The sequence below is a fragment of the Ceratotherium simum genome, chromosome 15 (assembly GCF_057802395.1).
Source record: "Ceratotherium simum simum isolate JZ-2026a chromosome 15, ASM5780239v1, whole genome shotgun sequence".
In the NCBI taxonomy this organism is placed as follows: Eukaryota; Metazoa; Chordata; class Mammalia; order Perissodactyla; family Rhinocerotidae; genus Ceratotherium; species Ceratotherium simum.
In genome coordinates this window covers 50,943,712-51,087,890 of record NC_141914.1, presented here as the reverse complement: position 1 = coordinate 51,087,890, position 144,179 = coordinate 50,943,712, and the positions used below count along the sequence as shown (strand labels likewise).

Below are 144,179 nucleotides of genomic sequence, written 5' to 3'. Positions count from 1 at the left end.
TGATGCATTTTACATACATTTTTTCAAATGACAAACCATCATTGCAATTCTTGAATAACCATATATATATAGTTATATATATATATATGTACACATACACACAAAGAAGATGAGTTATTCTAGAAGTGCAACAGTGATTTTTCATTTGAAAATAAATCAATATAATTCACTATAACAGGAAAAAAAGGAGAAAATCATATCAACACTTCTACATGTTCAGAAAAAGCATTTGATAAAACTCAACTCTATTCATAATTTTTAAAAATACTCTTAGCAAACTACAAATAGAAGAAAATTTTCTAAACCTGATAAAGAGTACCTACAAAATCTATAACAAACATCACACTTAAAGATGAATTATTGAAAACTTATTCCACTAAGACTGGTAATGAAACAAGAGTGTCTGCGATTCGATATCATACTGGAGGTCCTAGCTGATGCAATAAGGAAAGAAAAAGGAATAAAGGGCATAAGGATTGGAAAGAAAGAAATTGTATGACATGATTATAGACAGAGAAAACACAAAAGAATTTACAGACAAACCATTGGAACTGGGAACACAAACCATATATTAAACCAGATAAAGTTTAATACATAATAGATTAAAGTCCAATGGAATTTCTATATACAAACAACAAACAAGTAGAAACTGAAATTTAAATAGTTCCATTTACAATAGCATCAAAAAATGTCAAATACCTGGGATTAAATTTAACAAAATGTGCAAGAAATGTTATCGCGCTGAATTAATGCTTCTTTACACTGAAAACTTAAAAATATTTTTCAGATGAACTAAAGAAGTTATAAATAAATTGATTACTATACCATTTTCATGAATGATAAGACTCAATATCATAAAGATTTTAGTTCTCCTCAAATTGATTTATATATTCAATTAAATTCTAATCAATATCGCAATAGGGATTTTTTAAAATGGGAATTGATAAACTGATTCTAAAAGGCATATGGAAATAGAAGGGCCAAAAAAGCCAAGACATCCTTGAAAAAGATTAATACTCACACATTTATATTCACTTGATTTATGATAAAGATGATACTGCAGTCCAGTGGGGAGAGAATGCAAGTCAATTGGCTATCCATATGGAAAAAAATTAATCTTGATGCCTACTTCATATCATACTCAAAAATAAATTCCAGGTGATTATAGATCTAAATATGAAAAGAAAATAATAAATCTTTATGAAGAAAAGAGGAGTATATCTTTACGACCTTGGGGTATGTAAAGACTTCTTAAACAGGACACCAAGAGCATGTAGACCATAAAGGGAAAAAAATGGTAAATTTAACTACATTAAAAGTAAGAACTTCTGTTTATCAAAAGACACTATTAAGAAGGTGAAAAATAAGTCACAAAGTAAGCAAAGATATATATAACACTTATATCTGACTTGTATCCAGAATATATAAGGAACCCTTACAAATCAGTAAGAAAAAGGCAGATAACCCAAACAAGAAAGTAAGCAAAAAACTTGAACAAGCATTTCCCAAGTAAGCATCTGAAATTGTTCGCAAATAAACATGTGCAAAGGTGTTCAATATCAGTAGTCGTCAAATTAAAACCATAATATGACACCACTACAGACCCACTAGAATGGCTAAAATAAAAGACAGAAAACTGAAGTATTGGTGATGATGTGAAGCAAATGCAACTTTTATGCCTTGCCAGCAGGAGGATAAATTGATATAATAATTTTGGAAAACTGTTTGGCAGTATCTACTCAAGATAAACATATGCCAACTCTATGACCCAGCTATTCCACTCTTAGGAATATACCAAACAGAAATGCCTCAAAAGGTATGTACAAAAAATTCTTCTTTAAGATGTATCCAAGCAACATTATTTGTGATAGCTAAAAACTGGAAACAACACAAATGCCCATCAACAGAGGATTGGATAAACACATTGTGAAATAGTCATACAATGGAACACTGTACAGCAGTGAGAATGAATGAACTACAACTACATGCAACAATATGGATGAATCTCATACACATAATGGTTGAGCAAAACAAACAAAAACAGACACAAAAGAGGACATACTGTACGATTCTATTCATTATAAGGTTCTGAAACAGGCAACACTAATCTATGCTGTTAGAAGTTGGAACAGTGGTACCCTTGGTGAGGGGCAGTTACTGAAAGGGGGAGCTCAAGGAGGGCTTCTTTGGTGCTGGTGATATTTTCTTTCTTGATCCATGTGCTAGTTACACTAGTGTATTCAGTTCTTGAAACTTCATTGAGCTGTACATTTATGATATGTGTGCTTCTCTATGTGTAGATTATACTACAATGAAAACTTTAAAGCAAAAACAAAAGTTGTGGAGTGTTAGAGAATAAGAGAAAAGAAGTCTTCATGCAAAGTTGCTGTGGGCTATTTACTTTGATATCCTTTATGTACTTTGAGATAATTGAATAAAGACTAGACTGCTCCTTCCTGGAAGGTTCTAGGCTCTAGATCATGCATCAGGTACTGATAGAAAAGGACATGTGTCCTTATCTTTAAAGATATTCTTGCCTGTGGCATAGACCAGCTACTCAAATGTGGTCAGAGGATCAGTGCTGGTCTGTAACTGTTTTATTACTAGACCACAACAACATAGAGATCTTGTGCAAAAATGTAATCAACATACTGCTTACTTCATCATGAAAGTCTTGATCTGAAAAAAATCAGGAAGTAAACAATGTGCTTAGTGAAATAGTTGATTGACATTCTTGCGCAAACCTCATCTAACTGCAGACTAAGAACAACAACAAAAAATGCCATAATATTATTTGAAAGTGCACTGTGTTAAGTTAAAGATATATATTATAAACTTTAGTGCAACCACCAAAAAAATTTTTAAGATGTATAATTAATAAGTCAATAGTGAAGATTAAATAAAAACATAATAAATACTTAATTGATCAAATTAAAATGCAGGGAAAGAAGGTAAAATGAATTAAGCACAGAAAAGACAAACAGAAAGCAACTAGAAAGATGGTAGATTTAAGGCTGCCACTAAGTGTAAATGGTCTAAATACCCCCAAGTAAAAGGCAGAAGTCGTCAGGTTGGGTAAAAATAAATGCATAGATAGACTAAAAGGAAAAGGATGGAAAAAGATGTACCATGCAAATGCAAATCAAAATAAAGCTGCAGAGCCTCTATTAATATCAGACAAAGCAGACAGCAATGAAGAGGGACATTATATGATAATAAAGCATTAATTCATCAAGAAAATATAACAATCCTGAATATGCATGCACATGAACACAGCTTCAAAATACATGAAGCAAAAACTGTTAGAACTGATGGGAGAAATACACTGTTCTACAAATATAGTTAGAGACTTCAACACTCCTGTCTCAGGACAAGTAGGCAGAAAAATCAGAGAGGATATAGAAGTGAATCACACTATCAACCTACTTGACCTAACTTCCATTTATTGAACACTCTACCCAATGACAGCAGAATACGTATTCTTTTCAAGTGCATATGGAACATTCACCAAGACAGACCATATTCTAGACCACAAAAATTTTTTAGAGAATTGAAATCATATAAAATTTTCTGACCATAACAGAATTAAAATTGAAATCTAAAATGGAAGTATCTGATAAATCCCCAAATGTTTGGAAATTAAACAACATGCTTCTAAATAACTCATGGGTCTAAGAGGATGTCAAACGGACAATTAGAAAATATTTTGAACCAAATGGAAATAAAGACAAAAACATATCAGAATTTGGGGCATATAGCAAAGCAGTGCTTACAGAGAAATTTATATCACTAAATGTTTACATTAGAAAAAGAGAAAGATTTCAAAGCAAAAATCTAAGCTTCTACTTTAAGAAACTAGAAAAAAGAACAAATTAAGCCCAAAGCAAGCATAAGGAAACCATAGAGAGAAAAAGAGGTCTCAAAGAAAACAGTAGAGTAAAATCAATGAAACCAAAGCTAGTTCTCTGAAAATATTTAAAATAGGTACACCTCTAGCCAAACTCATCAAGAAAAAAAGAGAGAAGAGACAAATTAGAAATATCAGAGGGCCAGCTCCGTGGCTTAGCGGTTAAGTGCGCACGCTCCGCTGCTGGCGGCCCGAGGTTCGGATCCCTGGCACGCACCGACGCACCGCTTCTCCGGCCATGCTGAGGCCGCATCCCACATACAGCAACTAGAAGGATGTGCAGCTATGACATACAACTATCTACTGGGGCTTTGAGGGGGAAAAAAATAAAATTAAATTAAAAAAAAAAAGATTATAAAGGTTGGAATGTTTGAGCTAATTTAAAAAAAAAAAAAAAAGGGCCAGCCCCATGGCTTAGCGGTTTTAAGTGTGTGCGCTCTGCTACTGGTGGCCCGGGTTCCACATACAGCAACTAGAAGGATGTGCAACTATGACATACAACTATCTGCTGGGGCTTTGGGGAAAAAAAGGAGGAGGACTGGCAATAAATGTTAGCTCAGAGCCAGTCTTCCTCAGCAAAAAGAGGAGGATTAGCATGGATGTTAGCTCAGGGCTGATCTTCCTCACAAAAAAAAAAAAAAGAAGAAATATCAGACCCTACGGACATTAAGAGATAGTAAGAGTATATTGTGAACAATTTTATGACAATAAATTTCATAAATTAGGTGAAATGGACAGATTCCTTGAAAGATACAAATGATCTCAAAGCCTACTCAAAAAGAAATAGATAACCTGAATACTCTTATATCTATCTTTAAAAACTAAATTTGTATTTTAAAACCCTCCCACAAAGAAAATTTCAGGTTCAGATGGTTTCACTGGTAAATTTGAAGGTGTTACGTACTCTATGATTCCATTTATGTAATATTCTCAAAATGCAAAACAATAGAAATGGAGAATGGATTAATGGTTACCAGGAGACAGAGATGGAGGTTGAATATAAAAAGGTAGCACAAGGGAGTTCTTGTGTGTTGCTAAAACAGTTTTACATCTTGATAGCAGTGGTGGTTACATGACTCTATGTATAAGATAAAATTGCATAGAACTATACACACAAACACAAATAAATGTATGTTAAAAATAGTAAAAACTAAATAAGGTCTATAGCCTAGTTAACAGAATTGTACCAATGTTATTTTCCTGGATTTGATACTGCACTAGTTACACCATTGGGAGAAACTGGGAGAAGAGAATAAGAGACTCTATGTATATTTTTGTAACTTCCTGTGAGACTATAATTATTTAAAAATAAGAAGTTTTAGGGGCCGGCCCAGTGGCCGTAGTGGTTAAGTTCGCGTGCTCTGCTTCAGCGGCCCAGGGTTCACGGTTTCGGATCCCAGATCTACATGCTACTCATTAGGCCATGCTGTGGTGGTATCCCACATGCAAAATAGAAGAAGACTGGCACAGATGTTAGCTCAGCGACAATCTTTCTCAAGCAAAAAGAGAAAGACTGGCAATAGATGTTAGCTCAGGGCCAATCTTCCTCACAAAAAGAAAAAGAAGAAGATTTAAAAAATGAACTGAGCATTAATGAGCTGTAAACAACTTCAAGTAGCCTAATATATGTGTAATTGGAATCCCTGAAAGGTAAGGGGGGTATCTGAAACAACATTGGAAGAATTAATGGCCAAATTTGACAGAAACTTTAAACCTAGACATACAAAAATCCCAACAAATCCCAAGCACAGGAAACATGAAAAAACAAAAAAGCTATGCTAAGATATATCATAATCAATTGCTCAAAAGCAGAGATAAAGAGAAAATCTTAAATACAGAAAGAGAAAAAGACAGATTATATACAGAGAAACAAAGATAAAGGTGACAGCAGATTTCTCATCAGAAACAATGCAAGTGAAGGCAACAAAAGCAAAACTAAACAAGGGGGATTACATCAGACTGAAAAGCTTCTGAGCAGTAAAAGAAACCATCAACAAAATGAAAAGGCAACCTACCGAATGGGAGAAAATATTTGCAAATCATATATCTGATAAGGGGTTAATATATAAAATATATAAAGAACTCAAATAACTCAATAGCAAAAAAGCACACAATTCAATTAAAAAATGGGCAGAGGATCTGAATAGACATTTTTCCAAAAAAGACATACAGATGGCCAACAGGTACAGGAAAAGGTGCTCATACCACTAATTATCAGGAAATGCAAATCAAAACTACAATAAGACATCACCTCACACCTGTTAGCATGGCTATTAGCAAAAAGACAAGAAATAACAAGTGTTGGCGAGGGTGTGCACTGTTGGTGGGAATGTGAATTGGTGCAGCCATTATGGAAAACAGTATGGAGATTCCTCAAAAAAATTAAAAATACAACCACCATGTGACCCAGCAATTCCACTTCTGGGTATTTATCCAAAGGAAACAAAAATACTAACTTGAAAAGATATATGCACCCCCGTGTTCATTACAGCATTGTTTACAATAACCAATACATGGCAGCAGCCTAAGTATCCGTCAATGGATGATTGGATAAAGAAGATGTGGTATAGGGCCGGCCCCATGGCTTAGCGGTTAAGTGCGCGTGCTCCACTGCTGGTGGCCTGAGTTCGGATCCTGGGCGCGCACTGACGCACCGCTTCTCCGGCCATGCTGAGGCCGTGTCCCACATACAGCAACTAGAAGGATGTGCAGCTGTGACGTACAACAATCTACTGGGGCTTTGGGGGGAAAAAAATAAATAAATAAAATCTTTAAAAAGAAGATATGGTATATATATGTATATATACAATGGAATATTATTCAGCCACAAAAAAGAAGGAAATCATGCCATTTGCAATAACATGCATGGATCTTGAGGGCATTACGCTAAGTGAAATAAGTCACACAGAGAAAAACAAGTACCGTATGATCTCAATTATGTGTGGAATCTAAAAAAATTAAAAATCAAACTCATAGACACAGAGAACAGTTTGGTGGTTGCCAGAGGCAGGGGGTGGGGGGTGGGGGAAATGAGTGAAGGTGATCAAAAGGTGCAAACTTCCAGTTATAAAATAAATCAGTCCTGGGGTGTAATGTACAGCCTGATGACTACAGTTTTGTTTTTTTTTTTAAAGAGGTTTTTTTTTTTTTTTTTTTGGTGAGGAAGATCAGCCCTGAGCTAACATCCATGCTAATCCTCCTCTTTTTGCTGAGGAAGACCGGTTCTGAACTAACATCGATTGCCAATCCTCCTCCTTTTTTTTTCCCCCCAAAGCCCCAGTAGATAGTTGTATGTCATAGCTGCACATCCTTTTAGTTGCTGTATGTGGGACGCGCCTCAGCATGGCAGGAGAAGCAGTGCAGTGCGTCGGTGCGCACCGGGGATCCGAACCTGGGCCGCCAGTATCGGAGCACGCGCACTTAACCGCTAAGCCACGGGGCCAGCCCCTGATGACTGGAGTTAATAATACTGTGTTGTATAGTTGAAAGTTGCTAAGCTATTAGAGCTTAAAAGTTCTCATCATAAGAAAAAAATGTAACAAAAAAGTAACAAAAAATTTTTTGTTACTATGCGTGATGATGGATGTTAACCAGACTTATTGTGGTGATAATTTCACAATATATACAAATATCAAGCCATTATGTTGTACACCCAAAAACTAATATAATGTTATACGTCAATTATATCTCAACAACAAGAAGAAACAATGCAAGTGAAAAGACAGGGGAGCAACTCCTTTAAAATACTGAAAGAAAATACTGTCAACCTAGAATTCTCCTACCCCAGTGAAAATATCTTTCAAAAATCAAGACAAAATGAAGATTTTTTCAAACATACAAGAACTGAAAGAATTCATTACCAACAGACCCACATTGCAAGAAATGTAAAAGGAAGTTATTCACACAGGAAGAAAATGGTGCCAGACGGAAGTACGGACCTACACGAAGGAGTGAAGAGCACCAAAAATGGCAGCAGTTCTCAACATAGGGTCTGCGAAGTCCTAGTCGCCCTCTTCCAGGAGCTCTGCAAGGTCAGATTATTTTCGTTATAATGCTGAGATGTTGTTGCCTTTCCCTGCTCATTTTCTCACAACGTATAGTGGAGTTTTCCAGTGTGATATGGCAACAGAATGAATGTAGAGGCAGATCAGAGAATCTAGCTTTCTTCTAAGCCAGACGTTCCAAAGATTTGTTAAAAGTGTAAAATAGTGCCACTCTTCTCGCAAGCTTGTTTTGAAAAATATATTTTTCATAAAAACATGTTATTTATGTCAACCTGTAATCTCTTTCATTGTTATTTTAAAATTAATTAATAAATATTTTTAAAATTTTTGTTTTTTAAATTTCAAATGCAGTAAATATTGATAGAAATAATCCACAGACACAGAAGCTTTTCAGCATCCTCAATAATTTTTAAGCGTATTTAAGGAGTCCTGACACCAAAAAGTATGAGAGCTGCTCTTCTAGAGCAGCTTAGCATTTAAAGGCCTTTCACAAAAATGACTGAAAATAAGGAGGGTTTGGTGACACATAGAGCCACGTGGTGGGAAAAAAAAAAAAGGATGAATTGAAGGAAGAGCTTTAGAAACGGAGGCAGACGGAATAGGACCAGAAAACTCAAGCTGGAGGTTTAGACAAAATGGAGGAGGGGCACAAGCTTTGAGGAGATTGTCTCCGGGGTGTAAATTATTTACCTGCTCACCGTGGACCAGTTGTTCCTGGCAAATATAATTGCCTGGCAACTTCAGCAATTAGTTGTTGGAGACACAGATATGATTGCAGATTATGGCTGCCTTTAATAATAATACCATTTACGTTGCAACTGGCACGTGGGGACACTGTCCAAGTCCCTATTGGCATCCTCACTCACAGTTACCTTTCTGCCATCATGTATCCATTTTCCTTATAAAGAAATTGCAAATGTGTAGAAGAAAGAGTGTGGGACTGTGGATTCAGGTCGTCCTGGACTCAAAATTCTGGCTCATCCTACCCTCATCTAGAAATTGCTGTGTGAGATCTCAGCCATTTCAAGCTTACCCTGCTGAAGGATCTTACCTTGGAAACAAAAGTGCCGTGACTTCGGCTTCGTGCCTTCTCTCGCTACAGCCCACTGTTTGATCCTGATTCTCCAGCTTTTCCAATAAGACTCAGAGCCACTCAGACTTGAACAATAAATTCACTTTCTTCTTATAGCAATAAATGAGGGTTCCAGTTCGTCATATCCTCCCTAACACTCGTTACTGTCCTTCTTTTTCATTATAGCCATCCTAGCCGGGGTTGATTTCCATTGTTCGCAGCTAAAATGACTGTGGATCAGCTCAAAATGAATTGTCATAAACACTTCTTGGAAAGCCCCCACTATATAATGCTCCATCTTCCAAGTGGGGGGACTACTTTTGATTTGTGTGAGGACAGAGCAGTAAGAAGTCAATATTGTACAACCCAAGAAGGCAAGTAGCATTTGCCCATGAGCCCACAGGGAACTTTCCACACTTTTGGAATGGATAGTTCCTGAAAATATCGGGGCCCAACCTCCAACATTTGTAAAGGCTCTCTCTCTCCAGCTCCTGAGTCCACGTACAAATCAGGCCACAAGTTCCAGGGAATTAATACATCCCAGGAGCAACCCTCAAACAATGACTGTTGGGAGCTGGTGGGTAAATATTCCAGCTCCCTCCTCCCTCAGGTGGGATAGGTTTTTTAAAGATCTTATCTCTCATTTTTTTATTGAGATATAATTTACATGCCATAAAGCTCATGCTTTTAAACTGTAAAATTTAGTAGTTTTTAGTATATTCATATAGTTGTGCAACCATCACTCCTATCTAATTCCAGAACATTTTCATCACTCCAAAAGGAAACCCTGTACCCATTAGCAGTTGCTCCCCATTCCACGCTCCCTCCAACCCCTAGCAACCACTAATCTACTTTCTGTCTCTATGTCTTTCTGAGAATTTCATATAAATGGAATCATACAATATGTGGCCTTTTGTGACTGGCTTCTTTCACTTAACATGTTTTCAAGATTCATTCACATTGTAGCATAGATCAGGTACATCATTCTTTTTTATTGCTGGATATTATTATTTATTGTCTATAGATATACCACATTTTGTTTATCCATTCATCAATTGATGGACATTTGGGTTGTTTCCGCTTTGGGCTATTATGAATAATGTTGCTATAAGCATTCATGTACAAGTTTTTGCGTGGACATATGTTTTCAGTTCTCCTGCGTATATACCTAGGAGTGGAATTGCTGGGTCATATGATAATTCTATGTTTTACGTTTTTTGTTTTTTGTTTTTGTTTTGAGGAAAATTGGCCCTGAGCTAACATCTGTTGCCAATATTCCTCTTTTTCTTTTTTCCTCCCCAAAGCCCAGTACATAGTTGTATATCCTAGTTGTAGGTCCTTCTAGTTCTTCTGTATGGAACACCACCTCAGCACGGCTTGATGAGAAGTGAGTAGGTCTGCACCCAGGATCTGAACTGGTGAACCCCGGGCCACCAAAGCGGAACGCATGAACTTAAACTGCTACGCCACCAGGCCAGCCCATATGTTTTACTCTCTGAGGAACTGGAAAACTGTTTTCCAAAGCAGCTGCACCAAAATTGCCACTAGCAATGAAGGAGGGTCCTAATTCCTCTATATCCTCACCGACACTTGTTATTGTCCATCTTTTTTATTATTAGCCATCCTAATGGGTGTGAGGTGGTATCTCATTGTGGTTTTGTTTTTGTTTTTTGTTTTTTTTTTTTGTGAGGGAGATCAGCCCTGAGCTAACATCCTGCTAATCCTCCTCTTTTTGCTGAGGAAGACCGGCTCTGAGCTAACATCTATTGCCAATCCTCCTCCTCCTCTTTTTCTTCCCCAAAGCCCCAGTAGATAGTTATATGTCATAGTTGCACATCCTTCTAGTTGCTGCATGTGGGACGCTCCTCAGCATGGCCGGAGAAGCGGTGCATCAGTGCACGCCCGGGACCTGAACCTGGGCCGCCAGCAGCAGAGCGTGCGCACTTAACCGCTAAGCCACCGGGCCAGCCCCTCATTGTGGTTTTGATTTGCATTTCCCTAATGACTAAAGGTGTTGCTATGAACCGAATGTTTGTGTTCCCCAGAATTCATATGTTGAAGCCCTAATATGATAGTATTTGGAGGTGGGGACTTTGGGAGGTAATTAGGTCATGAGGGTGGAACCCCATGATGGGAGTAATGTCCTTAATAGAAGAGGAAGAGAGCTAGCCTTCTCTCTCTCTCTTCCCTATGAGGATACAATGAGAAGACGGCCATCGGTAAACCAGGAAGAGGGTCTTCTCCAAGAACCTGACCATGCTGGCATCCTGATCTTGGACTTCTAGCCTCTAGAACTTCTAGCCTCTAGAACTGTGGTATTCTGTTACAGCAGCTCAGACAGACTTAGACAGGTGTTAAACATCTTTCTTGTACTTACTGACCATTCATATATATTTTGGGGGGAAATATCTATCCTTGCCATTTTTAAATTGGGTTGTCTTTTTATTGTTGAGTTGTATCTGGCAGGATAATTTTGAGGTGCACATTCTACACTGTCTGCAGAGTTCTCCATTTGGGATTAAGATCCATTTGGTCACACTGATAACTTGCTTGATAACACATCCTTCATTGGCACCTTCCCTTCTGAATTAGTTTGCTAGGGCTGCCATAACAAAGTCCCACAGACTGGGTGGCTTAAACAACAGAAATTTATTGTCTCACAGTTCTGGAGGCTAGAAGTCCAAGATCAAGGTGTTGGCAGTGTTGGCTCCTTCTGAAGGCCGTGAGAGAAAATCTGTTCCACTTCTTTAACCTAGCTTCTGATGGTGTGCTTGCAATCTTTGGTGCTCCTTGGCTTGTAGAAGCATTACTCTGATCTCTGCCTTCATGTTCACACGGTGTTCTACCTGTGTGCCTGCCTGTGTCCAAACTTCCCCTTTTGATAAATACATCAGTCATATTGGATTAGGGCCCACTCTGCTCCATATGACCTCATCCTAACTTAACTAATTACATGTGCAATATCCTATTCCCAAGTAAGGTCATATTTTGTGGTACTGGGCATTAGGACTTCAACATATGAATTTTGAGGGGACACAATTCAACCCATAACACCTTCCTTGTCTCACATTCAATTGATGTTTCCTGAGATCACTGCCCAATAAACTACATGCACTCAAATCCTTATCTCAGCACCTGCTTCCAGGGGAGCCAAAGGCAAGACAGACAGACAATCAGGGCCTTGCTACCGTTGACGTAAAACAAATAAATGGCCAGTTATTTTACCAGCAGAATGGGTTTATTCTGAAACGACAAAGAATTGCAATTCATGACATGTGGTCTATAGTGAACCACCACAAGTCCAGAGAAACAAAGGAGAGAAATGTTCTTTTATGAAGCTGAGAGGGGCTGTTGTAAAGGAAGAGTCCATTGGAGGAGGCTGGGAGCTCAAAGTGTAGTGGCTGAGATATGGCAGTTTTCATTGGCTGAGTTATGGCAGCCTCTCATTGGCTGAGCTGTTGCTGGGCAAGGAGGAATTTCTTCCTTCCTTCTGCCAGGGTAGTAAGTAGTATCACTTCCTGTCAGAGATGCCAGGTACCTCTTTTCCTATTGGGGGTCTGTAGTGTGTGTTGAGTGGTATGTGGGTGAGAGTTCTCTCTTCTGGCCTCCCAACTCTATTGTTAATGAGGTTTCTGTTTATTAATTTTCACACTAGGTTTAAAGACAGACATCACTCCCAGGTCTTCCATCATCCCCTTCCAACAGGGTGGAAACTTCCAGTGACACTCATCTTTTCTAAAAGGACCAAGCGTTTGACCTGGAAATATGAACTCATTGGCTACTTTTCCTAAGAACTTAATATAACTTGGTAACTCTGGGGGTGGGAGCCTATGTCAATCAAGCTTTTGCAGTTTATTTGGTGACATTTTCAACTCAAAAAAGAATTCAAATGAAGTAGGTAGATAAGAAGGAAAGGTTTTTGCCAAAACTATGGAGATTGGGTATGGATGCTGTCTAAAATTCTGCATAAAAATTGGAAATGTCACTATTCACTTCCTGTGATGCCCACCACACAGGCCTCTGACAAACTGGAGTTTGGATTTCCCTGAACACCAAGCTCTCATATATCCTTCTGCCTTTGCCCAGGCTATTTCCTCTATCCCACCAACAATTCACAAGTTCTCACACTTCCTTTAAGTTCAAGCTCTAATGTCACTTCTTATTTTAAGTTATTCCCAACTTAGTCTAACCAGGGTAAATTCCAGGACCTGTGAGGCAGCTATCAGTCCAGAGAGGCTGGAGCTCCTGGTAGCCATCTTGCCACCATATGGAGCCTGAGAATGAAGCCAACACACAGACGAGCAGACAAGAGAGATGGAGAGAAGCCAATTCCTGGGGACATCATTGAATTCCTGGATCAGCCTATGCCAAACCTTGCCAATCCCTTGACATTTCAGCGTGACGTGCCAAAGTATTTCATCTTTTTGCTTAACTCAATTTCAGTTGGTTATTGCTTTTTTAAAATGAATCCAGAGATCTAAGACCAAATCATCCATGAGATACGACTTCCAAGACATGGGCAGGACAGCTGTGGGGACTCTCAGCCCTCCACTTCACCATAGCAAGGGTCCTAGAATGACGGGTCCAGTCACACAAAGATCCTGGGAAATGGCTCCAGGCAGGGGACCGGCAGTGCCAAGGCCACAGGCAAGAAGGAACCTTGCCTGTTCAGAATGAGGCCTCCTGAGTGAGGAGAAGTGTGGGGTGGGGGAGGTAGGAGATGCCGACAGGGCAGAGCACGAGGAACCTTATATGCCAGGTGCAGAGGGGAGGTTTGAAGCTCTGACGGGAAGGCCCCTCTGGCTGCTGTGTGGAGAGTGGACTGCAGTCAGGAGGCTGTGGCAGAAGAGAGGAGCGTGGCATGCATTAGGTGACAGTGTGGAGAGGGGAAAGGGGGGAGATTCAGAATGTATTGTTAATGTAGACACAACAGGATTGCCTTAGGAACAGATTCTAAACACTTTCCACGTGCCTTGATTTGTAATGGCTTCATCACTTACCTTGCAAAGAGCCTAAGGCTGAGACTGTCCAAACTTAGTTTCCTAGGGCTGCTGTAACAAATCACCACCAGTTTAGTGGCTTAAAACAACACAAATGTATCATCTTATGGTTCTGAAGTTTAGAAGTCTGAAATGGGTCTCAGGGGCTAAAATCAAAAGTGTCTGCAGGGCTGTTTTCTGTCTCCTTGCCTTTTCCAGCTTCTAGGGGATGCCTATATCCCTTCATCTCCAAAGCCAGCACTTGTCACTCCACCTTCTGCTTCTGTCTTCACATCTCCTTCTCTGACTCTCCTGCCTCCCTCTCTATGCATAAGGACCCTGGTGATGACATCGGGCCCACTCAGATAATCCACGATAATCTCCTCACCTCGAGATCCTTAACTTTCTCACACCTGCACAGTCCCTTATGCCACATAAGGCAACATAGTCACAGGTTCCGGGGATTAGAACGTGGACATCCTGGGGGGGCCCTTAGTCTGCCGCCCACACTCTCCATAGATCTTTTCTTCCTTGCTGCTTTGTTTATTGTCACATTTAACCATTTCTAAAGCTCTGGCATTCTGTCAGTTAGTCTTTCTTTCCTTCCTTCCTTTCTTTCTTTCTTCCTTCCTTTATTCAACAACCATTTTCTATGTACCTACTATGTGCTAAGCACTCTGCCAGGTATCGTGGGGAGACAAGTATGTATGCAGACTGTACCCTCGAGGAATTTACAGTCAGCATTCCTGAATAGCCTTGTTACTGGTCCAGGTAAGGTGAGCTGGCCGTCGTGAAAGGACGCTGCAAACCAGGCAGGTGCTTCAAAAGGCAGTTACCACGTTGCCACCTCTGCTGAGTTTCTACGCTGGGGTCATTAAAATGCCATCTAAGACTCAGGAAGAAACATCAATAGATTCACCAAAAATGGAGAGAGCTAACAAGGAAGAGTGCGGACCAAGATTTGAAGTCCTGGTTTTCACGAAGTATGAAACTGACTGTCCCTGGTGGGCCCTGGTCCCAAAGTGGCTGCTCACACACTTGCCCGAAAGGCTCGCCGCCTACTAGCGCCATCATCTCTGACCTCTCTCCCCACCTCTCTGAGTGCAGCGTTCTGGAAAACAGCTGAGCCATTTCTTGGCAAATATTCCCACAAACTAGTCTCAGGAAATGCTTGACAAAACACTCGGCCCCCAAGGAGTCCTTATCTCTTAGAGATACACACTAAAATATTTATGGATGAAATGATCCATGTGGGATTTGCTTCTGAACAAAACATGTGGGAGGAAGTGGGTGAGTATAGATGAAACAAGCCTTGTCATGAGTTAACAACTGTTGAGGCTGGGTAGTAGGAACACGAGGGTTCATTATACTATTTTTTTAAATATTTAAAATTTTCCATAATAAAAACAGTTAAGGGGAAAAAAGACCCCACATTTCACCTTATGTCACTGAAACAAACTAACATTGGGATATATTTTATTATCTAAATAATTGCCTAGATTTAAAAAATAAATAAATGTAGGCATACAAATATTTAATAAAACAGTCATTTTCTACAGTCACTGGAGTCACAGCAGAGAAGAGAAAGTGCTAAATGTCCTGCCTGCTGCTCTTCGTGAAACAATAATGGTCGTGTCCTCCAGGGAAGAAACACATAAAACTCTGGAACATTATTCCAGTAATTAGATCCAAAGGGCTAAAAATATCATCAGGGAAAAGATAGTTTAACTTGATTAAGAGATAATTGTGGTTCTTTATGATGGAGCTGATGAACTGGCTTGACCTGTCTCAGAATTTTCATATATTAATTTCTAGGCAGTATATTAACATTAGAATCCCTTTGGATCTGGAAACTATGGTTTTCAGCCTCAGTACAAATCTGAGAAAAACTGTGAAATTGATAGAATTTTCTTTGGAACATCTTCATCTGCCTTCTCAGCACTCCTGTGAGGCAGTATCATGTAGTGGAAAGACCACAGGCTTTGGAGCCAAAAAAGCTGGCTTGACTTCCATCTCAGACACCTGCTGTGTGACTTTGGGCTTTGTGACTCTCTGAACCTCAGTTTCCTCATCTATAAAATGGGCCTGATGATATCTACTTTGCAGGGATGCTGTGAAGACTATGAGTAATGAGTATGTAAAATGCCTCTCCCATCACAGACACTTAATTAATGGTAGCTTATTGTATTTATAATCGCATGTTCTTCTTTACCCCACTCCATATATCCCAATATAGTGCCTAGCACTTAGTAAGAATGCAGCAAATGTATGTTGAATTACATTAAACCTTGAGATGGTAGACAGTGTTAGTGGGAGGAAGTATTAAGTCTATACCAGAATCCTCCCTTTGCGGGTCACTCATCCTCATGAGAGCCTCTCGACCTAATTGCTGCAGCCAGAAAACAAGGACCCATTCGTGATATCTCCCTCTTCTTCTTCTTCACATCTAATCAATCACCAAATTCTATCTATTCAAGTTCTTAATTGTCACTAGAATCTATCCACTTCCCTCAAATCCTACTCCCGCCACCTTAGTTCAAGACTATCTTCTCTTTCACCTGGTCTGTAGTAAAGTCAAATATCCTCACATCTGTTCTTACTCCTCTATAATTCTTTCTGTTCATTGTTGCTGGAGGGATTTCTTTTTCTTTTCTCACTATGGAAAAATTTAAATATTCACAAAAACAGAGAGTATACTAAACTTCCACGTACCCATCACACAGCTTCAACAATGATCAGTGAACGGTCAATTTTATTTCACGTATACCCCCACCTACTTTCTCCAATGTTCTCAGAATATTTGAATCAAATTCCAGAAGACATGGCTTTTTGAGGGGATCTTTCCATGCATTCAGAATAAAATTCTAAATCCCTCACATGGCTTGCCATGATCTGATCCCTGTTGACTTCTCCAACTACAGACCACAATTTGCTATTTCCTCTCCCACTCCCCAGTCAAACCAGCCTTCTCTCAGTGCCTTCAGCATTTTATGTTGTCTGCTCATGGTCCTGAGGCCTTCATGCTGGGCTGTTTTCAGTGCCCGAAAGCCCGTTCTTTATCCTCTTTCATCCTCTTTGCTCAGCTTCAGCTACTCCTGCTCCTGCTGTCACCCTGCACGTCACTTCTCAAAAGCACCCTGTCTGCTTTCTCAATACCCTGTGCTTCTCCTCCAATTACACATCATAATTTTGTAAGTAGCCATGCAAAGTTGTCTCCCCTGTATTTAAAAAATGAACTCTGTGGGCATAAGAACTGTGTGTCTTATTCCCTGCTGAGGCACCCAGCCCACAGTTCAATGCTTTCCTTATAGGAGGCACTTAATACATATTTGTTGAATGAGGTCCCCAAGAAAGGCAAACACAAAAGCCACATCCATTTCATGTTATAAATTGCTCATATACCAGTGTCCTAAACCTTTTATAACCACAAGAACAACGCTCAGACCTTTAATTTTAAGTGTATTTTGTTATATTCAACATGAGGTTTTAAAAAGATTATGAACTACATTATGCTACACACTGCATTTGAGGATTCAAAGACGGACAATACACAGATCCAACCCTCAAAGAGCTGAGTCTAGTGGAAAAGACAGTAATTTATTATTTGAAAATTGGTAATTTCTCATGTTTTATATTTAGGAACCAGAATATTTAATTAGCCAGAGAATCTGTAAAGTGTCAAACAACTAAGAACAAACAGGAATTTGCTGTAAAAACAACAGCTAACATTTACTGGGTCCTTCCTTTGGGCCAGGTATGGTACAAAGCATATTGCAGACATGATTTCATTTAATCCTGACAACACCCTTTGAGATATGCCTTATTATTTTTATTTTGCAGATTAAAAAAAAGGAAAAAAACTACCAAGGCATTAAAAACTTAGGTAACTCTAAGTCACCCAGGATTTGAAACTGCAGAGTCCCCTCTGGAGTCCCCTACATGCTATGCTGGGGCTGACAAGTATTCTTTGAGAACTGCAAGAAAGAACAAAGTAAAGCACACCTTCCAGTTCATCAGTGCTTTCCACTTGGTGTCCTGGTTTCAGAGCTGCCTGTGCACATTTTCATAGGAAAACAGCAGCTGTTGAAAAACCTTTTACTGATAAGGCCAGGTTCCTGTGGACCCAAGGCACTAACTGTTGGATTGGACTTTGTACCAAATCTTTCCTATGGAGAAACATAAACTAGAAACTCTCAAGTTGTGAAGCTACTGCCTGCCATGGACATAGTCTGTCTTCTCAGCCAAACTGAAAGCTCTGCATTGTCCCCTTCATTGAACAGTGTATCTTGTCTGCTTACCTCCTACAGATGGGTTCTGACCAAAAGGAAATTTATTATACTTTAAAAGGGAGATGGGCCGCCCCGTGGCTTAGCGGTTAAGTGCGTGCGCTCCGCTGCTGGCAGCCCGGGTTCGGATTCCGGGCGCGCACCGATGCACCGCTTCTCCGGCCATGCTGAGGCCGCGTCCCACACACAGCAACTAGAAGGATGTGCAACTATGACGTACAACTATCTACTGGGGCTTTGGGGAGAAAAAAAAAAAAAAGGAGGAGGACTGGCAATAGATGTTAGCTCAGAGCCAGTCTTCCTCAGCAAAAAGAGGAGGATTAGCACGGATGTTAGCTCAGGGCTGATCTTCCTCACAAAAAAAAAAGGGGGGGGGGAGAAAGTGTTAGGGTAAATTACAGATGTGGACCCTGAACCATGAAAAGAGATTTTGTGTTAATTATGCATATTTTGGAATTTTTTTCAGTTTTTATTAAGGGAAACTTCAGTCATATACAAAAGTAGACCAAATAGTACAATGAACCCCCATATACCCATCATCTTGCTTCAACGATGGTCAACTCATAGCCAATCTGTTCCATTTATATTGTCATCGACTTCTACCCCTCTTGTTTTATTTTGAAGCAACATGTTTGGGAATATTTTGAAAGTTATGTTCTGTTGGTAAAATGTAGAATGTATGGAATCAATATAATAAATAAACATGACTTGGTCAGCAAGACACTTGGGACAACAGGAACAAGAAAGAGGTATAGGTTGTGTGGTTTTGACCACAGAAAAGACAGGCGGAGCAGCATGGATTATTGGTGGTGCTTGCACAGGCAGACAATCATGCACCATGTGGGGAAAGTTTTGATTGTGGACAAGGGAATGTGGTGGGTCTACCTGTCAAGTGTCTTGAGTGTACCACCTCTGCCTCTTGTTCCTCCTCGACCCCGGCATGTTCACCACCAATGTAATTAAGTCACTTGTTTGTGAATCCACATTGCCTCCCTGTCTTGCCTAAGCCGTTGCTGCATGAAAAGAAACCCTAGAGCAGCACTGTCCAGTCAAAATATATGAGCCACATGTGTAATTTTACATTTTCTAGTAGCCACGTTGTAAAAAGTAAGAAGAAACAAGTGAAATGAATTTTAATATTATATTTCGTTTAACCTCATATATACAAAATATTATCATTCCAATATGGTATCAATATAAAAAAGTATTATTGAGATATTTTAAATTCTTTCTTTTGTATGAAGTCCCTGAAATGCAGTGTGTATTTTATAGTGACAGCATATCTCAATTTGGACTACCAATATGTTAAGGGCTCAATAGCCATATGTGAACAGTGACCACTGTATTGGACGGAGCAGCCCCAGGGAGCCCAGGGTAAAGGAGTCAACAGCTACTTTGCAATTTACTTGAAAATGATGCTACTAAAGATTTCTGGTAAAAGTTGAAGTACAGCATGTATATGCTGAGCTTCTCCAGGAAATCTATTGACATGAAGAAGGGAAAATAAGGAGGCTAAAAAGCTTAGACAAGTCCATCTACAAACAGGGAAATAACTACAACCTCCAAAACCCAGGTCATGAAGAAATGTGACTCTTCAGATCTTGAGCAAGGTTATAGCGTGCAGAAAAAGTGTGTTAGCAGTCCCCGAGAGGGTCTTCACTACAACAAGTATGGTAAAGTGCAGGGGCTCTGGGCACCAATCCTGGTTCTGTTCTTTACAAGCTGTGTGGCTTGGGCAAGTTATTTCATCTCTCTGTGCCTTGGGTTCCTCATCTATAAAATGGGGATCATAAAATCTAGGTTGGTTGTAAGGATTAAATGAGGTAACACATGTAAAACACTTAGAATCATGCCTGGCCCATGTTAACCTCTCCATAAATGTTAACCATTAAAAACAAAACCAAAGGGCCAGCCCAGTGGCACAGTGGTTAAATTCACACGCTCCCCTTCGGCAGCCCGGGGTTCACAGGTTCAGATCCCGAGCGTGGACCCACACACTGCTTATGAAGCCATGCTGTGGTGGCATCCCACATATAAAGTAGAGGAAGATGGGCACAGATGTTAGCCCACGGCCAATCTTCCTCAGCAAAAAAAGAGGAGGATTGGCAACAGATGTTAGCTCAGGGCTAATCTTCCTCACCAAAAACAAAAACAAACTCAAGAGCAATGGCAGTGTGGGCAGACCAAGAGAGAAGTGGGAACTGAGGACAGTGGGGCTGATGATAAAACTGAACGCATGTCATTTTTATTTTCTCTGGGATCCAGGTTCTAACTTAATGAAGTCACTTGGAGGTGGGAGGGAGAACGGAGAGGAGACCAACATTGGCTTTGCAGGCACCAACCAGAGCCCATTAAACGTAGCTAAACAGAAACACACCAGACAAAACACCTATTATATAGGAATCACTGTGGTTGCCCATAGCAACCTCCTATTTGGGCAACCTGCTCACCTGGAGGGAAATTGCCCCACTGAGAAAAAGGACAACACAGATGACATGGAAAGAGCGTTCTGAGGCAGCTTTTTCATTTTGAAGTTGCCAACTACACCAGCTGACTCCACTGACCCTCTCCAAATTGTTTTTGAACAAAAGGCAGACTCAGATATAACTGTTCACATATAGAGATGAATCAAATACAGAAAGAATGCAACTTAAGTGAGATGCATAGCACAAGTAAAAAAGCAGAGACGAGTATTAAAGAATATTTAAGAAAATACTTCACTTCCAAAGAATTTAAAAAGAAACCACGATTCATGGCAAAAGAGCTTCAGGAGGAGATATGAGAGATCAGAGAGGAAGATGAAGCAAAATGGCATCAATCAGGAAAGAAATGAAATGTAACACTGAAACCACTTTGGAATGAAGACCGCAATAGAAGCAGTAAGAAGTATAGACATGTCTGAAAAAAGAATCAATGACTTGGAAGATCGGCTTGAGAAAATATAGAAGGCAGAGGTAAAGACAGGACAAGACAAAGATTAGAGATGAAATATATGAGGAGAGATGACTCAAAACACGGCACCCATCAACTCTTCTTGGAAAAGTTACTTGCAACGTCTAGACAATCAAAAGACAGTTCAAGATCAAGAATTCAAGAATGGGAAAGACATTGCCTTAATGGATTGTTGGTGAGCAATGAATCCACTTAAATATCAAACTGAGGTAAACAATAGCAAGAATTATCATTACAGAGCAGAATGAATTGCAGAGCTGACACTGTCAGTGGAAACAACCAAGTGGTCTAGGAGGGCAGGCTGGGCGTGTGGGCCCAGAGGCACCAGCAGCGAGCATTTGTTGGAGCAGCCACCGAGTTATGGTGTGGCATCATTCCTGCCTGCAGAAGCGCGTCTGGCTCCCTGGTCTGCCCAGAGATTCTGTGAGCTTCTCTTCAAAAAATCCTTTTTCTGCTTCAGTTAGCTAGAGTGGATTCTGTTGTTTGTCATTAAGACTCTGACTGATAAACTGTTCAAATAAAATTTAAGAAAGACAATGTATGTGGTCAAAGTGGTGAGTGTGAGGGAAACCAGGCTCATACACAGTTGGTAGGAATGTTGTTCCAACTTTTTAGAAGGGCAGTTTGGCAGTGTTGACTAAAATTTTAAACATAAATCCCTGTGACCCAGAAGTTGTACGTCTAGGAACTTATCTTAAGGACTTATCCTCTAGGAGTTCACATTCTGGGGTGGAAGGGTGGAGGGAAAACAGACAGTAAAGAAGGTAAACACTTAAAAGATGCGGTATGTTAGAAGGTGAAAAGTGCTAAGGGGAAAGGAGAAAGCAAGGAAGGGGACCAGGAGGTATCAGGCACTTTGTAATTTGAGATCAGTGGTCAGGGAAGACTCTCATCTGAGTAAAGACCTGAAGGAGGTGAAGGATTAGGTCATGCCGTATTTGGAAGAAGAAAGTTCCAAAAAGAGGAGACAGCAAGTACAAAGGGCGTGAGGCAGAGGCCTACTGGCACACTGAAAAAAAACAGCAAGGCGGCTAGTGTGGCTGGAGCGGAGAATGGAGCGTGGAAGGAGATGGTTCAGAGAGGTGATGGCAATGAGGGCAGATAGTATAGCTTTATAGGCCATTGTAAGGTTTGGTTTTTACTCTGAATGAGAGAGAAGCCACTGGAAAGTTTTGAGCAGAGAGGGATAATATCTGACCTACATTTTAGCATGACTATTTGAGCTGCTGCATTGCAGATGGGTTGAAGTAAGGCAAAGGCAAGTACAGGGAGCCATTCAGGAGGCTATTCCAATAATCCAGTTAAGAGGCGGACGGTGGCTTAAGAAGAGGGGGAAGCAGTGGGGTGGGGAGAAGTGGACAGATTACACAAATGGGCAAAAGCGTCGGGACAAAGACTTTCAAGGCAATGTTGTTTGTAATTGAGAGAAACTGGAAATAACCTAAACGTCCATTAATAGAAGATAGGTTAAATAAATTATGATACAGCTTTTTTTTTACTTAAAACTTCTGTAGTGATTGAAAGCATGTATTTTTTAAATTAAAAAGCCAAGTGAATAATACTAATTTTTAACGCTATTCTATTTTGGCTTACAGGGACATGTTTTAGTTGTAACAAAAGCATGTTTTCGGCCCATTAAAATATCTTGTTTGGTAATTAAAAATACAAACCTAGAAGCATTGAAATTAAAGTTTCTTATTTAGAAGAGAGTTATGAGTCAAACAGAAATATGTGCCTGTACCTGTTAAACCAGTATACCAGTAATTCATGACTGCTCACTACAAAGCATGTGCTTCTATTCTTTCCTTTTTAACCTGTTTAGTAGAGCAGATATAGTCTAGGAAATAAGGAAACGACGCTAGGCGAGTGGGGGTTTTTACTGAAACTTTAAGATTGACTTTGCTGTTTCAAAGCATCTAAGATCTGAATAGGCAGAGAGATTCATCTCAGCGGTGAAACCGGGAAGTAGATACGTGATTCTGAATCTCCATATTGGCCACGTATCCATTGGGTGGAGGCTAAAAGCTGTTAGATAAGAATGATCTCAATGATCATTTATTCACCATTCACCATATGCCAGGCACTGTGTCTTGTGTTTTTATGACAACTTCTAATTTTACAACACGTAATCTAATTTCACAATTTGTCCAAGGTCATTAGCTAAATAAACGGAGGAGCTGAAACTCATACTCGGATTGTCTCGTGCCCAAACCCACCCTCTTTCTGCTATAACACTCTGTATTAGACAGGGTTGGCTAGACTGATTTTTGAGGCTTTTCTTTGGAAATAATCGTGTATCCATCAGGATTGCATTCAATTGCTTGTAACAAACCCTGACCAAGAGCACTTTAAAGCAAGGGGATGATTTTTCTCATGTAATAAGAAGTCTGGAGCTAGGCAGTTCGCAGTGGGTGCTGCTCCCTCTTTTCTCTTGTGTGTGGCCCCGTGGTCATAAAACGGCTGCTCCTCCTCCACCCTCACAGCAGCCTCAGAGCCGAGAGACCAGGAGAAGGAGAAAAGCAGCGATGCCCGCGTCAGGAGAGGAAAACCCTCAGGACTCTCCAGGCAACTGCTTCCTACATCTCATTGGCCAGAATCGAGTCATGTGACTGCCCCGCAAGGCCCTCTGGGAAGGTGAGCATTTTGGCGCAGCACGTTGCCTGCCGGAACAAGATCTGTGTTCTCTTAGAAAGGAAGAAGGGGGAATGGCTGTTGAGGAGGCAGTAAGCAGTGTGTGACCCATGAAGACTATCTGACAGATGGAGGATGTTGGCGGAGGAACAGCGGCCTCAGAAGTGCTACTGGATCAAGTGGATTCTAGGGGCTCTGGGCCCCGCTGTGGAATTTTGCTGCAAGAGAGGCAGGGGATGAAGTCTTTGTTCTGAGCAGCCCCGGGCTCAGCTTCAATTGCGTTATTATGGAAGGAGGAGAGAATGGATGTTGAGGAACAACCAGGGGCTCTGCCGCAGCCCCTCCACCGGCCCCTGAGACAGCGTTCCCCTTGGGAAGGAGTCTGGGGGGCACAGCCCTATGCCCCGGAGTCTTTTCTAGACGGGAGGGGTCTGAGGGCAGTTGTTGACACAGGCTTTGGGAGTGGGGGGAGAGCAGTGGGCACTTGGGGATGCTGGGAGCATTTGAGGACAAATTCAGCCTCCTGGATCGGCCTGGAAAGAGGCATTAAGGGTGCAGGCTGGCTCCTCAGAGTCATCTCCTCCCAGCGCTGTCACCAGCAAGGCACCTCCCCTTGTGCTCGTTTCCTCTTCTGTAAAGGGGAGTAATAACCTTCGATAACAAGAAAGAGTTGGTGTGAGCCTGGTTTGAAGCGACACATGTCCAGCTTCTGTTTTATACTATACACTCCATAGATGGTGGCTCTAATTTTGATAGGAGCATGATCTGGACCCCACCCCCCTACTCGAACTCTGCTCACATCGTCTCCTCCTCAGCTGTCCTGACTCACTGGCCATTCCTCTATCAGAACACGCACTCTGCCCAGCTGTCTGCTTCTGGCTTTGCCCGCTGTGGAATCTTGGCTGCAACACCTCACATCCTGGTGAATCCTGCAGTCCTTCCTGACTCGGCTCACATCTCCCCTTCTCCAGGAATTCCCCTCTGACCTCCCCAGGTTGGGTGAAGCCGCTCCTCAGTTACTTCTATCACCCTTCAGTTCTTTTTTACACCCTCGGCGGACGTTTACTAAGTTCCTTGCAAGGCCAGGCCAGGCTTTCTGGGAGGTTAAGAAAGGCCCAAGCCACCTTCCTTGCTCAAGGCTCTGCAGGAAAAGGAAGAAGAGGAAATTGTGCCATATTTTAAATGTTTAAATGACTCGCAAATCGTAGGCGCTCAAATATTCGTTGAATAAATATAACACATTAGCACTGTTGACGGAAAAAAGACAATGCAATATAAGTGTGCTATTTGCAAATGTGCTATTTGCAGATTTTTATTTAAAAATCTGAATTCATAGTGCACTACAGGCGGTTGCTTAGTAGCATGCACGTTTCAAGTTCTGTCACCCTGTATATATCTTCCTCTGGAAACAACCGCCAATGGCGCCCTGCCCACCCTGCTGGGGAGATGGGAGCTCCTTGGGCTGGGGCCTCAAGGCCTGGCCCGCGGAAGTGGGTCTCACTAAGCGCCAGGCGGCTCCCGCTCCCCGCCCCCTCCACCCCGCACCCCCGGGGCATCCCCTCTGCCAGCCTCAACCCCAGCCCCTCTCCCGCGGGTCGCGGGTGGCGGCCTCCGTGACCTCTCGCCGCCCCGCCAGCAGGCGGCGCCCTCCGACCTGTCTCCCGCCAGGGTCGCGGCAGGGCGTGCGCGCTCAAAAGCTGCCCGGCGCGGACGCCCACACTTCCTGGTCCGGGCGGGGGCTCGGGGGCCGTGCTCGCCGCCCGCACCCCTCCTCCCGGGAGCGTTGGCCCTCCGCCCCTCCCTCGGCGGTCACCTGGCCGGGCGGCAGGTGCCCGGGCGGTGACCTCCCCGCGAGTCTGCTGGGGCGCCCGGCGCCGGGGCCGCGGAGCGCGAGCCGGGAGCCGCCGCGCCTCGGGTGAGTGCGGGGTCGACCCCGGGCGGCTCGCCGCTGCTTCCTGCCCGGGGTCCGGGGGGTCAGCGGCACCTGCGCCGCTCCCGCTCCCCCGGTGGGCGCTCTGCGCGTCGGGGCGGAGGGCTGTTCCCCTTCGGGGATCCAGAGGCGGGGGTTTCTCTCCTGGGGCTGGAGAGAGCGTGGAGCGGGCCGGGGCTCTTGGCTGAAAGCCACAGACGCCCCAGCCTGGCCGCTTCGGCTGGGGGCTATCGCGTACCCTTCGCGCCTGGGATCTGTCGTGGGTTTGGGGACCGAGGGGGCCGGGATGGAACCTGATGGCCGGAGTTGGGAGAATACTCGCACCCAGACCCTCGTACCCCATTTCCAGGGGAGGTAGCTTTTAAACATTATAAAACAGGTGATGTATAGAAATGGGTGTATGTAATTTTCACTCTCCTCCCTGGCACACACAGGTGGGTGTATACAGGCACGGACACACACGCACGTGTAGTTGGGGCGGACTTTGCGTCCTCTCTCCTGGCCCTCTGGCGTTGGGGACGGTGCCCGGGCGCGCGCCGGGCACTGGGATTAAGCCCCAGGGCTTTGCAGGGCTGTTTGTTCTCGGAGACCGTGGTGTTCCGGTCGGTTCCTCCGTGACCAGCCTGGCTGGCTCAGAATTCTCTCTGGATAACCTGGGACCGCCCTCCGGAACTCGTTGGCTGGAGCTCTTTTTCTCACCTGGGCAGGTGGCCTGGGGAGGTGGCGGCTGGCCCGCCCCCCGCATTCCGAGCGCGAGGACTCGGCCGGCGGAGGAAGGTCCAGCTGCGAGGAAGCGCGCTCGCTTCGCCCCCACCTTGCGCAAGCCGCTTGGGTAAGCCGGGTGTTGCTCAAACCGCTGAGATAAAGCCACACGGATCAGAGTTGCCAAGGACACGTGAATCAGTGTGTGGCTCTCCGAACTGCTAATTGCTTCGGGTCAAATCGTTTAGCTTGTGCTTTGCAGATTATTTTTTTAACTTTTTTAATTATAAAAACGGCTAATTAATATATGTATATATTATTTTTTCGACAGTGTCTAAGACCGGAGTTTCTTTGTGGTATCCCCGGGATAGAATTATTGGGAATTGCCAATGGGGATTAGCCTGGCTGCCCTGAGAATCACGGGGAGAGGGAACCCGTGGTTTTTGAAGAGACCTTAACGCGGCGATGCAGTGTGTGATCCTTCATTGGAACCCGATTTGATGAAAAACGTTTTTAAAAAATGGAGCCGAGAGAGGAAATTTGTACTGGTTATTTCAGAGTATTAAGGATATTAGTTTTGTTTAGTTACTTTTGGTAATGGTATCATGATTATAGTTTTTTAAAAAACTCTTGTCTTTTAGAAATACATTCTGAAGTTGAAATATAGGTTGCAGATTTGCTTCAAAATAATCTAGTTTTGGGGAGTGCTGCTAGTGGATAAGTGAGGGGGGAACAGATGAGAGGCGATTGGCCCTGAGTTGTTAATCGTTGAAGCTGAATGAAGGATGTGCGGGAATGGAAGTCCTTACACGATTGTCTCTACTTTTGTGTGTTTGGCATTTTCCTTTAAAAGTAACACCACCACCACCTGTGGAGCTCTTTTTGCAGAAGGTAGGTTTGGAAGGCACCGCTAGTGATTCTGAATCCAAGGCCTTGCACAGACCCTCACTATTTGTAAATTGGGTGTAAAGGCTGCCTCTCCAGACTCTCTAAAACGTCTTCTTTTTCTCACTGCTGGGGATGTGGCTTTATTTTGCTCAGAAGGCAGAGGGTGTTTGCTGAATGTGACAAAGCTGAGCGGATCAAGTTGATGCAGGTGCATGCTGGGTCAGCTTTTTTTGTACAAAGGATATTAGCAAGCCTGGAGGTTGAATTGTCTCCAAACAGACAGGTTGTGTAAAATGTGTTAGCCATTTTTCTGAGCTGCCCCAATCCTTTCCAAGTTATGCTCATCAAAAACAGAGCTCAGAGTAGTGAACACATCCATATGCACTTAGGATATGTGTACACTTCCGGAAGCATTGTATACATCAATAAAAAGTGCATTATGAAAACAAATCACACAATGAGTGGAGATCTACTTGCTATGTGAAAGAGATCTGATCTGTGTGTTGCCCATTTCACACCCTTACCTTGTTTGCCTCAGGCATCATGACCTGTAAATATTTAGCAAGGAACTGACTCCTAAGAAAATTCTGCTCTGTTCTTTTTCTTTCCAAGAACCTGCTTTGAAGAGGAGGGACTCGGGGAGTAATATCTATGTATTCACCCAACTTGCTCATTTTTTCCCTCTCTGGATTTATTATATAATTCCTACTCATTCTGTCATGCTTGACTAGTATTTTGGAAAAGTGATGATTATTCGAGGGGCTGTTAGAGTTCCATAGAGGGAGGAAGGGGAGGCAAACTCCTGAAAGATAAACTCACATTGCTGGTAGCTTCAGTGGAACTGACTTTAATGCCTCTTTGCTTTTAAGAGAAAACAAGCCAAATAAATGATATCTGTGGTAGTTGCAAGTCAAAGTGTTAGGTGAATCCCCTCAGTCTAGACCTTGCCCGTGTCGATCCGCTAGTGTGGAAGTTGTGAAGATGCTTTAAGTCAGATTGGGTTGAGAAAATGCGAAAGCCTGTCCCAGTTTCATCGCGGTGTAACGGAAGATGAGAGAACCAACAAAAATCCCCTTACAGTTGGAAAATATCATGGTGAATTCAGGATGGTACTTACATGAAATCATTTTGCTTGTGACTCAGTTTTCCTGGTGTGAATAAAAGAAATATGCAACTGTTAAGTGACTTTATTTTCTACCTCTGTTCTCTAAAACAAGAGCGTGGAGAGAGAAAACTTGGTGGGGCCTTCAGTGACCAGGCAGTGACCTCACGTTGACTCTCCTCTGTGTGAGGCTGGTGGAACAGGACTCTGGAGAGTTGATTGCTGAGAGTCACTTTAAGGAGTTACCACAAATGGGACGCCAGCTTCTCCCCACATCGCGTTATTGAAGGATGTAAACACATTAGAAAAGCAAATGGCTGCTTTGTTGGCCTAGAAAGGAGAGGTAAGCGTGTTGGCAGTCTAGTCAATACTACTCTTCTAGTTTGTAAAAGTGCTGTAAAAAGCACTTTGCTTTTATCTCCATCACTTCATCCCATCCCGTGAGGTGGAGCAGTGGTGCTGGAAGATTATTTTAATTTTTAACAGGTGAGAAGGTTGCAATCTAAAGAAGCTAAGACTTGCCAAGTTGCTGCTTTAGAGATATGGGGGAAGGAAATTTAACATTTATTAAGAGTTCCTTGTAGTCTTCACACACACACACGTTTTTAATTCTCACAAATCTCTCTAAGTTGGGTATTATCAGCCCATTTTGCAGATGGATTGGTAGCTAAGAGAGGTCAATAGTTCACTCGAGGTCTTGCAGTCAGTAAAAGGAGAGCCGGGGTTCAAATTCAAATCTGTTGGATCTTAGAATTTACTTTATTTCTAGCCTCTGTGCGGTTCCACACTACCTTTAGCAGACACACTAAAGAGTTGGCACACTAAAGCTACACATCTAAGAGTTGGTTAGTTGGTCTAGGCAAGCTATCTTTTTACCACACTCAACTGCCCTGCTTACAAACTGGGGGCACAGGCCACATCCAACCAACAGAGATGTTTTTTCAGGCCAGCATAGAGTTAAAAAGAAAACTGAACCAACATTAAAAATTGGGAGACTTCAAATATTCTGACCCCAAGACTTCCTGAAGGTGGTACTGGAGCAGCCGTCTCACTAGAGAAGGGTAGTGTACTCTAGTTCTCCCTGGTCTCCACCGCTCCCTAAAGTGTCCCCACCCCTCAGGTGGGGGACTATTGCACTTGCTCTGTTGTTTCTCTTGCAGCAAGAGGTCTTTCCACGTGTCTGTCTCTCCAAAATGGGATAACAAAAGGTAGGTTGGGAAGCTCTTGTCCCAAAAAGAATGGGAAAGAGTGTATTCTTTTGAGGGAATGAAGAGTCTTGTGTTTACTCTGTAGGGCTTCTATGTCAGAAAAATACAAGGTATGCCATCATTCTTCTCACACCCTGCCTCATTTACTCATTCACATAGAACTTGAGAGTTTGCTACCCTGCGATACAGCCAAACTGGAGTACGTGTGTGGGCAGGCTGAGCAGAGAAAAGGAGCACCTGGAAAATCCCAAACCACTGACTCTTTGTGAGTGGGAAAATGGGTCCTGTGGGAGTGGGGCGCCATGGAGCCCTCCCTCTTTAAGCAGCCTGACGTTGGGATCTGAGTGGATCCCGAGCTTGTGCGTTGGCTCTCTGTAGCTGCTCTGAGGGCTCTCAAGTCTTGCAGAGGTGCTCCCCCCTCCCTTCCCTTCCCACCCCTCCCTAGCTGTGACAAGACTGCCCTGCGCACTGCTTAGGCACGGCCCCGTCTGGAAGCTCTGAGGGATGAGGAACTGAGGCGCCCAGAGTCCAGCCTTTGAGAGATTTCTGTGTTGCGAGTCCAAGGGTGGCCTCATTTCCTCGTCTTGAAACTTTTGATTAAGGGTCATGAGACAGACATTCTCGCCTCTGACTGTAGCTGGAGTTGCATTACAGCTGAAGCTTCTGTTTAGATCTTTTGTTTCCTTCCCCTGAATTCTGAGTGTTCGCAGCTGTGGGTGTGGTGTGGGTGAGGCCCAGAAAGGGAAGAGGAAATAGCCCAAATGCAACCTTGTGGAGTGATTTTGAGGAAATGTCCGGTGCTATTTTGAGGCCTGTCACTAGAACGGACAGTCTAGGCGTGTGCGTACCTCAGTGCGAAGGGAGAAGCAGCAAAGGAGGGCTGCACGTGGAAGGCCTCGTTTGGTTGGAGGAAGTTTAGAGGCTGAGGTGATTTGTAACTGCCAGGCCAGCGGTTGATTGGATCCTTTCGGAGAACTCTGGGATTCAAGTCTGTGGGTGTGGGTTCCCTCAGGTGGGTGATTCCTGACTCCCTGATTCAATAGGCAGATGGCCAGGAAAAGGGGGCTGATTGTCGGCCAGAGCAAGCATGAGTGAGGCAGAGTGATCCTGAGTGTGGACTCTAGCCAGATGGCTGGATTTATTTCTGGTTCTCCACCACCTACTGTGTGACCTTGCCCTGTTTTTTTTTAACCACTGTGTGCCTCAGTCTTCTCCTGTGTAAAATGGAAGTCATAATAATACCTCCCTTGCCAGGCTGTGAGGATTGAATGGCACGTTGAGTGCCTGGCATGGAATAAGGGTTCACTGTGGGTTAGCTATTACTGTTGTTCTTAGAGCCCTGCCTCCTTGGCTTTGGCCTTTATTTGGGCGATTGTTCCTCCATAATTTTATTTTATTTATTAATTTTATTATTTTTTTGGTGAGGAAGATTGGCCCTGAGCTAACATCTGTTGCCAATCTTCCTCCATTTTGTACGTGGGACACCACCGCAGCATGGCTTGATAAGCAGTGTGTAGGTCCACGCCTGGGATCCGAACCCGTGAACCACGTGAACTTAAACACTACCCACCAGGCTGGCCCCTCCCCCATAATTTTCCAAGAAAGGCTACAGGGTAGAAACGCTCTCCAGCTCTGACCTCCCTGTTTTCACAGTGAACTGTGGCTGCCTGTCTGGGCTGCCTCGTGGCCTTCGGGAAACATCCTCCATCACGAGTCTTAACAGGGTGTTTGGTGCAGCAGCAGCTTTGCCACTGATGAAGAGAACCGGGTCAGACCTGCGGCTTTGAACCCAGGGCTTTGGCTCTGTTGTTTGGGGATTAAAATGCGCACTGACTGGAGAGGAGATGGAGTCCCCTGGCGTTGCATGCGGGTGCAGACTCCACCTTACTGAGGAAGAGCAGGCTGGTGTCAGCGTGGAGCATGGGCAGACTCGGGGGTCCCTGCCACCTCTGGGTGGGCGCTCGTGGCCGACTGAGCCCCCTGTGCATCCAAGGATAGGCGTACCTCACAGGAATGTTGTGAGGGGCTGACGAAAATTTAGGAAATTCTGACACAGGCAGTGAAGTGCTGTGGCCGACTTGCCCTGTAGTGGAGAAATCACAGAATAGGTACACTGGCAGGTTTACCTTTTAACTTGGAGAAATAATAAAGATACTGTTAACTAATATTTACATAGCATTTTATAATTTTTAAAAGGGCTATCTAATTTGATCTTTAACCACTGGTGGTGCAGGTTTATTTGTTTTTGTTTTTATTGCCTTTCTGCCTGTCAGGAGAGGTAGAAAAGTGAACTGAGGTTCAGGCTAGAAGTGAGCCCAGAAGTGGGAACATAGGAATGGGCCGTTCATTTTACTTTATCGGAGAGGGTCACATGAGTTCATATTCCTTATGCCCTTAAGGCATCATGGAGACTGGTGACATCCTGGGGAGGGAAAGGGAGAGATTGATAGCTGAGGCGTTCCCAGGAAGTGGAAAGCACCCATTGTGGCCAGGGAAGCTGGATGGAGGGGCAGCTTGTCCCCTCCTAGTCCCCCAAAGCAGCCAAGGCAGAGGTCACCCCTCTTGACAGCTGCTGCCCAGACTCATTCATGGGAGAAATGGATGTTCAGCGGGGGTTCAGGGAGGAGGAGAGGCAGTGGCTGTTGGACTCCTTCCTCCTCGTGCCCCAGGTCCAGACCTTCACTAAACCAGTTGCCTTTCTCCTCCTCCACTCCCAGCCAGGTGTTCCAGTGAGATATGGAACAGCCCCCACACCCCGACCCCATCCCCCAGCTAATAGGCCCCCAAGCCTGCTCCCTTCTAACCAGCCCTTGAATGAGTTTGTCTCCGCTGCCTCTGCCATTTTCCATGGGTGTCCTTGCCTCCTAATCCTGCACAGGCTCCTTCCCTCCTCTCAACTTTATTTTGTTCTGGAAAGTTGAAGGGGAAAAAAGTCATCTGAGACTCCAGTATCCAAGGACCCAAAGACATTAACATTTCGGCATATTTCCTTCCCATCTTGTTTTGTTTTGATTTGCTTTTGTTTTTTATAAAGTTAATAAATTTTTACATTTTTATAAACATTTAATTCATTTTTATGTTAGCATTTTAACAAAGTTGTCATACTGTGATTAAAATTTATCACTGCATTTTCCATGTCTTTACAAATATCGTTTATAATAGTTACATGCTATTTCAGCCTTTTTTAGTGATTCTCTTAATATTAGAGACCTAGGTGGTTGCTCATTTTCTGATATTGTAAATCATTCTAAGTTGAATGTACATAAACCTTTGCTTCTGTGGTATAATAAGAAAGAAATGTATTTGTTCTTCATCGCTGGTTCCTGGTACAGAGCTCCTGGTGAGAGGAGCATCTTTTGTTATTCATAATAAGCCCTTTTCAACCATACCTGAATTTATGCTAATGAGGTGATTCTTGGAGGATGGGGGTTGATTGCCAGAGGAACCAACCACAGGATTAGAGGGGTGAAACTTTCAGCCCCCCCACCTCCAGTGGGTGGAGAGGGGCTGGAGATTGAGCTAATCAATCATGCCTATGTAATGGAACCTCCATAAAAACCCTAAACAACGGAGTTTGTAGAGCTTCCGAGTTGGTAAACGCATCAGGGTGCTGGGAGGGTGGTGTGCCCAGAGAGGGCATGGAAGCTCTGCACCCCTTCCCCATACCCTGCCCTATGCATCTCTTCCATTTGGCTCTTCCTGAGTTGTATGCTTTATAATAAATCGGTTATAGTAAGCAAAGTGTTTCCCTAAGTTCTGTAAACAGTTAAAGCAAATTATTGAACCTGAGGAGGGAGTTGTGGGAACCCCTGATTTATAGCCCATTGGTGGAAGTATAGGTGACTACCTGGCACTTGTGACTGGCATCTGAAGTGGGAAGAAGTCTTGTGGGACTGAGCCCTTAGCCTATGGAGTCTTCACTAACTCTGGGTAGTTAGTGTCAGAATTGCTTGCTGTGGAAAAACCCACACATTTGGTGTCAGAAGTGTTGTGAGTAGAGACAGTGTTTTTACTTTTCTGTTCCATTTCACATGATTTGGGATGGATTTTCCTATAAGAATTACTACTATAATTACTGACTCAAAGGTTTTGAATAGTGAAAAGTTTTCTTTCTGATTACAAAAGCAATAAATTCTCGTTGTGGAAAATCTGGTAAATGAAGAGATTCAGAACAGGCCTCCCCAGGATGTGCCACTTTGGCATGTGGAGTATTTTGAGCTGAAGGCAATCGAGACTCTGCGGGCTCAAGAGAAACTTTTAACTGTCTCTTAAAGAATTTAAATTGGGAGACTTGCCCGTAAAAAGAGTTATTACCAGAAATAAATTTTTATGAAGTGTCTGTGTGGCAGGGCAAACCTCTAATTACTGAACATCTGCTCTTCTTATCGTCCTGTGAGTTGCCCTCCTCCTCTCCTCTCCCATTCCCTAGCTCAAGATGGCATCTATACCTCATTTTGTACCCTTTTGTCTCAGAACTTCTCATGTATATGGGGTTCCCACATGTATGCAGTTAAATTTGATTTTCTCTTATTAATCTGTCTCATGTCCATTTAACTCTTAGACCAGCCAGAAGAATCTGGAAGGGTAGAGGAAAATTTCTTCCTCCCCTACATAATAAAAAGAGTGTAAAAAGTAAGTGCGCATCCATACTCTCACCAACCAGAGATTGTCACTGTGGGTGCAGGTGGGCTCTCCCTCCAGGGTCTGGGCTATTTACAGCCTTGCTTTTCCATGTGTGGCCTGTGGACCAGCAGCACGGGCATCAGCTGGGAGCTTGTTAGAAATGCAGACTCACGGGCCGGCCCCGTGGCTTAGCGGTTAAGTGTGCGCGCTCCGCTGCTGGCGGCCCGGGTTCGGATCCCGGGCGCGCACCAACGCACCGCTTCTCTGGCCATGCTGAGGCCGCGTCCCACATACAGCAACTAGAAGGATGTGCAACTATGACATACAACTCTCTACTGGGGCTTTGGGGGAAAAAATAAATAAATAAAATTAAAAAAAAAAAAAAAAAGAAATGCAGACTCTCATGTCCACCCCAGACATATTGAATCAGAATCCATCTTTTAACAAGATCCACATTCAAGTTTGAGAAGTATTGGTCTACAAGGCCATGACCTTACCAATCACACATGGCCTGTCATTAATTACCTCTGGTCTATGTGTATATACATACATTTTTCCTATTTACCCAGTATTGGGATAATACTCTATATATCACTGGTTTTCAACCTCCCATCCCCCATACCATTAGACTATCTAAGGACAAGGGCACGCTACCCTCAGTAACACTGATTCAGGGATCAGCAGAATCTCTGGGAGGCAGGGGGAATTCCAGTATATCCCCCTGTGAGAAGCCCTGATCTATACAGCTTTTATCTTGTTTCTGTCATTTATTGTATTGTCAGCATTTTCCAGTTCTTTAATTTTTCTGAAAAGCTTGTCTTTTATGACTGCAGATAGTAGTCTATCTTATGACTATCATAACTCATTTCACTGCTTCCCTACTGTCAGGCATTTCAGTTTTGATTCTTTTGGGGTAGGAGAGTGTTCTGTGGGCTATTATAAGTATGCTGAAGTGAGCTGCTCAGGCAGTAGTTACTTCCTTCAACTCTGATTATTTCCTTAGGATAAATTCCTGGAGTGGAGATACTGGGACAACAGGTATGAACATTTAAACACTCTTTAAAACGCACCAGGCGTCTAGGAAGTGCCCTGACATCGGCCCTCCCAGGCGCCGGGCAGTGTGGTCTGTAGAGGTCTCTGGGGAGCATGGGTCATGCCTCATTCATCATCACACCAGCAGGTATGGCTTAGAGCAGACTCTAAGGTTTGACTCTAAGGGGCCTGGGGAGTGGAGGGGAAGTTACCGGAAGGGTGGATGGCTGCATGTTGTGGTGGCATTCTCTTCCTCCTGGCCTGAGTCCTGAGTTGTAATAGATGCCACTGACCAGGCAGCAGCTTCCTTCGGGGTGTATCTGCACAATTAGCCTCACCTTCCAGTGGCTGGAGGGGGCGGGAGGTGGAGCACGTGGACCTGCAGTTAGTGGAGGCCTAAAATGACAACCTCGCTTACTAGTCCTGAATCTGCTGCACCTGATTAGCACTGAACTTATTTTTGCTTCCTAAGTCTGGGACTGTTAGGTTATCTAACACTTTTTCCTCCCAAGAGCAGACCAGGAAACTCATGTTAAGTAAACTGTATTCTGAAAGGTACACTCAGCTTTTGACATAAAGAAAAAGTGAAATATCAGCATTGTATTTGTGATTGAGTCACACTTTGAACTTGGATGCCTGGAATATATTTTTATTTTTGGCCCTCCATAAATATTTTTCGAGTAAAGAGTGAGTGAACATACAAAGGATAAATGAGTTTGATTATGTTTCATAACATAGATATGTTAAATATATATGTGTGTATGACACGACATAATTAAAACATTTAAAAATGAGTATTAAATCATTAGCCACTCATTTATATTAACTGTTTGACATGTTATGATTTCCAAATAGCACACACCCCCCATACCTTGTAGAAGGAAGTGTGATTGATTGATTCAGAGTTTGTCTAATAGTAAGTCTTTTTTTTTTTTTGGCATTTTTAATGAAAATGTATTGAGGTACAGAAAAACGCACAGATCTTAAGTGTTGCATTTTGATAAATTTATGCACCCATGTAAACAACATTCTTGTCAAGATACAGAACGAACGTTTTCATGCTCCGGAAAGTTCTCTCGTGCCCCTTTGCAGGCAGTCTCCCTACCCCAGAGGCAATTGCTATTCTGATTTCTAGCACCATAAGTGAGCTTTGCCTGTTCTTAAACTTCATGTAAATAGAATACAATACAGACTAGACTCTTTTATAAATGGAATATAGTATGCAATAGGAGGACAGAAGTGGCTTCTTTTGTCAACATAATGTTTTTGAGATTCATGCATGTTATGTGTTTCAGTAGGTTGTTGTTCTTTATTGATAACTAATATTCCATTCTTTAAATATACCACAATTTATTTATCCATTCTCCTTGGAAGACCATTCAGTTCATTTCTAGTTTTTGGCTATTATGAATAAAGCTATTATGAACATTCTTGTACAAGTCCTTTTTTAAAAAAATAGTTTTATTGAGGTGTAATTTACATGCCATAAAATCCATCCATTGTAGGTGTACAGTTCTATGATTTTTATAGACTTGTACAACCATCACCACAATCTAATTTTAGAACATTTCTGGTCACCCCTGAAGTTTCTGCTTGCCAGTTTACTGTCAGTCCCCACCCCTAAGCCCAGGAAGCCATTGATCTACTTCCTGTCTATTGCCTTTTCTAGATATTTCCTAGAATGTGTGGGTTTTTTCTGTCTGGCTTCTTTCACTTAAGCATAACATTTTTGAGGTTCATCCATGCTGCAGCAACATGTTCCTTTGTATTGTTGAGTGATACTCAATTTTACAGGTGTCCCACATTTTATTTATCCATTCACCAGTTGATGGACATTTGAATTGTTTCTAGGTTTGGCTATTATAAGTAATGTTTCTGTGAACGTTCATTACAGGTGTTTATGTGGATCTGTATTTTTCTTTCTTTTGGGTAGATTCTTAGGAGTATAATTACTGGATCATATGGTAAGTTTATGTTTAACTTTTGAAGAAACTGCTAAACTGTTTTCCAAAAGTGGCTGTACAATGTTAGAGTCCCACCGACGGTATATGAGAGTGTTGATTTCTCCACATTCTCGCCAACACTCAATATTGTTAATTGTTTTGATTATAACTGTTCTGATGCATGTGTGATGGTATCTCATTGCAGTTTTAATTTATATTTCCCTAATGACCAATGATGTTGAGCACCTTTCCATGTGCTTATTATTCATTCATATATCTTCTTTGGAGAAGTGTCTAGTTAAATCTTTTGCCCATTTTTTAATTGGTCACCATCGTCTTAATGAGTTTCAAAATTTTCTGAATATTCTTTAAAATATTAAAATAAAAATATTTTTAAAATTCTACAGGCAAGTCCGATATATGATTTGCAAATATTTTCTCCAAATCTGTGACTCATCTTTTTCTTTTCTTTTTTTTTTAATGAAGATCAGCCCTGAGCTAACATCCATGCCAATCCACCTCTTTTTGCTGACATCTATTGCCAGTCTAACCTAAGCTAACATCTGTTGCCAGTCCTCCTCTTTTTTTTCCCTTTTTCTCCCCAAAGCCCCAGTAGATAATTGTATGTCATAGTTGCACTTCCTTCTAGTTGCTGTGTGTGGGACGCGGCCTCAGCATGGCTGGACAAGCGGTGCGTCGGTGCACGCCCGGGATCCGAACCTGGGCCGCCAGTAGCGGAGCATACGCACTTAACCGCTAAGCCTCTTTTTATTTTCTTAATGGTGCCTTTTAAAGAAAAAAGTTTTAAATGAAGTCTGAGTTATGGATTTCTTTTCTTTTATGGTTTGTATTTTTAATTACATATCTAAGAAATAATTGTCTAGCCTCATAACAAGCTTGTTTTAAATAAACTTTATCTTGAGAGCAATTTTAGATTCACAGCAAAATTCAGCATAAGGTACAATTTCCCAAAGAGATTTCCCGTATACCCCTAGCTCCATACCCGCAAAGCCTCCCCTATTATCAACATCCCCCATCAGAGTGGTACATTTGTTAACGATTTTTGAACCTACATTGGCACATCATTATCACATAAAGTCTATAGTTTACATTGCAGTTCACTCTTGGTGTTGTATATTCTATGGGTTTGAACAAATGTGTTATGACATGTATTCACCACTATCGTATCATACAGAGTGATACTAAAAATCCTCTGTGCTCCCTCCCCTCTACCCCTGGCGACCACTGATCTTTTAACTGTCTCCATAGTTTTTGCCTTCTCCAGAATGTCATATTTTTGGAATCATATAGTATTAAGCTTTTTCAGATTGGCTTCTTTCACCTAGTAACATGCATTTAAGGATTTAAGTTTCCTCCATGTCTTGTCATGGCTTGGTTGCTCTTTTTTTTTTAAGTGCTGAATAATGACAGTTTATCCAGTCACTTCCTGAAGGACATTTTGGTTGCTTCCAACTTTTGGCTCTTATGAATAAAGCTCCTATAAACATCCATGTGTAGGTTTTTGTGTGGACATAAGTTTTCAACTCCTGTGGGTAAATACCAAGGAGCGCGATTGCTGGATTGTATGATAAGAGTATGTTTCGTTTGGTAAGAAACTGCCAAACTGTCTTCCAAAGTGGCTGTACCATTTTGCATTCCCACCAGCAGTGGAGTTCCCGTTGCTCCACATTGTCTCCAGCATTTGCTGTTGTCATACAAGTCCTTTTGTGGACATATATTTTCATTTCTCCTGGGCAAATACCTAGGATTGAAAGTATTGGATCGTAGAATAGGTGAATGTTTAAGTGCCAAACTGTTTCAAGGGGTTGTACCAATTTATACTCCCATATCTTTTCAAATACTTCATATTGGTCTTTTTAATTTTAGCCATTCTGATGGATGTGAAATTGTATGCCATTGTGGTTTTAATTAGCTCTTTCTTGATGACTGATGATGTTGAACACCTTTTCACATGCTATTGATCATTTGTACATTTTCCTTTCAAAGTGTCTTTTCAAGTATTTTTCTCATTTTTGTTTCGAGTTGTCTTTTTACTATTAATTTGTAGGTAGGTAGGTGGGTAGGTAGATAGATAGATAGTCCAGTCTGGTAGTCTGGGAACAAATCCTTTGTTAGATATATGTGTTGTGAATATTTTCTCCCAGTGTTTTTTGGGTTTTTTTGCCTTTATGTTTTCTTTTTAGCAGAAGATTTTAATTTTAGTGAGTTCAGTTTATCAATTTTTTATTTTATGGTTGGTGCTTTTGTGTTTTGCTTAAGAATTCTTTACCTACTCCAGGGTGGCAAAGATATTCTCCTTTGTTTTCCTTCTAGAAGCTTTAGAGTCTTAGCTTTTATGTTTAGGCCTGTGATCCATTGTGAATTAATTTGTATGTATGGTGTGAGGTAGGATTTAGAGCCTTCTTGTTCATAGAGTTATCCAGGTGGTCCAGCACCATTTATTGAAAAGACTTTCCTTTCCTCCATTGAATTGCATTGATACTTTGTTGTAAATCAAGTGGTTTGAACTCTGTTCTGTTTGTCTGTCTGTCTGTTCTTGAGCCAGAACCACACTGTCTTCAGTTCTATAGTTTATCAGTCTTAAAATGAAGTAGTGTAAGTCCTCCAACTTGGTTCTTTTTCAAAATTTTTTGACTATTTTGGCCTTTTGCATTTCCTTATACATTTTAGAGTCAGCTTGTCAATTTCTACAAAGGAGCCTGGCTGGATTTTGATCAGGACTACACTGAATCAATCAATCTAGGGAGCATTGACATCTTAACAATATTAATCTTCTTATCTGTGGACATGGTATATCTTGCCGTTTATTTAGGTCTTCTTTAGTTTCTCTCAGTGGTGTTTTATAGCTTTTAGCATTGATGTTTTGTACATATTTTAAAATATTTATTCCTATATATTTTATATTTTTTAGTCTATTGTAAATGGTATTTTTTACATTTTCAAATTTTGTGTGTGTGTGTGTGTGTGTATATATATATGCAATTTGCTAAATTGCATATAATATGCAATTGCTAAATTAACTTATTAATTCCAGTAAGTTTTTGGTAGATGCCTTAGGATTTTCTGTATATATAAGCATCATCTACAAATACTTTACTTTTACTTTATTCTTTCTAATCTTTGTTGCCTTTTTTTCCCTTTGCCTCACTGAACTGGCTAGGATATCCTAAAATGTTGAATAGAAGTTATCAGAGCAGATATCCTTGCCTTGTTCCCAATTTTAAGGGGAAAGTGGTCAGTCTTTCACAATTAAGTATGATGGTAGTTGTAGATTTTTCATAGATGTCCTTTATTAAGTTAAGGAAATTTCCCTCAATTCCTGCTTTGCTGAGAGATTTTTATCATGAATGGGTGTTAAATTTTGTCAAAAGCATTTTTGCATCTCTCAAGATCATATAGTTTGTTTTCCTTTATTCTGTTCATGTGAATATGTCTCTTTTTCATCTTTTGGCACTTTCTCCTCACCTCACAGTAGGGAAAAGACCACTATTATTCAATTTAACACTTGAACATCTTGACATCATTCATGGAATGTAGGTAGGTTCAGGAGCATGATCCAGACACTTTCAATCAGATAATCTCCATAAAATATTTTATCAACTAAAAAGCCCCATATATATTTAGGTAGAATTATTTTACTTGAGGAGTCTCTCTACCCCCAAAAACTTCTCTTAATCTCTGAAACGTCCACCATTAGTGTCATACTTCAAAAAAATCAATCTGAGGAGATGTGTATGTTATATTTTCCAAATCCTGAGGGAATGGAAACAAAACAGGTGAGTGTTTATGGTAGTAGCGTAAGCTGGCCTAGGTCTGGAATGCTGTTGCAAAGACTTTTGGGAGAGCTAGACGCTGTTTGATTGGGTCGGTTATCCCAGATTGTGTGATGTTGAGACAAGGATCTCCCTCAGGTGATTGGCATGGTTCACTTTCTCGGCAGTGACAGACAGAGCCATGCTTTCAGAAGCCGTGAACAAATGAGCTTGAGCCATGGAGTCATCTCTCTGGTTGTTGAGTCATCCCAGGAGCTGAGTTCAGCAGCTTGGGACTTCGAGTGAGGGCTCAGGAGCTACTGAGCACAGATTTCTGATTGGTGCTTTCCAGGTCACTGTATGCTTTAACCCCCTCCTTTGCTTAAGAGCGAGACTAAATTTGACGATGATCATTGAGAACTAGGAAGCAATCTCTAGTTCAAATGGTCCTTTGAAGACTAAACTCCTTTTGTAAGCATGTTTGCTAAGCAGTCGTCCCATGTATATTTGGACATTGCTGGTGGTGGTACAAACACTAGCTCCCAAACTAACATATCTCACTTTTGAACAACTCCCATTCTTATAACCTTTTAACTATTGCTCTTATGAATCTCTTTCCCATATTTGTTGACTTCTTTAGGTATATTCCTGTTTACTGATATCTTTCTTAAAATTTGGAAGCAAAAACTGAATCACTAATACAAGGTATGGAACTCCTTTCTCCTTAACTCTGAACATTGTACTTGTATTAATTATCTATTCTCACCAAAATGATGAAGAGGTGAATATATGTGTAGAATTTGCAGTAAATAAGAAGACACAGTCATATGGTGAGGGAGGGATATGTGAAAATATACATCACCAGAAGCTTAATTTACAAGCAAACATTGGGTAAAAATTAATGGTAGCTGTATGGAAAACCGAATCATATCAGTGTAACCTAATTTTTTCAAGAATGTTGCAAGGATCTGGAGGAAGCAGGGCGCATATATCTTGACTTTCTCATGCTATTGATTTGATTATGTATAACATAATCATCAACAACCCAGGGAAACATAGTTCAGCTCAGGTGATACTATAGTTACATGGTGGGAAGGTCATCAGAGACATTATCAAGGATAAGGTGCTGGTGTGGGATAGCTCTTATCAGCTAACCTTTCAGAGATCACTCTGGGACCCAGTTCTGCATAATCAATTTTAATCCACAACTAGTGATGTATTGTGTATATGTTTGTGTGTCAGAAATACTGGAAACAGAAGTCAAAATAACTGTATATTTGGGTACTTGGATAAATTGGATACTTATAAATTGGACAGAGTCAAGTGAAGGCTAATTAATTTTGTAAGTAGGAAGTTCAGATTGGAGAATGACTGGCTTTCCTGGCAGAAGCAGCCCCTGGGCATGGTGAATCACCAGGTCGTTGAGCCATCAATAACTGTAATACGAGTATGTGCAGAATACCACATTTCATAAGTTGGTGCTCTGGTGAAGAATACTTACATGAGGCTGAGAGCAGGCAAAAGATATAATGGAGGCTTACAGTGGATAAATTTTGAAATAGAAGCAGGTACATATGCAGCAAGAGGGGAGGGATATGGAAAAGAACCAGTTAAAAGTATTTTGTATTAAGTAGAACGGGCTGAAGTGCTGTAAAAATGACCAAAAATGTAACGGCTCAAATCCAGTACAAGTTTATTTCTCTCGTGTTACAGTCCTGGTGAGTATTTCAAGTCCATTGGGTGGCTCTGCGTGCTCAGGGACCCAGCTGGCGGTGGCTCTGCCACCTTCACCATGAGTCCCTCAGAGTTGCTCTGTTGCCCACAGGAAGGGGGAATGAGCTCAGCCCAGACGTGGTTTATGTCACTTCTGCTCACATCCCATTGGCTAGAAATCAGTCATGTGGCCGTATCTAACTGCAAGGGAGACTGGGAAATATAAGTATAGGTCAGCAGTGTGCTTCAGAAAAAGAAGGGGACACAAATTTTAAGAACCGTTAACTGTTTCTGCCATACTTCTAAGAAACAACAGTTAAGCTGACAACAGATTTCTCATCAACAATAGAATTTAGAACACAAGAGAGTAATATTTTCAACTTAGAATTTAATACTAGTTAAACCATCCTTCAAGAATAAAAGTCAGCAGTCCCTGTGGAGGAGAATTTGGCAGTATCTAAAAAAGTATATAAGCATTTACTCTGACCTAGCAGTTTCACTTCTGGTAATTATTCCAGAGGAAACACCTCCACAAATCATTTTTGCAGAAAGGTGCTTAGGAACTATAAACCAGAAACAAATGATAAGGGGTGGGTGAATATGGGTGGAAGGGAAAAGGATGGAAATGGGACTTTTCTGAGTATCCCTTTTTTTTTTTTTTTAAAGTGCTTTTGATTTTTTTTTTTTGAGGAAGATTGGCCCTGAGCTAACACCTGTTGCCAATCTTCCTCTTTTTCTTTTTTCTCCCCAAAGCCCCAGTACATAGTTGTATATCCTAGCTGTAGGTCCTTCTAGTTCCTCTATGTGGGATGCCACGTCAGCATGGCTGGATGAACGGTGAGTAGATCTGCACCTAGGATCCGAACCGGCAAACCCCGGGCTGCCAAAGCAGAGCACCTGAACTTAACCACTACATCACTGGGCCGGCCCGCTGACTATCCCTTTTTATATAGTTTTGACTTTGAACCATATAAATATTTTACATATTCAATTATATAAAATTAAATGAAAAGAAAGCAAATCCTGTAATTGAGTATACAAAGAGCAACTAATAATAAAAAACGGTATATCAAATTGATTACATAAGCACAAAGGAAAAAAGTTAACTTTTTAACAGAATGCTCAGACTTTACACCTGTAGTGGGATATAGCCTAGGGACAAAAAGAGTGGGAAAGAAATGTTCACTTTATTTATGTGATGAATTGTTGGCAATGGTATCAGTGTAGTAACTTGGAAAACTATTTAGTATGTATTGTAGTTAGATAAATCAATATACTAATGTAGTCGGGAATCAGGTTCTCACTGTGGGAGAAGGGAGAGAAAAATATAAAATGAGGGGCTGGCCTGGTGGCATAGTGGTTAAGGTCATGTGCTCTGCTTTGGCGGCCCAGGTTCACAGGTTTGGATCCCAGGCACAGACTTACACCACTCATCAAGCCATGCTGTGGCAGCTACCCACATACAAAATAGATGAAGATTGGCATAAATGTTGGCTCAGGGCCAATCTTCCTCACCCCCCAAAATATATATATAGAATGAGATAAGGTGAGGAATAATACTGTGATGTTAGCCTTGAATTTGAGGTTATCAGTATGAACTCTTGATTTAAAAAAAAATTTTTTTTTCTAGCCTTGTCCATTAGAAGGGCCTAGACACAATGACACCCCAGTAGCAATGTGCACACCTAGTGCCCAGGTTTTGCTTTCTAAGTACCATTTTTTACTGAAAGGAACTAGGCTTCTTTGAAAAAATGACTCTGGGTCAACAGAAGTACAAGATGCCAGAAAGCAAACAAGTGCTTAGAGACTGGGACGTGTCAAGAGGACACAGGAGCCAACTTGAAGGAACTCTGACAGGATGAATTTGGGAAGATTTAGGCATTCAAAAGAATAACAATGGCAGAATAAAAACAAATCCATGAATTCATATTATATTTCCAGGGGAAAAAATTGCGAGCTCATAAAAGCAGAATGAATCATAGAATTAGAAAAATCACTATTCTGCAATTCCCATTATGGTAATTGATTCAGGCAAGGATGATAAATGGATGCTAAAACTATTAGGGGAAACTTTGTTGTGGAACTGCATAGTCTCAAGGTGTTACCCTGCAGGTTACTTACTGACTACAACAGGGAAAATACCCCTACAGTAGAGGAATATGGCAGACACCTCCCTAATCAACTGATCTAACTTCACATGACCAGTAGTGAGACAAATTGTCATAATGGGATACATAATCTAAATAGTTTTCTTTCAAAAAGTGCTTATCTAATACTGAGGAAAATGAGACAAATCCAGATTGTGCAATATTCTACAAGACAGTTGGCCTAGAGTCTTCAAAAATGTCAGTGGCATGAAGGATCAAAAAGAAAAAATAGCAGGGGAACTATTCTAAATTAAGAGAGACTAAAATGACGTGACAACTAAATGCAATGTTTTATCCTTGATTGGATCTTAGATTTTTTTAAAAAGCTGTAAAGGATAATATTGGGACAGTTGCAGAATTTTTAATATAAACTGTTTATTAGATATAATTATGTCACTATTTAATTTCAGGGGTAAAATAAGGGTATTGTATTTATTTAGGAAGATGGAGCTGCATAGTCTCAAGGTGTTACCTGTCCAATCATCAAATCAAAAGTCATGGTAGGAAAAGTAGGAAAATATAGAGATAAAATGAAGCCTTATAAGACCACACTACCTAGGATAACGATTATTAAACTTTGGTATATTTCCATCCAGTCTACATATATTTAAACAATATTGAATTGCACCAGTCATGGTTTTTTATATTTCTTCTTTTTGCTCCATATTATATTATTGACAATTCTCCATTTCATTCAATAGTCCTCAAAGACATTTTAAATAATTATATAATATCTCTGTATGTTTTCTTTTTTGATTTAAAAAATATTTTTTATTTTAGGAGTTTTATTACCATATTTTATCCAGTCTAACATGCCATCAATTGTAAGACATCATTATTTTATGTACCACTAAAAAGAAAAATACCCTGCCAAACTATGATGCTATGTTTTTTGACTTAGAGTTATCTATACTTACTGGAAAAGCTCCTTTAGACTTATTTCGTCATAGTTTTTTTGGCATATCTTTTTTGTATACGCATAATTAGGAAGATATAAGCAAAATAAATTGGTTATGGTAGTCCTAAACTTCTTCACATTAAATGTCCAGCTTTTCTGAATTGCATTTCAATTTAGTCTTCAGTACCTATGTTTTTCCCCACAGTACCACCCGCTGTGCCATCAAACACTCTGTATGGTACGGCATTTAGAACTGCTCCACTCCCTTTGAATTTTACACTTTAAATGGATGAATTGTATGACGTGAATTATATTCTAATAAAGCTGGTTTTTTTAAAAAAAAGAGTGTTCCATTATTATGTCTGGGATTTTCTTCCAAGCTGCAAATTCTGATGCTTCCTGATCTTACCAGAAGGTGCCAACAGAGATTTCAAACACCCACCAGGAGTTCTCAAATAGTCTTTAAATTGTGGTTGACCAAAACACGGAGTGATTGATTGCGTCCGCCCAGTCGCAGCACCAGGAATAACCGCTGGGCTCACTCCTGCATGGGCAGAGGCAGCTACCTCACAGCCACCATCCGCCTAACAGTGATCGTAAGATGCCATCAGCGTCCTGACAGAAAAGATAGGAAAAATGTTGGAGAACAGTTCACCCTAAAGTAGGTGAAGTACAGTCTTTAATTTTAAAATGAAATTTGTTTTCTTTTTTAAATATAACTTTAATTTTTACCCAAGTAACAAAGGTACATTATTCAAAGGACTATCTGATTGGGTCATAAGGCTTATTCCAGGAGGAAAAAAAGAGCCTTTTCTCTGCCTGCTCTCCCCACAGGCAACTTCAACTCCTCTGACTGATGGTATTTACTTTCGTACCTCCGGTAACATGCTTAAGTTACGGTTTTCACTTTAAGCATTACCTGTTGACTTCCTAAAGGGAAGATGATTATTTAGCCCTCTTCCGCCTTGCTGGCAGGCCCCACTATCACCATCACTACCCATGAACAATCCCTAGACCCCATGCTATCGATATAACTATGTTATGATGTGGTTAGATCAGTATTCAGTGTTAATATTATTATGACTCTGCAAAAACTATCCACAGCTAATCAATGTCATATATAACAATTACGTTTCCTTTCCTGAACAAGTTTGTTTTCCTTTGAGTGGTCTTTTTTCTTCTTTCTCTATTCTTATCATTAATTCAACCACAAACTCTTCCCTCTTCTATAAATCTCTTTAAGTACATTCAAAGGTATTTGATTTCCATCTTGTGGAAGTTTCTCGCAGGGCCATATGCCCTACTCTCACTTGGGTTGTGTGCTGTACATGTGGTGTGTAGATTTTCTTCTCCCGCCTCGGGATCCTTCTTCTTCTATTCCAACGCATCCCCTGCTCCCCGGATCCTGTGTCTTTCTCTTAGTTTATGCCCTCACTGTGGTGGAGTATGCCTTCCTAAGAACTTCATGTGATGCAAACATTTTTGAGACTTCACATACCTAAAAATGGCTTTGTTTTATATCTACATTTAATTGACCATTTAGCTTGTATAGAATTCTACATTGGAAATTAACTTTTTTCATTAAAGACTTAAAAGCTTTTTAAAGTAAACTGGATACTTAAATCATTTGTATAATTGAGAGTTGTACCAATTTGTAGATAACTTATTTGGTTTTTCCTTATTCAGTGTATTTAATTTTTCGAATATTTAATACATTCACATGGTTAGGAGAATTTTAATAGTAGGAAAAAAGTATATATTGAAGTCTCCATCCCATCCATGACCCCATCTGCCAAGTTCCCACCCATGTCACCATTGTTTCTAACTTCTTAAGCATCCTTCCTGAGTTTCTTTATGCATATGTGGAATATATTTGACTATGTATTCTTTTTCCTCCCCCCTTTTACACAAATGGTGGTCTGTTCTATGTACTGTTCTTTGTTTTTCTCCTTAGCAGTGCATCACGGAGATGTGTCGTTTTTAAGACAGCTGCACAGTCTTGCATTAGGTAGATTGTGTCATAATTTATTTAACGGTTTCCTTAGTGGTGGACATTTAGATGGTGTCCATTGTTTTGTTATTATAAACAGTGCTTCCGTGAATAATCTATAAACACTTCATTTTAATGCATGGAAGTAAATCTGTAGGATTACTTAGGAGCGGACTTGTTGGCTCAAAGGACATGTTTGTCTGTCTGTAATTTTGGTAGACATTGCCAGATGGCTTGTCACAGGAGTTAAACCAGTTACACTCCTGCAACCTCACAGATGTACTCTGCTCATGAATTGTGGGTTTGCCTATGTTTTCAGAGGCAAACATTATTTTGTTTTTAATTTTGTTCTCTTTTTTTTATTGTGAAATTTTTGTTGTACATTATTGTTTGTCAGTCACCATATAAGTACATCCCTCCACCCCTTGTGCCCAGCCCTCCACCCCCCTTGCCCATGGTAACCACCGAACAGTTCTATCTGTCCATGTGTTGGTTTATCTTCCACATATGAGTGAAATCATGCGGTGTTTGTCTTTCTCTTTCTGGCTTATTTCGCTTAACATAATACCCTCCAGGTCCATCCATGTTGTTGCAAATGGGACGATTTTGTCTTTTTTTATGGCCGAGTAGTATTCCATGGTATATATATACCACATCTTCTTTATCCAGTCATCAGTCGAGGGACATTTGGTTTGCTTCCATGTCTTGGCTATAGTGAATAATGCTGCGATGAACATAGGGGTGCATAAGCCTTTAAGAGGCAAACATTATTTTTTGTAAGTGATGCTGACCATCTTTTCCTATGTTTAAAGCCCGTTTATCCTTTTTTTGTGAATTGTCTCCTCAAATCCTTTGCTCATTTTATTATTTCACTATTGGGCTTTTGATCTTTTTCCTGTTTGATTTCCAACAGTTCTTTACAAATTAGGGAGATTAATATTTTGTAATGTTTTTTCCCAGTTTGTTGTTTTCTTTTGATTTTGCCTATGGTTTTTATGCCAGGAAGTGTTGTTTTTATTTGGTTGAATTTATCAATCCCTTAAAGTCAAAGGTATCTCTGGCTTCCAGTGTTGCTAAAGAGCCTGACCTCATCCTGATTCTTTTTTATTTTCTTTATCTTTTTATTGAAAAATAAAATACAGATACAGAAAGCCATACACAAAAATGTATAGCTTAATGAATGATCATAGGGCAAACACCATTGTAACTACCACTCAGATAAAGAACTAGAATTCTGTGCCGTAAGCCCCTTCTGGGTGACTTCTCCTATCCCAGCCCCTCGCCCCCAAATAACTTGACTCATAGAGTAATAACTTTCTTGCATTTCTAAAAAATATCACCCACACATTTTATCACCCAAATGTATATCCCTGGAGACTTTAGTCTTACCCTTTAAAAAAATTATTTGAGATGTCTTTTAAGTCTCTTTTTTTACTCTATAGATGACTTCTCCATTCCTTTGCTCCCCTTGTTCATCTGTTGAAGAACTGGACCATTTGCCCTTTGGAGTTTGTCCCCGTGTGACTTCTGCTCTTTGCACACTCATGGTGCAGCTCAGGGTGTCCCTCGCTGTCTTTCTTTCCTGTTTTAAAAACAGCTTTATTGAAGTATAATTGACACATAATAAAATGCACATATTTAATGTGTACAATTGAATATTTTTTGCCATATGTCTACACCCATGAAAATACCACCACCATCAGGGTAGTGAACACATCTGTCACCCCCAGAAGTTCCCTGTGGCCCTTTGTAATTTCTCCCTCCTGCCCCTCCCTATCTCCTTGGAAACTGATGATCTGCTTTCTGTCATATAGATGAGTATGTATTTTTTAAGATTTTATATAAATGGAATCATGCAGCATGCGTTCTTGTTTTTTGCCTGACCTCCTTCAGTCAGTGTAATTATTTTGAGATTCCTCTCTGTTGTTGCACGTATTGATAGTTCTTTCCTTTCTGTTGCTGAGTAGCATTCCATTGCATGGATATACCACTGTTTTGTTTATCCATTCACTTGTTGATAGAAATCTGGGTTGTTCCTGGTTTTGTGTCCTCTTTCTTTCCTGCAAATTGGCAGCTGGATCCAGAGGTTTGATCAGACTCAGGTTTGGTCTGTAGGAGGCCCAGAATGTCTGGTGTCTCTCCTGTGGTGGTGATGATAGCAACAGGTGCTTAATGTCTGTGTCTGTTCACTCGTGGGCGCGAGGTGGAGGGAGAAGAGCTGGTTGCAAAATGGTGGAGTTCTAAGTCTGCGGTTTGTTTTTATTTATAATTTGGAACACTCTTTAGAGAGATACTTCCCTTCATCTACTACTTGGTTACCCAGTAGTATGTCTCATACAAGACAGGGTAAATGCTTTATTCTTTCCATTAACTTACAGGATAGCCATCCCATCTCTTAATTCTTTGTATGAAATCTGTTGTTTTTTCTCTTGCTAATCTCTTCTCTTTGTTGTCACTGTTTTGAAATTTCTGACGATGTGCCTTGATGTAGGTCTGTTTTCTTCCATCAAGGTGGGCCTTGATGGACTCTTTCATTCTTAAAAAACTGTCAGTTCTAGAAAATGTTACAGCCTTTTCTTTGGTTTGTTCTTACTTTCTGTGGCTCCTGTTATTCAGATTTTGCACCTGCTGGCTTGGTTCTCTAGTTTTCTTATCCTTTCCTCTATCTTCTTGTTCTACGTTTCCTAGGAAATTTCCTGAACTTATTTTCTAACTCTTCTGTTCAGCTTATCATTTCCACCATCATATTTTTATTTTCCAAGAGTGCTTTCTTGTTTTCTCTTATTGTTGTTGTTATAAATAGCCTCCTTTTCTTGTTTCACGCATGCAGTATTTTCTCCCTGAAAACAATGAGTTTCTAAATAAAGTTTTCTTCTAGCATTGTCTCTTTCTTCCAAGTTGTCTTTTTTTCTGCTTGTGAGTTTGACATTTTGTAGGAGAGATTTTCTCTGAATGTCTGGGGGTCTGTGGATATCTAGTCATTCTTAGGAGGAGGGCTTTATCTAGGATGTTTCCTTAGAGAAGACTTAACATCAGTATCTTTAGACACTTCTTCCCAGGCTGATCCCTAGAGAAGGATTTTTGGATCTTCATGTTTTGTGATAATGATATTCCTGAAATCCAAGTGGGGGGAAGAAGGCTGGGGAGGTCTCAACTTTTAATATGTGTATTTTTACTCAGTCTCCCTGTTTTCAGCATGGTAGCCCTCTATCTTCAACTCTTCCGACAATCACCCTTGCCAGAGGAGAAGACCTCCGTTCTTGTTCTCTAGTTGGGGTGAGACAGTCACCTGTTGCACTGAGTCCAGGAAGGGATTTGTGATCTAACTGTTTACTTCATTTATGGTGAATCCTCCTGTTTTTAGCCCCTTCTTGGCATCCCTTTCCAAAGTTACTTGGGCCAACAGTTCCTGAGCCTTTTGAGGGCCCTGAGGTATAAGCTAGGTTGTCACTGTGCTTTCTCCACTGCTGGCTTTCTTCAGTCTATTATTAGTATATATGATTCACCTGAGGATTTTATTAAAAATGCAGGTTGATTCAGAAGGTCCCCTGGTGCCTGAGATCCTGTATGTGTAACGAGCTCCTAGGTAAGGCTTATGCTCCTGCTCCTCAGACCACGCTTTATGTGGCAAGCTGCTAAGTTATTTACCACTCATTTTCCAGCCTCTGGATTTTTTGTTTTTGCTGGTGTCCACTATCACAATCTTTTGTCCTTGGAGGTTTGTGCCTTTAAAAAAAAATGAAAAATTTCGAACACACATACAAATATAATATCCATTAACCCATGCTCTGTACTACCCCATCTATACTCCCATCAACCCCCACCACCACCAAACACACATACTGTGTTATTTTGAAGCAAATTCCAGAGAAGTTACCTCATCTGTAAATATTTCAGTGTGTATTTGTGTGTGTGTGTGTGTGTGCGCATGAGGAAGATCAGCCCAGAGCTAACATCTGGTGCCAATCCTCCTCTTTTTGCTGAGGAAGACTGGCCCTGGGCTAACATCCATGCCCATCTTCCTCCACTTTATATGGGACGCCGCCACAGCATGGCCTGACAAGCGGTGCGTCGGTACGCGCCCGGGATCTGAACCTGCGAACCCCAGGCTGCCGCAGCAGAGCACACGCACTTAACCGCTGCGCCACCAGGCCGGCCCGTCAGTGTGTATTTTTTTTAATAATAATTTTTAAAAATGACCACAGGTATTAGTTTGTTAGGACTGCCATAACAAAATACCACAGACTGGCTTAAACAACAGAAATCTATTTTCTCATAATTCCGGAGGCCAGAAGTCCAAGATCAAGGCCTCAACAGGTTTGGTTTCTCCTGAGGCCTCTCCTGGGCTTGCAGATGGCCGCCTTCTTGCTGAGTCCTCGCATGGCCCTTCCTCTGCGTGCACCCATCCCCGGAGTCTCTCTTGTGTGTCCAAATCCCCTCTTCTTATAAGGGCACCAGTGAGACTGGATTAGAGCCCAGCCATATGACCTCTCTGAATCTTAATTACCTCTTTAAAGTCCCCATTTCCATTAAGTTTCCATTTAAAGTCCCCAATGTGCCCCATACAGGCACATTCTAGGTACTGGGAGTCGGGGCTTCAACATATGAATTTGGGGGGAACATAATTAAGTCCATCATAACAAAATACCATTATCATGCCCAAAATTAATAATTCCTTAATATCCTCAAATTTCCAGTCAGTGTTCAAATTTCCAGTTGTCTTACAAATGTAATTCTTTGTTTCAGTGAGTTCACTTAAGTTCTACACAGTGCACTTCGCTGATATATCTTAAGTCTCATTTAATCTTTTGTGCTGTTGATACAATTTATTGAAGAAACAAGTTGTTTATCCTATAGAGTTGACTACCATCTGGATTTTGCTTATTGCATCTGGTAGTTATTTAACATGTTCTTTTGTCCTCTGTTTTTTGGAAATAAGTAGTCGAATCTCCAGGCTTGATCAGCTGTTTAAGTTTTTGGCAAGTGTGCTTCATAGGCAGTGGTGCGTCCTTCCATCTGTCCCTGTGGATGTGCATAGCTGGGATGATTGTCGGCTGCCTCCCTCAGTACATCAGGGGTTGCCAAATGGTGATTTTCAAATTTTATTGTTCCTTACTCACGTATTAGTTAAAGTACTCCTATAAAAGTAAACACCCTCCCACTATTTTGTCACCAAGTGGTACAGTAAGTATAGAAAAATGCTTGGTTCTTTCCCTGTATTTACTAGTTTAAACACATAGTGACTTGGCTCCTTAGTGTCCTCAAATGTGACAAATTAGGTTTGCTTGTTCATTTTTGAATCAGGTACAAATTCAATTTACTGTTATTTTAGTGGCATTGTGAGAGGGAATAGAGGTAATTGCATTTATTCAAAAAGCCATTTTTCATTAGAAGTTGTCTCATGATTTATGTAGCCAATTTCCTATTGTTGGATATTTAAATTAATTCCAGGTTTTTGCTTTTATGTCCAATACTGTGAAATGAACATCCTTAAAAATAATAAAACACACTCATTTTCAGTGTACAGTTTGCATTTTGAAAATTGTATACCCTTGTTGACCAACCACCCCAATCCAAATATAGAACATTTTCATCTCTACAAAAAGTTCCCTGGTGCCCCTTTGCCCCACCTGGTCTGATGGTCTGGCCTTACAGATTCGTTTTGCTGTTCTAGAATTCCATATAATTAGAATCACAGTCTGTACTCTTTTGTGTCAGGTTTTTTTTTTTTATTCAGCGTGTTTGGAGATTCATCCCTCTGTAGTATGTATCAGTACTTCATTCCTTTTTATTGCTGAGAACTATTCCATTGTATGGATATACCACAATTTGTTTATCCATTCTCCTACTCATGGATATATGGAATTTTCCAGTTTGGAGCCATGATGAATAAAGCTGTTACATACATTTGTGTACAGGTCTGTTTGGGGACATGTATTTTCGTTTCTTTTGGGTAAATACCTAGGAGTAGGATTACTGGATGAAATGGTAATTGAATGTTTAACATTGTAAGAAACCACCAAACTGTAAGCAGTGTCTGAGAGGTCTCGTTGTTTTGTCAGTCTTTTAAATTTTAGCTGTTCTAGTGGGTGTGCAGTGCTATCTCATTGTGGTTTTCATTTTCATTTTCCCAGTATGTCTATTTAAATCTTTTGCCCGTTTTTCTGATGGGCTAATTGTCTTATTGAGTTGTAAGAGTCCTTTTATATTCTTGATCCAAGTCATTGGTCAAATGTTTATTGTGACTATTTCCTCCCAGTCTGTAGCTTGCCTTTTCATTTTCTTAACTATGCTTTTCAGAGAAGTAAGTGTTTGTTTCTTAACAAAGTCTAATTTATCAATTTGTATATGTGCATGAGTACACGTGCATGTCCTAAGAAAGCTATGCCTACCTACTGTAGTGGGCTGACTAGCGTCCCTCCAAAATTCATGTCCACCCGGAATGTGACCTTATTTGGAAATAGGTTTTTGCAGATGTAATTAAGGTAACGTCATACAGGATTAGAGTGGGCCCTAAATCCTGTGACCAGTGTCCTTACAAAAAGAAGAGAGGACACACACACGGGAGGAGACCATGTAAAGATGGAGGCAGAGATTGGTGTGATGCTGCCACAAGCCAAGGAAGGCCAGGAGCTCCTAGAAGCTGCAAGAGGCAAGGAAGGATTCTCCTTTAGAGCCTTCAAAGGAAGCGTGGCTCTGCTGACACCTTGATTGCAGACTTACGGCCTCTAAAAATGTGAGAGAATAAATTTCTGTTCTTTTGAGCCACCCAGTGGTAATTTGTTGTGGCAGCCCTGGGAACCTAATACACCCACCCAGCATCACAAAGATTTTCTCCTATTTTCTTCTAGAAATTTCAGTGTCACTTCTACATTTAGTCTTATGATCTATTTTGAATTTATTTTTATGTATGGTGTGACGTAAGGATTAAAGTTAATTTTTCCCATATGGATATCCACTTTCCAGTATCATTTTTAAAAAAGACTATCCTTTCCCGCATTGAATTACCTTGCACTTTTGTTGGACATCAATTGACCATAAATGTGTGGGTCTGTTTCTGGATCCTCTTCTGTTCCATTGATTTATAGGACTACCCTTATGCTGATCCCACTCTCTTTATTTCTGTACCCTATAGCAAGCCTTACCATCAGGTAGTGTAAGTTGTCCAACTTTTTTGTTCTTAAAAATCATTTTGGCTCTGCTGGGTCCTTTATATTTCCATATAAATTGTAGAATCAGCTTGCCAGTTTCTACAAAACACTTGCCAAGTCTTCCAGTCCATAGTATGTCTTCACTCATTTAGATCTTCTTTCTGTAACATTTTAAATTTTCAGAATACTGTGCTTGCATGTGCTTTATCAGATTTATCCCTAAATGTTTCATATTTTTGATGCTATTGTAAATGTTTTCATTTAATTTTCCAATTGTTTATCACTAGTATGTAGAAATACAATTTCTTAAAATTTGCCTGTAACCTTGCTAAATTCACTTGTTAGTTTTAGTAGCTGTTATTGTAGATTCCTTAGATTTTCTAAGTACATGATCACATCACCCATGATTAAATACAGTTTTACTTCTTTTCTTTCCAGTTTACATGCCTTTTATTTCTTGTTAGTGCCATGTTGTACTGGCTAGGACCTCTAATAAAATATTGAGTAGGAGTGGAGGGTGGTCATCCTTGCGTTAATCCTGGCCTTAGGGGGAAAATAGCCACTCTTTCATCACTAAGCATGAGGTTAGATGTAGGTTTTTCATAGATGCTTTTTATCTAGTTGGGAAGTTCCCTTCTATTGTTTGTTTGCGAGAGTTTTTATCATGTTGGATTTTTTTTTGCTTGAGGAAGACTGTCCCTGGGCTAACATCTGTGCCAATTTTCATCTGCTTTGTATGTGGGATGCTGCCACAGAATGGCTTGATGAGCTGTGTGTAGGTCCGCACCCAGGATCCAAACCCCCAAACCCCAGGCTGCCCAAGCCGAGCGTGCAAACTTAACCCCTGTGCCACCGGGCTGGCCCCGTTGTTGGATTTTATGCTTTTTCTACGTCTATTCAGATGATCGTATAGTTTTTCTCCTTTATTCTGTTAACATGGTGATTACATCGATTTTCTAATGTTAAACCAAGCTTGCATTGACTGTGATGTATTAGGATATATTACTTACTATATATTGAGGGATTTAATTTGATAATATTTTGTTAAGGATTTGTGACTCTATGTTGTTGAGGGATGTTGATTTATAATGTAGTTTTCTTAAAATGTCTTTGGTTTTGGTATCCGGGTAATTCTGGTCTTGTAAAATGGCTTGGGAGCTGTCTTTCTCCTCTTTTGTTCTCTTAAGTTTGGTATTTCTTCCTTAAATGTTTGGTAGAATTCATCGATGAAAACATCTGAGCCTAGAGTTTTCTTTGTGGGAAGGTTTTTAAGTGCAAAATCAGTTTCTTTAATAGGGGTTTTTAGGGATCTTTTTGAATGAGTTTTGGTAGTGTCTTTCCAGAAATTTGTTTCATCACAGTTGTCTCATTTATTGGAATAAAGCTATTTGTAATAGTCCCTTATTATCCTTTTAATGTTTGAAGGATCTGTAGTGAGTTCCTCTCTTTCCTAATTTTTTTTTTTTTTCGTGAGGAAGATCAGCCCTGAGCTAACATCCATGCCAATCCTCCTCTTTTTGCTGAGGAACACCGGCCCTAAGCTAGTATCTAGTGCCAGTCCTCCTCCTTTTTTTCCCTTTTTCTCCCCAAAGCCCTAGTAGAAAGTTGTATGTCTTAGTTGTACATCCTTCTAGTTGCTGTATGTGGGACCCGGCCTCAGCATGGCCGGACAAGCGGTGCGTGGGTGCGCGCCCGGCATCTGAACCCCGGGCCCCCAGTAGCAGAGCACGCGCACTTAACCGCTAAGCCATGGGGCCGGCCCCTCTTTTCCTAATTTTGAAAAAAAAATTCTCTCTTAGTTTGGCTGGAGGTTTATCAATTTTATTGTTTTTTTTTTTTCCCCAAAGAACCAGCTTTTGGTTCATTGGTTTTTCTGTTTGTTTTTAAAATTTTATTGTTTTCTGCTCTTTATTATATCCTTCCTTTAGCTTACTTTGGGTTTAATTCACCCTTCTTTTTCTTAAGGTGGTAACTTAGGTCACTGAATCAAGACCTTCTTTTCCAATATAGGCAAATATGAGAAAATCAGAACAATACAATTCAAAAGCAATTAATGTATTCATATGAAAACTGAATTTTGATTTTACCAATTTTCTGACATTTGCATTGTTGCTTTTCAAAGTTCTTTTTTCTACTATAGCTTTTTTTTATTCTAATAATATAAATGATACATGCTAACTGTTAAAAAAAATTTCAAAGGGTACAGAGATTATAAGGAATTGTATTAGTCAAGATAGGCCATAACAAATAATCACAAAATCCTTGCAGCTTCATACAACAAACTTATTTTTGCTCACACTGTCCATCCATCATGAATCATCAGGGGCCTTGCTCTCCACAGTCACAAGGACCCAGGTTAACAGAGGCTCCACCATCATAAGCTGGACCATCTGGAACACATGGCCTCTTCACTGCCTGTGGCACGGATGGGGAGAGGACACTGAAGGGCTCTCATCTGCAATTAAATGTTTTGGCCTCATAGCCCGTTAGCCACATGGGCCCACCTAATTGTTAAGGGTCAAGGAACTAAAATTTTCCCATGGGCCTAGAAGCAGATATGAGTGAGCACTGTAATTCTGCACCCCAGGAAAAAGGTGAAACTCACCTATCCTCCTCCTCTGAGATAACCCTACTTCCTGTCCTGCCTGGCCCCACGGACCTTCCTCGTGGCCATCCTTATGTTTGGGTTGCTGGAGATTACTCTGTGGTCTGACAGATCACAATTCCTATTTTGTTGTGCTCTACCTTTGCGCCCTTACCTGATTTTATCAGTGTATAAATGGGACCTGGGAAAGAGCAAATCAAGATCTCTTGCTAGTTGCCTTAACAACATGGAAATTTATAATTTCTTTTTAAAACCTTGCTTTAGAATATCTTTGAAAGATACACAAGTAACTGGTAATGGTGGCTTTATCTAGGAAGGGAAACTGGACTGGACAGTGGTGAGTGGGGGTGGGAGGTGTTGGAAGAGTGGGTAGGAGGGATCATTTTCACTATACACTTCTGTAACTTGAGTTTTATACCATGTAAATTACCCATTTTTAAAAATAAGTTAAATGAAAATCTGTTTTCTATATTTCCTTATTTTTTCTATATTGAATCTAATTATACTGTGTAAATAAATGAAAACATCTGTTTCCTTAAAAGTTGTCAGAGTTCAAGGATATTGTATTTTTCACTGAATTTTGACATCAGCAAGGGCTGCATTTTGAAAAGTTTATTTATATTTACCTTTTGGAGGAATTAAATTACATTATCCAAATGGGTCAGTTAGTTATAATCCTTTGGGTACCAGTAAACACAGTCACTCTTATTCGGATGCTACCTTTTGGGAAAGCTCTTTCACTTACATAAATCGGATGCTTGTCTACATTTCCAGTTGTGAAGTGAGCCATAATTGTGGCTTACTGAACATGGGCTTTGAAACCAGACCTGAGATTGAACTTCAGCTCCAACACTTATCAGTTGTGCAGCCTCAGGAAATGTGCTTATTAACCTCTAAGCCTGTTTCCTCATGGCGAAAAATAATATATACCTTTCAGATTGTTGTAAGGATTAGATGAAAGGTATGTGAAACCCTGGACAGGGCTCAGTGCATTATTTCTCCCACAGGCGTTGTCCATGCATCAGGCTCGGCAAATCCCGCTGCAGCGCTGATTGCACTTTCCGTACGACAGTAGACCAGAACATTAATTGTGCTCACTTCCCATCCTCCTGTTGAATGCAGATGGTTTTGTTAAACTTTTGAGATTGTATAACACAACTATTTGATCATAATAATACTATGAAGTTATTTACCTTTTTTTACTCTCAAATTCACATGAATGTACAGAGGACTTTCCAAAGGCTACATGATGTGTGATACTGCAACTGATTAAATGTAGATAAGTCAGCTGTCTACCGTTGAGCCAGGCACTAAAGCAGTTTGTGAAATATGAAACAATGCCACTCTGCTCACTAAATTTTTTTGTTTGGGAAAATACAGTAATTTTTCATTTAAGAAAATGTTACTTACGCTAACATGCAACAAGTGTCAAAAGATCCTTAAACCAAACAGTTTGAGAACAGCTAGTTTAGACTCTGAAGCCTGTGAGTGAAAATTGCAATGTAAGCGAGATTTCTTTAAATAGATGCCGTGTTATATGCACCCGCATCTCAGGGTCTTGGGTGGACTTTCAATCTATGTATCCCCTTTCTTCCTTTTGCTGGAAAGAATATAAGCAGTTACTGGCTCTAATCCCACAGAAAGTTACAGGTTTTCTAAGCAGATCTGGAGTCCGTTAGACTGAACTCCAGTTATTAAGACGGCTTTAATGATGGTTATTGTTGTTTTCTATCTTTCACACAGCACGCATTCACATGGTATGCCGGGAACCGAAAGTAAGATAATTGAAGGCAGTAAAACGGAAATAAAATAGGAAGATCATCAGCCAAGAAAGACCTACTGGAGAAAGCGGAGTAAGTGTTGTTAAGAACTAATAGGGTTATAATTAGAAAAGCAGAGATTGGTCTGTGAAAAGAAATCATGGTTTGTTTCTCTCAGGCCCTGCTGATACTTCTCAACCGGTCAGATTACAAAGCAAGCCCGAAGATGCCTTGAAAAGGACTTCCACATTACCTTTTTAAGTTGTATATGAAGCATATGAGTTGATTCATAAGTAGTTAAAAAAAATCATTCAGGAAAAGAATCATAACTTCTAAATCCCTGAATCTCTGTAGTTAATGTGAACATTTTTCAAGGGAAAATTTGGGACAGGTAGCCTATCAAAGGATTTTTGTCTTGTCCTGAGATATTTAAAGAAAAATACTGGAATTCAGAATACTTTTAGTGGTATGTGAGGGAAGTGGGATATAAAATTGGTATCATCTAAGGAAGTTTTCATTGGTTTCCATGATCATGGTATTCAGGAACTACTGTAAAATAACCAAAAACTCATTTTCCAGTATATTTCCTTTTGATTGCTTCTTATTACCTCAGGTTGCATATCTTCCTTGGGCCTTTTCCCCCATCGTCTCTAAAGTTTCTTCCAGTTTTATGATTCTCTTATGTATTCCATTTCAGACTTGTGTATCTTCTTTCTTGCAGTTAGTTCTTTGGTAGCTGTAGCTGATCCTCCTCCTCCTCCTCCTCCTCCTCCTCCCTCCTCCTCCTCCTTCCTCCTCCTCCTTCCTCCTCCTCCTCTTCCTCCTCCTCCTCCTCTTCCTCCTCCTCCTCTTACTACTCCTCCTCCTCCTCTTCCTCCTCCTCCTCTTCCTCCTCCTCTTCCTCCTCCTCCTCCTCCTCCTCCTCCTCCTCCTCCTCCTTCCTCCTCTTACTCCTCCTCCTCTTCCTTCCTCCTCCTCCTCCGCCTCCTCCTCCTCTTCCTGCTCCTCCTCCTCTTCCTCCTCCTCCTCCTCCTCCACCACCACTTCCTCCTCCTTTGCTGACCTTCCATAGCCCCTTGGAGACACTCAGGTTTACTTCCCTCCTCCAGGGACTAGCCTGCTTTTCTGGCCTTCCGACTGGCCCCACTCTGAGAGTCAGTGATGAAATGGAAACTTGGGAAACATCCCTCGGATGTTGCCTACTTAAACGTGGATTCCTTAGCTTTACTTATTTAATTTCGGATAGAAGTTATAAAGGATAAAATCATTTTATACAGATAATTTTTAAAAATTTCTTTAAAGATACTTTTTTAAAAAAATGAGTCTTTAGAAATATGAACTCACGCTATTTCCCCTTACTCACCCCCATTCTAAACCAACATTTGCTATTTAAAACTAAGCCTGTTTTTTTTCTTGGCACAAGGAGGAGGACTTCGTATGGTCTTATCATTCCATCTAGGCTTCTTATCCAAGCAACACCACTTATAAGGCCAGTGGTATTTGTCAAGGTGATAGCCATGATTCTATGCCTTTGTATATCAAGTCTGGCGTGGAACTTTTTCAGGCGAGGGTCGCTAAACGATATAGTATATTTGAGTATAGAAAAAAATTTGAGTGTACAAAAGAACTTGTTTCATTGGTTCTTTTATACCTACGGTTGTGAAAATAGGTATTGTATGATTTTTTATAACTATCTTTACATATATAAAGATATATATAAAAATATGTGTGGGTAAATACATAATTTGTGTACCTTAATAAGTGAGCTTATGACGTGGTAGATTTATGGCCATGAGAGTATGTTAAAGAAAAAATTATTCATGACCCTTGCTAAAGAATGGTAAGGCAGACTTTATTCAAGACCATTGCAATGGGTGTAGGGACCACTACAATGGGGTTTTGCAGTGGGGGAAAGAGATTGAGCTCAACTCTGAATATAATAAGGAAAAGTGGGAATTTATAGCCAAGGAGCAAGGTGGGGGTCAGTGGATGGAATATTATTGAGGAAACAACAGGTATAAGGGGATTTTGGCTAAATCGACCTAACAGGATTCTTGCTGACAGCAGGCCAGGGTGATCAGTCATCACCTGGGTATGGTAGGGGATGAAGAACCTGATCAGATTACAGAGGGTGGGGGATTCTGGTTACCCTGACTTAGCAGAATTCTTGCTAAAACTGGACAATGAAAAGATGAACACAGCTCAAAAGTCAGGGCCTAGCTGAGAAGAGTTGAACTCTGTCAAGTTAAGTTTCAATCGGTCAACAGAACTGATAGCCCTCTCCCACACTGATTTCTTTTCTTCACCCTCAGACAATATCGTCGCTACTCCTTTGAAATTATTTAATCATCAGTTATCTGCCTTTCAGCAAATTCAGTTTTCTCACTTCACAGACTTGATACTCCTTTATTTTTTTCCTTAAAGTTTGAGATATTCAGAAAAACCCGTAAGTATACTACCATATTAATAACTCATTGTGTACCCTTTTTAGTCTTTTTCTATACATGTATAGTGTCTTGAAAATTAAATGACATGTTGCTGCCTAATTTTGCAGCTCATTTGACTAAACATATTGTGGAAATTTATCATATTCTTTTTTTTAACATGTAACAAATTCATAAGGCTTAACATTTAACAAGTATAGAAAAGGTAGAGTGAAACTGTCTTCCTCCTATCCTGAAAAACATTTTTAATGGCCGCACAACAGTACATCATAAGGATGTATGTACCACGTATCATTTTTAGCCCATCTCCAATTGTTGACATCCGTGGGTGGGTTTGTTGTTACTGTTTGGGTTTGGTTTGGTTTGGTTATTTATAAACACTGTGGTTGAACAGTCTTGCAGAAACAACTTTGGGTCAATTTGGGGGTTTTTTTTAGGATAAATTTCTTTAATTTCCTTCCTTTCCTGATTTCTTTCTCTTTTGTCACCTTCTCTTTTTCCTGCCCCTGAATGCATTTATCACTCAAGCCTCAACTCTGTTCCTTTGCCTTTACCTAGCACTTCTTAATATTATCAGGCATCCATGCTCAGTGGATGCCTATCCCTTCCCTGTATTCTCTCATCTCTCCAGGTGCTATCTGAAAGATCCTGTCCAGAAGATAAATCTTTATCTCTTCCCTTTACAAATATCCCCATATTTTCAGCTGAACCATCTGTTTTATATCTTTGAGCTTTAGAGATTTAATCTGAATGGTGATCCTGCAGCTAAAAAGCTTTGAAAACTGCTATACTAAAGGGCCTCATAAGCATTACCTCTAAATTTCACTGACAAAAAAACAAACGGGGGTGGGGTCATATTGTCTGGAGTCAGAGTGGGACTGGGTTAACAGCTCTCAGTGATTGTTCTGAGAATTACTATCAGGTTGCTATTTTGAGCCTGTGTTTTGGCTCTGGTAGATAAAGGTATTTTTCTATGTCTTTTTACAAGTTATTAAAACCTGTACTTATATAGAAGTTTTAGTAATTTATATGTAATATTTTGGTTATAGATCTTAAAGTTCTGGACCATATGGGTCTCAAAAAATGACCAAGGTATACACATTAATTCTTCTTGATCATATTCTGTAGTCTCTAAGTATCGTGAAAAATATAAATTCCTATTTATATATTTATTTGGGGGAAATGATTGGGTTAAATCAGATTTCTGAGAATAGAGGTGCTTGCTTTGTAAAGTTTTAAAATAGAGATAGCATCAAAATAACATCAAGGTTTTCTTTTCACTTTTCTTTGCAGGGATGGAAAATAAAGGGAAGCAGTGTTTTATCGTATGTATTTCAGCAAGCCTTCTGAAATTTAACTAGAAATATGACTGCTCTTTCTTCAGAGAACTGCTCTTTTCAGTACCAGTTACATCAAACAAATCAGCCCCTAGATGGAAACTGTCTCCTATTCTTGATTATACTCGGGAAAATATTATTAAATATCCTCACATTAGTAATGAGAAGAAAAAACACCTATCAGAATTTTATGGAGTACTTTTGCATTTCACTAACGTTCATCGATCTTTTACTTTTGGTAAACATTTCCATTATATCCTATTTCAGGGATTTTGTACTTTTAGGCATTAGGTTTACTACATACCACATCTGCCTATTTACTCAAATTATTTCTTTTACTTATGGCTTTTTGCATTATCCAGTTTTCCTGATAGCTTGTGTAGACTATTATTTGAATTTCTCTAAAACCACCAAGCTTCCATTTAAGTGTCAAAAATTCTTTTATTTTTTTACAGTAATTTTAATTTGGATTTCAGTCCTTGCTTATGTTTTAGGAGATCCAACTATCTACCAAAGCCTAAAGGCACAGAACGTTTATTCTCATCAATGTCCTTTCTACATTAGCAGTCAGAGTTACTGGCTGTCATTTTTCATTGTGGTGATTTTATTTATGGCTTTTACAACCTCTTGGTCAGAAGTTATTACCTTGATACAGGCTATGAGGGTAACTTCCTATATGAATGAGACTATTTTATATTTTCCCTTTTCATCCCACTCTAGTTATACTGTGAGCTCTAAAAAAATACTCTTGCCTAAGTTCATTATCTGTTTTCTTGGTACCTGGTTACCATTTGTACTTCTTCAAGTAATTATCCTTTTACTTAAAGTACAGATTCCAGCATATATTGAGATGAACATTCCGTGGTTATACTTTGTCAATAGTTTTCTCATTGCTACCGTTTATTGGTTTAATTGTCACAAGCTTGATTTACGAGACATAGCATTACCTGTGGATCCCTTTGTCAACTGGAAATGCTGCTTCATTCCACTTACAATTCATAATCTTGAGCAAATTGAAAAGCCTATATCAATAATAATTTAATGTTTCCTTGTTAAAACTAATTAAAACTTACAACTAAAAAAAAAAATCTTACAACTACAATAAGAATCATAATTTTGTGAAGAAGAAAGGATGATGACTCAGGACATGTAAGGAACGAACTGAACTGAAGCTTTCCCCTCACCTAACTTTAATACCTTTTCAGAATGTGTCTTTTGGGACTATGATATTATTTTTTTTAAACAAAATCCAAGAAAATTTTTATACCTGTTCAGGAACACTCATGTTAAAAATATTCATTTGTTAACAAAAGTGAAACGAGTTAACATTTGGCCATACTGATGTTGGTGTTACCCAAAAAACTACTGGATGCAAACTGTTATGTAAACCTGAGATTCACTGCCAACTTTAAGATATGAACTTTAATAAACATTTTTATGAAAATTCAGAGCAAGAAAATTAAGATGGTTTTCTTAAAATGATTTGGTATAAATATTCTTTAATGTAAGAGGAAGATTAGCTCAATTTAAATTTAGCTTATTTTTAAAAATATATCTCTGTTTTTTTTTTTTTTTAAAGATTTTATTTATTCATTTTTTTTCCCCCCAAAGCCCCAGTAGATAGTTGCATGTCATAGGTTCACATCCTTCTAGTTGCTGTACGTGGGACTCGGCCTCGCGTTGGACGGAGAAGTGGTGCCTCGGGGCGCGCCCGGGATCCGAACCCGGGCCGCCAGCATCAGAGCACGTGCACTTAACCGCTAAGCCACGGAGCCGGCCCTGTTCTTTTTTTTTATAATTTTATTTATTTATTTTTCCCCCCAAAGCCCCAGTAGATAGTTGTATGTCATAGCTGCACATCCTTCTAGCTGCTGTATGTGGGACGCGGGCTCGGCGTGGCCAGAGAAGCAGTGTGTCGGTGCGCACCCAGGATCCGAACCCAGGCCGCCAGTGGCGGAGCGCACGCACTTAACCGCTAAGCCACGGGGCCGGCCCTATATCTCTGTTCTTAATGCAGCTATTCTGGAAGAAAAATTTTGGTTGCTCAACTTACAAAACTGGGAGTAGTGACTAGGTCTCTTTCCATGACATACCAGGTTCATTTTCAGTTATAACTTCTATGTCACATACTTGCATGTCAAATCACAATCACATTGGCAACATACCACACTGTAAAAGTAAAGTTAAGTTTCTTATCCTCAGCACTATTTGACATTTTGGGTTGGATAATCCTTTGCTGTGGGAAGCTGCTCTCTGCATTGTAGGATGTTTAGCAGCATCCCTGCCCTCTACCCACTAGATGCCAGTAGCACCTCCTTCCCCAGTCATGACAATCAAAATGTCTCCAGACATTGCCATACTTCCCCCAGTGGGCAGAACTGCCCCTGGCTGAAAACTACTGCAGTAGAGCAATCTTAACGGCAGAATAATCGCAAGTCACTTTGTGAATTAAACTATACATAGATATTGTTTAATCTGTCATTGTCTGAACCTGGCCCCCTCTACTTCTGTTACTTTTCCTCTGAAAGTACTGCTTTCTAATTGGCCATAACATGGGACTGAGATATTTTTAAAGTATACTGTACTCAATTAGTAAAGATTTATACTCTGTACAGATTTTAAATCAGGAAAATTTATAACTACTTCAAACCCCTCATTAAGCTTTTTGTTTGTTTACTTAGAGTATTCCCCATGCCTCATAAGCTTAAAGAAAAAAAGAAAAATTATTCAAAAGACCAGCCAAATGGAAGAGGCTTTTATTTGTAAAGAAATGAACTTACAACTGACCTACAATATATTATTGTAATATAAACAATATAAATAAGTGATCCTGTAGGCCCACTAACCTTCCTCCAGACCTACATGAAGCAATGTTACAACAATATTCTATGTGAAAATGTGCAGGGTAACAAAGGTGCAATTACAAGCAAGTTTAAGCAGCAGAGTATAAGGTGCTTTAATTTAACAGTTAATGTCGCCATCAACAAACATCTGAATGCTCAATTTTACTTCACTGAATACAGACACAACAAATATGAAAATCTAAAATTCATACACATGCTACTTGTTAATATGAAAGTGCTTTCTCTTTTTTAAAAAAATACACCAAATGGACAATCTTTTTACATAGATCATGGTGTGCTCTTATAATGCAAAATTAACTTCATTTTCAGGTTATACATTTTAAAACTGTAGCTACAGACACCAATCTAGGAACACTAATGCTAAGAGTGCTAAAACTATTTCATTTCCTGTAAGGAGGACTCTAATACAATATCCAATGTAAAGAATACATCTACATATAATGTTAACATTTGTATTCTGTAAAGATAAAAAATGTTTTCTTTCCCCTTGGTGATGCTCTTCATCCTGGGAGGATCAGCTTTTGAGGTTTTAATAATATGAAAGTCCTGTTTTAGGACAATAGGAGGAACCAAAAGGGGGAATTAAAAAAAAAAAAGTTAACACATGCTTGAAGCATCAAAAATAAAAATTAAAAAAAAAGTTTTTCAAAACAATTTGCCTTTGTTAAAACAACAAAAAATTTTTTTTAACAAGAAGACAAAAAGCACTAATTCAACAAAGAGGCTTGAAATAAATGCCTGCCACCAGTGTCAGTTTCCATCCTGCACACTGCTGTCTACAACTCCAGCCTTCATGAGCTCATGCCTTACTCTGAGGATAGTTTTTGGAACTTACTTTAACTTTTTTTCCTATGGAAAAAGTAAGTTAAACTTACTTTAACTTTTCCTCAATCAAAATCAAGACCAAGCTTTTGATTGAGGTAATTGGGAATCTGGCTAAACATCTCAGAAATTAGACATCCGAAATTATATCTTTGCACACTCCGCTGACTTTTTAAAATTTAAGAATACATATACAAAAAGTATTTATGCAATAGATATTTTAACAGCATAAAATATTTGAAAAATTAGTTGAATTAAAACATTTTAAAAGTACATTTTAACCAGTACAATGGGAAAATTTTTTAAATCCAGATTGGTTATTTGGATGTCAGTGTTCCTAATTTCAATCAGTTTGTTATACATTCTAATCTAACATGTATTTGGACATGTTCCTGCTTTAAAAAGCTGTGACTATGATGCATAAAAGATCTTTATAATATTAGATATTTTCATTTTGTATCTTTATGGAGAGCATTAGTATCAAGTGATATTACTATGTAAAGCTGTGTCAATAGGAATTAACAACATAATTCACAGAATCCCCCAGTAGTAAGGAACCTTTACTCAATAATCCATCCCATTCAATGTTTACTCCTCAAATAACTTGTCAATTCAAGCATGGAACTGTTTTATGTTTACCAGTTCTGCTTTTTAAAGGAAACCCTTTTACTATGTAATATATGTGTGCTTTCTAAAAAGTAGATATTTGTAATAAGGATAAATTTTATTTTGTGTGATCTTTCTTGCTTTAAAACAAAATAACAAACCTGTTCAGCAATCTCCTTTGAGATTTTTCAGTTTCAGAAAATTACTTCACTGCCAATACTGGGTGTAAAGCTGTTGTACTTAAAAATATATAGTAAATCAGCACCAGCTTCTTTTTACTGTTCTGTCACACACCCTGCATAGCAACACCTCTGGATTAGATTCATATATCAAAATAATTCTTAGAAATAGGGGCTGTCACAACAGTTTCAAAATGTAAATCCTTAATGTTAGGTACCCTTAATTGTGTAATCTATATGGTTGATTTGATGTTTAATATGTGAAATGTGTTGTAGGAACTGTGAGGAAATTCACTTAGACCTCTTACATGTCATCTAGCCTCATCCTTTACCCAAAGCATAAAAACTTCCCTCTCAGTTCCAATTTTACGTTCAGTACATTAAGTAATAATAATTATGTCCAGGTTTGTTTAAGCCACAAAATTTTGTTTGGCAAGATTCTGTTTACTTATTACTAGTTCCTTAAGTCATGTGCACCACACTACACATAGTAAATGTTCAAATGGTTTGCTAAATGCATGGATAAATGTCATGAATGACTATGGTCACATGTGTTTATACGTTCAGTGGTTAACTAGCAAGAAACATTTAGAAAAATGGCCTCATTTGCTTGTCTGTATAAATTTTCTACCTTAATCTTTAGGAGAACAAAGACTGTAGGTGACCCAGGAAATGGATACCTTAATAAATAATTATCTTTCAGCAAAAGCTCTTAAGTATGAAATGAACACCATTAAAAAGAGAAAGAATTAAGTAGGCGCAACTTTAAAAATACCCCATTATGTGGCCTAGAGTCGTAGTTTTAGAGCTGGGAGGTACCTTAAAGATGATTTAAACCAAAATCCCCATTTCGAGTAGTATAGGCTCCGTACTGCAGACTCAGAAGAGGAAACAGGTGAAGAGCTAAGTAACCACCTAAGGTGTCACACAGCTAATTCACCAACTGCAGTAAAACCCCAGTCTCCCAGCCAGTGTTATATCTTCATTAGTCTGTTAATTTAATGATTATGTTCATCTATTATTAACTACTTGAGTATATTATTTAGTATTACCTAAAACAAGAATTACAACTTTTAACACGGCATTCTAAACAAAGATTTTAAGCAGTGGACACTTCTGGTTTGCTTGAGGCAAGACTAAAAAAGTTTCTTCTTTCTAAAACAGGTTGATGTTTATTTCAGTACCAGCCCCACCACTCTTTTATAAATACCAACTTCTTCACCTCCATCAATTAAAGCTCCATAAAATATGAATTTAACACTGATAATATTCCCTAAAGTATAACTTTTAAGCCAATAAATGATGGCTACTATCAATCCTTAAGATTACTGGAGTCAATTTAAATAGCTGGTCTAAAAGGACTTACTACATTACTCTTATATTTAAAACTATGTATGCCATGTTAGCATAACTGTTTTAAATTTATACTGATTTTTTTTCCAAATTAAAATTCATTCATTACTTCTTTTAAACAATACATTTTAAAACCTTTGCACAGGTTTTCTTTCTATGGATTCATACTGACGCCACCAGTTATCAGTGAGAGCAACTGTACTTTTCAAAGGCAGTAGAAAAAAATATTTTTCTAATGTACCTCTTCTCCAACATCTGCGATTAAAATTGTCTTTAAATAAAATTAAATGTTTACAAGTTATAAAAAGGGAAAAATGCAACATTCATGGAAAACATTTCCCAAAAGGTTCCATAAACATGGCACTTAAGAGGGGTGTGTTGCTGTGTGAGAGCAGACAGGGAGAGCTTCCATTAGAGAAGCTGGGCTCCAGACCGGAAAAGGAGGGTGGTCACTCCCATTTAACGTACGTGTACTAAAGTGAAAGTTCAGAAGAAGCCAAGCATTTTGCTCTGGAATATGATGGCAATAATTATATTTGTAGTAGTGCTTTACAACTTCCAAATAAAAGCTTTCTATAGTATTATTTTAAAATAGATTAAATAAGCTCTAAAAAATAATATGTAAAACTTTAAAATTCTTAAAAATTCACGAAACTTTTCAAAGAAGATAATACAATTTTAAACATTTTTTATTGAAGAAATGGCTTGTATTGCTGCTGTGAAGGAAACTATATAGTGATGCATTTTATGAACTTCTAACAAAAGAGGAATATCTTCCCAAAGAATTTTTTAAGATGTACGGCTTATAATAGGTTGAAATTAAACTCTAGTAAGATTGCATATTTACTTTTCCTAATACTATATTTGTGCTTATCTAAATTGAATCACAATTTTTAAGATGAAATCAAATGCTTCTAAATAGATTCATAAAATACCAATATGGGTGAATGTGGACTAAACAGTTCATTTCATGATCCACACTACTGTGCATCAAAGAAAGAGAGGTAGGTGTGTTCACTGAAATCCACATTAATAAAGAGAAGCCTATAGCTCTTAGTCATCCAATGCTTAGACTGAGACACAACCTAACAAATAAAATACTACCTTAAAAATGCCTTTCTTTATAACAGTCTACAAGGTTGATTCAACTATGTGGTATCTGAAAATGGATCCTCTCTCCTCTTAAATTCTGATAACTCAATCATAACAATTAACCTTTGAGTTTTTGACAAATGTTCTCCAACTATAACATAATAGTTGTCACCTTTTCAGAAGTCAAAAATCACTAACTTATGTATCACTGGAACTATTAATATGCTCCTAAAGGCAGGATCACTTGATAGAAAGAGTGAAAGGAGTGTGATTACAGGTAGATCTTGACATAATAAAATTTATGGGATCCAATAAGATAATGGGATCCAACCATTACAATTATTATTTTGAACTACTGAAGGTCATATCTACACTACATGACCTCATTCAGTTAACTGTACTATCTATCCTCTTGGGTCTACAATGCTTTTCCTCCTAATTTGTCTCCTCTTCTACTTCCCTATCCTTCCCCCTAGAAACCCTTCCTCAAGGCCCAGCTAGTTACACATATGGTGCACAGGAAGCAGACTGAGCAAACACTGTGCATAGACGGGCCAGTTTCCACTGCCCAAAAGTTGCACTGAAACGTGATTATTAGGTATTAGAAAGTCCTGCCCCAGTTACCTCCCTAAAATTAACCCCACTACGAAATCCTCTCTAAGGATCTTCAGGCAAAGGTCTAAGAAGAAAGTTTTCATGCAGTTTCCTTGGGGCTTGAGGAGGCTTTAGGGGAGGTGAGGGGTGAGTGAGGCCCTTCCGTGCTGTCAGCTGAAGCTCGATGCCAGTTGCACGCTGGCAGCATGTCTTCCTGCCATTCACTAAGGGTGAGGATCTTCAAACCACAAAATAGAACCAGGCTCTTCTAGTTGAAAATATGTCTTTAAATGTTTTAAGAGTATATCCAGCCATTCGATGGCTGTGAGGATGGATATGGCTCTGAGGATAGCATCATTCACCTACAACTATAATAGTTTATTCTTTCCAAAATTGTTTACACACATGTAAACACAACCCAAGACTATACAATCCGTATATTGCCTCCCTACCATACTTGTGTCATGGTGGTACCAAAACCTTGCAAATGCAAATAATGGGAACAAGTCAGTAATATGGGGCACTATGACAGATTTCAATCTAAGACTGGTATTGGAATAAATGTCTGACTATAATTTCACACTGCATATATGAAGATTAACCATGTCAAAAATATTCAAAGGCATGGACACGATACTTATTTCATATAGTTCTAAGTGTTTCAACACACCAGGAAATAAACAGTGAGCTACCTAAAAAAAAATAATTTCTATTTAAAACTAGGTAAAACATGAATATTAACGTGCAAAGTGCAGAAATTTGTTCAGTGTTGAAGTGGAATTAACTAAAAAAGTGGCAGGCTTCTCGTCTGTCTCTCCCCTTCTCAAGCTTCTTCACTAGCACGTCTTTCCTCCCATTCCTCCTTCTTTACTCTTAGATGACAGCCCTTAAACTGGGACTAAAAAAAAATGTCTGTTTAGAGGATGCCACAGCAAATTAAAAGTACCATCATGGAAAGAGTTACATGCCACTTAAAAAGTGACGGGTTTTGGGACAGCACTCTGTCTCATACTATCCTGACTCTATCAAAGATGCATAGCTGTGTCAGACACAGGCCTGCACAAGGCTTGATGAAAATCCACGTCATGTATCAAGTTTTTACAAACCAGCTCTCTCAGCTTGTTTACTTTCTTTAGAACACATGGCTTAAAGCAAATAAAATTTCAAACTGGTAGAGTTTTTTTTTCCCTCAATGGGAAAAGAGTGCATCAGTTTAAAGAAGCAGGAATAACTTCCCATGTCAGCTTTCTGCTTGTCATTTCCTCTCCTTACTCAAAATCCTAAAACAATTAGTAATATGAAGGAAGATGAAAATACTAGCACTCTCCCCACCTATATCATACTAAAACTATGCTTAAAGCTCAGGAGAGAGGTGGACACCCAGTGCTATTGTCTACTTCCATTATATATAACAGGCTTTGAAACTAAGATGGTTACATCATCTAGAAAGAAACATCATCAATGAAGAAAACTACCAACTGAAAGCAAATGAGCCATTTCTAAATAAAACAACTCACTTGAAAAAAGCAAGTATATTTTCTGGGTATGTTTTGAGTGCGGACAACAGAAGATCTGGACTATTCTTAACATTATTATAAGGTTTAAGATATAAGGTGCTCTGAAATGGAAACCTCTCTTGTAAGCTTTCTTGGATACTTGACACAGTGCTAGGCACAAGGGGCTTTCGCTAAGTACATAATGACTGATACGAGAAGAGGGAGTAAATAAAAGGAGAACCTGTAACAGTTCAAAGTGAACACCTTAAAAGCTACAGATAATATAGTTATAGGAGGTAATCATTATTGCTAGGGGAGTCTATCCCCTGAAAATCAATTTTGTATTAATTCTTTGTGGATTATCTATGATCAAGTTTTAATTCCAGGGGAGATTTTCCTTTGTGCCCCCATCCCCCATACAGTGCTCCTACAATGCTTAGCCTATACTTGTGTTCTTAAATTGCAAGATGAGGGGAAAAGTCAAGCATGTGACAACTCTGTCACAATGATTAACTGCTAATATATGAAAATTGACTACAGAGTACCTACCTTTCCTTGAAACTTGAATCCAGTAATTAAAAAGGTGATATAAAGAAATATGTAACATAGACTACAAGCTATTGTAGGTCTGGAACATGAGCCTTACACTATATTACACATTCTAATCCTACACATAACTATCAGTAAACATCTTTTTTTAAAACATTACTACACAAAAGAATCCCACAAAGCATACATTCAAACAAGAGGCATCTAAAGATTAAAAAAATTACCCGCTGTATTTTTGTATAAAAATAATCAACATTCTCTAATGTACACAAAGCCAAAAGATAAATATCTGTGATGTCTTTAATGACATCTTTAGTCTTCTACTAGCTCAACACAATCCTTTTGAAAAGAGCAGTGACAATGACTGAAACCCCTGGACTCTTCCCCACTTATTGACTTTCCGCCAAATATCTATGTATGTTCCTTCAATTATTAAAACATTTCCACTGTGTGGTAAAGATAAGATTAAAAAAAAGCTTAAAACAAACTTTTCAAGTCCAGGACCATAAAGCTCTCACAGCTCCCACAATAATTTTGTTTTAGTGTCATAATTCTAAAAGAACACTAACTGTTCAGTGAAAGGTTTTGTTTCAAAATTTTTTCCCCTAAAACGTGTACATACAAAATTAGATCTGATTATCCAAGAGATTCACTTGGTAAGTGCTTTGCAGGAAGCATGCAAGGGTTTAGTCAAGGAAAAAGGAATGTGCATTCTAGCTAGACCCAGCATGTTCAACTTTAGAAAAAATCCAATGACCGACCACATATCCGCTACAAGCTATTGCCTTGCCAGCAAAGGCTGTGCACTAACTGATTCATAAGGTGTAATCATATTGTGCCTTCATCAATGCAGAGGCGCAGAGAGATGTGAAAGATAATTAATGTGAATCAGTACTCTCTAAGAGTCAAATTATTTGTAGATTAGTCCTCATTTTTTAGGCCAATTTAATGGATTTTTTCCCCTTTTTCTAGTATGCATAAAACTGGGAAAAATACTTCAGCAGAACATTAATGCTATCTGAAATACTTCCATTGTATAATATATTCCTTATGATGTCCTATCTTTTGAAAATATCCCTTGGGGTGAAAAAGAGCAGCATTTATCACTCCTACATCAGAGTTTCTCAACCTTGGCACTACCAACATTTTGGAGCGGAAAGCTCTTTGTTGTGGAGGGCTGTCCTGTGCATTGTAGGATATTTGGCAACATCCCTGTCCTCCAGGCACTAGGTACCAATAGCAACTCTCCCTCACTACCCCCAAGCTATGACAACAAAATGTCCCCCAACATTGCCAAATGTTCCCCAGGGAGTAAAACTGACCTCCGTTGAGAACCACTGCTCTAAACGTACAAACGCTTACAGGAAAACTAACTTTCTCAGTCACACCAAATTCTTGGTCAAGCTTCGAATAGAAACCAACTCTTCTGACTTCCAGATCAGTATTACTCATGCTAGAATGCAATCTTTTTTATAGACAAAGCAATTGTCTAATAGACATGTTTTTTAAAATGCACAATGATATCTCATTGCATACAATTCCAGTCACTGGACTACTAAATTATATCTCTCATGACAACCTATAGAAAACTTATAGGGTAGAAAAATGTATAAGAAAACTGAATCAAAAGAGGAGAAATGTAAATTATTAAATTACTTTTAAAAGGATTCTTTATATTAATGATAAACATCACCTTTAAAAAATTATCTAGTATAACACGTTTCTTTGAAAAATATCATGGCCCTCTACAGCAAGTCTTTCAATGTTGTAACCTGTGAAATTAATTTCACCAATGTTGGCTAATTATGAAAATGTATGTTGAATTACCATATCTGTAAAAGAAATGTCAGCTTTTGATGCAGAGATCCCAATGTGGTTGGCTATCCATCACAGTAAGTGATATTCTAGGCCAACTTGAGCCTTTACCTTACAAGTTTGTTTAAGAAGAGTAAAACTGCTGTTATTGCAAAGCCTCATGATACTGTTAGGATTCCTTCAGAGAGTTGATGCGTGCACAGATCTTTAGGGCCGGGCCTAGCTTGATATTCATTGCACTCATGAGGTGGTCTTCTTTTAGCAAGAGAAGGGCCTGTCCATCAATCTCCTGTGCTCTGAACTCATCTGCGATATCCTGGCAGCCTGGAATTTCATCAGAGCAAGGAAGTTAGAATTAATACACAACAATTAGACGTTACTCATAACAGTCACAGTTATGCTCTTACTGGGTCTGAGTATCTGAAATACAGGGTGAGAAACAAATGAAATTTATTTATTGTAGTCTTGGGTTCACTCCTGAAGAAGTGAGTATTTCTTGATATTCTGAAAATAAGAATTAATTCAAAATCCAGGTGAAGCAATTTACTTACAATTCTTGTTCTAAAAATATTACAGAAATAATTAGTAAGTCAGGTAAAATGTACAGATTGATCAGTCTAGATATAACATACTTTCACAAAAAGGAAGATGGTGTCACCTCAAAGCATGCCACACATATAACAAGTTTGGATTAACTAGTTATTATACCTCATGAACTCATCTTGGTATAATATGTCCTTCACACACAGGTACACAGGAATAAAATATATGTTCTGCCATTTAAGTAACAATTTAGAAATATCTTCTCAAGTACTAGAGTACCACTTTCATTATCATTTGTACCTTATTCTAATTTACAACCTTCAATTGCCAAGCATATCTAAAACATTTTTATTGTTCACTCACACATAACCAAACCATCAAGACTGTAGTATCAATCTACTGCAACGCTGATGAAATGTATTACACTCTCCATTTGTAATTTCAACTTCAAATCTTAGTAACACTGGATTTGTCTCCCCTTTGATAAGAAAACACTATTTCTCATTGAAATTACGAGCTTGCTGGCTAATCTCTTGCCAAATAATCAATATTTTAGCTCTTAGTCTAAACCAGGTGCTGTAGCAGGTAAGAACGCTAGCATCTACTTGAACCTCAAACGTTTTTTTATCATCTACCAAATTTTGCACAGCCGGGTTACTCACTAAACTTCCGCACCAAGGGTAAAGACATCACAGGGAAAGTAATGAACTAAGGAGCCAAGAGAGGAGAAAATGAAAAAATGTGGAAACCTCCTTATAAGAGACAGTAAAATTACAAAAATGAAATTAAGAATAAAAACTAACAGCTTAACGTCTTTCTATTTTATTCAAATCAGCATTCTAAGGGAAAAGACAAAGATACAGAAATGGTTACATTATACCTTTGGATACCACAACTTTGCTGGAATGATTATCTTTCTATTGCAAATGTATCATCCTCTTGTTTATAGAAGATAATGATGTCACCCCTATAACCCAAACACAAAGCACTGTAGGTGCTAAATACATGTACTTTTGGATAAATGGAGGACTGAATAAATGAATAAACAATGAACAAAAATAGAATCTGCTACAGAGGAGCTATCTGTAAGAGTAATACAAACATATTTTTCTGTATTCAGCTGTGCGGCCATCTTTTCTCCTGGTTTATTTCTTTTCCTATCTTCTCTGTTGGTTCTATCTTTCCTGTACCCTATATAGCAGCCAGCTTTTCAATTTCTTCCTTTTAATAATTTCTCAGACTTTTAAAATTGACATTTCAAAAGTACCCTATGCAAAATTTTGATGGTTTTGCCCATTTACCATATAAAAGAAACTATACAGTTAAAATGAGATTACTCACCATAGAAAAGCCCCTTTTCTTTTCCCAGAGGTAGCTCAAAACTGGGCAGACAAAACTGACTAATCTTGCATCTAGTTGTGACTTCATCCTTCTTTTTATGAAAGAACTAATGTTCTTCTCTCTTCAGTCTTACTTACAAGAACACAGGAAAGAAAAGAAGAGAGAGAAAGATAGGGTAGGACTTACTTAGATTCAGAAAACAGGAGCAATGAGAAGTAATGAAGACCATAAGAGCTACATTTGGGAATAGAAACAAGGAGTTCTCCATGAGGAAAATATACAGCATGTTCTTGTTCCTCTGTATTAGGAGATCTCTCTTCAAATGTCTTCTTGTAGGTGGACAGTAAATGTATTAGCAAAATAATAAAGAACAAAAAGCATTTTGGGAAACAGCATGATCAAATAGGAATGCATTAAATAGGAATGCATTATCTTCAGAATTTTGGATCACAACTTAAGCCAACCCCAAAAAAGGGCAGTTATACTATACATTAGTATAGAAATGAAAAAATAAAGTGACTTGAAAAAGAAAAAGGAAAAAGAAAAAAGCAGAAGCAAATACACTTCCAGAAACTCATTAGAGAAAAACAATTTAAAAAAAAAAAATTCTAGATGCTCAAGGTATACTGAGCTAATATTCTATGAGTTTCTGATACTGGAATCTAGTTCTACAAATGGCTGGCGCCCCAGGGACATATACAAAACATATCCCAACTGCAGCAACCAGTCAGCTCAGCTGGCTTCACATCACTAGAAGCAGCTGTCAGGACGGGCATGGACCTCTGCACAAGGTCACAGGTCCCAAATGAACCTCACAAGTGTCTAGTTACTTTTCCAGCCAAAACCCAAAACAAAACACGCCGCACAAAGAATGACTTCAGTAAGGCTGGTGAAAAGATGCTACTTGCCGCTCAATACTACAGAGTAAACAACTCCCAGTATTAGTATTATAAAAACCAGTAAATAGTCATATGTTTTTAGACGATTCCCACTTTATATGCCTACAAAGAAACCAAATCTACTGTAGATCCACAGATCAATAAACACAGAATAAACTGATCTTTGCAAAAGGCAGTTCACTGTAACAAGGAAGCATCAAAGAAGATAACTGCAGTTAATTGAAAATAAAAAGAATCGTTCCTGTAGAGAACTTTTTAATGCACAAAAATTTAGGAGAAAAGAATTTTTCACTCTGTTAACAGCTCTGAGATTTGGTTGTATTGCATACCAGCTCTAGTATGGTTCACAAGATGACATTATACAAAGAGAAGAGCAAGCTCTAGGAGTAAATATAAGTGCCCTGATAAAAGAGGGAAGCCTATCCTCAACTGGAAAGAAAGAAAATATAAGAGATTACAAAATTTACAAGCTTGTTCATTCCATGAGAAAAGCTTGGGAGTAGACTACTCAGAAAGAAAATACCAGCCCTGAATGAGCTGAAAAGAGGCTCAAAAGGAAGTTTACAAAGGCCAGAGAAGCATAGAGAAATGAAGACAAAGGCTTTTTCTGGTATGAGATTTACCTTTCTGGTATGAGAATTACCTTACAGGCATTATTCAGAGAAAAACTTTGAGAAAGAAGATATAACTGATCACAAAAATAAGCTTGTTATTTACCCTGTCAAAGCAGTTTGGGAATACTCCAAATAAACTGTTTGGGAATACTCCAATATTTAATCAGTCAAAGAAAAGCAGAGTTATATTAAGCAGACTCCTGAACAGTAGCAAGCAATTATAAATTATAAATCAGTCTCGTTTTAATATGTAATGTTCTTTAAACAACTGACAACAAAATTAAGTGTCTCGATGAACTCAATAAGACAAGCATCTCAAGTTAGAAGCAATAATAATTTTTTTTAACTCGAAGCAAAAATGAGACAAAGGAGTTAGCCTTTGTTCTGATAAAGCAGCCAAGAGTAGCCTCACGGCAAATGGATGCTGAGGAAAATTAGCCCTAAAAAAAAGCATATGAAGTAATAGAAGAATCAGCAATATCTGTTATTTGTTAATTATATGGTCAACTACTTTCCCTCAGGATATGAACCAATCCTCCTCCCTAAAAGAAAAGGAGTATTTTCCTCCAAATGAGAAATCATGCTAACAGCTCACGGCCCATCTGGAAGACTGAGACTACTTCTGAAGACAACAGAATCAAAGTCCATCCCCAGGGGATCAGTATAGATTGCAGCGTTAATTCTCAAGATACCTACGCTGGTCTAAACACTAAAATTTATTTTATTAAATATTAAAACCACAACCAGTGAAGACTCACCACCCCCTAATACATCACTTGCAAGGCAGATTCTAAACCCACGTGTTAGCACTTAACTCACATCTAAGTTTTCTTAGGTGCATACTCAAAAATCATCCCCTGAAAAATGTATCCCCTCTGTAAACAATTTCATCTTTCTTTAAAAGTGACCATATCTTGTTTTTTTTTTTAAAAAAAAACACTTATTTAGCATTTCTACAAGTTATTGAAAAAATAATTCAATAAAACTTCATCGAGTTCTGTATATAAGGTAAAATGGCTGCCAGATATTTTTAAAAAGCAGTAATACTTCTGAATATATTTTCTTCACTCACAGAGCACAGGAGCTATAAGTTTGCTTCTGAGACAGTGGTCACCTTCATAGAAAGAGTAATTAGCAAAAACAACTAGATTAATTTTAATAAGTCTGTAGATAAGTTCAAAGGCGATGTATGTTTCTGGAAAGCTTGGGTCAAGAGATGGTACGATTTACAAATAAACCAAAATGGTACAACATTAAAAAATCTCCTTGTTTTCCATATTCATAAGGTCAAAGTGAATGATAAGATTTGCTGATTTAAAAAAATATACTGTCTTAACATATATAACCAGTGTGGGTCTCATCATGAGCAAAGGTGTAGCTGTCTTTAGTAGCCAGCCCCTTGGAGAAAGGGGATACAAAAGATTATTGCTGCATTAAAGAAAAAAGATACAGACCATAAAGACTTAAGCTGGCAGAAAGAGTGCCAAAATGAGAGAGCAGAAAAATATAAATAAGGAAGTTACCCTAAAATTGGAATGGGGTATCATAACTGAATTTTAGTTGTCTACTTAAAAAATCAAATTTCAGAAGCATTTTTGATGTCTACTCATTGCAAAGAATCAAAGAATGCAGCTTCCCTTAAAAGAACCAGCTTTTTTAAAAAGCAACCAAAATTTTACCATATTCTAAAAGGTCTTGATTAGCTTCCAAAAATGTAAAAAAAAATTATGGTCTCTCTTATTTCATTTAAAAAAACTTAAGTTAGGAAATGAGGAGGAAATAGAATAGAAAAATAGAAGAGCAGAAGGGAAGAAGTGTCTGACTCAATCTCTCTACTGACCTCTCGAAAGAAATCAGACTGAAGAGAAGAGAGCACCTTTAATATCTTCACTGGCTGAGGTGTCACAGCAGAAGCAGGACTAGTCAGTTTTTATCGACTTGGGGCGTATGAGAAATACCCAGTTGTGCTGAGGGAATAAGCAAGAGGAAACAGATCACATTTCAATAGCAGATGCCACTTAATTAATACATCCACATAGTACTTCTCTAGCCCTTTTGTGCAACAGGTGTGGATGGCTCTAACATCATTCCTATGTGTGAATGCACAAGAAAAACATTAAGGCCAAAGTGGTGAATTACATACCAGGCAAAGAATGGATGAAGGCCCAGACGTCATCAACTGTCCATATAGATGGCTCTGTTTGTGCAACTGGCAGCAAGTCACTGTTCTCAGGCATTTTCCTAATTCTCACATCCCGAAGCTCACGTTCTCTTTCCCGTTCACTTTGCCTGCGCAGACGTGTTGTCATAGCAGATGGCACAGAATCTTCATGAGAAGCCAAGTCTTCTTCTGCAGATGGATAAGTAATTGGAAGCTGGAAAATGTAGTACAAGTAAAATACAGCATTGCACTTTCCTTGCATTTCTGAAAAGGGTATTGTACATTGAAGCAAGGTTTCTACAGACCTGCCTAAGGATATGTTCTCTTGCTGCCCCATCAGGGCCACTTGGACGACGGCCACGATGCCCAAGACTTTGATTATCAGGCTTACGATTCCAACGACTAAGTGCAAATTTTTTAGAACAGCTAACATTGTACCTAAGAAATTCAAGTAAGAAAAATCATTAAATGATACATGAGATACTCCATTTACTATTTAATTATGACTTCAAAGTGCAATTGTGAATCAGTAACTGCCATACACTTCATTAAGAACTATAATACCTCAGAAAGTAAAACTATAATATTCAATGGATTTACTTATGCTAACAGTCAAAAAATGGCCTCTGTATCTATCATAATACAGCTCTCAATGTAATACTGGACGCCTATAACAAGGTATTGATATTTTCTCCTAAAAACAGCATAATAGTGGGAAACTTTCTGCAAAATACATAGGAAAACCAATTTTTATAACAGCAAAATAATTCAAGGTTCCAGGAGAAAAAGAAGTTATGAATTAACTATTTAGATGTTCAAACTGATACTTTCCCCAAGTAATCATTTCTGAAGAGAGATTACTAAAAAGAAGCTAATATAGTAGAGAGGGGGAAATCTCAAACAGCCAGTAAAAGATTCTCAAATATTACTGAAATCAAAGAGTGAAAACATAAAGTTGAGATTTCAAAGTTACACAAGGAATTCTTAGCTCTCATTCAAGAAACTCAAAAACACATAATTCTTTAAAGTTGGCTGAAAGATTTTTATTTTATCAAAATAAACGGTCTAATATTTTTGAAGATAGACCTTTATAAGGCATGATGACAGCTTTAAAAGAGTCCTATGCCATTTATTGGATTCCAAGGCCCCAGAACAGGGGCAGGCAAACTTTTTCTATAAAGGGCCAGATAGTAAATATTTTAGGCTTTGTGGGCCATACAAGTGTCTGTCACAACCACTCAACTCTGCATTTGTAACATAAAAGCAACCAAAGACAATAATGAATGAGCATGGCTATATCCCAATAAAACTTCATTTAGTAACACTAAAATCTGAATTGCACATAATTTTCATGTGTCACAAAATATTATTTTTCTTTTGATTTTTTTTCAACCACTTAAAAATTTAAAAACCATCCTTAGCTCTGGGACCATACAAAAAAAGGTTACAAGAAGGATTCAGCCTGGGCATAGTTTGCCAACCCCTTCCCCAGAAAGAAGAATGAAAAGAAATAATCTAAGAAACAAAATTTCTGAAAAGTTACAGAAAGGCTAAGAAAAATACATGCAGTTCCTTTTTTACACATATAAAACTGCCATTGTAATTTCTTATTTTCAAAACTGTTTTGCTCTACAAAGATTTCTCAGGAAAATGACAAGAATAAATCCCAATAAACTTTGCTATTGATAACTATTCTAGGACCAATATACAGATACCAAAATAAATTTTCTTCATCTATGTTTTAAGAAAATATCAGGAGGTGGAAGTAAGGAGTACTATGAGAATGAATAGGCTATTTTTCCCCTACAACTATAAAAAAGAAAAAGGTATCCTGATGGCCACTTCATTTTACCCTAAAAGAATTCAAAAAAAAGCTCCTGCTGTGTTCATGATGCTCATCTCTGGGCTCAGCTCTGTAGGTTTCTGATTTCCATTCATATCAATTGACAAAACTTCTTTCCCCACTGACTAAAGAACAGAGAAGAGAGACTACACTTGCTATTTAGTCCCTAAATACGTAGCTCTCCAAGACAGGCAACTAGGCAGACATGCAAACGGCAGCAGTTCTTCCCTGACCTAATTTATCCTCTCCTCCGTGCTCTCGTCTGCATTTCCCTATGTTAGAACCCCAACCCTCTAAAGAGATTCACCTAAAGATATAATAATGTGACAACTCAGCAATCATCTCTGGGAAAAGGGTGATGATAGTGTAAAATGTCCTGAAATATTCCTAAATGTCAAGAAGTTTAAAATATTCAGAAAGGCAGTCCTTTTCCCTCAGAAATTTTAATCACTTAGAATCAGAAAGCCACTATTCTTTCTTGTGGTATATGCAAACCAGAAAACTCCCAAGTTATTGCAGGAGTTACATAATTTGATTAGCACTATCAATGACATGAAAGAATATTTGAATAAGAGATTGACAACTGAGAAGCCAATGAACTCACTTTTGGAGGAAAATACTTTATTACTTATTTAACTTAATACTTTATTACTTACTTAAAGTATATTTTAATGGCACCATACTAAATAATATGTTCAAGCAAGAAATTCCTTAAATCCATACAATTAAGACCTTAAAATCTTTGAGAGAATACTCACTTTTTGGAACAGAGAGCCAATTTCAAAATAATCAACCTGAGTCTATACTTCACCTTTACCTATAGTAAATACCTATATTAGAATTTATTATCAGAATCAGAGGGTTTTTTTTTTTTAAAGCTTTTAATTTTTTATTTATTTATTTATTTTTCCCCCCAAACCCCAGTAGATAGTTGTATGTCATAGCTGCACATCCTTCTAGTTGCTGTATGTGGAACGTGGCCTCAGCATGGCCGGAGAAGCGGTGCGTCAGTGCGCGCCCAGGATCCGAACCTGGGCTGCCACCAGCAGAGCGTGCGAACTTAACCGCTAAACCATGGCGCCAGCCCAGAGGGTTTTTTTTTTTTACTGTAAACTAAACTGACAACAAGATCAATGAAGATACTAAACATTTCTTTTGTTATTAATACTATTTACCTATAATATTACTATTGAAAATACAGATTTAGAAAAGACAGATATTTTGCTGTCTGATAATATAACAGTGTGGAGAACTTATGCTAGAACTGTCCCACTTAGAAACTTAAGTAAGATATGGTTAAAACAAATGAAAACATTTTAAAACAAAACAAAGTAAACTCAGATATGTCAATATTGATAAAACAATCAGGTGATTAAAGACATATTGTTTTGCTGCCTCCAGGACTAGCAGTCTAGTCACAGGAGGGACTCTCCTAAGCCTATTCTTACCACAGGAGATTGCTACTTCAGTATTAGCTTATGCTGTAAGACTCACTGTAAGTGTTATGAATACGTAATTTTCACAGAGGACTATTTAATAACTCAATACCAAAGTAGCTCCAGATAATGCCTATTTGATATTATTCCTCTTCATTAAGATATCTAGTTTGGGCTGGCCCGGTGGCTTGGCGGTTAAGTGCACGCGCTCCACTACTGGCAGCCCGGCTTCGGATCCTGGGCGCGCACCGACGTACCACTTCTCCGGCCTTGCTGAGGCCGCGTCCCACATACAGCAACTAGAAGGATGTGCAACTACGACATAACAACTATCTACTGGGGCTTTGGGGCAGGAAAAAAACGAGGAGGATTGGCAATGGATGTTAGCTCAGAGCCGGTCTTCCTCAGCAAAAAGAGGAGGATTAGCACGGATGTTAGCTCAGAGCTGATCTCCCTCACAAAAAAAAAAAAAAAAAAAGATATCTAGTTTTGACTACTGGTAAACTCTGTAAGTTTTTTGGTTTTGTTACAGTGGTTGTTGGTTTGTGCTTTATGAAATTCAAGAGAAAAGACATACCTTTTGGCACACGACATTGTGCAGAATCGTTTTGACCGCAGAAATTCATTAGCATATCCCATCTTCCCACAGAATTCACACTTGAGCAACTCACTGTCCATTTCTTCTAATGTCTCTAAAAAAGAAGGAAATATAGGAAAAAACTTCCAAAAATTTAATTGTAGCAAATTTTCTTTTAGCCTCTACTTTGTGTGGATGCTGCTAATTCAAACCATCCAGGAAATTTCAAGGAGCGGTCTTTTAACCTTCCCGTCCACAGCCACTGTGGCAGGCCAAAAGCCTGCAAGAACAACCCCTCCACCAATCCCCTCCTGCTCCTGCATAAAAATGTTATAGAGTTTTCCCTATATAAATAAATGATACATTTTTACAGGTTCATTTTGCTAAGAATCCAGCATATCTAAAATGTGCAAATAACTTTATTAAGCACTGTAAGAGAAATGAAGATGAATGAGACAAAATCACTGCCCTTCAGGAGAAACAATCAAAAAGCACTGTGTAGGATATGAATGCTGGTACACTGTGCTATGGGGACATACAGCAGAGAACACGTAACTCGAACTGGCGAGAATGAGGATGACTTCAAAAAAGAAGGTCAAATTTTGAGATGTCTGATTTTAATAAAATAACACTCTCAAAGTGTTACGATAGAATAAAGATGTATACATCTAATTATAAAACAGTCCCTTTTAGTTATATCCTATTAAAACAAAAATAATTTAATCTTAAAAATCACAAATAATTTTGCAATTTCTAACCTCTGGTCCTTTTTGTCAGGGTGCTATTAGTTCTTCCACCTCTAAATCCATATTATATCCTTCCTCCACCTTTATATCCATAACATTCTTTAGCCATACCACTGGACTCAAAGAAACTTCCTACCTAAATGCTCAGGTATTCAGCAGGAGTCACCTATAAGCAAGCAACTTAATCTTCATGACCCACAGTTTTCTCATCTGTAAAATGGGGTTTATAATACCTTTCCCAAGAACTTCAGTGAAGATTAAGTGAGTGCCCAACAGGAAGTAGGCACAAAAAAGTGACAATCTATTTCCTATTTTCCACATAAGAACTAAGAGTACCAAGACCTGTAATAAGTGCTTAAGAAATATTTCAATGAAAACTGTTAAATTCTTAAATCCACCATATTTTGCTATTTTCTTGCATCATAATTCCTATGCCAAGTCATATAAAATAAGTAAAAAAAGCACTCCACTAACTAAAAGCTTTTAGCTGTGAGCTCCGTATGTGCTTTTCTATGCTATTCCTTTAACCAAGACTTGTTAAGCTGAAGAAAGGGACTCTGAAATGCAGACATTGATGACATGTTCTCAGTAAGTTCAAGCACTCACATTATTCTAATGTTACTAGAGAAGCAAATGGGAAAATACTAAAGCAAGTGAAGGCTACTAAAAAACATACTGTGAAATAATATTTGAAGTTCCAAGGGACATCCAAATACGCTGTCATGACTGATCAAATCATGAACTAGCAAGTGAACACTTTAAGAAAATTATCAGGACTACCTTCATAAGCAAAAGTCATCTATTTGGTAGCACTGAGGAAGAAACAGTCTCAACACAAGTAAAATAAAAATTGCTCCTTCTAATGACCTAGAGAAGGCTTTCTCACAGCTGTGGCCCAACAACACATTCCTGGGACCTGATGTCATAACTTGCAGGAGTATTGTTTTTACTTGGTCATGCTTGTAACCTGACCTGACCTGACCTTGAAAAGCCTGTACCGGAGACAGAACCTCTCACTCAACCACCCCTGCCACCAATCGGGCCCCCAAGAATCCATTCCTCAAGTTGTTCCATTTCCAGACTAACCTGAAAGCTTTATTTCAAAACTTTTTATTAATTAACATAACAATATGAAACACTTGAAGACAGGTTAGAATACCGTATCAAGGAGAAGGAAATGTTTTTGCTGGTGAGAGGGGGAGATCCCAAACAGGTACAGTCTAAGGGTTAACAACCTAACAAAAACAGAACATCGATTTTACTTCTCATAAAGAAGAGAGTAACGTGAACAGATTTTTAAAAATCCCTGTTCTAGAATGTTTGGTCAGAATTTTCATAAATTTGGTAATGTTACCAAGGCTACTTTTTCACATTTGTGAATAAAAAATTACAGAGCCAAATGAGTTCAAAAACTGTTGGCTTAGCTAACAAAGATGGGATTCCATGGCAGAGACAGCTGGTAATTCTCCAACATCCATTCATCACTTTTCTCCCACAGTAACAAAATCCTAATTTTTAGCTAGGAATATGGCCACTAAGAATAAAAACTACAGTTTCTGCCCTAGGTATGGCCAATTTCCAACCAGTGACACAAGAATGGAAACGCTTGCAAATTCCAGTGGTGCCCTTTCCCCCGTCTCATTGATTCAAATGTGACTGTGAAGATCAGCTATTTTGGAAATGACAGCAACATTCAAGGGATGGCAGAGTCATAAGAGACACTGGGAGCTTAGGTCCCAACACCATGGAGCCCTGGACTGCTTACCTTTGGGCTATGTCAGAGAAAATTAAACTTCTATCTTACTTAATCAAATATTATTCTAGATCTCTAATGGAGTGGCTAAACATATATCCTAACTAACAGAGGTGCCCAATTTTTGTGTGTGAGGAGGAGTTAGTTTTTAATTTTCCTGAAGACTTGAGATCACTTGAGGATTGGCAGCAAAGAGAGAGGCAATGAGACAGAAACCATGATCAGTGTGATAATTTACCAGGGCAGACATAAGATGTTTTGGTAAATCACAATCTATGGGTTGGAGATTCTGGATATAGAACCAGTCCAAATAGAAACACAGTTTAGAGCCAGCCCTGATGGCCTAGAGGTTAAGTTTGGCACGCTCCGCTTCAGCGGCCAGGGTTCAGTTCCCAGGCGCAGAACCACACCACTCATCTGTCAGTTGCCATGCTGTGTTGGTGGCTCACACAGAACTAGAAGGACTTACAACTGGAATATACAACATGTACTATGTCCTGGGGCTTTGGGGAAGAAAAAAAAGAGGAAAATTGGAAACAGATGTTAGCTCAGAGCGAATCTTTCCCAGCAAAAAAAACAAACACAGTTAATCCTTTAAAAAGAGAAAAAGCTTTACATTACGTTTTTTATACTGAGTTAAACCATATATACTACTAAAACCAAAGCCACTAAATAAGTGACCTCACCATTTCACCCTCTAGTGCTTACCATAAACAGTGAGGTATACAGTAATAGAAACATTTTATAAAATTATTTTGGGAAATTAAATTATGAATTATTTAAAATTTTGGCACATTTTTATGTAAATATATCTCCACTATGAAATAGATTAATCATCTATTTGTATCGAATATATTTAACATTGTGTAAATTTAAAATGCACAACATATTAATTTGATACATTTATATATTATGATTGCTGTTTTAACTATGTTTAGCACCTCTATCACACTGCATAATTATCCTTTCTTTTTAGCAGTTGGGATAATTTTTAGTCTCTTAGCAAGTTTGATGATTGTAGTTACAATATGATTGTCTATATTCATTACACTGTGCATTAGCTCTCTATGGCTTATTCACCACTCATTGCATGGATTAACCACCCTTAAATCTTCCTTTTCCTTACTCTCGTAGCTTGTTCTGTTAAACTACCCTTCACCTTGTCTTCCATCAATCCTTTCCTTCCTCTTCCCACCGTGAATGCAAGTATCAATTACATGCCAAACCTCTACAGTCATCCTCCAGATGACCAGCAGAGTTTCTAAAAACACTCTTGTTCATGTCACCTGCCTAAAAATCTTCAGCAACCATCCTCTCGACAAGATAACTCCTAACTATTTAGTCGAATATCCAAGGTACTCTAGAACCTGACTCTGCCAGTCTTACTTCCCACTACTTCTCTAACCCAAATGCCTACTCTTCACTGCCCCCTCCTGATGTTACACAGCACTTGGTACATCCTTTGTGCATTTATTCACGGTGTTCTAACCTGAAAGTTTCTTCCTGTTTGCTATCTTAAATCCATGCTTTATCACATCCAAGACCCAGGTCAAATCCCATCTCTACAGAAAATTCACCAAACTAGCAATAATCTCAACTAGTTTTAAAGTCCCAAGTTCTTACTGTCTATATAATTCATGTAAAACTTTCCATATGTTGCTCCTTAGTTATCTTTCTGTTATGGAGACTCACTAGTTCCTACTAGATCAAAAGTTCCTCTCAAGTCCTAGCACAGTGAGCATGTGCTGTATGTCTATTATTTTATAAACCATAAGTATCATGAAAAATGCTGTGAAGCTCCTAAGCAGTTTTCCATTTTTCTTTAATGTGCACACAAGACAGAACATTATATATGTTTTTTAGCATAGTACTTTCATTTATACACTTCTTGTAGATATAGGCAAGGAAAAAAAATCCCTGCACATTCATCTTTACTACTCCATCTCAAATGAAAAGTTTTCTCAGATAAAAGTTACACATAACTAAAAGCAAATATTCAGGAATTAAATGAAATTAAATTCATAACAAAAAGCAAAATGCAGACATTGTTTGAATCCTGATTTGAACAAAATAACTATAAAAAGACATTTATACAATTATACAATTGGGGAAATCTGAGTATGGACCAAGTACTAGAAGACATCAAAGAATTATTATTATTATTGTTTTGTGTGATATAGCATTATAGTTATTTAATGCAATGTACATTGTTTAGAGATGCACAATGAACTATATCCCAGTGAAATACAATGAGGACTATGATTTTCTTTTTATAATTTTTTTTTTTTGTGAGAAAGATAGTCCTGAGCTAACATCCATGCTAATCCTCCTCTTTTTGCTGAGGAAGACCGGCTCTGAGCTAACATCTATTGCCAATCCTCCTCCTTTTTTCTTCCCCCAAAGCCCCAGTAGATAGTTGTATGTCATAGTTGCACATCCTTCTAGTTGATGAATGTGGGGCGCAGCCTCAGCATGGCCGGAGAAGCAGTGTGTTGGTGTGCGCCCGGGATTCGAACCCGGGCCGCCAGTAGCGGAGCACGCGCACTTAACCGCTAAGCCACAGGGCCAGCCCATGATTTTCTTTTTAAAACAGAAGAAAGGAAGAAAAGAAAAGAAAGAGGAAAAGCAACAAAGAAAGAGAAAGAGAGGAGGAAATGGAGGGAGGAAAACAAAAGGGATGGGCGAGCTAGTGTGGCAAAATAACGTTTGAAATTGTTGAGTCTGGGTGAGTGGGGATTCATTATACAATGCTCTCGCATTACATGTATGTTTGAAATTTTTCATGGTTAATTTTAAATAAAAAAACATCAAGTTGAATTCAATGTAAGTTAACAGTAAAAACCAAATTTTATACTACTATCATAACTATCATATTCTTTGCTATTCAAATAAAGGTAAAACAGTGATGAATACGTTGCAACAGTTTATAAATTACCAACGACAGAGGTGCCTTCGTTTTAAGAATTAGGAAAACTGGGCTAAGACAATATCTATTTTGCTTACTAGCATGCTATTTTGCTTAATTTAGCAAAGTACAGGCAGACAGTATATGCTCAATATTTGCAAAATGACTAATTAATTTTAGATGAAATATACTAAGATATTGAGGATAATTACTCAGACACAGATGTTAATTAATACACTACTATAGAGCCCTGACTATACTAAATACTATTCAATTAAACTGAACTGTATCAATTGCAGGGCCATGCTCAGAGTCAGTAAAAGATAAAATATATCATTTTTGCATTTGTTTGTTTTCCTGCAGTCATTTTGTATAACACTTTGACTTTTATGGAATATTCACTATTAGAACAAAGTCTATAAAAAAGGATTCTTTGACATTAAGGAGATTTAGTGATATTTTTCTTTGAACAAATTTAATCACCTCTTGAATAAAGAGCACATCCTTAATGCAACTGTAATATCCACCTGGTATCACACATCAGAATACGGAAAGTCTAAAACCAAATAACCCATAAGCTTTAAACTTTTAAGCAAACTCAGTAAAATAGTCATTTACTTAAGTATGCTTAGAAAAAGAAAGACAGAGAATTGGTTGTTTTCATGCTAAAATTTTGCATTACTTTCATATATAATGGAACTTTCCCCACCCACACTCCTTCAAGAGTCAAACTAACATTATGCAAATTAACAACAATCTTGCTATTTTAATTATTTGGCCATTAAGAGTCTGGTTACCTTTCCCATTTTAGTCAAATCATGTATTATGTAAGAATAAAAGTGAATACTTCAAATAAAATCTTTGTAGAATAAAAATCCATGTTCTGTTTCAAGCAGTAAAAATCAAAGTTAATTTAAAGGGTATCTTAAGTAAAATCCACAAACCTTCAGCAATCATGTCTTCCATCTCTGTGTCAGATGAGTTATCTGCGTGCTTTGTATTATTCTGTAGCTCTGGCTGAACACACACAGAATTTATCACCTGATTATCCAAAAGAGGCCTTTTTTTCACAGGCTGTTCTATTAGCAAAGATGAACGACTCACCTATAAAAGACAAAATAAAATGAAATAATCTTTTAAAAGACTTTTAGAAATAACTTGGTTAAAAAACCTCTTGAAATGAATGCTATCTGTGATAATTTACTTGTTCAACTGATCAGAGTCATTCATTAAGTGCTTTATTCCTTGAGAAAAGGTTAGGCAATCTGGACAAAAACACTTTATATTTCAGGTCATCAGCAGTACAGATGCTTCAAAGTCTCTGTCAAATGGAACCTAGTGTCCTAGTTTAGGCAAGTAGTTAAAAAAAAGTCTTAAGAAATCAGTAATAAATTTTGATTAGCCAGTATCCTTAATTTATTTTTTTTCTGCAACAACTTTTAAGATTTATTTTTCTTGTACAAAGCTTTTTATTTGTAGGATTACTTCCTCAGGATGGATCGGTATTGTATGTATTTTAAAGACAAGAGCACTAATGTTCAAAGTGGTTAGGTGATTTCTTTACAAAAGCGGAATCAGGACCAGAACTCAAGTCTCCTGACTCTAGTTTGCAACTTAATCCACTATAATCACACACAAAAAAATGGAAAAATCCTCAAACATTAACATTAAAATCAACAACAAAAAAATTATTCATTTATGTTCAGTATATATGGTTAACTCATGAATACTACTTATTTTAGAAATGTTTTCAGCAAAAACAATCCAGACCAAAAATATTTACTGATTCACTAGTGAACCCTCAGCAAATCTGAAAAAACGGAACCTCTTACACTATTTGAGAATGCTTGTTAAGTCTCCAATATCTGCCACACATGGTGAACAATAGCTTATTGGAAATTTCTACATCTAACTTTAGAGAATAATCACCCACAAACTTTTAAATTTTGTTCATTTCAGTTAGTATACTTAATATGTTTCAAGTAAAATTTACGGAAGTTATTGCTGAAAAAACTAATATTCAGTGCTGCTAAGGGTACACACTTCTGGTATATGAATAAATTTACATAATATTTCCAGAAAATAATTTGGCAATATTTATCAAGAGTCTTATGAATACATATGTAATGTGATCCAATACCTGTACTTCTAGGAATTTATGCTCAAGAAATTATTAAAAATGTGAACAATTTATATACAAAGATATTCCTTTTGGGACTATTTCAACAGTGAAAATATGGAAACCTAAATGTCCAACAATAATGGAAGGATTACAAAAATTATGGTTGTCCATACTGGAATATTATTGAACCTTTCAAAATCTTTCCAAAGTACTATTAATCATATGAGAAAATAAGTGCTCAAGATATACTAAGTAAAAGAAGCAGAACTGTATATATAATAATAATCTTGATCATATAAAAAAATATGTATATGTAAATATACACATTGTGGGATTATTTGTTCTGTACATTTCCCAAACTTTCCATTTAAAGAACAATACATATTACTTTTGTACTATGAAAAAAAAAGTTGTAATTGTCACTAGTAATAACCGATAATAATAGCAATGGCTATTAAGTGCCAGGCACTACACAGAACAATTTATACACATTTAATCTTCACAATAACCCTAAGAACAAAGTATGATCTCCATTTGCCAGATGAGCAAAACAAAAATCAAAAAGGTTGAGTGACTTGAAAAAAGGTTACACAGTCAGTTTGCGGCTGAACCAGGATCCAAACACTGAGGAGTAGAGAGAAAAGACTGTTCCTCCACTCACTAGATCAGAATTCTTATAGGAGATCCAAGTTTAATACACACAGTAAACTGAAAACAAAGGCAATCGATTAGGCAACCAACTATCACAATGCAAGATCTTCATCTCCCATGAATCTGAAAAACCAGATGATTCAAAGGCCTTCAAAATAAATTATTTTGTTTTCTTGTCTTTGATTTTGGCTTTAATTTTGGCCACCTGTCTTTGATTTATTTTCTAAGAAAAAATGTTCATCTCTAGCTATTAGCATACAAATTATATACAGCTTAGTTTCAGATTATAAGACTTTTAGTGATAGATATGGCACCTCCGTTTTGAGGTGAACATTTTAAAGCATTTTAAAAATCTGAAGGCTGAGATTTAAGAATAAACGAGAAAATCTACTTGCTAATTTTAAACCGTCAACCTGGTAACTTCAGAAGTATTAGGTCATTGGGAAGTTATTTTCTGTACTCAAGTTAAAGTTTACAAAGTATCACATTACACAAGAAACACCATTTAAAAAATAATATACTAAGTGTCATTTCAGCCTCCTTAAAAAGATAAAATAGAAAAGTTTATTTCATTGTTGTAAACTTCCAAGTATCTTTCTCTAAAAATTATAAAATTGGTATCCTTATATCCTGAAATTTTTCTCCTTAGTTTATACATCTAAATAGCTAGCTTAAAATTCTGGAAGTATATTTGGAAATATGTAAAGGATATACATAGAGAGAGAAATTCTAGATAAAAAGACTGACAACTTTTTGAAATAAGATTACAACCTTTTTATTAGAGGACAATGATAGACTAAATTTAAAAATAAGGCTACACGAATAATTTAAAAAATACAAATTTAATTGCTACTTACAGGAAATGGCTCCAAACCCTCCTGAATCACAAAGCCTTCAATAACATGGGTCAAGATCTGTGGTTTAACGATAGCCTGTGGAGGTTTGTTTTCTATACTGGGAATGCTACTAGGCATGGATGTACTATTACTCCTTGTAGCAGCAGCTGGAAGTAAGAGTGGAGGTGGAGGAACAGAAACATGTGAAGGATCTGACGGAGATTTAATGACTGAAGCACTGACTGATGCCACAGCAGGTAATTCCACTTGCTCTGAAAGAAGAAGTCATTTTGTTTGATCTTTAGCATTCTGCCCAGGCAAATATGAAAGAAAATTCAAGAATAAATATTAATTACAGTTAATATCTGGTGCTTTAAAACACCATTCTAAGAACTTTATTATCTCATTTAATCTACACAATAACTTTATGAGATAGAAACTACTATTAACCCTACTTTACAGAAGAAGGGAGTAGCTTGCTCAAAGTTATCATTCCAACCTTGGTTAAAAAGAACTGTCCCATAAAACATGAAAATGTTTTAGAACGTCAATTTAAGAATAATTACTAAAATAACTGCTTTTTTAAAAAATTTTAAGCTACACAGATATTAAATTTCCTATGTTCCTGTTTATATATTCCAAATGGTATGGGAGAAAAATGTACTTTGAAAGTATGCTTAAATAAAAAGGATCCTGAAATCCACAGAATAATTAGAGATTTTGATGAATTACACAGATCATCACCTTTATTTCAAGCAGTAAGGCTAATCCAACTCCATGCACAAATGTTCTTTGGTTTTTTTTTTTTTTTTACAACTCTCCAGTGGCACTGTACATGTCAATTTGGGGCAACAACTGTAGTACCAGGCAAGTGCAAAACAATGGGCTGGATCACTGTGATTCCTCCCCTTCAAACTCTGAGGACCACAATAAGTAGACCCGACAGCCTGTGATGGAGATTTTACCTACCCATTCGATAGCACCGAAGAACCTTTACTGCATGTACTAAAGTGGAAAGATGGAACCAGCTGATAGCTAGGAATATCAGTGAGTACAGATATCTGAGAAAAATAACAAAAAAAGAGCATTGTGTAAAGATACTACTACTACTTACTGAGCACTTATATGCCAGCTACTGTGTAAATGCCTTACAGGTTGTAACTCATTTAATCCTCTAAACTAGCCTATGCGTAGGTACTGTTTTTAATCTCCATTTTATAGACATGGAAACGAAGACACAGAAAGATAAAGTAACTTGCCTAAGGGCACACAGTTAATAAGTAGTGGAGCTGGGGCTCTGGAGACAATGCTCTTAATTGCTATGCTAACTCCTCTCCACCAGCAGTTATGAAAGGATTGACACCACTATCAAAGATGCTCAAAATATAGCCCAGTTAGAGAAGAAAGAATAAGAATCCCTAGAGAATAAAAATTTCAGCTAATAAAATAGTATAGTGATCATCTGTGTAGTCTCAGAAATGGAAAAGATAACAGTTCACACTTAGTAACTGTGATGTGATCAATAATATGTACCTTATCACAGCACTGTTATAGCCATAAATTAACCTAGTTTCACCAAATAATCCACCAAGATAAACTGTACTGGAAAACCTGTTTAAAGTCACACAATCCCTTATGAAAACTAAAAAAGAAAGTCAGTAGAAAATGCTGGTTTGCTAATTTCTGGGAACAAATACACAACTGTACACATGCATTACCAAACTGAGAAACTCCACAAATATCCTACCCATACCCAATCTTCACATATACTTCTAGAGTAAGAGATAAAAGATAAAAAACTCTGAAGTGGGACTGAAAGGCATTTTTTCTGTTGGAAGGAAAATATAAATCTACGGGGAACTGAAAAATAAGATAAAATTTTAATGTCCCTTATAGTTCACAGATACTCCATTACTTTAGAAATATAAACCTGAATTAAGTATAATTTGGTTTTTTCAGAAAATACTGCTTGGTATATGTTCTAATTAATTTTTAGATCATACATACAAATGTGCCAATCTTACATAGTCCTAAATTGTGTTAAAAACAGAGCTTTGCGGCCAGCCCTGTGGCCTAGTGGTTAAGTTCACGTGCTCTGCTTCAGCAGCCCAGGTTCTCGGGTTAGGATCCCGGGCGGGGACCTACACCACTCATTAGCCATGCAGTGGCAGGGACCCACATACAAAATAGAGTAAGACTGGCACAGATGTTAGCTCAGGGAGAATCTTCCTCAGCAAAGAAAAAAAACACCCAAAAAACAGCTTTAAATTACTGACTTTTTGAAGAAGCTAATAGTTACTACTTGCCAGATTATAATCAGCTGTTAAAATCAAAAACATAAGAAACAGCAACATATTACAGTAGGAAAAAAACACAATTATTGTACTCTCTAGATTTAAGACAACTATGAGAGAAAACCCAATTAACTGATACGATTTTGCCACAGGTTACTATGCCTATTCACTCTCATTTTCTGAGCAAGATCTATGGGCTTTTTCCACCTTTTTTTAAATGGATGCATCTTCCTTTAAAGAATTTTTATAGATATATGAAAACTGAATCCTGGATGGAAACAAGTTCTTCTATTTTTGCAGGTTAGTTTATTTCACGGTTTGATGAGAGTTATTCTAAACATCAACCTGTGCTTGCTTTTCTTCCTCATACACTACAGAAGAGTATTAAGTATTTACTTCATAGTAAACAACAGAAGATTCAAAAGTCTACATTGTACTCAGACAATTTAGCCAGAGAGATATTCTTGACAGGATCTCAGACTATATTCCTGAGGAAAAAATGTGAAGATATTCTTGTGTTCCAATATTTGAAAAATGTTTAAATTTTCTTTGAGTACCATTATAATGCTTATTAGGTAATTAAATCACAGAGACAATGCAAGGTTAGTATCCAATTAAACTTATATTTCTGCTTTTAAATCAAAACTCCAGGAAATCTGCAGTGTACAGAAGGTTCCATTTTCAGTGTACAGAAACTACAAAGATTATTAAATCTTCAACAATTTCTTAAATCTTTTGAGGTATTACTTTGAATAAACAAAGGCAATAATATTAAACTTGTCAAATATTTTATATATAATTTTATTGAGTAAACGTTTTCTATTTATGAGGAGGGGGAAATAGTTGCAAGAAAATTGATTTTCCCCCTTCTATGCTTCCCAGAGACTCACACTTGTCGTAAGGGAATAAAAGCTGGAGAGAAGAGAAGTGTTAGAGATGTGGCATGCTGAAGAAAAGAGAGAGCAAGGGTAGCTTTAGTAGCGAAGTCAGTGTCCCATTACAATTTGTTTCCATGCCTGTTATAGTGGTTCTTCTGAACTGAAAACTATCACGAAGGCCATGAGATACTGAATAGAACAGAATACTTACAACGAAGCCTGAGCCAAGATTAGTATTATCTGGATCAGGGGTCAGCAAACTTTCTATAAAGGACTATATGGTCTCTGCAACTACTCATCTTTGCCACAGTAGTGCAAAAGTAGCCATAGATAAATATTTGAACAAATGAACGTGGCTGTGTTGAACACAAGGAAATTTGAATTTCACATAGTTTTTACATGACATGAAATATTACTCTTCTTTTGAATTTTTTTCAACCACTTACAAATTTTAAAACTATCCTCAGCTCACAAAAACAGGCAGCAGGAAAGATCTGAGCTATAGTTTGCCAACCCCTGATCTAAATAAAATATTCATAAATAAAAAAAACCCTAACTTGGGCCGGCCCCGTGGCTTGGTGGTTAAGTGTGCACGCTCTGATGCTGGTGGCCCGGGTTTGGATCCCGGGTGCACACCGAGGCACCACTTCTCCGTCCATCCTGAGGCCGAGTCCCACATACAGCAACTAGAAGGATGTGCAGCTATGACATACAACTATCTACTGGGGCTTTGAGGGGGAAAATAAATAAAATAAAATCTTTAAAAAAAAAAAAAAAACCCTAACAGAATATATCTTTTTTAGGACCTAGACACTGGGCTACAAGTCATACTAATGTTTTAGTACATTACCAAGGATTCACAGTCACTTTGATATTGTGAGGAGGAGCATACAGAAGATTTACCTGAACTCATAAGTAGCACTGAAGTAGTGAATAAGAATTTGAATGCTTAAACTCAAGAATGTTTTAATCCATGTCTCTAATAAGAATTAGTGAGGCTTAATTTAAGTACTGTCTGGAAAAGAACACTTTTAAAAGCATTTCCTCAGTCTGGATCACAAGCAATTATGAGGATGTCAAATACGACTTAGAATGCTTTGTGATTTGGGGAAAGTATAACTGAAATCTTTTGATAGATATTTGATTTATTCTAATTTCTAAGCTAGAAATAGCTTGACACATGAATCTGAATGGGCCTTTGAAACAGATCCGTACAAACCACTAAAAATTAGAAGGCTAAAATACGTTTTTCATTTGGGTGGTTCTTCATCAACTGTTCTAATTGTTCCTTATCAAAAAAAAATCTTGAATTCTAATCTATGTTTTGCTGCAATTAATTACATAACAAATTGGTTTAGTATCATCTCTAGTGAAAAAAAAATACTTTTCCCATCACTAACATTTATCTAATAGAAAACTCCCCCAAATTTAAGTATTTTCTCACCTAACAAAGGATGTTCGGAAGTCAAATCCTCTCCTCTCCCCACAGTGATGGCAGCTGGAGACAATGTGGGTGGTGGTGGGGTTCTGTCCATCCGGACACATTCATCTGACTCTTCTGGCATTTCTTCTTCACACACATCTTCTACTTGATAAACCTGCAATAACAAACCACACTGCCTTAAAATTTTTCCAGAAAAAGTTAACAAGGTGCTCCTACCTTAATTAAAAAAAATAAATTCTAAGTGTTTTAAATTTAAAAACAAGGCAAAATGACTACTTGACAGGTTGAAAGGAAAACTTTCAAATCACTTAAATGAAGTTTTTCATAATACCTGACAATATTCACTAAAAGCAAGTTGTGGATCAATATCTAGGCTACAAATCACTAAGGTTTCGAAAAAGTAATTGTCAAGTCAGAACATATTTTTAATTTTGAGAATTAGAAAAATGTTTTGATTTTATATACTTGAATAACTATTTTGGGAATTGACTATTGTTTCTGTTAAGTTCTAATTGTCATAAATCAAAATCAAAATAGATACTAACATGTTTCACAAGCACACCAAGTAAATCTCCAAAATGACACATAATATATCAGGAAATGTACTGGTTAAAGGACTACATCCCAGGGTCGTCTTTATTATATTTATGTGAACTAAAGATTAAATTATGAAAAGTAATGTCCAACTAACTACAAAAAAGGTATGCAATTACATCTTTTCTTTAATTTCTGATCTGCTCAAGAATCTAATGCATTTTTATAAGCTAATATCAGGTAAACAGAAAGTATTTGTCCTTGCAATAATTCATACACACACACACACACACCCCCCATCCTAAGCCATTTGACACATTATTTTTAGTTCTTTAATATTGTTCTATACCTATAGAGCAAAGTTTTTAAGTCTTTAATTTAACTACCTTGGTATCCAATAGTAAAGACTATACTTAAGAAGAAAACATGGACTCAAAAGCACTCTGAGAAGGAACTATATAACTAAAAATAACTAAATTATTATTGATTTTTTATTAAACTTAAAGCTAAACTTTCAAAGTCCACTTCTAGAGACTGACACAGATATTTTAATTTGTCATCGTTATTTATTTAACTACTATTTTCGGAAGATGATAGGTTACTAAAAACAAAGCCACAAAGCAGCTCACCCCCCTTCATTTACATACAAAGCTTACTACTTAAATTCACAAAGGTTGTGAGTTTTTAAGATTACTTACCCAAACTGATTAATACTTCTAATAAATGTTAAAACAAAAAACTTTTCAACAACATTCATAAAAAACCTTAAGTGATATCTAATATTGTATATATTTTTAATCAAACCATTGAAAAAGTTTTATGATTTGAAGTATATAAAATTAAATATAAAAATGATCAAGACTTCTTAAACCAGCATAAACCATGTATTATATAAAGGACTACGAAGTCTCACCTACAAAGGCATCTCTAACAACCACAACAGTGTGGGAAAAAAACCACTAACTTTCTAAGCCTCTACTAAGAATAAAATATCCTTTCTTCTGCGCCTTTTAAAAAATTTAAAAATCTTGTTGTTAACGATAAGTTTGTATCAAATATAATATCCAGAATTGTGATCTGAATCAGCTACTAAGTAGGCAACGTTTTTAAAAGTTATTTGCTCACAGCCCTGCATCTGGAAGCCTGTTTCACCAGGAGAGATTCCTTGCCTCGTGTCTGGATCCTCAGAAGTGGAGGCAGTCGTTCGTTACTGTACAGTGCAGCAATGATAGCTGCTAGTATCTGTTCATGATAATTTTTTTAAAATGATGATAATGTTCAATACAGGGAAAGTCATCCAAAAAAATGTCCTGGGGTTAAAGGAAAAAAAAAAAAAAAAACCTTCTAATGAGGGGCATCTGCTGTAGTAGTGATTACCTTAATTTGGCAGAGTGGTGGGGATGCTGATTCAGAGGTAATTAGACAAGTACAGTTTCATCAACCAGTTCAATTGCATCTATGTAGCATTCCTTTGTTAGGTATTACTTTTCTTCCAAAGATCATTACCTTTCTTAAAATGCAGAAACTCTCTTTTTAATATTAATGCTGTCAAGTTTTTCAAATACCTACTACAGTAGCTTTTAAGGAATCAAAGTTTGTTCATGCACAGAATTCTGATTTTTAAAAAACAATGGAACAGTTTTAAAGGATAAAAAGAGGCATCACACAAATAGCATATTCTGAAATAATCCATCAAAGAATACTGTAAAATACTTTTCATTATTTATAGTCAAGCCTAACTATACATACTTTCTTTCAAATCTCCCATGTAAAGGCAAAATAAGTTAATGAATAAAAGAAGTAGGAAAAACAGATCTGTTCAGACATCTGGCACCATAACCATAAAAAAAAATCTAAGTGCAACAACTAAAATATTGAATAAAAGCAAAGGAGTAGAGGTTTTGCTCACAAGGTCATCAGGAAACTGCACATCACAATTTCTGTTTAGCTCATAACTACAACTACTCTAAAACTAGCAATGACTGCCAAATTTACCTCAAAAAAGTACATTAGTCACATCTGTCTCCCTTTCCTAAATAAACCGTAGAACATTTATTAGTTCTAAATTATCCACTCTCACATCTTACTTATTATAGCCAAATGTCAATGAAAAATCTTAGTTTTTTATTGTATCTTTTTAAAATATATCTTTTAAAAAGCATACCAATTTTATATTTTATAAATATATCTTTTTAAAAACATACTGATTTTACTTTGATAATTCATACTAATCTTTCAAAATTTTACCTCTCTTAAAAAGTAAATCTCTCTCTCTACCTTTAAATACTTGAAACAACCACGAATATGTGAAGAAATGTGTAATTCATAAAGAAATGTGATTTGATAAAAGAAATAGATTTGATCACAGGTAGTAAAAGAAAAATACAGCAATATAAATAAATAGGCTATGGTACTCAAAGGTAAAAGAAAAATAACATGAGAACATCTATGGCAAGTATGACCATACCAGTGATAGATAAGAAAGTTATCCTTTTCATGGAAAAAAAAAATCCAAAAGTGAGATGACATAAATTGAAAAAAAAAATATTTTTAAGAGAGGAGGGCAGGAAGTAACAAAATAAAACCGTAAATATTTTTAGCTTTAATTTAATTAAAGTGTTGTTATGTTTTTGATATTTCTATCCCAAATACGTTCCTCAAAAGTTTCCTTAACAAAAACAATTAGAAAAATATAAGGCATACAGAGAAATTTTACTTTTTACTTGTTAAAAACGAAGTCTACTGAACTAGAAAGTGAGAATACCAAATTTAAATTAAATTTGATTTCTTTGAAGGTACTGAACACTTCAAAGCCTGTGTTTTTATGTTACAACATCCATTGCAAACTCTTCAAAAATCCATTAAAAGAAAATATAGAGACATGATAATTGAATGAAAAACTGATTTCTAGATGCCCATTGTTGTTTTTGTCAAGTTCTGTTTTTAATTAAAGTGAATAAGGAGTGAAATTCAATCTATTTATGCCTATTAAGATCGGTCAGAATGACAAGAATAAAGAATCTATAAATTTGCATCCTGAGAACCAAAGTTCCTATTAAGGAAAGACTCTGAAACTCCTTTCCTTTCTGAGCTAATGGTTATTAACTTTTAAATAATAAAATCTCTTCAGTGAGGTTTGATCTTTGAGAAGATTGTTTTCCTCAGTTATAAATTATGAATTTGATCATTCTGCCTAAACATTTAGAAACTTTATTTCAATTTTTATTGTAAATTATTTTATAAATTTAAAAAGCCCTTTAGAGAATGTTTAAAGAAAAATATTTTTCAGGGTAATTTTCCTTTGTAGGCAACATGCACCATTTTTAGAGGTTTATTCTGATAAATTTCACCACAATCTCAATTATTCAAAATTTTTACTCCTCCCAATGGATTTTTTCATCCTCAGTATTCATCCACTGAGATTTTTTTTAGCTTTTTAATGAAAAATATTTTAAGGATATATTTCCCCTTAGTAGAAATCTAAAAATCAGAAGTTTAATACTTCTAAAAGATGGTCTACAGTTAACTATTTTTGCAAAGTTGGAGTCTTTCCTAGAATAAATGTTTTTTACAAAATTTTAATTACAAAATATAATTTTACCAAAAAAATTACATCATACAAGCATACTTCCACCTTGAAATAAAAGCCCCTAAAGGCCCAGGACTTCAGAATGCATACAACCAAAAAGGTTAGCTAGATAAATCATACGTTTAAGAACATACAAGCCAACAGAAGGGATCTATGAAGGATAATCACCTTAAGAGAAAAAACTTTGTGCAGATGACACTGGTTCAAATGCATTCCCTTGGGGAAAAAAAATCAACTCTGTAAAGATAGCAGATGGATTTGTTTAAATAGTAATAAAATTAACGAGGGACTTTAATAACCATCACAAATTATCAAGCATGCAACCATACTACAACAAATGGCATTTTTTTTTGCCCATACAGCATGTTTGCCAGACACTGACAGATGGAAATTTCAAGCTTTTTAAATTCATAGGAATTTCGATCTAGCAATATAACATAATGTGGGAGAAAATAGTTTTTACTTTCAGTTCAGCAAGAAAGTCAAAGAGCTTCCAAGGGCTTACCACTGGTGGATCAACAGGTGCTGGTGGTTGTACTTGTAGGTTTACCGCAACAGTCTGTGGAGGAGGAAGAGTCTGAAATGGCAACTGGACCAAAGCTTCTGCAGCTGGAAGCTCCTCTTCTGACACCAAAGCATTCTGCACCAAAACCTGGCCCTGAGATAGAATTTCAGGCTGCACTTGTAAAGACTGCATAGACTGCAAGGGCAGTGGTGGAATCTGAGCTGGAGGAGATGTCGACATCTGCGGAGGGGTGGCAATTGGGATTGGAGAGGACTGCAGGGTTGAATATTGCTGGTGTGATGTTGGAGATACAATCTGCTGGCCTGGGGACACTAAGGTGGACTGCTGAACCGGGCCAATGTGTACAACAGGGGAAGCAGGAAGTGGAAGATGCGATGGAAGATTCAGCTGTGCTGTAGGTTGCACCTGATTACCAGTGGACTGCTGCAAGTTTGGCCCTGGCTGGAGAGCTGATGACACGAGAGGGTGTGGCTGAATAAGTGCTTGTGGATGAATAATTATAGTAGGAGACTGACTTGGTGAATGAGGTGGTGGAGGAGACACCACCACAGACTGCTGTGCTGACTGTGATTGGCTAGGAGACACTGTTAAAGGAGGGGGATGACTCTGAATTGGTGAGCAATGCTGTGACTGGGCATTACTGGGAGCTGGAGGAAGGCCATGGTTTTGGAGTGGTATACAGTGCTGGGATGGTGGTGGGTCTTGGGTTGGATTTTGAAGTGTGATTGGCTGAATTTGCTGTTGCTGCTGTTGCAATATCAGCTGATGATGGGAAACCTTGGGAGGTGGTGAATGAAGAGGAATCTGCTGATGTTTTATTAGAGGATGAGGCTGAATTGGTGGATATGAAGCTGTGAGAGAAAAAAATGACAATTAGTATTTATTTTAAAAATGTCATAGAAAGTCTTAAATAAATCTAAAGGAGGAAAGTTTTCATATCAGAAGGTCATAATCATCAGAAATCTATTACAAATCTTCCAGACAAGAGTGTCTTGAAAATGTAATGATGAAACCTTTTCCTTAGAAAATTATAAAGATTTCATAAAATAAGCTGTACTGTAATAAGTTCCAAAAGAGAACTGCCTAAAACAATTGATTCATCAATCTGAATCTACACATGATTTACTCTTATTAAATTTTAGAGGTCACCAGAATATCTAAATTAACTTTTAACAAAGTTTATCCACTTGAATTCCTTCTTTGGGGAGAAGAGGGGAAGTATCACTGAACAAGTATAATCTATATAAATATAACTTCAAAATAATAAAAATACAATATTAAAACTCATAAAATAAAGGTCTCATCCTTTCTAATCTACGTCTAAACATTCTTCCAACTAATAGTCAATGTAATTACTTTTGAAGCTTCCCAAATAAGTTTCCAAATTTGAGCCAAGATGAAGAGTTGGTATTATTTGACCCAGAAAGAGAAAAATGTTTTGTACAAAAAGTTAATTCAGTTAAGCAAAACACATGTGTGAATTCTACAGCACAGTTAAATAATCACTGTAACTAAGAAATGAAATTTCAGGAGCCATTCCAAATCCAGGAGAGCACTAGTTTTGCTTGCACAGAGAATTAGGCAATCAGAAGTCTACACTGTCAGGGGCCGGCCCCGTGGCTTGGAGGTTAAGTGCGCGCGCTCCGCTGCTGGCGGCCCGGGTTCGGATCCTGGGCGAGCACCGACGCACCGCTTCTCCGGCCATGCTGAGGCCGCGTCCCACATGCAGCAACTAGAATGGATGTGCAACTACGACATACAACTATCTACTGGGGCTTTGGGGGAAAGATAAATAAATAAAGTCTTTAAAAAAAAAAAAAAAGTCTACACTGTCTAAACAAAGGATCTTGCTTTACTTCTTTCCTCCCCACAAAAAAAAACCCTACAGTAATCTATAAGTGATAGTATTCAGTTTTCTCCAGAGAGAAGCCACTCACAACAGGGAATAATATATATAAGAATTAGCAAAATCAAGTAGTAAGTAGTTTCCCCATCATGATGCCTCTTCTGTGTACTGGTGCATAGGTTTACACAGAGGGAGATGCTGGTGAAATCCTCTCTATCTAAATAAGAATGGAAACTGGGCTCACTAGAAGATGAACTGAAAAGATTGCTTAATATTAATATCATGTAAAAATTATATACATTTAAAACAGATCTAAAGACAGGGCAAAAATTTTTCTTAATCTCAGAACGTTAAGATAAATATTATTATATCTTGCATCTGTTTTTATATTCAACCACATTTGTGACAAAGGCCTTATAAAAACTTTTAACAATTTTTTAAAACATTTTTGTATTTGGTTGGTTATTATTTTAAAATTTTGGAGAACCTTTAAGGAAATTAACATCTGATTAACATCTCAAGAAAGAGGCATTTAGAAGATTCAACAAATATCCATTAATTGTTAAAAAAAAAAAAAGGAAATTAGGTCTAAAATTTCATCTAACAAAATAATTTTCACATAACTAGAATAGCACTTCAAACTAAGACTGAAAATTTTATGTCAGCACTTTATAAATATGTTGCTAAAGACTCTATATAGGAGAGTATTCAATAAAATCTTGGATTTCTATCGAGTGCCTTCCAAAGGGCTCAAGGTGTTTTCACATCTCTCTCATTTGTACTCACAAAATGCGTGTAGTGTAGGTAGGTATTATTCTTCCCCTTTTATAGATAAAGAAATAAGAGTTTTTGTAGGCATAACAGCAAAGGCCCACTTTAATTCAATTTTTTTTTTAATTTAATTTTCCCCCTCAAAGCCCCAGTAGATAGTTGTATGTCATAGCTGCACATTCTTCTAGTTGCTGTATGTGGGACACGGCCTTAGCATGGCCGGAGAAGTGGTGCGTCGGTGCGCGCCCGGGATCCGAACCCAGGCTAGTAGCGGAGCGCGCGCACTTAACCGCTAAGCCATGGGGCCGGCCAATTTTTTAAGTTATAATTAAAATTTACCATATTCTTTTTTTTTTTTTTTTTTTTTTAAGATTTTATTTTATTTATTTTCCCCCCCAAAGCCCCAGTAGATAGTTGTATGTCATAGCTGCACATCCTTCTAGTTGCTGTATGTGGGACTCGGCCTCAGGATGGACGGAGAAGTGGTGCCTCGGTGCGCACCCGGGATCCGAACCCGGGCCACCAGCATCAGAGCGCGCGCACTTAACCACCAAGCCACGGGGCTGGCCCTAAAATTTACCATATTCTTGAAGTACAATGGATTTTATATTTACAAGAACAAAAATTCAAGTAAGCAATCTTTTTTTATATTCTAGAGCTGATAATTCAATAAATTAATAGTCTATCCTGTCACCCAGATTAAATTTTTCTTTGATCAGAAATCAAAGTGAGTCTATATATTTTATATTAGTCCATAAGTCCAAATGATAAGCACATATATTACAGAAATATCGTGAGGCTATCTGAAATAATACTTCTGTACAAGAAAAGCCCTAGTGCCCTGGAGAATCATATCATGTATGCTAATTTCTCTGCTTTTAATAAACATTTTATTATTGTCAAGGTGGCTTTATATTTGGAGAATTAATGATTGGCATCCTCTCTCACATATGTAGTAAAACTCTTTAATTACTGTAAATAATTAAATATATTATTATAAATTATTACATACATTATTTCATTCAATAGTTACAATAACCCCACGAGGTAGGCAGGGTACTATACTAATCCAATATATTACAGGTGAAGAAACTCGGAGTAGTTAACTGACTTGCCTGAAATCACCTGGTTATTAAGGGGCAGTTCTGGGTCTAAAAGAACCCATAGTCCTAGCTGAGTCTGGGTTCCTATTATGGAGGGAATGTTTGTGTCCCCAAAAATTCGAATGTTGAAGCCCTAACCCTTAATGTGACTGTATTTGGTAATGGGGCCTCTAAGGAAGTAATTAAGGTTAAATGAGGTCAGAAGGGTGGGGCCCTGACCCAAAAGGATTAGTGCCCTTATAAAAAGAGACACCAGAAAGCTCACTATCCTCTCTCTCAGCACTCAGATGAGAGGCCATGTGAGGACGCAGCAAGAAGGCAGCCATCTGCAAGCCAGGAAGAGAGCTCTCACCAAACACCAAACACTGCCAGACCTAATCTTGGGCTTTCCAGACTTAGGAACTGTGAGAAAATAAATTTCTGTTGTTTAAGCCACCCAGTCTATCGTATTTTTTTATGGCAGCCTGAGACAGATACAGGCTTTTCACTACACACTGAATTAATGTCTGCAAAAAATGGTATATATTTTTTCCAACTAAACTAATTTCATAAAAGCTTTAAAAACTGCTATAAAAAACCTGAGCTTTAATATAGTTCATGGTAATTTCCAGACATTTGGTTAAAATTTGCCTTTATTTTATATATTAAAAAGAGAACTACTGGGCCAGCCCCGTGGCTTAGCGGTTAAGTGCGTGCACTCCGTTGCTGGTGGCCCGGGTTCAGATCCTGGGCGAACACTGACGCACCGCTTCTCCGGCCATGCTGAGGCTGTGTCCCACATACAGCAACTAGAAGGATGTGCAACTATGACATACAACTATCTGCTGGGGCTTTGGGGAAAAAAAGGAGGAGGACTGGCAATAGACGTTAGCTCAGAGCCGGTCTTCCTCAGCAAAAAAAGAGGAGGATTGGCATGGATATTAGCTCAGGGCTGATCTTCCTCACAAAAAAAATTAAATTAAATTAAATTAAAAAATAGAACTATTAACTATCAAGTAGGAACTCTACCTTCAAGAAATGATGAAGAAAATCAAATGATTTAAGCACCCTAAAAATACATATAAGGAAACAATAATCATGTCCATTATAATAATTATTAGACTATCACTACATGAGAATATAAGTAACTTTTTTTATATTTGAAAGTGACTTATAGGAACAAGCATTTTTCTAACTGAGGAGAAGGAGAAATTACCAATTCAAGAATCTCCAAAAAAAATCTTAGCTTCAGGCTAACTTCCTACCAACAAGAGCAGAAAAACTAAAAAGGTCGAAAAATATAGCTGCTGCCTTGTCAGAAGATACAAATTGCTTTGACTAACTGCAGGGTAAGGCTTGAATGAATTTACAAGTTTGGTAGCTGCAAAGGTTTACGTGGCTTAGGGTCTTCCATTTGGTTTTGTTTCTAATCGATAACCCCGTGGAAAACTGGAGTTTGGTTCATACGCGTAAGACCTGAATTTGGAATTGCAATTGTCCTGAGGCTCTTTGATGGTTTTAGCTTACTAGTCTCCTCCACACCTACATAAAATATTGGCCATCAGAGGACAGCAACTCTAAGGATATTACAACACCGTCAATGAAAGGGGGAAGAATAAGTGTCAACCAGAACCAGGCATCGGGAGTCCAGGCGGACTGAAAATCTGAAAGTAGATCTCTTTGCTTGAACTAACCCTGAAAGACTTCCCAGCTTTCTCTGAAGGTAGCATTCTCCGCAGAAGGAAATTAACCTACTCTCCACTATAATCTATCAAAACTATAGGAATCACTATAAACTGTCCCCTGAGCAGTCATTCCAAGCACAGTGGGTCACTGCTGCTCCACACTGACTCCTATCAACACTGGCCAGAGGCTGGTTTGAGGCTGAGAATACTCTGGATAATACAGTACAAAAATCCTGTTATCAAGCCATAGAGAGAGCAGGATCTGGTGCACAGATGTTTATAAAAAAGAATTCACATCTAACTATACTATGAATGGATTTATTAACTTACACATTATAGGAAAGCGTGCACTTATCTAAGATTCAGATTTAATAATTCTAAGCAGTGATACCTAATTAATATAAATGGAAAATATTGCGCTATAACTTCCAAAATTCAAATGGAAAAAAAACTATTAATCCAACAAATATTTACTGTCTACCTATTGTAGATAAGTACACAGAAGGCACAGCTTAGTGCTGGCAAGACAAAAGGATGAAAAGGTGAACCTGAAAAAGGATTAAAAGAGTGAATAAATGTAAAGTACTTTACACATAAGTGCCTGATATTACTATCCTTCCCTCCAAGACCTTACTGTCTAGTACAAAAGCTAAGATCAATAAGTATATAGATAACTATAAAAGAAAAAGTACCACAAAGGAGCATAAAAATGCTACACAAGTTCAGAGTCATGAGAGATTTCTAACTAGGGGAATCAAACAATTCCAAGACTTAGAGATTGGGTGATGTAGAGAATCTTGGCAATATTAGCAGAGAGGAAACATGAAAAGAGAAATAGGTTTAGGTGGAGAAAAAGCAAACTTCAGTAGTGTAAAATGAATCTTTAAAAACTAATACAGCTATAAAAGGATAGAAGAGGAAGCTTCCCTGATGAGGGTGAATGAAAGGAGGAATTTTTTTTTTAATGAAACATGTGAGGTGTCTAGCCCAGTGCATGCCACACACACATACTTTCAATAAACAATAGTTAATACTGGTATAAAAACACATGCAGACATATTAGCAATAGGGGGGACCTAAGTATACCTGAGAAGCAAAGGGATGGATCCAGCAGGAGAGAGACAAAAGTGCTGTAATAACTACAAGAGAAGGTCAGGAGCCAGTAAAAAAAGATGCAATCAATGACACAAGCTAAAAGTGCTAACTTTAAAAAAGAAAGCACATGATTCCTTATCTCTTCAGAAGTGAAGAAAGCTCAACACTCAGAAATTCTGAGATGAACAGAAGAGGTAGTAAGGAAACTCACTCTGGATGGCCCCAACATTTTCAGCATGAGAACCACGAAGCAAGGTTATCTGTAGATAGCAGAGGGAGCACACATGGGATTCAAGGGTTGATGAGAATGAAAACGACTTAGTTGATTCCCTGACATCTTCCTCTCAGAGATGGAAAAAAAGCAACATGGTAAGGAAAATAATTATGCATAATCCTTATTTTTAGAAAGTGATAAATTCCTCCCACTAATGAGAACTTTAAACAAAAAATGTACTTGCTTTTTTAAAAAGCTTTTAATTTTGTTCCACTAAAGCATATTAAATAAACTACAGGCAAATATATGTTTTAAAACTAAAAGGTTTCGATATAATGGGAGATCAGCACACAATGAAGATGTTAATCAAATGTCAATTGACCAAAAAAATCTATTTTATTATTATAATTTGTTTTAGCTGTTAGGCTCTTTTGATTTCTCTTTTTTCAAGCTACAACATTAAGATGTTCTTTTTTTAACTTATGAAATTCACATTTAAAAATGTTTTTAAAGTATCATTCTTGTTCAAGTAATGGACATCTTTTATTCTGCTCTGCCTGCTAAGAAAATGAATAATGCAACTATTTTCAACAAAAGTTTTATCCCACCTGGTGCTATTAACTGGTGAATACTTGATGTCCGGGTGACAGCTGTGCTTCGTGATTCCAGACCTGGACTTTCTCCTTTCTTATTACTTTCTGGAGAAGGATCTCGTTGGCTGATTTTAGAACTGGTCACTGTTGTTTTGTTATGACAAATTGTCAACGACTGAGTTTGACTAGCACTTTTTGGCGGACCGTTCTGTGAGCTAGATAATACACCCAACTTCTGGCTGCGTAATGTTAAATTCTGAACCTAAGAACCACATAACAAAAAATAAGGATGAAACAGATGGTATTAATTGACGTGTTAATCATTATCATTATAACAACAATGACAACACAGTTATATTATGCTTTTCATACATAAAGCTCCAAGCACTTGAAACAACTGATTAATCCTGAAGGAAAGGGGAGTTATTATTCTAAGCAATGATATCTTAAAAATTAAGTTGCAATTTTTTAAAAAGACATTAAGGGAAAGAAAGACTCATTAAGAACTAAGCGAAAATAGAATATACATAGATTGCAAATGAACTATGAATATGAGGATATTACTCTGCAACATACTGCATTTTGAAGTTACCAGCTCCGAGACAGACAAAAGGGAGAAAGAGGAAGGGCATTCCAGGTAAAGGGGAAAACTTGAGCAAAGTTGCAGAGGTGGGAGGGCCCAGGGTGTGTAGGGAAGAATGAGCAATTCCTTCAACTTCACTCTGACTTCTCCACGCCAGGAGATTGTAAAACATTTTAAGGTTACTTACAAGTACCTCATAAACTTGTGAGAAGCTACCACATACAATTAGGAGAGCGTGGATAAAATATTGCTGTCTTAATAAAGATCAGAAAGAGAGAAGAGCAACAAAAAGTTACCAACTCTATAGAGATTATAAGGGAACACTAATCTTCTAAGAAAACTAATTCATCAAATCACCCACACCATTGTGATAATTGTGAAAAGCATTTCCCATTAACTCCCTTTTTTAAGTTAGCTGGATTTTGTTGTTGTGTTGTTGTTATGGAATACTCACTTGCCTTTGAGAACTAGATCTCAGGAACTGAAAAGATTGTGCATGGCCTTGAAATCGTTTATGTGATGGCTCCTGTTTACATCCGGGGCTATTCTAAACACACTGCAAGTCTGGATGGTGGCAAGCATCATCCCAATTACTCTCACCTGAAGGTTATAACATTTCCAAACAGCAAGGCAGAAAATGCCGCTCTAACAGCTGCCAAAATTTTGCCTATCGGGAATGAATGCACCAAATACATTTATGCTAGCACTGGCCCTCGGAGGGAAACTGAAGTAAAAGAGATTCTAAACTGACAAAGCAAATGATATATTGCTGCTTTATAAATGTTCTTTATAAAGGTTCATGTGTGTTTTGTCTCTACAACTATATCATTAACTGATGCTCAAAGGCTATACCTTCTCTTTCTAAGGGCCAAATGCAGTATTCAGTCAATAGCGAGTGCTAAATAAATGTTTACTTCAGAGCAGTCGAGGTTTTAATCAGCTCTATTCTAAGCTACCGAAAGAATTTTCTAAGTGAGACCATATGGAGTGTCTTTTCTGATTTTTGTCAAATATTTCATAGGAATATAAGTGGACTAATAAGTGCTGTATCATTGAAATGTAATGCAAAAAGAAAATATGATAAAATCCAGATTTCTCAGCTTGCCACTCAGCCCTGAGTCTAGGCCCAAACCACTTTGAGCCCCATTTCCCACTACTCCAGTCCCAATACTCATATTCTAGCCAAACTGTTCTCCTTAGCCTTTCTCCAAACATACCTTCCTTCACTTAGAGCCCTTGCTCAAGTTACTCTTGCCTAAAATGCCATTCTTTCCCAACGCTGACTCCTGAAGCCCAACCCATTCTTCAAGGCCCAGTAAAAATCCCATTCACTCTCCCAAAGAAACCTCCCCAAAGTCCCTGGTTAGAAATAATTTCTCCTCCCCTCTATAATGCTTTTCCCATAGAATTTAGATCATATTGGCCTATAGCACTGACAAACGTCTAGCTTAGTTTAGAATTACTAATGTCTGTCTGTGAAATACTGAGACTGGCTGGCAAGCTCTCATCTGACATTCCTTTTTGTACTCCCTGCAGTTCAGTGCTGCAGACATAACAGAAACTCCACAAGTCTGAAGTATTCTCCTATATCTGATTCTGAAATATACCTTACATGGCTTTTTTGTTGTTGTTAAGTATTTAGTTCTATTTACAGTTTTCTTAGGCTAACATTAAAATCTGTTCATATTTAACCAAAAAAATCTCAACAAACATCTAATATCTTAAAATCTCTCAGGAAGCAAGGGAAAAAACAGCATAAAATTTAACTGCCATAAATGATCTATAAAGTAGACCACAATAATAATAACCAAAGGCTGAACTACAGTCTGAAACACTTGAAAACTTTCCTTCAAATGAAAAGCATATTCACAATAAATGAAGATTTGACACAATAAACCCTAAAACCTGCAGCAGTGCATTTCTATAGAATATTTTTTTTTCTAATTTTCCTTTTGTTTTCTGGAATTCTGAAAGAAATTGCATGTGTGTGCATATAATATATACTATATATTATTTATATGAATAGATAAAGTTTAGAATATGGCTATAATATCTACGGGCATCTTGGCTTAAACATTTATAATCAATTTCAAACATGTAAACTACACTCCTAAAGTATATTACAAAGTTAATTTATCTGTTACTAGAAAGATCGCATATTTGGTTTTCTTTGACAGAGTTTCACTTCTCAGGAGAACCCACCCTTTCTAACACAAAGAATGTTAGGGCACTCTAATGTCCAACTTTCATTTCACTCAACTTTTCCTATGATCAAATTATGGAAACTTTCTGACTTTTGAAAAAGTCTAGGTCTCATATGAAATATTTTTGCTAATTTCGCACCTTACATTTTTTATTATAGTGGATTACCCAAATACTCTCACATCAATTATTTAATTTGGATCTAACAAATACTGTATGAATTATATCATAGCATCCCTTCTTTGCAGATCAAGAAACTACGAGTTAACGTCACATTGTTGGCAGCAGAGCTGAGTTTCTAGCTTTTAAATCCAAAGCACTGTTTTCTCCTCAATTCTAACAGCATTTCCTAGATAGCCTTGACAAGTAAGATTTCTTACTTTTCTATAAACATACTTTTAGTCCTATGACATCTTTCTGAAACTCAGATTTTTTTTTTTGTTTTTTGCATGGTGGGGAGAAAGGATACAGCATTTAAAACAGTAAATAAGGGTAAGATATTCCAAATATCTCATTTTTGACAGTATGCTATAAATAAATTTTAATACTAAGGAAAAATTAACTGTTATACTGACATCTGTCACTTAAGGAGTATTAAAATAAAATTTCAAATTTGGTATTTCTGAATTACAAAAAAAAACTGGTTTAAAAGCTGCAAATATAAGTTTAAAAGTTAAAAAAGTAGAGCACAGATTTTTCAAACCAACAGCCTTGAACTCAAGGAAAGCTATCACTGGAATATTCAAAATATTAGCATCACCTAATCCTCAATCACTGCCATTTCAAAAGAACAGCAAAGAAAAACATTTGTAGAGAAATTCCAAAAGGTCAATCCACCCCTCTTGTTCCTCACAGTCCATCCTTGAATTAAGTCAGATTATCACAGAGCCACATACCTGTATCACAGCAAACTGGACCTCAAAGAGCCACTTTTATAAGTTACTTTGACTATGCTCACATTAAAGATGTCATTAAAGACACTGTAAGATGTTTTCTCCATGAGAATCCACAAGGCAGATTGTGCTCTACAGAGCATGTTAGTTGTATTTTCCTAACAACTTGTTTATTTTACCTTGAAAACTGCAAATCCTTTAAATGGTGTTTCTTTCTTCACCATTAGCTAGGTGAAAGCTAAGAACCAAATTCAAGACTTGTCTTTAGACAATGTATAACAAAAACAGTAATTAGTGGCATGTGATATCTTATGTGCTAGGCACTACGCTAAGTACTTTATGATTATTGTTTCATTTATTCCTTAATAACAACTCTGAGCTATTAATTCCCGTTTATAGTGAAGAAACTGAGGCTTAGCATAGGTAATAATAATAACAGTTAACATTTAGTGAGTGCTATGTTTCAGACACTGTTCTTTTTCATTTAACGTATTTAATCCTCACTACAACTCTATGAAGCATTTTAATTACTTTGTTTTTTTATTTTATATTGTTGAAACTGAGGCAAGACCTAAAGATATACAATGAGAAAGTCGTAAAGCATGTATTTGAACCCAGAGAGTCTGGATCCAGAGTCCAAACTTATAAACACTATGCTATACTACGACCTTCTCTAAAATTAATCAACTGGCAAGTGACAAGGCTGGCAATTGTTGTTGCTGAAGTCAGAATCTGAACGCAGGTCTTCCTATTCCCCTCTTTGCAAAAAAAGTACTAATGAGTGCCTATAATGTTCTAGACACTAAACATACACATTACTCATTCTTCAACTTAGGCTACAAGTATCTATGACTATTAAAGATGTTTGGTAACTTGTCTAAAACCATACAACTAAGAAGGTCCATGCACGATCTCATGCATCTAATCTGAATAGCAACCTCACTCCTAGCTCCATGCCACTTTCCTATTCTTATTTGTGCTTTTTTCTTGCATCTTTCAATTTATTTTATCTTGTTTTATTGTATGCATCTTGTAAATGAATCAAAATCTTAGTTGGAACAAAGTCAAGTATATATAAAAAATAAAATTTAAAATATTCTGGAAGTTGATAATGGTCTAGCTCTATTAAGTTTAATAAAACCAAAACAAAACAGAAAGATCATTAATTCAACAAATTCATTCCACAAAGAGACATTATAAAAATTTAGAGCTGAAAGAACCTTAAAGTTAACAAAGACAAAGGTCTCATTTTATAAATACAGAAACCAATGTCCAAAAAAGTTAATGAATTGTGGAGGGCCACAGAACACATTAGGAGAAAACTGAGTTTAACTGATCACCATCTTTGTGTGCTGATTTTGAAAACTGGCCTTTATTACTAAATAAAATAATATATTAAGAGATTCCATGCAAAGTACCAAAGAATATTACTATCTCATTTTTTACGTTTTACCAGGAGATTCAGATTATTAAATTAAAAACAGGAAGCCAAGGATGACCTAGGATATACCAATTTCTGCCATATGTAGTCTAAAACATTTACTATGGAAAAATACCAAAATGGTATCATATAAAGTAATATCCTACTCAATTATTTTAATTTAAAATTTACTCTATTTTTATCAACTTTACTGAGATGTAACTGACATATAATAAAATGAATGAACTAGTTCAATAAATTTTGACATACGCATATACCATGTTACCACGACCCCAATCAAGATATAGAACATTTCCATCACCCAAAAAGTTCACTCATGCCCCTTCCCAGTCAATCTCCCCCACCTTCTGCCCCAGGTACCACCAATCCGATTTTTTTCACTATAGCTTAGTTTTGGCTGTTCTGAAATTTCACATATATGGAATCAGAGTATGTACTCTCTCGTGTCTGGCTTCTTTTGCTAATTATAATGTTTCTGAGATGTGTCAGTAGTTTGTTCTTTTTTATTTTTAAGTAATATTCCACAATTTGTTTATCCATTCACCAGTTAAAGGACACTGGTTATTTAGTCTGGGGCTATTCTGAATAGAGCTGCTACGAACATTCATTTATACATCTTTATGTTAGATATATGTTTTCAGATCTCTCAGGGTAAACATCTAGAAGTGGAATTGCTGGGTCACTTGTTAAGCATATGTTCAACTTTATAAGGAACTGACAAACTGTTTTCCAAAGCGGTTTTACCATTTTACACTCTCACCAGCAATGTACAAGAGTATGGTTGCTCTACCTTCTTGCTAACATGTGGTATTATCAGTCCCTTCATTTCAGCCATTCTAGCAAGTGTGTAGTGATATTCATTGTGGTTTTGATTTGCATTTCTATAGTGATTAACGACGTTGAGCTTTTTTTCATGTGCTTATTGGCCTTTAGTATATCTTCTTTTGTGAAGTGTTCAAATCTTTTGCCTATTTTTAATTGAATTGCTAACCACCTTATTGAGTTGTAAGCACACTTTATGTATTCTGGATACAACTCCTTTGTCAGATATATGTATTGTGCACATCTTCCCTCAGTCTGTGGCTTGCCTCTTCATTTTTGTAACAACATCACTGAAGAATAGTTTTTAATTTCGATTAAGTCCAATGTGTCATTATTTTCTTTTATGGTTAGTGCTTTTTGTGTCCTAAGAAGGTTTTGCCTACTCTAGAGTTGTAAAGACAGTCCCTATGTTTTCTTCTAGAGGTTTTATAGTTTTGGCTTTTACCTTTAGGTCTACATGCTACTTCTAGTTTATTTTTGTGAATGGTGTGATGAGAAAGTTAAGGTTCATTTTTTCCATAGTACCAAACAAAGTAATATTCTATTCAATTTTTTAAATTTAAAATTTACCCAATTTAATTCATTTTTAAACTTAAAATCCATCTTGACTTAGTTATCACGTAACTGCTTGCAAAGGAATCTACACAAAAGAATACATCTCACATAATAAAAGAAATAAATCTGCTTTACAATAAAACTAAACATATAATGTCACAGCAAAAATTCATTAACTTTTACTGATGTCAGATAACCTAAATATCTGTTTAATGGTATTATAATTTCTATAGAACAAAAAAACTTTCTTGAAGTTCTCACTGTATTTTATTAAATTTCAATCTGAAATGTATGGCAAAGAGCACTGAAACCATCAGTAACTTAAACACAAATGTATGTTTATCTTTAACCCGGAGATCCAGACCTCAAGTACCACATTATGAAGCTAGACAAGCTCACCTGAGTAGCTGCAGACTGACAGGAAGATGACGATGACGACGAGACAACAGGAATGTCAGACTGTACAGCAGCCACAGTGGTAGCGGGTGTGAAAATCAGCTGTACAGACAGAAAAACCAAAAAAATACCCTAAGACAAAAGAACATGTCCCACACAAAATGTATAGCGGCAAGAGACTGAAATTTGTGACAGAAAGACAATGCAGTTTAGGATTGTCTCCTAAGCAAAAGGTTTTACATGACAAAGAGAAGTTTCTGATAAGAGAGAGCTCAAAAAAAAAATCATAAACATTTTTGAAATAGCTCATGATTTTGATGAGTAGAAAAATAAATTAGTGCTCAAAAAAGAAAATGTATTTTGGTAATATGAAATCCTCATACCAAATTTTGCCCCAAATAAGCTATTATACTTAAACTTTTCCCAGCTCAAAACTATTGTGACAGGATTCCTAAAATGGAAGTTATAATAGACAACCATAGTCACTACTCTTGAATACAAATTAAATTTCAGTGAGAAACACGAAAAGAAACACCAAAGAGTCTTTTCAATCCTCTTTACCACAAAGGATTAACTATGCCACATACTACACTATAATATTTCACTCAGTCACCAAGGATCTACAGTGCAAACCTAGGTTGCTCTTGTTTTTAAAACTATTTGTAAAGAAATACTCATTCTAAATGTAAACGCCACAAGTCAAAATTCAGCAACAAAACAGCTTGCAAAAGAGCTTCACATCAAAAAAAATAAAGATAATTTATTTACTTATCACCTCTTTTCAAAATTTTTTTCAATATTGAAACAGAATGCCATTTAATTTAAAAAGGCAGTACAATCCACTCAGAAATTATCCAGTCCAATTTAGTAAATTATGACAGTTGTTTCCAAGAATGTATAAATGCTCTACTTCAAAATTGCATCAAGAGTTATTCAGTTCCTCAAAAACCATTCCTGTTTAAAATGACCAATTAAGCAATCTTTTTGATTGCTTCAGTTCTTTATATACTAAATTTAAGTGAACTAAACAACAAAGTATAACTTTCACAAGAAAGTAATTTCCAGTACAAACAGCTGAAAGCACTAAACCTAAAGAGAAGATGTTCTGTCTAGCTGGAACCATATGAAACTGCCAGTTTTAGAAGTGAAAAATGATTAAATAGCAACCATTTCAAATGGCTCAGCCTAATTTTGAAGAATATTATTAATTAAATAAGATTTCATGGGGAAAATAACCCCAGAAATATGTTAATTACTACTGAATAATCTGTTAAAAAAAAAAAAAGGTGGGTCATGTCATTGTTTCCTATTAGAAATATGATGGGAAACTTTCTGTGTAATTTTAGCGGGGATCCAGATATATATTCAGTTCATTGGACAAAAAAGAATATAAATAAATATCTGTTAGGCCCAAAGCTCTTGTCTAGCTACCTGTAAAGACATGAAATAAAGTAAATGTCAACCAATTTCTACAATCCTTAAAAAAGCTCAAAAGTTAAATTAGGAAATCAGTAGGTACTCAAACACAGAACAGACAAATTAACATTCTTATTTTAACAAAAGATCAAAGTGAGCAAAGAACACAAATCACCTTACAGAATTTGAGATGAGAATAACCAAAGCTAAGAATCATCTGGTAAATTACTAGGAACTCCAACCCAGATTTCAGAAGATCCCACAATATAAATTCTAACTTATAGTTAATAACCAAGTTTTTAACATTTCCAACTATTTCATCAAATCTAAGATGTCAAAGATATACAATGATTTTATGTATCACTATAAGAACCAATTATGACTGTAAGATACCATCAATTATAAAATGTTATCTCAGTTTCAGAGATGTTAAAATGTGAAAAAAGGTGTGAAATCAATGAAATTTGATATTAAAAAATAATCACTCCTATGTTACAGAATGTTAGCTTCCCAAAGTTGCTAATTACTATTCATTACAATGGTGCTAATTACACCAAGAAGGCCTACCAATTAAAAGTAGAATTTTTCATGACATAAATGTACAAGAGCTAAGCACACACACACACACACACACAAAAATTGTTAAACGTTCCTTAAATATTAAAAATGCCTCAATGCATCAAATCAAGAAACATTTTGATTTCTCTCAAGTCCTTAAACACTGAAAGAATTTGGTTGCTCATATCTTACCATTTGAGCTCGGAGATACATTTGAGCTTGGCTTGCCGTTAGGGTAGGGGAGGTACTCCCTAGTAACATAGTCTGTTGGGTAATACTGCCGCTGGTAGAACTGGAAGCCTGGGAACGGCTTATTAACTGTGCAGGTGTAGGAGAAGTGGAGAGGTTGATCTAAGGAAGAAAACATATTAGGTCATAGGCTTCCATTTCTTGCTTCCATGTCACTGAATTTCACTAAGCTGCAGTTAGGCAATCAATAGTAGTACAAACTGTGGCTAAGGAATCTAAAAGAGAGGGCTTCCTCTTTGACAGACACACCCTCTCACTTCTTTGGGTAATTATTTGCACATATGCAAACAATAGCATGTACTAGTTAGTAATTACGACAATTTTTAAGGGTATCTTCAATGTGTTTCAATAGGATTCCAGTATCTTAAAGTATCACTTCCACTACCTCCCAAAAATTAGGGCTAAGGTCCATTATTTTAATATTATGAATAATAACTTAAAACATTCAAATCAAACATTCAAATTGTTTACAAGATTTTGTTGGATTCTGTCACGTTCTGAGGGGTTTCTGAAGTGAACAAAAACTAACACACAGATAATCCATTCACATATATAAAAACATACATGTAACATATAATTAGTATAACATTCTCCCTCAAAAACTCTCAGAGAAGAAGAAAAAAGTACAATTGCTACTTGTCAAACAGATGGGAAAATCCTGAATACTGGTTACAAAATTAAATTATAAACACTACTTTAAAGTTAAAACTGCTGTTAAAGAATAAACTAGTGTAGTCTTAGGATACATAAGGGACTGGTAACTATCTGTGAAAGCAAACTGGGTGGGGCAGGTAAGGAACAGGGAAAAGGGAGTCTTGTATACCCTTTTTTATCTTTCCAATTTCATACCACACATATGCATTATTTCCATCATTTTAAAAATAAATATTTTTAACAAGAGTAATATAATCCGACCTCACATCCTTTTTGTGGACAAAGCAGAGAATAAAATTAAGAAGTAAGAAATAAAGAAATAGTTTATTAGACTTTTGATTCAAGCAACAAGGCAGACTGGACTAATACATCCATGTGCCCAAATACACTCACTGAAATGCTAGATCGACATGAAAAATGAGAATATATAGCCAAACTCAAAAAAGGGGATAGGAGAGGGAAATTCCCAGGTGCCAGAGGAAGAAACTCAGAGACGTAAGCTCCAGTGACACTAAGGCACTCTGGAGAAATACCGGCCTACAGAGGTAGAAGAGCTGATTTTGAGCCTATTTCAGGGGAGCGCTGGAAGTAAAGCCCTATTTTGAACCAAGATCCTCAAAACGGCTGCTCAATATGCGAAAAGGGAGCTGGAAAAGCTCCACTCCTGTGCCCTGAGAAGCAGCAAGGAAGCTTGCCATCTGCCCTGCTCCCAGGGGAGGGAGAGAGGCTCCTCCGAGAATCAAAACTCCAGGCTTGTGCCATGTGGGCGTGCAGAATCCAAATTTACACTACTTGCAGTTCCACAATCCATCCCAAAACATTAGCATTTGCACTCATCCAGGACATTTGTTAAACTGAACAAGTGACTGGAGGAAGCCAAGTGAAGGCTATACAAGAGGACCTCTCCGTACTATTTTTGTAACTTCCTGTGAATCTATAATTGTTTAAAAATAAAGTTAAAAAAACTGTATAGTGGCTATACAAGAGTTGGTTAACTAATTCTTTAAATTTTTCTGTATCTTTTAAGTATTTCTTAATTTTAATAAAATACTTAAATCTGTAATTCAGTGCATAAGTACAGTTAATATAATACACAAAATTATTCTGCAATCTGACTTTTACTCCCAGCACACCACTAAAATCCCATTAGCAATAATCACCAATGCCCTCTATCTGACAAATTCAGTGAATTCTTTTCAGACCATTCCCTCTCAATCTTCTTTACCAGCTCTTCTTTCTGGTCTACCCCAAAACGTTCATGTCTTGTCCTCAACACTTTCTTCTTGAATTCCTAGATTATTACATCTACTCTCACAGTTTCAAACAACTCAATCCTAATGACTCTCAATCCTTGATGATAAACTCTTATTCTGAGCTTCAGATCCAAACAAAAGATCCTACAACACATCTTTCTGGATGTCTCTTACCAACTCAAACCCAACATGTTCAAACACCAAACTCATTATTCTTGCTTTTTAAACCAGCTTCTCTTCAAATGGCCACTGGCAACTTCTAAAAGCCCCCAAAACAAATTATCTAGGAGTCTTCCTGATTCTTCCCTCTCCTTTACCACACATACAAAATCAGTCAACCTTATTATTTCTACACCTTTATTCTCCTCATTTTCATTTTGATTTTTAATCCCTTAGCTTGAGAGTTTAGGCCCATGGAACTTCCAGCTAGTTCACTTCAGCAGCTGCAAATTGATCTTCCTGCCTGGAATCATGTTTCCTCCTACTTGCCAGATAATCTCTCCCTGACTTTACTAATATTAATTAACCATTTAAAAATCTTCTGGATAATGTTCAATCAACCTCCCCTGATTACCTGTCTAGCATCATCTCCTCCCACTCCTCCATACACATCCTTCACATTAGCAATATGAAGCTAACTGCAATGTCATGATGCCTCAGGCCTCTATGGCCCTGGTAATGATGCTCTGGACTGAACTGAGCATCTATCCCCCCACTCCACCCATCCCCGCCTATATAGTGAACAATTCCCTGTCAAAAATCATCTGCTCTAATAAGCTTTTTCAGGCATCTCTAGATCCCATATAACTGACTACTCCCCCTCCTTTTTGCCTGTTATCTTCCATATACTTCTAGCATATACTTCTATCTCACTCTTCCAAACAACAATTTAAGGAGGGGATCATGTGTTATTCATCTTCATATATCCAGTATCTATGAAAGTGTCTTCAACCAATAAGTTAAGTTAATGAATGTCATGTTATTTTAAGGCATACTTCATAGTTTTAATGTAATATATAAACCCATCACAGAGAGCATGAGTGTGTATGTATTAGAGAGAGAAAAAAAACAATTTTGGTAGAGCCTCTAACAAAGCAGAGTAAAAATGCAGAGATAGTGTGGTGATATTAGTTCAATTCTATTTTTGATGTGCTATATAATAAATTATTAATAAGCCTCCCCAAAACTTATTCTTTTTCTACACTACTCTACAAATGGACAATTTGGATAAAGCCTTGATGCAAAGGTTAAATCACTTAGCAGGGTAAAACTGGACCCATGGATTTTGGCATTCAAGGTGCTTTCCTACACCCCGATAGCTTGCTAATTTGGCTCACTCTGCAATAATAATGCCTTGGCACTTTTTTTCAGTTGGTGATTCTTAAAAAAAAGAAAGAAAGAAAGAAAGGTACTTTAGTAAGGATAGACCACACACTCTTTAAACAAAAACATAATAAAAGTCTTTTTAAAAAAATGATTGGCTGACAGCTAAAATGCCTGAGAGTGCTCTTTAAGGAAGTAGAACAGGAAGTACAAACTGAATGCTTTTCTTTTTCTTAAAAAAGAAAATAAGGAAGAAAAGTAAATAGTAACTTCCTACCCACCTGCATTCCACTTTGTCTAAACTGTGAGATCAAAGAACAAATATCATGTTTATTTTTAAGTTCCATACAGCAAGTGACATTTCAGGCTACTACTAATGAATGCCCAACCCATGAGGGTAAGTAGGTCAGCAGCCATCTCTGCAAGAAGTCCATCACCACAGCCAGCCCAACTAAAAACGTCCCTTCTTTTCCACAGCTGATAAGACTTTTTTCTATTTTTCTGCTTTGCTCTGACCTGAACCAGATGCCCTTAATTGTTTCCATTATTTTCTCTGTCAATTCCATCCCAACACCCCTAATTCCCTTTCACTTTAAAGCCCTGGTCAATCCTGTCACCTCATACCTCAAGCCCCACACTCCATAAAGGAACTCACTCCTTGAGCCCTATTACGGGAAGCTCTCTCCCCATTGGCACTAATTCCAAGAGTCAGTAGAGAAAAGCAAGTCTGCCTAGAAAAGCCACTTAACTCCCAACCACCTGTTGGTGCCTCGAAAAGGAGGTTACACAAGGTCTCTGGCCCAGAGTACTCCCTAGAGTCAAAGCCCATTCGCTGCCATTTGACTGATCAGAATCCAGCAGGTATATCCTCAGAGAGACATAGTCCACAGCAATTAAAAGAAAGATGGATACTTGTATTCCAAGGCATGAAAATATCTTTATGACCCACTGGTGAGTGAAAAAACTGCAGAATAACATGTTCAGTACAATCCCACATGTGTAACTGCATACAAATGTCTGTGTGCATGTACAGTCAGCCCTCCATATCTGCAGGTTCCACATGTGCAGATTCAACCAACCTCGGATCAAAAGGCCTATGATGGTTGCATCTATACTGAACATGTACAGACTTTTTTCTTGTCATTATTCTCCAAACACAGTGTCACAACTATTTACATAGCACTTACATTGTATTAGGTCTGGTTAGTAATCTAGAGATGATTTAAAGTATATGGGAGGATGTGCATAGGTTATATGCAAAAGACTATGTCATTTTATATAAGGGACTTGAGCATCTGAGGATTTTGGTATCTGCGGGGGTCCTGGAACCAATCCCCCATGGATACTGAGGGATGACTGTATGTATACATATCACACATGTGAAAAACATGTTAAGAAAAAAGTGACTGCACTGTATATACATACAATAATGCATACTCATAAACCTGTATATAATTAGATTTCATATAGATACACACACACACATACCCCCCTGGAACAACAGTCACCAAAATGTTAAAGGTGAATAATGCCTACTAGGGGTAAAATTTGCAATGATTTATATTTTCCTTTTCAAATTTCTTGTCTTTTCTAAGTAGGTATTAACTTTAGAGTCAGAGAGGAAATGCTATTTTCCTTTTTTTTTAATGTTTACTTTAGCATATCGTTTTTATCACTTTAAAGCAACATATAAATTCCTGCCTCATTACTCAGTAGGAATTTGTATGCGAGTAATTCAAACATCTAGGAGTGTAGAATACTACACAGAAATTTCGTGTAATGATAGCTACTTATGAAGGATTTCCTTTTTAAGAGACTGCACATTTTTAATAATGAAATGAAATAAAATGCCTATCCTATCATAGAAAACCATTATTTCTACTTTCTGCAATATAAGCTGTAAAAACAACAGAAAAAAACACAAAAAAACCTTACAATCTCCCAACTGCTTTCAGATTTTGACACCCTAGAAAGAAAAGCTGCAATGCTGAAACAATTAAAATATTGGAAATAACTTTAAATGTCCAGCCATGAAGGTTAATAAGATAAAGCGCATCTATACTGTGCAACACCACGCAGTAGCTTAAGTGAGTGACACTGAGCTCTGTGTGCTAATGTAGAAAGATCTCAAGACACACTGTTAAGTTAAAAAACAAAATGCAGAATACCTACCTGTGTTTACAGTGTGTAAAAAAAAAAGTATGTTAAACACATATACACACATTTATTTATGCTATACATGTCCATAATGCATAGGTAAAGATCTGAAGGGATATCCAGCAAACTGAGGAGACAGAAGGACTGAAGGGGAAAGGAGGCTGAAGAGGACAATACTTTTTTACTTTTTCTGTACTACTGGGATATTTTATAAGAATGCAGTAAACTTCTCACAACCATACAGATATTCAGGCTAGAATTTTATTTTAGACCAGCAGTAAGTTTTGGAATAGGCTTCTAAGCTCAATCATTTGAAATTATATTTTTAGAAATCCTCAAAAACAACGAGTTTTAAAACTTAAAGTACCTCCTAAAATAGATAACAGAGGATGAGGACATTAGCCATAGAACACTGAGAATGACTGCTTCTCAGTAATAATAAATAAGCAAGTAATTTTCTCTCAGATAAATTCATAATGGATTCATCTGATATGTGGTTGATCTGATTTAGACATTTTTAGAGAAAATTTTCAAGGTTCTTCATCTAAAAACAATCTCATTGACCCAATAAGTGTACTCTTAGTAAATTTTTTTTAAAGAAAGTAACTGGACATGTATACAAAGATATGTAACAGAATATTCAATGCAGGTTTACTGATAATGGCAAAAAAAAGGAAAAATTAAAACTGCCAGCAAGAAGAAAATAGTTTTTAAAAAAAGGTAGAATATTATATAGCCATTAAAACTCATGTTTATGAAATAATAAATACAGAAGATAATTGGTGGTCTAGTGGTTAACATTCAGCGCTCTCACCACCCCGGCCCCGGGTTCGTTTCCCAGTCAGGGAACCACACCACCCATCTGTTGGTTATCATATTGTGGTGGCTGCATGTTGCTGTGATGCTGAAAGCTATGCCACTGGTATTTCAAATACCAGCAGGGTCACTCACCGTGGACAGGTCTCAGTGGAGCTTTCAGACTAAGACAAACTAGGAAGAAGGACCTGGCCACCCAGTTCCAAAAAAACTGGCCATGAAAACCCTATGAATAGTGGCAGAGCATTGTCTGATACAGCACCAGAAGGTGAGAGGATGGGCAAAGACCAGGCAGGGTTCCGCTCTGCTGTACACAGGAGTGCCAGGAGTCAGAATCGACTGACGGCACTAACGACAACATACAGAAGATAATGGTCCGAGCACACCTACTAAAACCTGTTGAAATAGCAGTTAATGCAACAACAAAAAAGACTGAGGAAACAGACAGACAAATCTAGACTGTGGGACATTCCATAAGATAAGTGACCTGGATTCTTCAAATGTTATGAAAGAAAAAAAAAAAAAAAGGGAGACCTTTTTATATTGAAGGAAAACAGGACATCCATATGCAATGTATGATCCTTAATTAAATCCTGGATGGGAAGAAAAGGCTATAAAAGGTATTTTAGAGACTACTGAAGGAATCCAAATATGGAACATAAACTAGATATTATTGTCTTCATTTCATAGGTGTGATATGGTACTGTGACCATGTAAGACAATCTCCTTCTTGGGCAATACATGCTAAAGTACTTAGGACTGAACTGTCATGGTGTCTTCAACTTACTGTCAAATGGTCAGGAAAATAGTATATGTATAGATAGAGAGGGAGATACGGCAAATATGGGCAACTTAACAACTGGTGTAGATGGCTACATGAAGGGTACACATGGGTTACTGCTTAGTCTTTCCATTTTTCTGTGCGTTTAAATGTTTTTTTTTAAAAACGGGGGATAAAAGAATAACAACATCAAACAAAAAGAAAACAAACATAAAGCAAAAAGAAAGAGAGAGGAGGGTGCCATGTGTATCAAGATATTTCATCACATTTCTATAAGACCCAAAGAAGATAGGATCATACTGATGGAAGAAACAGAGAGAAGGAAGCTGGGGTCCAGAATATAGGGAGAAATAGACCAGAGTAGATTTAGACCCAGAATTTAGGGACATGGAAGCCGAGGTAAGAAATGGGGCTGAAAATTGAAGGATTCTCTATAGATATACCCACGAAACACCACCCAGGTATAACCCCATCCCGTCCAACCTAGAACAACAGGCATCAAGACCTAGAAAGAAAGGACTCTTCTCTAAACCAGTCAAAGAACTGCTGAGGAAAAGCCAGGCTTCTAGAGTGGGTATTTGGACCCTGAAGTAAAACCCTCCTTACTCTGAAACTGCTGCTCCCCAGCCTAAAGGCCAGCTTCCTACTGCATACCTTCAATTCTAAACCTGCCAAAGGTATATCCTTCCCACTGTCACCACCACTGCTATTCCCACATGCAAATACAGAAATACTAATCAGCCTCTCCACTAAAGAAAGAGGTCTACTAGGGGCAGACCTATCTTCAGAGCAGTGGAAGAAACACACCTTGATTAATCTATGTAATGATTCACTCTTAAATACAAGCAGAAAACCAAGCATTTTAAGAGAAAACTGCTTTCTCTTACAAGAGCAAAACCAGCAGCATGAAGTGAAAAAGACCAAGATAGTTCATAAGGAAAATAAATTATTCAGGAAACAGAAAAAAAGTGTTTTAAAATCTGATAAGTATCATAACAGAGATCTAAAATACTTCACCCATAACAGAAAAACAGGATACTATGAAAAAAGAATAAGAAAATGCTCTTAGAAATTGGAAATACAATGGCTGAACTAAATTTTTTTTTAAATGTAAAACGAAAGGGTTAAAAAAAAAGGCAAGAAAATATCCCACAACACAGAATAAAAAGATAAAGACAGAAAATGAGTAAAAAGATAAAAGAAATAAAGGATCAATCCAGAAGGACCAACATCCAACTAAAGAGATCCAGAAAGAGAACAGAGAAAATAGAGGGAAATAAATTTTTTTAAACTTTTTTAGTTTCACATACATGAACACTAAACACCTAGTTTTCGCAATAAGAGGGTCCAAGTGTCCTGCACAATGACATCTAGACACATCCTCACAAAACTCCAGAAAAACTAGAGAAATAGGCAAAGCTAAAGACTGAAGAGAGAAAGAACCAATTACACCGGAGGAATGATAATGAAACTTAACAGTTTTTTCTTCAGTAGCACTCAAATTTTGAAAACAATGGTCCTTGCTTTCAAATTTCCTAAGAAAGATTATCTTCAATATAAAATTTATGTAAAAATAAAAAAGGAATGGCGAGGGAATTTTTAGGCCTGCAAGGATTCTTACCATCCACATACCCTTTACAAGTCAGTGATTAGAAGATGCTCCAGTAAAACAAAACTCTGATCACAGTGCCTCTGACTATTTACATGTCTGTGTCCTGTACCCACCATACCCTAAGACCTTTGTTCACTTTGAATCCTCAGCACTGAACACCATGCCTGGTACCAAGTAGGCATTCAATAAAGAATACTGGCATAGATTACCCTCACGAGTGTGGGAGACTAACACAGAACCCCACTCAGGAATAAATCCCTGAAACTCAGCTCTGCTGTTTCTGGATCATGAGCTCATGATGAGTCCTCTTCTCTGTAAACTCTACGTACTCTTTTTTTTTCTGTGAGGCAGATCAGCCCTGAGCTAACGTCTGCCAATCCTCCTCTTTTTTTTGCTGAGGAAGACTGGCCCTGGGCTAACAGCCATGCCCATCTTCCTCTACTTTATATGGGATGCCGCCACAGCATGGCCCGACAATCGGTGCGTTGGTGCACGTCTGGGATCCGAACCTGTGAACCCCGGGCTGCCGCAGCAGAGCCCGCGCACCTAACTGCTTGCGCCACCGGGCCGTATTTTTTAAATACATATTTTTTAAAGCTCAGCTTAAGTCCCATAGAAGAAGCCTTCCTCAACTACTCCAATCCCCAGAGATCTCTTTTCTGTAATTCCCACGGCATTTATCACTTGATTATATACTGTTGTGTTGTGTACTGTTTGATATGTCTACTTTTTCAAATATATATTAGTGTCCCTGCAGGAAAGGACTTTGACTCATGTGTACCCCTAGTGCAACTAGCAATGTTGGACAATGGAGATACCTGCTAATTGGCTGCCTGTCCACAACTGGCAACAAAAGAACCTCATCACTGAGGTCAGGATTTACACTCTCTTCTATACCACAATTTCAGGCAATCAGAATATATCCTAAAATGATTCTCTGCATTGGAGAAAATCTACTTGCAGTAATCAAGAAGTAATATTACACATTACATATTCTAGTTGATTATAATTCCTATAATTTCACCTTTCAACAAATATTTATTATATGCCTACTATGTGACAGGCAGTGTTTTTTATAATGGATATAAACTTTTTTAAGAAAACCTGACAAAATCTTAGATTAACATTTAAACCACCAGTTCTCAAACTTTTTTTTTAATAGAACCCTTTCTTCAAACACAATCTTATTCAGAACTCCCAGATTCAAAGAGATCACAGAACCGCTCTGTCTAAAGCTTAGGGTAAGGCCTAGAGCCCCATCTATCTTAGTCTGCTTGGACTGCCATAACAAAGTACCACAGACTGGGCAGCTTGAACAACAGAAATTTATTTCTCGCAGTTCCAGAGGCTGGAAAGTTCAAGATCAGAGTCAACTGATTCAGTTTTTGGTGCGAGCTGGCTTGCAGATGGCCGCCTTCTCACTGTGTCCTCCCACAGCACAGAGAGAGAGATCTCTGGTGTCTCTTTCTCTTTTATAAGGACACCAGGTCTACTGGATTACAGCTCCACCTTTATGACCTCATTTAACCTTAATCATCTCCTTAAAGGCCCTATTTCCAATATAGTCAGAAGGTTTAGGGCTTCAACATAAGAATTTTGGGGAGATGCAATTCAGTGCATAGCACCATCTGTTGAACCTTCTTGATCTAGACCCAGGGACATCTGGATGAAAAGACTAAAAATCATCTAATTAGACAACTTAATTTTACATAAAACAAAATTAGGGTGCAAGGAGGTTAAATGACTTGCCCTAAGTCATGCCACCAGTCAGTCACAGAATTAAGACAAGAACCCAGGCCCCTCATCTCCTCCCTTCTACCAAACTTCCTCTCATGATAATCCACAATTGATAGTAAAGTCATCATATCATATACTCTTGTGACTTGAATTTTCAGTGAGATACACAAGACATCACTGAACACCAGACCTCCCACATGAACTCCAAACTCATATATCCAGTGTTTACTCAACATCTACAAGTGGGTGTCCAATATACATCACAAACTTAAAATGTCCAAAACCGAACTCCTGATTTTCTTCTCCAACACCTGCTTTGGCAGATCGTTCCAGATGCTCAGGCCAAAATACTACAGTTATCCTTGACTCTTTGTCTTTCCTCATATCTTTTATTCAATCCATCAGCATATCTTGTTAGCATATCTACTTTCAAAACATATCCAAATTTTTATTATAAAATATTGGAGAAAAGGGGCCAGCCCGGTGGCACAGGGGTTAAGTTCGCATGCTCTGCTTCGGCGGCTCGGGATTCACGGGTTCAGATCCCAGGCTCGGACCTACACACTGCTCATCAAACCATGCTATGGGAACGTCCCACATACAAAATAGAGGAAGATTGGCACAGATGTTAGCTCAGGGACAATCTTTCCCAAGCAAAAAGAGGAAGACTGGCAACAGATGTTACCTCAGGGACAATCTTGCTCACCAAAAAAAATAAAAATAAACATTCAGAATCTGGCTAGCATTTTTCACTCATCTACTCTCACCATCATGGTCCAAGCCAACAATATCTCTCTCTTGGATTATTATAAGAACCACTTAACTGATCTCCCTGCTTCTATCTTTGCCCTCTAGAACCTTCTCTCAACCTGTGTGAGATCATGTTACTTCTCTACTAAAATAGCTCTCCAGAAGCTTACCAACTCATGCCGAGTAAAACCCAAGGGTTTTATAATCTCCTCATGACTGGATTACAATTACTTCTCTAATGTCATCTATAAACCATACTCCCACTCTCATTCCACTCCAGCCACACTGCCCTCCTTTCTGTTCCCGGAGCATGTTTGCCTCCTTCACCCTCCTCCAAATGCCATCTTTATTAGCAATGCTTTCCCTGACCACCCTAATTAAAACAGCAAATTCCCTCACCCCATTCCCATTCCTTGTTGTATTTCTCTCTATAGCACTTACCACCATCTGACATATTATATACTGGTTTACTATCTGTCTATCTCTACCTAGCTCCATGAAGACACAGATTTTGTCTGTTGTGTTGCTGTATTTCCAGCACCTAGAAGGATGTTTGGCACATACTAACTGCTCCATAAATATCTGCTGAATGAATGAGTGAATGTATGAATGAATACAGTCATAAAACTAAACTGGGCTTCAAAAACTTATCTTGTCTAGCAACATAACTAGAAAGCTATCAAAAATAATTTTCCCTTTTGACAGAATAGTACAGTGAATTAAAGTCAAAACACCTGGAATTAATGTAGATTCTAGGGCCAAAAAATTACAAAGAAAGGGAAAAGGAATGAGATACAAACAGCCCTTGAGTCATTTACAGACTTATGATTGCAATTTCCAGCCACATAATCCTTTCCAGCTGAAAAAGCCCAAAGACTTAGAAGAGAAGGTATAGACAGAATGATGGCACTTCACTTACATTAAAACAAATAATATTAACCACAGGCCTATCTATTTACATTTACGTATAGAAATGCACAGTAATAAGATAAAGCTTCACACAAAACTGTGTCAGAGCTAAAGGGACTAGTGAAGGGGGATGTCACTTTTACTCTACACATTTGTAGTCTCTGTCTCTTAGACAACAAGGTACACTCATGTTTTATTTAGGCAATATAAAAATTAACAAAATAAAGCTCTTCAATCTACTTCCTCAGAGATAACCACTGATTAACAGTTTGTTGTATAGTGAAGATTTTCTTTCTGCATAATCATACAGATATATAGAGATAACTTTTAAAAAATAAGTTAAATGACAGGAATTCTGTCTCCAGGAAGATGGAATAGACATACCTTTCCCTATTCCTCTCCCTAAGTACAACTAAAAACCCTTGATGTTACATATAAAATAAACATAAGAAGATTCAAAAAGGCGGAAAAAAGCAGACTGGCTAGGGACCTCGGGACCCAGTGAACAAGGTGGTTGTGAGCTCCCTGGGTTTTCTTTTTTTTTTTTGGTGAGGAAGATCAGCCCTGAGCTAACATCCATGCCAATCCTCCTCTTTTTGCTGAGGAAGACCGGCCCTGAGCTAACATCTATTGCCAATCCTCCTCCTTTTTTTTTTTTTTTCCTTTTTCTCCCCAAAGCCCCAGTAGATCGTTGTATGTCATAGCTGCACATCCTTCTAGTTGCTGCATGTGGGATGCCACCTCAGCATGGCCGGACAAGCAGTGCAACAGTGTGTGCCAGGGATCCGAACCCGGGCCACCAGTAGAGGAGCATGCGCACTTAACCGCTAAGCCACAGGGCCGGCCCCCCTCCCTGGGTTTTCTTGTCTCATATAACCCAAACTTGGAGCCAAAGAAGTCGGTAACCCAGAAACACCAATGGATGCAGACAGAAAAAAAGCCCCAACAGAAGCCCGCTCTTTCTAGCCAAAGGACTAGGAAAGGGACAGCCTAGCAACACAGAAAACTTTTAGACAATAATTGCTCTACTCCAGCCAAACACCACAGAACACACTGTGACCACAGCCACACCCACACCAGCAAAGACCTAGACTTCCACCCTCGCTGGGCTGTAATAAGGCACCCCCTTAACTCCCTAGTTCCTCCAAGAGGTTAGTGTCAGAGAAGGCAGGTAGAGAGCCAAGACTTTCATCCTAGGCAGGCAGTAATAGACTACCACACTACCAACCCATCCCATTCCTGCAGTATCAGTGGAGACAACGCGGGAGCAGTAACTCAGCACTCCTATCCCTCCTAGCCAGGGAGGCATCAGTGGAGGCCTAGTGAAGAGCCAGACCTCTCACCCGCCACAAAGCAATTATGACAAGCACCCCCTCAGGTGTCAACGGAGACCAAATGGGGAATGTGAACTTCTACTCCTACATGGCAGTAAAGACATGGCACACATTCCCTTTCAGAAGCCAGCCAAAACAGAAAGTTTAAATAAGATCCATAGTCTCATAATACTCAAAACGTCCAGGTTTCAATCAAAAATCACTCATCATACCAAGAAGCAGAAAGACCTCAAGCTGAATGAAAAAGACAATCAGATATTATAATTATCTGGTAAAGGTTTTGAAGTAGTCATAAAAATGCTTTGAACACGCATTTACGAGCCCACTTGAAACAAAGAAATAGAACTCAGCAAAGAAATAGAAGATGATAAAGAACCAAATGGAAATTTTAGAACTGAAAAAATAGAATAACCTAAATAAATAAGTTAAATGAGATCATACTATACATTCTTGATTTTTTTTTTCACTTAATACCTAATGAACATCTAAGTCTCTCTGTATATATATATATATACAGCATTTTTTAGTAGCTATAGTATTCCACTGTATGAATTAACTATCATTTATTTAATCCTCAATGGACATTTACATTGTTTATAATTTTTCACTATTATAAACCATACATATTTGCATAATTATCTGTCATTTTTTGCATAATTATCTGTCATTTTTAGTAAATGACATCACTAAAAATGAGAGTGCTGTGTGAAAGAGCATGCAGTTTCAATTTTCATGCACGTTGCCACATAACCCTCCAGAAAAGTTGTACCAATTACATTCCCACTAATAGTATATAAGTATACCTACTTTCTCACATCCTTGCCAACAATGGATACTGTCTCAATGTTTTCCCTTGTTTTCTAATTTGAGAGGTGAAAATAATACGTTGTCGTTTTTACATACATTTCTTTATTACTAGTACGGTAAATATATTTTCACGTGTCTATAAGCCAAAAATAGTCTTTCTTTTGAAAATTACCAATGCAGGTCTTTTGTGAATTCTCATTGCTTATCTTACTAATATAAAAGAGCCCTTAGTATTTCACAAATATAAACTGGTTGACATAATTGGTGTAAATATATTTTCAACCATTTTATTTTTTAACTTTTTTGATTTTTTTTTTTTTTTGCAGAAGAGCTTTAATTGGGGCCGGCCCTGTGGCTTGGTGGTTAAGTGCGCTCGCTGCGATGCTGGCGGCCCGGGTTCGGATCCCGGGTGCGCATCGAGGCACCACTTCTCTGTCCATCCTGAGGCCGAGTCCCACATACAGCAACTAGAAGGGTGTGCAGCTATGGCATACAACTATCTACTGGGGCTTTGGGGGCAAAAAATAAAATAAATAAAATCTTTAAAAAAAAAAAAAAAGAAGAGCTTTAATTGGTTTAGATTTCATTTTAGCAAATCAAATTTAACTAAATATTAGTCCCATTCAATTGAAGAACAAAGATACCAACCTAAAGACTCAGTCCCAACGAGTTTTAGAGCCCATCAATAATAAAATCACCACTCTTGCTACTGGTAAGAGTCTAGAATTAGTTTTTCTGTTCTAACGAGGGGAACAAAGAGGATGCTGGCGCCCACCATCTACACATTCAATTAAAATAATCTTCTCCACATATATAGTTTCCCCAGATGGTATGACTGGACTTTTGACTCCATTTTTAAAAATACAATATTCCACTTCCACACTGGGACACACTCCTCCTCTAAACCCTAAGCTTTTGGCTGGTGACTTTACAACCTACCTTGTAGCCCTTTTTTTTTTTAATGGAGGCTGGACCCTTCCCCATGGCTTTCACTGTTATCTGGAAACCTACCTCAAAATAACCAAAACTCTGAAAACTACTAGACTACCCCCTGATGGCTCATCATTATCACTACCTAGAGATTTCTGCTACTATTCTCTGACTCTCTTTTGGAGACTGATCCAAATTTACTAAGCCACCTTGGGTATCATAATTTGGACTGCTAGTCAACTCACTTGAGCTGTTGTTCAGCTAGGACAGAAAATGAAACAAATGCGATGTATTACTCCTTTTTTTTCCCTGAGCATCTGTTCTCTCCACTTACTTCTTTTCCCTCACCAGCCAGTCACAGATTCTACCATACTTCATTGTAAAAGGCTGCCTGGTTTATGACAAGTAGCACTAACAATGTCATAAAAAATAAGCATGATCACTGGAATTGTAATTTCTGTGAAGGTCATATACATCAAATCATAATAAGAAAAAAAGTTTAAAAGGATACCTTTTAGTAACGTAAAGAAAAAAAATTTCAAAAACACATATATCTATACATATATACTCTAATGTTATTTCAGTATTTCATAGAAGAATTCGTCTATAATTTTTTTAACCAGCCCAAAAAAATGTCTACCAGCCCTTTCCTTAACTACCAATGTATTAATTAAAGACATATCTGACATTGATAACCATAACAATAGTATTAATGCTTAGGGCTAGATTACATTACTCAAATTTTTCATTTTCTTCAGTCTAACGTTTTCAAGCCATAAGTAACTTCTTTTTTAGCTAATTTTATTCATGTTTCAGGATACTTTCATGCTAAAAAAGAATTTTTTAATTAAAAATGTCAGATCAATAGCTAGAAAAATAACTATATGCTCACCATACATGTACTTAGTCAGCAAAGACCATACCCTTAGCTTAAGAACTACAGCACAAGTTCATCTTCAATTCCTTAACAACCTACAAACTATACTCTATTGGAGTCAATTTTACAAAGTATCAAAGTATTATCATCCTGGATCAGGAAAAAAATAGCTAGAAAGAACTTCATTTGGTTTAACTCAGTGGTTCTCAACTAGGGGCAATTTTGTCCCCCAGGAAACATTTGGTAGTGCCTAGAGACATTTCTGGTTGTCACACTGGGGGAAGGAGGAGGTCCATATCTAGTGGGTAGAACCTAGGGATGCTGCTAAACATCCTATAATGCACAGGATAGCCCCCTACAACAAAGAATTATCTGGTCCCTAATGTCTATAGTAACGAGGTTGAGAAATCTGGGACAACTGATGAAATCTGAATACAGACTGCATTGTATCAATGTTAAATTTCCTGAATTTTACCATTTTCATGTGGTTTCGTAAAAGAATGAGTTTGTTCCTAGGAAATATGTATCAAAGTATTTAGGAATAAAGGAACATGTCTCAACTTACCCGCAAATGGTTCATAAAAAGATAATATGTATATATGTAGAGAGAAAGAATGATAAAGCAATGAGCCAAAATGCTAACAGTTGGTGAATCTGAGTAAAGGGTATATAAAAATTTTTTTATTATTTTTGCAATTTGAAATTATATCAAAATAAAAAGTTAAGCAAGTATTGTCACGCCTATAAAGTTCTTTTAACTGGGAAACTTTGCACAATTTCCTAGTATATATGTGCAATATAGCAAATCAGCTTTCTTTTTACTCTTGTCTCAAAATAAATTACACTTTCTTGAATGGATACTTGTAAATTGGACCCAGATAACTCAAATAAGTGTGAGCTGAAAAGTATAATTTCTAAACTGTGAACTGCACAGAAAAAGCTAAAAACATTTAGACATCTACCAAGGACATGACATTCTTTAGTACATCACAGTAAATGCATGCCCTAATACCCCTGCATTGTATATTTTAGGCTTTCAGTACACAATGAAAACTGCAATCATTTAGAATCACATAAGATCTGAACATAATCAGTGGGAAAGCATGTATAAGAAATACAAAAGCATTTTTAAGACTCAGGTTTTCAGAATTTTAACATCAGTTCTGAATTCCTGCACCTTATCATTCCTATTTCCAGGCACTTGTTACTTAAATAGCATTCAACAAATACACAATAACAGCTTTGTAAATTTAACAGTTTACTTTTGGAAAGCAATAATAAAAATTTTTAAATCCAGGAAAAAATTTAGGGCACTTACAGATGTCTGGGACATACTTGACTGTTGTGTGACACTTCCTGTGGGGGATGTGGATGGTCTTCCACTGGACAAACTTGCCTAAAATAATAAGATCTTTATAATATGTCTACAGAAACCTGAAGTTAAAAACTTTCTGGTACCAGGATACCACAAAACCACAATAAAAGTCAAAATGTCTATGTATGAACCAATTCATTTTATAGTCAACATGGATTAAGCTTTAGCCAAACAGATCAAGGAAAAGCTGAATGGTGAAAACAGAAGACCCAAAAGCTAATCTTACTTTAATAGCTGCACGTATTGTCAGTTTTACTCTACACGTCTTTGTCTTCTTTGAAGCGGAATCACCACTCCAACGTTATGAAAAAGAAACCAGAGCTACATCAAGTGCCAGTGGGTTTCAGTTTCCTAACTAGTACCATGAACACTATGTTATTTAAAATTACACTACCAAGAAGAAGCAACAGCTGGGGATGTGTTTATAATAGAAATAAACCTTTTTCAGGTTCAGCCAACTGAGATCCTCCTCTAGTGAGGAGATTTAAGGTTAAGTCTCACACACAGTCTTATTCAAACAAAACAGTAGAATAATAATGAAAATCTTTTTTAAAAATAAGCATTTAATGACAAAATCATCCTGTTACCAGTAAAAATAGTATGACTGGATTTTAAGAAGGTACATATACATATTTTTATTCAGAAAATTTCTGGAGGGATACCTCATAAAGTGTTACAGTGGCCACCACTGAAGAGTGAAAAACAGCGGTGGATGTGGAAAAGGAACACCTCTACTTTACCTCTTATAAACAATTTCATACTGTTTGATGTTTTTAATGAGTGTAAATTACTTACATTAAAAAAAACCTTTTTTGTTAAAATGTAAATACAATTCATGTATCCCTAAGTATTCGCTGTTGTACCTAGAATTTTATACACAAAACCATGACACTAGCATAGCAATGTAGATTAAAAAGCAGTCAGACAAATGCTAGCAACAGAGTAACATATAAAACACATCCATTGTTGTTTTAATTAACTTCTATTTGGCAGGCTATTATATTTCCTTAAGAAAAAATAATCACAAGACATTTGAGAACTCTGAAATACCCAATGTATTTATTTTCAGTAATTATCTGTAGATAATGTCAACTTTGGCATCATAAGTTCTTAATTTCTTTCAGTCTCACCTGAACAGCAGCAAGGCTTTGAAGCTGGGAGCTGCTTAAATGCTGCTGCTGAAGAGCTGCAGTGTGCAGCATTAAGTGCTGCTGTTGGGCTGCATACATCTGCTGAAGGTACTGAGCAGCTGAGCTGGGGGGGCGATGCAATGCCTGTTGAATTACCTGTGATAAGTCAATTGGACCCATGTCAAACTATAATCTTACCCATAAAACAAAGTATAAAACAAGTGGCAGTTTAAAATTTCAGTACTTTAATATTCAATGTCATCAAGCTTATTAACATAGTTCTCTCCTAGTTTCATATCACTAGGAGTCACTAATCTGTACAAATTAAAATTACCCAGTAGAGGTAATTCACAAAAGAAAAAAGGGCCAAATAAGCATTTGAACAGATCTTCAATCTCATTAGTAGTTAAAACTTACAAATTAAAACAAGATACTATTTTCCAACTTCCAGATGGATCAAGATTTAAAAGACTACTACTACTAAATGGGGAAACAGATACTCTCATACACTGTTAGTAAGAATGTAAATTGGTATAACTGTTATGGATAAAACTTGGTAGAATTCAGGGCTTGGGTGCAGAGAGGAATACAGATAACCTTGCAGCCATGAGAAATAGTAATGCAGATCAGTGCTGTCCAATATAGTAGCCACTAGCCACGTGTGTCTCCTGAGCACTTACAATGCAGCTAGTGCAACTAAGAAACTGAGTTTTTAACTTTACTGAATTTTAATTTTAATTTAAATAAAAATAGCCACATGCAGCTAGTCGCTACTGTATGGAACAGCACAGATATATTTATTAACAAAAAAAATTCCTAAATATATCATTAGGTGAAAAGAGCAGGTTGCTAAATAGTGTATAGAGTAAGACACCATTTTTATATTAAAATATTTGAAAGAATATTCAAGAAAACATTAAAAGGCTACCAATGGGTAGCTAGATTAGAGGCGATTTTTACCTTCTCATTTGTACTTTTCTTTAAGCGTCTGAAAAAACTTACAATGAGTAGGCACTGTATTAATAACCACATAAAACTACAAGCTATCTCTTTTTAAGAAAATTACTATAAATAATTACTTTTTCAAATGTCTTACAATGTTTTTTAAATGTCACATTCCTTGCTTCAACACAGAATAAAACTATTCTTACTAAAAAAAAATTCCTGAAAAAGTGTTTATTACTGTGAATATTTATTAGTAAAATATAAAATCTGAGTCTGAAACTTCACAAACAGACAAATGTAGAAAAGTCAAGTATTCCAGTAACAGAGGAAAATCCTTTATCCGTCCAAACCGGTTAAGTCAGACTACACCAGTCCTCTGCAACCATATCCCAAAGTCACATCATGCCCACAGTGACTCTGAAACAGTACAGAACCCTAATCTCAGCATCAAACCACAGAGTTTTCACAGAGCTAAGGGAGTAATAGAGCCATAATCCTACAGCTTGAGTGTCTGAGTCAGGACACCTTGAACCACAAAGCTACGAATCTCTTTATCCAAACACCAAGAAAGCATATCTCCTTGTGTTGTTTACTTTCATGTGTTCATATCTCATCTATATATGGATTGCTATACATGCTACAGACTCCTGTCACAAAATCAATGTAGGCATTTGACCCCTAGTTGCAGGGGGCTATAGACCAGTATTAAGTGATTTAGAATTACAACAATATGTCTTTTTAGTCAGGTAAATCTATACATGTTCATCCAATTCCATAACAAAATTCTAAAATCAAACTGAAATAACAAATGACTAAGCTATTTGACACATTTCTGTCAGAGTGCAGTAATTTTTTTCTATTGTCAGCAGTCTTTACCATTCAATGCCATACTCACAGGAGAGAGACTCTTTAAATACCAGTTAAAGGTACAGCACATTGTTCTTATTTTGTTCCTCTAAAGGAACAAGGAGAGAAAAGAGAATTCACAGGCCTGAAAAACAAAGCTGGAAGGCATTAAAGAACTACTTAGGTAGTTCAATAAATATTGACTGGATTGCATTTTAAGAGAAGCAATTCTATGATCTCATAAGAACTAGTGTTAGTGCTATTTGTGAGATATATCTACACATCTCCAAGTAACACTTTATTTTTTATTAACACATACAGCTTAGGTAAAAACTAAAGAACAAAATGGCATATTAAAATATCACACCACTTGTATGCTCAAAGACCTGGATACTCTTCCCTACATCCCTCACCTCAGAGAAAGGTGAAGAACATGAAAAACAAGCTCTGCAATCCAGTTTGAATTTCTGCTGAACTGACTGGGTCTCCAACAATTCTGATTCTACCCCATGGTAACTTCAGAATCCTAAACCACAGAACAGTTCAACAGCCATTATACTGAGATATTCACTCAAGGAAAATGGAGCAAGGAGAAGACCATACTGCAAACAGGTAAATTATTTTCAGGACGGAATGCAATTATGGGGATTCTAGAGACAGTAAGCAGGTATAACGGAAAAAATAAGAACTCACAGAATGGTTAAGGGCACAACTCTAAAGTCAGAGAACCTACTAGCTATGTGAGTTTAGGAAAGTTATTTAGCCTATTTAAAACATCAGTTTTCCCATCTGTAAAATGGAGATAATAATAGTATCTACTTCATAGAGATGTGGTGAGGATTAAAAGAGATAATCCATGTAAAGCATTTATCAAATGCTTGGCACACAGCAATTGTTCAGTAAATACTAGCTATTATTATTTATTAGGTATATATAATGTGGTCCACACAGTTCTAGATGCTTCCTTTAATCCTCATAATAACTAATGAAGTAGGTGGTCTCACCCTCATTTTACAGTTTCCTAAGGTTCAAGGAGATTATGCCTCTCACCCAAGGCTACATAGCTACCAGTGATAAAGAAAATGGAATTCAAACAAAGAACATATCAGACTGCAATGTCCATGCCCTTTTTATACAATACCATATTACCTCAACCTGCATTATTATAAAGGTTAACCAAGTAAACTTAATTTTCTCAAATAAGTGAAGAGCCTAAGACTTTTCCTACAGCCCCTTTTCCTACAGTTCCTAGGTCACTTGGGTTCAAAACCTCCTAACACATCTACAGACCCAAATAGATCTCCCTAAGTCTATATTTTGGGTTCAAATATAAAATAATCCAGAAAAACCTAGAGCCATTCTGCATACTGGGGCACTAGGTTGAGTGTCTCCACACTGCAGCAGTAGCTAGAGACCTTCCAATCATAATTTTCCTGACACATCATTTTATCAGCTAAATGCTGACAAACATAAGCCCTCTCAATAGAATGATTATTAAATAACTTTTTGGTTGTTTCAAACATTAACAATTCTAACTGTAGTCATTTAGAGGATATCATGTAAGTCATTTGAGGATATGAAACAATAAATTCATCTGGCTTAAGCAAAAAGTAATGACATCCTAAGTCTTAGCCTACCCATCATTATAACTGAAATACCTGTACAGCGTGTCTGTCTGAGCCACTGTAGACAGAGATCTGTGGTTGCTGCATTCGAGAGGAGGAAGTGGTGATGGTGGTGGTGGTGGTGCTGCTGGTTGTTGTCGACACAGAAGATGTTCCAGGGTTTGGTTCACTATCCATGGCTGTACTGTGGTCCTTAAATCTGGCAGATAACACAAAGGGTTTGTATTGGCAAAAGCATTATCTTATGGGCTTTAAAGAATATTTAATTACTCCAAAGAAATAATAAGCAACAGTCTAAATTTCTAAGAAGGCCCTCATAAAATACAGATAGCACACAGTCACCATACACACTTAGAAAGGAAAAGTATTTCACAAATATATAGTAAATAATTAATATCTACTAAATTTGAATTCAATTCATTCACGATATGTAACTCAGATAAAGCCTTGCCTGAAGTTTATCTTTTCATTACTGAAAGAAGATGAGTGTTTTGAAACCAAAACAGGTGATATGAGAAGTAATAAACTATCTAGGAAAATAAAAACTTAAGCAACATGGGAGTACTTTAAAATATTTCTTTACATTCTTTTGACCACACTACTACAAATTAAAGTCATTCTTATCTATAGATTAAAATAGGATGCCTAAGGACTTGTGTTAATTAGCTTTGTTTTGGGGTACCATATATACTTTGCTTTAAAAATAAGTTCTCTTAGAAAATAAGTTAATAAAAAAATGTTTTATTAACTCACACTGGCTTTTCCCCTAATTAGTCTACAACATGGTCCTTATTTCATCTAATAACTCTAAGTTATACTTATAATCAGATTACTCTGACTGAGGAAATACAGAAGCAGCTGACAACAATTTCCCCACTTTACCTTACAAAAATCTCTTTTCACAAAATTGATCCAAATTTTGAAAACAGCATAATTATGTCACTTTCCTCATGTATCGACAGTAAAGTACATTTTTGTACCAGACTTTCTGATTCTTTTCACTTCAATATTACAAAGTCACTTCACTGTTGTGGTACAAAATTCCACTAAATACAGAATCTGTATTCCGATAAATTCAAACAACATTTTATTTTAAGTCAATTCTGAGGGCCTCAATGTTGTTAGGAACTAGAACTACAGTAGTTTTGTAAAATTAGAAATGCACCACAATGGTGAGAATATAATGGTTTTATCTGCCTTTCTTATCCATCTTTTCTTCTGAGAAGCAAAATCTGACCCACCTCACATTAGCAGCATTGACAAGAATGTAACAAGAACACTTTCCACTTCAAGAAAAGACAAAGGAATTTGGCACTAATTGTGTATGCATACACTATTCCCATATGGTGTCCTTTTATGTACAAATTTTCTTTGTTCTTTATATCATTTATGTAAATAGTATCTCTATGCTCTTCCAGATTCAAATGGATAAAAATCTCGATTTAATAAGAGGAAAAGCAAAAGAAAAAAGTTGGGGGAAAAGCTGACTCTTCACTTGCTAACTTTTTTGATTAGTAAATGACTCATACAGCTTTACGCTTCTCTGTTGTTTCAACAGTTTCACACTGCCTTCCAATCATCAAATCACAGCATCACGCGGTAACCGTTCAACATCATACATATTTAGTGGTACATAAGGTAAACTTTTTACCAAATTACTGGCTGTCACAACGCTTCTGAACCACGTACCAGTGATATGCACAAAGCCAACTTAAATTCTGATCCTTTTAGAGTGCTATTCTGCTCAACTATGAAGTCCAACCCAAACCCTATGGTAAGCAGTTCAGTAACTAACCAAAAATGGTCACAGAGAATCCAAATTCGAGGCACAAGTCTAAACATCGATGAGTGGAACTGGCCAAACCACTCTATTGCATTTGAAGATCTGACACAAAAGAACAATTTTGGTAACTCCACCGTCTATGCATAGTAAGCCTGCGAAATAGAGCCGGCAGTCCTGGTGCACAAGAGGCCTACGCAGGAAACACTAAGTTTGAGTCGCACACTAAGCATACCATCACACCGCCACACAAGAATGTGGCCCTCTAGGGAGGCATCCACACTGCAGCCAGAGACCCGAGGGAAAGATTTTTCCTTCCAGGGTGTTTTCAGCCGGGCCGGACCCGCAGGAGCCCCCGCCGCTGTAAGGCCCGCGCTGGGACACCTCTCCACGCCTCCCGGGGAGGGCGGTGAGCCGCCCCACGTCTCGGTTCTGCCGCTGAGGAGGAGTGGGGTGGCGCCGGGGCGGGAAGGAGGGGAGCGCGAAGGAGGCCTGGCAGTGCCCGCCCAGCCCTACCCAGCCTCCGCGGGCCCCCGGCGCGGGCGCGGGGCCCACTTGCAGGGATGACAGCGGCTGAGGGGCCCACCGGGGCTCATCTCCCGGAAGATCCCCTCGGTCCGGGTCCCAGGAGTGACCCTGGGCGCAGGGCCCCGCCGAGCCGGGACCAGACGGCGGAAAGGACGCTCCCGCCTGGGGGTAACTGAAGCCTTACAGTTCGCCGCCGCCCCCCGACACGGGCCAAGCGGGCTCCTCTACGACAAGGAGGCTCTCGAGTCTCCTTTTCCCCGCACTGCCCATGAACGAGCCTTGAGCTTTCCCCTCGGGGGTACGTGTCGCTGCCCCCACTCGCCCCCCAGTTACGACATCAGTCACCAGCAAGTCACTCACTCCGCTTCCGCCATCTTCTCTCCTCCATCACTAACACGGGCTGCGCATGCGCCCCCCGGCGGCGGGCGGAGGGGCGGGGTCGACTCAGCCCCGGGCCCCCGAGGTCACGTGGGGTCCTCGGCTTTTTATCCCCCCTCCCACCTCAGACCGTGGTGTGTCTGGGAAGTGACCAGGTTTCCCCAATTGAGGTACCAGTGTCTCACCTCCAGCCCCTCGCCTCCTCTTGCCTAGGGTCTTCTTCCTCTTGGGGAGGGGTCTGTAACCAAGAAATGAAAAGTTCTGCTTAAGACTGTTAAATTAAAAATTTGAAGAACATCTAAAATATACCAAAGTTTATGCAAACTGCAAAGAGCGAAATGGAAGAAAATACTACGAGGATTGGGTGCTGAGGTCTCAAACGGAAAGGAAATGCCATGGTGGCTGCAGGGCTTGTTACATGGGGCGCATTGGAGTCTGGAGGTCCGAACCAGCAGTCCCTCTCAGGCTCGAAGACAGTGTTCCGGATGCCATGAGGTGGGTGGTTAAGGAATCACCCTGATTACCCTATGAATATCACTCATGTCCTCCACATGAATTTACTGAGCGCTTAGTAGAAATTGCAAACTTGAATACCATAGAGAACAAGCAGGAATGGCCACCAGTTTGCTAATGTGCTTTACTATATAAGGCAGGATGAGACGAACATACAAAGATGAGTATCAAAAGACCCTGTCTCAGGAAATCTTGATCTGGAGAGTGGCATGGGTTTTATAGAGCTATCCATGCAGTATGATAAGTGTTCTGAAACAGACCCATTAAGGGCTTTGGAAACCTTAAGCTCAAGGAATAATAAATCTTTAGTGCCCTTCACAGAAAAAAGCATACTGATCACAAATGATGTCGTCTTTTTGCATTTCTTAAAGTGGTGGAGTCGCACTAATTTTAAGAACTGAGAAATGAAGTATTGATATAAGTTCATCATGAAGTGTACTGTGGTCTAATGAAAAGTATACTTAATCTTAGGAATCTTGTGTTCCGGGATCTCCCTAGGGAAGGGAAAAGAACACTTCCTATGTGAGCTAAATTGCCCCTTTACCTCCATTCCCCACCTGATGACATTGTTTCTTTACC

At 37.9% G+C, this 144,179-nt stretch overlaps 2 protein-coding genes across 16 annotated transcripts; one reads left to right on the top strand and one right to left on the bottom strand.

Annotated features, from left to right (window-relative positions):
• The first annotated feature begins 25,552 nt into the window (after positions 1-25,552).
• GPR160 (G protein-coupled receptor 160) lies at positions 25,553-64,525 on the top strand. 7 transcript variants are annotated; one of them, XM_087440048.1, is made up of 6 exons: positions 25,553-25,746; positions 26,469-26,593; positions 28,569-28,796; positions 59,280-59,389; positions 61,609-61,742; positions 63,034-64,525. In XM_087440048.1, exon 6 carries the CDS (start codon positions 63,106-63,108, stop codon positions 64,117-64,119), a length of 1,014 nt encoding a protein of 337 aa, XP_087296174.1. In that variant the 5' UTR covers positions 25,553-25,746; positions 26,469-26,593; positions 28,569-28,796; positions 59,280-59,389; positions 61,609-61,742; positions 63,034-63,105; the 3' UTR covers positions 64,120-64,525. The 7 variants fall into 7 exon arrangements, with proteins under 7 accessions (XP_087296174.1, XP_087296173.1, XP_087296172.1 ...); XM_087440047.1 differs by lacking the exons at positions 28,569-28,796; positions 61,609-61,742 and adding an exon at positions 62,790-62,832; XM_087440046.1 differs by lacking the exon at positions 28,569-28,796.
• Positions 64,526-65,816: 1,291 nt separating this feature from the next.
• PHC3 (polyhomeotic homolog 3) lies at positions 65,817-143,099 on the bottom strand. 9 transcript variants are annotated; one of them, XR_015554505.1, is made up of 17 exons: positions 143,070-143,099; positions 140,435-140,600; positions 136,986-137,141; positions 135,799-135,876; positions 118,484-118,642; positions 116,321-116,419; positions 109,441-109,687; positions 102,119-102,990; positions 101,782-101,829; positions 97,491-97,644; positions 92,896-93,146; positions 90,210-90,369; positions 83,862-83,976; positions 80,311-80,443; positions 79,988-80,219; positions 76,332-79,811; positions 74,635-74,771 (listed from the first exon to the last, which is right to left on the bottom strand). XR_015554505.1 is itself a non-coding variant. In XM_014783194.2 (16 exons), exons 1-16 carry the CDS (start codon positions 143,081-143,083, stop codon positions 74,617-74,619), a joined length of 3,039 nt encoding a protein of 1,012 aa, XP_014638680.1. In that variant the 5' UTR covers positions 143,084-143,099; the 3' UTR covers positions 65,817-74,616. The 9 variants fall into 9 exon arrangements, 8 of the variants coding, with proteins under 8 accessions (XP_014638680.1, XP_087296162.1, XP_004424812.1 ...); XM_014783194.2 differs by lacking the exon at positions 76,332-79,811 and having other exon boundaries at positions 65,817-74,771; XM_087440036.1 differs by lacking the exon at positions 76,332-79,811 and having other exon boundaries at positions 65,817-74,771; positions 136,986-137,129.
• Between the last annotated feature and the right edge of the window lie 1,080 nt (positions 143,100-144,179).

Bases quoted from the DNA above. Each gene is read 5' to 3' on its own strand.
- GPR160 (XM_087440047.1), top strand. From the start codon at position 63,106: ATGACTGCTCTTTCTTCAGAGAACTGCTCTTTTCAGTACCAGTTACAT.
- PHC3 (XM_014783194.2), bottom strand. The intron at 137,142-140,434 runs GTATTTCAGTTA...GACTTATCACAG, and splicing joins CAGACAGACACGCTGTACAG to GTAATTCAACAGGCATTGCA. The intron at 109,688-116,320 runs GTGAGCTTGTCT...TGTGGTTCTTAG, and splicing joins GTCAGTCTGCAGCTACTCAG to GTTCAGAATTTAACATTACG.